This window comes from Durio zibethinus, chromosome 14 (assembly GCF_047325235.1).
Source record: "Durio zibethinus cultivar Kanyao isolate XHJ-2024 chromosome 14, ASM4732523v1, whole genome shotgun sequence".
Lineage (NCBI taxonomy): Eukaryota > Viridiplantae > Streptophyta > Magnoliopsida > Malvales > Malvaceae > Durio > Durio zibethinus.
The window spans coordinates 21,392,215-21,536,393 of NC_143175.1; the positions used below are offsets into that span (position 1 = coordinate 21,392,215).

Genomic DNA, 144,179 nt, shown 5'->3' on the forward strand with positions numbered 1-144,179 from the left:
GAGAGAAGAGGGGGAAATTCCGCTAGAAGCTCCTTGCGTTTACCTTAAGCTTTCTTATGGGCCGTGGTTTTCAACAAGGTTTCTTATCAAACCACTCACTTTTTTGTATAAAAAAAGTAGGAATATGTTACATTTAAATTTATTGAATTATAACTTTTTTTAATATTAATAATGTAAAAGAAATTATAAAATTGTTGTTACTCAAAATTTTTTTATTATCAAATTATCTAAAAGTAGAATTGGATATGATGGCGTGTGATGTGAGGCTGTCAGGTTTGTGGAAGATTTATATAAGACACAGCATGTTAATTGTGCCCAGAATTTGGACAGGGAAAATGATTTTTTGTTGGAAAAAAAAAAAAAAGATGTAAATGAGTGGTCTTCTTTTGTTTTGGCCGAAGGGTTTATTTTCTTACCGACCAACGAGAGCCGCCTTAGTGTTGAGGACATAACTTTACCTAAACAATGTATCAACCTAAATCATTGTTTACTTTGCCACCAAAAAAAAAAAAAAAAAACCAAAACCTACCCATTTAATTCTTTCTTTTCTTTTTAACCATGGTACAATCACGCTTGCTCTCACCCCTTACACGAATGTCTCCGTATAGAATGTGTGTTACTTTGGGCCATCCGTAACGAAGTCCGGGCTGATAGCATAACCATGGGAGAAGGCGAGAAGCTTTCTCTTTATTTCAACGGCAATATCAAATAGAATAACATGCTGAAATTAACACCATACCCCAAAAGAAAATCATGAGCCTGAATTGAAAGGTAAGGCCTACATTGCATATCTGAATATTTTTATCCTTAAAACCAGAATTAAACATTTATAAGAGAAGAAAGTACATTGACAACATACTAATAATTATATCATATTTAACCTAATGGGAGATATACCAGCGACACATAGGAAAATTATACTAGAAATCTGAGGGAGCATGCAAAGTTGGCTGGAATAACACAAACAACGACTGCACATGAAACCCCTCATTACAGTGCCTCTTCACTGCCTTGATCTTGACTCGGCCCGTCGAGCTTCATCCGGTGTTGAAGGAAACAGTTCCACATACCGGGCCCCTATTGTCATCTTGTCCTTGCACATCGCTCTTTTTGCCTCCTCCACAGAAGTAAACTCCACATATGCCTCTCCAGTAGCTTTCCCATCAGGGCGGCATGCAATGTGTATCCTATCTTCCACGATCTTGAAGTCTCCGAAGAATTCAACAATTTCAGGTTTCTTCACCGAGAAGGGAAGACCACGCATCTTCAGTATCTCAGTGTATTCCATTTGGTCCTTATCGTTGTACCTCTTTCCTCGAGATGGTGGAGGACTTCCGTGGAAATCATTATCATAAATTCCTTCATAATTTACCTCTGCAGCCACAGCATGATAATAATCTTGCCTCTTGCACCTGAATACTTCCACATAGCGACGTCCCATGTTTTGACGATCTCTTTGCAAAGCAAACTCAACCTGCATGGACCCTGCAAAGAGAACAAAGGCCTCTCCAGAGAACCTTCCATTCTTGTTGACCAGCAAAACATCCACAATGTCCAGTCCAGCAAAGAATTTGAAAATGTCGATATCAGTGCAGTTGAAAGGGAGACCCCTGAGACGTACCACAGGAAAGGAAGGGGGCTGGAAGCCACCACCATAACCGTAAGGTTGATAGCTGCTCATACCGCTGCTCACTGCGAAGTAGGGATTTGATTCCATCATTCTTTGTCTCTTTGTGCCGACCTCGTACCCATCCGAAACCCCCCCGCTTCCCAACATTGCCCTTCAATTATCCATACCCAGAAAGCAAAACAAATCCCCCACTAAACCTGTTAATAAAACCAAACCCAACCCACAATTTTCCAACACCTAATTTCTTAAATTCCTACATTAATAAATTATTTTTGCAAACAGACTGGTTTATAAAGAGCAGAATTCCATTTTACATTTTACCCAAACAATCTCATTACCAGCACAAAGATTAAGAATCACACACGCACCAAATCAGATATGCCATAACTAATCTAAGTTTCCATACTTTTATCTTTCATTTTCATAAAATAAAAGCAAATTCATCAGACCAAAAGGCACCCAACATAAACGTTACTTTTGAATAGTTCTCAGTGTAAAACAAACTGAATAAAAAAAAGTTGGAATCTGAGGCATTTTATATAGAAAATGAAGAAATTTAGTCCAAAATTAAATTTGGGGTATATTTTCCATTTATTATATCCAATTAATTTTTAATTATTTTGTCAAGACCGATACAAAATCAGAGCAGAAACCCTAATTCCATTTAAGAACACCAAAATAAAAGTTAAAATCAGGGTTTTAACGAACTTACCCTCTGGATCCGTACATGGCGTCGTTAGTGTTTGAGATCTTTGATTGTTTGATGAAATTGCAGAAATCTGGTGGAGGGAGGCAGAGCCCTTGAAAGCTGCTACTCGAAAAAAAAAAAAAAAAACCTAGCAATAGGCAGAGGCAAGAAGAAATTTGAAATAAACACCGAACACAGCCCTTTCGCCCTCTCTCGGCGCTACTGCTCTTTGTATAGCCACATCCTTCGATCCACAGTCAAAGTCCACCGTTTATGTACTTGGACTTCATTATGGGCCTGGGTTCAATCCAAATACAACGCTTCGTTTTGCACTCTTGCTTTACGCGGATAACTCTACTTTGTAGGTTTATATTCTCTTCGAATTTTTTTTAATAAAATTAAAGTTTTATAATTTTTAATATTAAAAAATTATAAAAAAATAATTTTAAAATATAAAATATAATAAGTTTTATATGTTAAAAAAAAGAGAATATAATTTTAAGACATCTAAAAAATAAAAAAAAAAAAGATAGAATTTTTTTTGTTATTTTTAAATTGACCACCGTTTTTTCAAACTTTTTTTTTTTTTAATCTTGCCATTTACTCGTATGGTTGATTCCAAGTTGTTAAACTTCTTATTAGTATAAGCATTTTGAGTGTGAGGATATATTAGCTAGTATGAATTCGATAAATTTATGAAAATTTTTATTAAAAATCTTTAAATACAAATTAAAACATAAGCTCAATAACTACAAATTCATATTTCATTATGGGCAAGTGTATAACATAAAATTCTTTCTCTCTTTTTTTTTTTGAAAGGTTCTTAAATATTAATTATTAAATATGAGACATAAAGGCTAATACTTATCAAAAGCAGATGTGCTCTCTCTTTTTTTTTTTCAAATAAAGTTTGATTTTTGTAAGAAACATTTAAATACATTAAATCGATAAAAATAAATATATTTTTAAAATTATTTTGAAAAAGGAATTATATCAAATAAAATTAAAAAACATTTGTATTTTATAAAAATCATATAATTTATTCATAAAATATCAAACTTTTAATTTTAATAATTAAAATTTAATTTTTGACAACCTTGTAAAAAGTTAATAAGTATTTTGCAAAGTTTAACTTTCTTTAATGTAATACTCCTCGAGACTTATGTACCAAAAAAATATTGCTTGGGGTTTAGATAATTCATTTTCCTAGGTATCTTTTTTTATTATTATTTTTTTATCTTGATTCATCTGTACATCACACATTTATTTTATTTTATATTATGTTCCTTGATAATCTCATCTTTAGACCATAAAATTAGGATTAAAATCATATTTAATGAGATATTTTATTAAACAATAATTTATTAAATGCATATAAAAATAATAAAATTGCTGGCTTTTGCTAAACAAAGTTTTGGCCTAACCAAAAAAAAAAAAAAAAAACAAAGTTTGGCAAATGTGACAGATCAGAACAGCTTTGGAAGGCGCGTGAATTTGCAGGCAAACAGTGTTTTTTGAACGTTGAAAGTTGAAACCCCCGGAAAACAAAGAACAAAGAGCACCATCAAGTCTTATTTGACTGCCCAAACCCAAAAAAACGAAATGAAGCCTTCCTCTTCAAACAACGCGTCTGCTTTGAGAGCTTTTGTTTGTTTGTTTTCTTCTCATTATCAAAGAAAAGAAGAGAAAAAAACCCCAGAAACTCCTCTATTTCTTCTCCTACCTAGCTAGGCTGCTGCCTGCTTCGCAGGATAGAAAGCAAGCTCTCTCTCTCTCTTTTTGTTGTTGGGTTGATTAGTGCAAACTACAATGTTAAGCCTAGCACATAGAGCTGATCAAACAGGTCCATAGAAAGCAAGCTTCTTTTTTCATTATTATTTTAAAAAATTGGGTTTTGAACATAAGAAATGGTGCACTATCAGCGTTATAATCAGTTCAAAAAGGGTGGAGATGAAGAGACAGGGACTCTTGTTTTTGTTTCATCAAACCCTGGTTACTACATAAGAAGAAGGCTTAAACTTTTCTCTATCCTCTTGCTTTCTCTTCTCTCTTGTAGCTTCGTATTGGCTCCTCACTTCTTTAGCTCTTCTTCTGCTTTATCTTATCTCTGTAAGCTCTTCTCTTTCCTGTGTTTGGCTTTGTTTCTCTGTTTCAGCTTTTTGACTTCTCTTATGTGGTTTTTGCAGATTCATTTGGTGTACTAAATGAAGGCCATACTGGTGACATGGATGTAAATACTCCTCTTTGTTCTTCAATCTCTAATGGTTTGTAGAAATTGGTTGCCTTTAATTGAATTCCTTTTTTTTTTGTAATCTTTTGAATATTAAAGCCTTGCTTGACATACAAGATTAAACTATAGGAGTATATGTTATTAATTGATTCATTTTTTCAAAGGAATCATATTGATTTTTCACTGTCCCCGACTGTTTATTTGAATCTTATGGTTGTTCTTGTGCTATATACAGGTACAATTTGCTGTGACAGAAGCCATTTTCGTTCTGATATTTGTTTTATGAAGGGTGACGTAAGAACACTCTCTCCCTCCTCTTCAGTATTCCTTTATTCATCAAACAACAGCTATGGTGTCATTAATTATGTTTCGAGTATGGTTGATGATGGAGAAGAAGAGGAAGATGATCAACTACAACATGAAACGATCAAACCTTATACCCGGAAATGGGAAACGAGTGTAATGAACACCATTGATGAATTGGACCTTATCTCAAAGAGACGACATTTGGGCGTTCACCATCCTTGCGATGTGATTCATAACGTTCCAGCAATTGTCTTCTCAACTGGAGGCTATACCGGCAATGTTTATCACGAGTTTAATGATGGGATTTTACCTTTGTACATCACTTCGCAGCATTTTAAAAAGAAGGTTGTGTTTGTGATTCTTGAATATCATAATTGGTGGCTTATGAAGTATGGTGACATCCTTTCACATCTTTCAGATTATCCAATGATAGACTTTAGTGGAGACAATCGAACACATTGCTTCACCGAGGCAATTGTTGGTCTGAGGATCCATGATGAGCTCACTGTGGACTCTTCATTGATGAAAAACAATAAGAGTATTGTGGATTTTCGAGACCTTCTTGACAGAGCTTACTGGCCTAGAATTAGAGGTTTGATTCAGGATGAGGAACGAGAAGCACAAGAGAAGAAAATCTCTTTCCGCCCAACATCAGGGTCTGCATTAGATATTGGAACAAAGGTGCAATATCAAGCATGGAGACCAAAGTTGGTTATCTTGTCTCGAAACGGTTCTAGAGCTATAACTAATGAGAACATTTTGGTGAAAGTAGCAGGGGAAATTGGGTTTCAGGTTCATGTTCTGAGGCCTGAACGAACAACAGAATTAGCAAAGATTTATAGGGCACTTAATTCAAGTGATGTCATGATTGGTGTCCATGGTGCTGCCATGACTCATTTTCTATTCATGAAATCTGGCTCTGTTTTTATTCAAGTTATTCCCCTAGGAACAGACTGGGCAGCTGAGACATACTATGGAGAGCCTGCAAGGAAGCTTGGTTTGAAGTATATTGGCTACAAAATCACGCCTAGAGAGAGCTCATTGTTTGATGAATATGATAAAGATGATCCTGCTCTGAGAAATCCTTCAAGTTTAACTAGCAAGGGATGGGAATACACTAAGAAGATCTATCTTGAGGGTCAAACCGTAAAACTAAACCTGAGAAGATTTCAGAAGCGGCTGGTTCGTGCTTATGACTATATCACTAGAATCCACCTTCAATCACGTCTCCAGTCACAGTAATTTTCATTATTCTTTATACTTGATTGTTGAGGATTGGCAAGCACAGCATGATAATGTGTAAACTTTCGTTTGTAGAGGTTTATCTTCTTCGACTTGTCTGTTTTGTATGGTAGGAAAACCATACAAAATAAACTTCATTTTGGTAAAAGCTAATTGAACATAAATGAGTAGCCAATCTCTCTTTCATTTTCTGTAAAACTTTTGTACTTCATATTCTTAAGCTAATGAAATATTGAAATTTATTCATTGTTATAAATTGAAAAGACTGATACTTGTATATATTTCATGCATTGAATAATGGATTACTCTCTTTTTTCTTCTGCAAGTTCTTATTCACTCACTATCGGTTTAATGGGGAAAAAAACAGTTGACTTATGGTGCCGCCAATTGGCATTGCAAATTATGCTTTTCTGATTTTTAGGTCAGGAAGGTAGCATTTGTGGCACTTGGTATGTTTACGACCCTAAATTTCTTTAACTACTGCATGTGGTTTGCATTTCCTATATTTGGCTCTTCTGCAATCCTGGTTTTGAGGCACATGGTTTACATCGGTTTGGTCTAAGACCTGAAACATGGAGTTTTTGGCTAGAGGAGATTTATCTTTCTCTGTTACTATTTTTATCATCTAAAGATTTTCTCCTCAACTTTAAATAAGGAGACTCAGCCAAATTTATTGTCTAGGTTTGCTCTCTCACCAGCTTGTTTCAAGTTGTGGATGCCCAATTCTTTTATCTGTTTAGTTTTGGATCTCTTGGGAAACTCAAGTGGCCCTACTATAACGATCTTTGTCAAGAGAGTGTCATTTTCCAGCAAACAAAAGTTCCGGGAATGATGGGAGGCAAAGGTAAAGTCTAAATTTCCAATTTCGAAAATAGAAGTGATTACTTTAAAAAAACTACCTAAAATATCTTAGGTCGGTAAAAATGCTGCTAAGCAAAGAGAAATATGGACTGTCACAGAAAATTTATGTGATTTATTTTGTGCCTCCTAATGTTACCTCAAAGAAAATTGACATCTTCGAATGGGTCCAAAGTTTATGCGAGAAATAGATGAATCGAAAAGTGAGTATATGAAGTATAGATTGCCTCATCCGGCAAACAACTGGGGCTTGCAATAGTGGTCAGCTGTGAATCAGTTGACATTCTATGATCAGCCAACCTCAACTGACATTCAACATGAACTAGAGGTTAGCCCACTCTGATAGCCAATTTGCTCTGGCTATTCCTGAGGCGCTCTAAAAATGTCAGCAAGTCAGTATACTTTAAGTCAAAGCATCACTGGAGCCTTTCATTCCAGTATTAGAAGATCACAACAACTGCTTTGTTGTCTTTGTTGATGCGTCATGGTGTCTTGGCATTCTCGTTATTGCTCATAGTTGTACCTACATAAAAAAATAGGTAAAGACATAGACACATAATATACGAGCCGAAAGAAATATGGTAATTAAAAATAGAGTACACAAATCAGGCAAGAATAATGCTATTGCACTTGGTTACTTGCTTGAGCCGATTGGCTTTCCCTCCAAAAGAAGATCTGCGAGACCTGCCTGACCCTGATGTTTGTACACTGGTAAGTGATTGCCTACGCACTGCTCTTGCATTTGCAGTGACTGGTGACTTCAAATCATTGGCATTGCCCTCTCCCCTGATAGGTGACCTTAGTTCCAGTGAGTAGGTTCCTGTAATTTTATGCAGATATCTTCAGATTGGAGCATCTTGTTAGATGATAATTTAGTAGCATCATCAAATCATGCTCTGTTAAATTAAGGTTTCACACCTTGACATAATTGCCATACAATGTTAGACACTTCAAAAAGGATCGCTTAAAAAAACGCTAGTTCTAATACGCCAGCATTCCTAATTATGATCTATGTTCAATATCTCTGGTTCCAGCTATATGAGCCAGCAACTATAGTCATTAATTTAACTAATAGCTAATAAGAACTGAGTTTCACCAACCTCTTCTCATGGCCACTAATCAGTTTCCCGATGGTTGTTAGCAGGGTTTTCCTTATTTGGGATCCTTCACCATTGGCTGTTAGGAGTTCAATTGAAAGTACACTTGCATGGCGTTCTGGACGTCATTTCTAGCAAGTACTTGTGGTTAAGGTGTATTTGGTAGCTGAAGTCTAGGAATTTCTGTTCGACAATCTGTCTTCAGTAGCTTGCTTTTGAAAGGAAGAACTAGTAGGACTTCGAGGAGCTTTAGGATGACAAATCTCCATCATAGAGCTGCCATTGCCGAGATTCCCAAACTGTTTTATAACTGCTTCTGCATCTTGGAACTGACTATATTCAGTACGGACAAAAGGCTGGCACGGAAACACTTACTACTAACTTCTTCAGGCACTTTTATCTGACTGTTGTCCTTACCATGTCTTGGACCTTCCAAGCTCAACCTCCTTGCACGAGTTGAAACTGATGGAGTTTTTGGTCCTCTCCTGTCTTCAAGGTTCTCAGACTTCGTTGTGCTACCATTCACAATGTTCAATCTTTAAGAACGTGGGGGAGTGCTCTCCACTTTTGCCTTCTGTTTCTCAAACGGAGATTTTGGTTCCTTCATTTTGTAGGACAGTGTACTCTATGTTTCCTTGTTTGTCAATGCCTTACTGAGGTTTTCAATCTACAAAATTTGTTCACTAGTTACAAAAAGTTGTTCCTAAAAAAAAAAAAAACGGCAAAGGAATAAAGGCTCAACTCATTGACAAGTTGTGTGCAGAACAAAAAGAAATGGGGGATAACAGCGATTTCTCATTCTTAAGATTTTCACTGGTGATTCCTCTGTTCATAAACACTCAATCAGAACTATTTCCTAGCAAAGAGATGCCTTTTTTATGATTTGTTAAGCAATGAGAGGCCTACTCAAAGAGCTTAAGATTCAAAATTTTTGTATGATTACGGAGGAAACTGGAAAGTTTTGTTGAATTACAGGACAACTTCAAAATATAAAAGAATCCTCAAGGAGCGTAAGATTAAAAATTTTTAATCTAACAATGTAGTCAAGAAACCTCGATGATCAACCTAACATCTTAGTCATTTAAACTGCACATATTTTTCATGAAGGCTATCCGCGTGGCAGGCTTGTGTAACTGAAACCAAAATGTCCAGCGATGAACTGCTAGAGTAAATGATGCAATTAATTATTTACCTGCTCTTTGAGTTGCATAACCTAACTGCTCTCTTTATTCAAACGAGCAGCACCAAGTTCCACCGTTGAAACTCTCTGAGCAAACTTCAAAATACTAATTGTTTCTCCAAAACAGTCTCCTTCTGGACTCACATGAGCAAACATCGGTGTCTTAGCATTCCATCTAGACCTTTCCATAAAAAAGAAATATTAGTACAAAGCCAATACAATCTGTTTGCAGAAAACAAATAACTTTCACTCTGGAAGGAAGCCACTCCAGTTTGTTACATCTTCAATTACATTAAGCAAGAAAGGAAATATTCAAACTCAAAAAAGGAAATGTTGGACTTGATTAACTCAAATCATGTTTTAGGAAACGCCTTGGTTGTAACCCTATTCAATATATGCTGCAGTTTTAAAGGTCTCCCTCCTCAGTGATCTCAAAAGTTTGAAGTTGCTAAGCATGCTCTTGATCGTGTCCACTAAAGTTCAATTCCTTTTTTCTGTAACACCATTTTGAGATGGTGTGCCAAAAATAGTATACTCAGTTACATTACCTTGCTCTTAAAAAAAACTTTGCAAATGGACCTTATTAAAATATGTTGTCAATAGTTATATATTTAGTTATGTATAAATATATTAGTACTCTTTCATGATATAAATATACATGTCATAACCCTAAATAGGATAGGGCAAAACATTTGTTCTTTACAGATTCGTTTCATGGTATCAAAGCGGTGGCCTTCCCTCTTTGCTCATCTTTAATTCTGATCCAGATATTTGTCTTCCTCTCATATCTAAAAACAGTTACTTTCTATTATTCTAATCTAATAACTTTTTTTATAATATATTATTTCTTAAAACTTCTAATGGCTTCCAATAACCAATCCTCTTTCATACCATCTTTTTCCTTCCCCAATATTTTTAGCCTTATCTCTATTAAGTTAAACTCAAAAAATTATTTGCTTTGGCTTGATCAGATAACATTTTTTTTTTATTATGCAGTGATTTAATAAGACATGTTGATGGCACCATTGCACCTTCTCTTAAAACAATAATAAAAAATAATGAAACCGCATCCAGTCCTGCATATACACAGTGGGTGAAAAAGGATCAATTTGTTAACTCCTGTCTAAAGGCAACATTGTCGTCAAGTGCATAAGCACAAGTCCTAGGTTTATCATCTTCTCACTAGGTTTGGATAACTTTAAAAATTGTTTTTCATTAACAATGTCAAACAAAATTAGATTTGTTGCATGATGAGTTGCAGAGTTTGAGTAAAAGAATTATGTCTATTAAAGAATATCTTGCCAAGATTAAATCTATTTTTAATAATTTAGCAGTGATAAATCATCCTATCTTTGATTCAGAATGGTCATTCATACTTTGAATGGACTACCAAATATCACTGAATATCAATAAGTTATCTTTGTTATTGAAAATAGAGAGAATCTCATTTCCTTTAATGATTTGAAAGCGCAATTATTTGTTCATAAGCAGTCTTTGTTGTGATTTTAGGTACACTGAATAGATTAATCAAAGAAATGATTATCATGATTTTCAGTCTTTTCCTCGCATAAATCATATTTCTCAACGAGATTTTCAATCAAATAATCGAGATAACACAAATTTTCACATTTTCAACATGCAAACTGTGCCATAAAGTGTTAGCTTTGTCACCAATTCAACCATACTACTGTAACATGTCAATACCGCTTACAATAAATCTGATTATAATCTGAACAATTCTTTTGTTGGTCTTCATCTTTCTACTACTATTTCAAATGATGCTCCATTTAATGCTCCAATAGACAATGACAATGATGCCTATTGGTTGGCAAATTCAGATGCTACTAGTCACTTGACTTCCAATCTATCGTTGGTACATCAATCAATTCCTTTTGCTAGCAATAAAGGTGTTTTTATTAGTGATGATTATTCTCTAAATATCACTCATATTGGTGATTTTGCTATATGTCTTGGTTCTACAAAATTAGTATTGAAAAATATTATATTTGTTCTAGCATTAAAGAAATATTTATTGTCTATTGCTAAGCTAAACAGAGACAATAATTGTGGTTTTTATTATTTTCCTGAGGATTTTGTTATTAAGGATCTTCGTATAGGAAATGTACTTCTAGATTGACCAATTAAATGTAACCTTTATGTGATTCCTGCAAGAGATGTGAAACAATTCGTTGGTGTGAGGTAATGTGACCAAGCTTTATTTAATGGCAGTTTTTTTTTTAGTTTCAAGAATAATTTGGCATTGACGACTTGGACATCCAGCTAGCAAGATTAGAGCACAATTAAAATCATGTCTCACTTATTTTATGTTAAGGTTAATATCATTCTAGTAACATTTCTTCTATATCTATCTAAAAGTTTATGACATTTGCATCAAAACCTAAGTTTGCTAGATCCTAGGCTACTCTCACTTGCAAGATTTTCTGGATTAACTATTTTTAATAAGAAATGAGATTTTTCTTTGATGATTGGCTTAATATACCCAATGGACCAACTAAGGTTTCTAACCATGCAACAGCCATATATTGTTTCAAAGTTAAAAAAAAAAAACCAATCAATAAGATGGTAATATCGAACAAATTCTTTAATAAAAAAAAAAAGAATAACTAAAGCCTTGAATAGTTGATTTTTTTTTAGGGAAACTTTATTTGCATTGAAAAAAGTTGAAAGTTTACTTTCTTGTTTCTTTTTTTTCCATTTGCTAACATTAAAAAAAAAAAAAAAAAAACCAACCTACTTTTTCAACTTTTTTTTAAAGTCAAATTGATTTCAAACTCAATTGAAAAACCTAAAAATATAAAATACAAAATTTGCTCAAAGTTAAAAAATTTGACTCAATAAGGGTAACAAATTTAAGAAGGGTGCTAATAACACCTATCAAGATCTATTTTTCATCGAGTTTCAACGATGAAAGGTCTAAAAAGGTGAAAAACAGGCACAATGTCAATGGAACGAGCTTGGTAGAATCGACGAGGAAAGAAAACCCTATTGAGCTTGACTCTAGTCCAACTTTATAAAATAACATGAGAAGTCTAAGATAAGTGAGAGCCTTAGGGTTAAATTAAAATACCACTACTTTTAATATTATTTTACTTATTCCATGAATTAACATAAGCAATTGAAAACAATATAATAAGCAAAAAGAAACAATATTAAAAGTAAAACTTAGATTGCTTACCACGAAGCTCTTTATTTAAAGTAAAAAGTTTATATTATGCAAAGTAAGCTTAAGAATAAAAAAAATTAAATCTCATTAACTAAAACCACAACCTCACCTCCAAAATGTAAACAATAAAGTGAAAGGACTTTGGTGGGTGAAGGAAAGATGAATTGAAGAGACAAAAGGCTAAATCTTAGTGGATCATGATAGCAAGGTCACTTGGCCACTTAAAATACTCCATCACATATTTAAGTTGTCTGTAAAGGATTCTACCCACCTTTCAATGGAAATTAAGCTTTAAGAAAGCCCACACAGCTTGTTCGTCACAAATGCTGCACCTACGACACCTCTTAGGATCGATAAACCTTTTGAATCTTATTAATAAAAAAAAAATACAACTTTGCACTATAGTTAGCTCGGCACCAATCACAAATCCCCTAAGAATTCCAAGAATTCTTGTTATACATTTGTTCCAACCCTCAACTCTCTTTTCTAGGTTTATCAATATTGAATTAATCGAATGCACTTCTAACACTTGTTCCACTTTTGAAAAACCTTGCGTTATATCACTAGATCTCAATTTTTCATGTATAAATGTAACTAGCAAGTCTTTGTTCTTCTTATTGGAACTTGAACTACTAAGACAAATATTATTGTTATGCCATAGGATTCTTGTCCTTAAGTTGAATCTTGTATTTTTCATCGATTATGTATGCATTTTTCAAATATCAATGAGTTGAACTTCTTATTATTCTTATGTCTTTTGAATGTACTACTTTTGATTGTAACGGTATTGACTAATAGACTTTAAGTATGTTTATGATTGAGATTAATTTATCTCTTTTTTAAACATCTTTTTTGGTATTGGATACCGAATGTGATTTTCACTTATATAATGATAGACAAGGATTAAAGAATAGTAGATGCCTTAAGATAAGAAAGGTGTCCATATATGGTGGAAATGGCACAAATATTGTTACTTATTCCATGAAAATTTTTGTTCAAAATTTTCTTTCCCATAACTTAAATAACACGTTTTTCTCAATGTGTAAAAATAAAACAATAGAGCATAAAAGAAAGAAAGATATTCCTTTAGGTATTAAAAACTAAAACTAAAATTTTACATGAGTCCTTCCAAATGCCACACTTATCTTAATTTCTCGTTTCTTGTTCCTACAAAAGCAAAAGCAAACTAAACCAAGTATTACCGATTCTTAAAAAACTTATGTGAGCCGAATTTACTAAATGATATGAACAATAGTAATTATATGCTTCCTAGATGAACTGCAATGTCATTCAAGAATGTAATGTCATCCAAAAGTGTAATATTATGTATGAGCACTACCGTAAGTACCATGAGCTTGCAAGTGATGAAACCTAGCCAAGCTTGTACATGCAGCTGATGTTGCCTAAGACCCCAAGAATAAATCCTTACATTGGATAACGTCCCCCTAGAGAGGTGACATCAGAGTTTGCATGTGTGATCTTGACTAAACCAAGCATTGGTGGTGTTATGCCATTGTTATTTTTTTTAGCATATTCCATCTCGATACCTTCACCTCTTTCTTCCTTTCAATATCAAATAAACTCATTAGAACAAAGTTTAAAAAAGAGAAAAAAAATCCTAATCTTTAAATATTTAATGACAAAGTAATAAATACCCATCAATTCACTCATCTCCCAATATATTAAAAATGAAAAACTTGAATAAAGGAACATACTTTGATAATCTTTTCAGGTATCTTTCTTGAAGAGGAAAGCTTAAAATAAAAGGAAAAACCAAAGATGACCTAAAAAAAACGAAAAGGGATTTGGAGAGAGAGAATATTAATACTCCACGATCAAAAATAGAATCAAATCCAAAGATTTTTTTTTTCTTTTTAGGGGGTGGTGTGCTTTTTTTCAGTATTTTACATTTATATTGCAATTCTTTTTGTTTTTTTTATTTCTTCTAGTGTTTTTTGCTTTGGTGTTTGGCTATTCAAAATCGTAACAGTAATTTTAGGGACAGAATTTGAATTGAATGGATTAACATTGGAGGTAGAATTTGAATTGAATGCATTAATCCTAGCGGGACAAAATCTTATCCGTTGATTATGCCACGTGAGAGATTTGAATCAACCGATGAGATTTACCGTGGAAGGAAAGACGTTGGGAGTTAAAGATTCAGCTTGAAATATGGGTTTTTGAGGTTGAGCTTTTTCTCTTTTAGGCGATGATTTAAACTGGGCGTGGAGGACATTTCTCTTGTGAATTATGTGTGTATAAGACACGAACAACATTTGTGCATGAGGTATGCATGATGTTTAAATTCAATTAAAATCTAAAAACTGCCTTTTGTTTTAGGAATAAATGGTCCAAAAAATTCGGGATACTAAGTATAGTAACATTTGACAGGGACGCAGTTTTGACTTTTGAGATTTTCTGTGGTAATTATTGGATTTATTTCCAAGTTTGATAGTGTTATGCATCTTTAATTTTTATACGCTATTAACAAAATTTCTATTCTTTACACAAAACAAATATGATTAAAATATTATTATATTTTTATTTATCATGTTAATTTATTAATTTCAAAATAGTGATCTAATATGATTTTTTTTTTTTTTTAATACACCTGACTTCCTTGGAGTTATAGGATATATAATTTAATTTTTTTGTTGTTGTATTAATTTATTAATTAATATAAAAATTAGGTATAAAATTAACATTTTATGCATTTAAATATATCAAATTTATCACTAATTTTTAATTGATGTAATTTTAGTATTATATTTCTAATTTTGAAACAAATGTATCATTATATTTTTAATTTTGGAGTAAATTTGATCAAAATATAATAATTGGAGACTATTTTGTAGAATATTTTTTAAAAAATATTTTATAATTCAAAAAAGAATATAATTTTATAATCATATTTCTAATTTTGGAGTAAATTAATTGACTATCATATTTCTAATTTTAAATAAAAATATCATGATTTGATATTTTATTTAATAGAAAATGCCATGATGAAAGAAAAATAAAATATTTTTAAATTTTAGTTTTATGACTATTTTTTCATATCATATCATTTTTAAAATTCTTTTTTTTTTTTAAATTATAAAACAGATTTTGACTAAATATTCTATAAAACATGGCTTCATTGTTACATCTTGATCAAATTTACTTCAAAATTAAATATGATGTAAACTTATTTCAAAATTAAAAATATGATAATAAAATTGTACCAATGGAAGATTAGTAGTAAATTTAAAACATTCACAATTTTCACATAAACAAAGTGATAAATTTGACAAATGATTAATCATAATTAATAGATGCAGGGTTTACAATTTTTTTATAACTAAATCCCACTTTATGAACTTACCATGATGCATGCAAGCAATAATAGGATGGTGCATGCAAGCAATATTATATAGCTTTATTTTATGGAGTATAAACGATAGCAAGGGGATTGGCGTCTAAACTCATGAAAATTATTTTATATAGCTCAGGGTGGATGGTAAGCATGGCTAGGTTTTCAAATTTCTTTTTTATTTATATATGGATCTATATTTGTATTAAATAAATTTAAATTAGAATATTTTAATTTAGATTTTTAAATTAAAAGGATAAAATTAAATTGATATTTCTCTATTTATTTTACCTACTAATCATTATTGACAAATACTTAAAATGATATTTTTATAACAAATATTAAGTCAAAATTCATGTGAATTTTAAAAAAAAATTATTTAACTTTTTAAATTTTAGATGCTACTAAATGAGATCAATTAAATTTGAAATTTCAATTGAAACATTTTGAGCATGACAAGTACAATGATGTGAAATATCAAAAGTTATCTTCTTTATCACAATTGTACCTTATTTTGATAAAAATTGAAAAATGGTATCTACAACAACTGGTGAACTAAATGAATATTTTCATTTATAAAAGTCATCAAAATAAGATTATGAAATAAGATGAAAGATGCATTTTTTATAGATAATTTAGTTGTCAACATAAAAAAAAAAAAAATTTAGTTCAAATTCAATTGTTGAAAATTTTATTTTTTTTTGGAAAAGAACATTGCTCACAATTTTAAATAAAATGATTTATTTGCTATATTTTAATTTCTTATACTTTTATTTTGACTTAATAAAATTTAATATTTTATAAGTTTGTTTTTTTCAATATATTATTATATATATGTTTTATGTTAATAAAATATATAGTAGTACAACTCAAATAAAAAATATATAATTTTAAACTTTTAATTAGTTCTCTCAAAATCAAACATCAAAATCTATCATTGATGTAGCTTAATTTCCTCTCCTTTCGAGTTGTTTTACTCTATGTTTGGATTGAAAGGAGGAGAAGGAAAGGAAAGAAAAACAAAAGAAAGTAATGAAAATAGAAAAATCTTTCCTTTGTTTAGATAATTTAAATGAAAGAAAAGGGGTAGAAACCAATAATTTTTTGTTTTTTTTATAATCCTCACTTTTTTAATATTTCAATTTAAAGGAAAAGCTAAGAAAATGAAAGGTAAAATCCATATTTTTATTATGACATTAGATTTGATTATATAATTGACACATTCTATCAAGATAATTTTTTTTATGAGTATTTTATATAACATCACAATTTATAAATATTTTATGATTTTTTAAGTTTTAACAACAAAACAAGTTAAATTATTATCAGAATAAATTAAAAGATTGAATTGAACACAAAATTAAGAATAAATCAATAATTAACTAATATATCTTACTGTATTAAATATAGTTAATTTTGTTCAAATAATTTTGTTTATACAAATTAAGTAATATAAAGATATATTTGTATATTATGTGTTACTTTATTAAAAGAAAGGTTATAATTGAAAAAAAATATTATAATGAATTATTTCCTATCATTTTCACTATTTATTCAAATAATAGTTGTTAAAATTCCTTTCATTTTCTTTTTTTTTTTTTATTAATTTTAACTATTCAAATAAAAAGAACATATATGTTTTTTTTCTTTAAAAACTTGTTTTTTTTTTATTTTCTTTCATTTATTAATATTTATCCAAACATAGTGTTAAACTTAATGTTAATAGTTTAGCTTTGAAAATCCACGGGCTATTTATAAACTTGTCCAAAGATTCCTTTGTTATTTTAAGGTTTAGATAAAAATAATAAACTTCTTAAATGAGTTTGGATAAATTGGTTGAACAAAACAACATGATTGAATAATTACTACTCTTAATCAAATTCTCTAAAAGTCAGGATGTCAGAAACTATTTCATGAATAAAGAACAAACTCGGAAAAAATTTGGAAGAATTGGGGAATACCCAAAGAGCAAAAAATTCTAAGAATGGTTGAAAACAAATTTAGTGGGCAAAAGCATTGGGAAACCTCGCCTTTCAAGATTTACTAACAGTAGAACGCTCTGTCATTTGACAATTATTGCCAAAAATTCAGCAAGGATGTGTTTAGAAACAGCTTTTCTGATGAAAGAAAGTTACCAACAATATAATTTTTCTATTTCATTTGCATTTAGGATAATCAATTTAAACAGAAGGGTTTTTATTAACGATATAAAGCCCTTTAAACCTTTCAGTTAAAAGAAAAAAAATGAAACAAATCTCATTAACAATTGCAAATTTTGCGTGCTCAACCTGCTTTTGGAAAGAACATGCTATGTATTTTATGATTAAATGAATGGAGATATAGTGAGTTGATAAACTTGTCAAGTAATAAAAAATTAATATTCATTAATTATTTATATATAAATAATTAAAAATTAAAAAAGAACTGTTGGGTTTAAATATTTTATTAACAAAACAATAAAAAAAAAAAAAACCTAACCAAAAATGAAATCCATTTTGAGTAAAATGACAAAGACATCTGAGTAAAAGTCCTAAAAGAAGGAAAGATCCAAATAACCTACTCCTATAATAATTAGAATTCCATATTTGAAGAATTGCTAGATATAGTATCTAATCTGTCACCTTTCCATAATATACCCTAATTTTGGTCACACTTTCCTTCATTATTTGTCCCACAGAATCCCATTCCATTTAAGAAACGTCGTTATATATAAACATTACTACTTTCTTCTCATAAAATACTTTTGCAATCTCCTGCAATTTTTTCTGTCTTCTTTGCTCGTGTTGTCAATCAGCACTGCTTTGAAAAACAAAGAAAAGAAAGAAAGAAATAAAGAAATTTGGGTTTTGTTTTTGTTTTTTTTTTCTGAGAAAGAAAAGAAGGGAAGATGGGTAGAGGGAAGATTGAGATAAAAAAGATTGAGAACTTGAATAGCAGGCAAGTAACGTTCTCAAAGCGGCGTAATGGGTTGTTGAAGAAGGCTAGAGAGCTGTCCGTTTTATGTGATGCAGAGGTTGGCGTCATTATTTTCTCTAACACCGGCAAGGTTTATCAATGGTCTAGCACCAGGTACGTAAACCTTTTAGGTTTCAGTATTCTTTTTAAAACAATTTTTTTTGGATTTTTTATATGATTTTTAATGATTGAAAACAGGGTTTTTAATCATGAACGTAACCTTGCATTCCAAGTCTTCTTTTTTTGATTGGAATCGAGTTTTGATTGGTTTCCATTATTTTTTTTGGGAAAAAAAAGTTGCAGAGAAGAAAGAAAGGAAGTCATTAGCTTTGTGGGAAGTTCTTAACAAGAAAAAAATGGATAAACCCATGAACTGGAAAACCACTAAAAATGGGAAAAAAAAAATCTGCAGATAGTAGCATATGGTGCACTTTTTCGCCTTCTGTTTTTTTTTTTTTTTTCTTCTTTTGCTACATGAAAATATAGCTGAAACTAAGCTGACCTAAATTTACATGGGCTCAAGCCCAAATATTGTAGGACAAAAGATTTCCCCAAAGTCTCAAAATGAATACAACTTTTTTTTTTTTTATCAATGTAGCATGGAACACACTCTTTTAAGGTACAGCAGAGGCCTGGCAGTGGGTCAGTCTCAGGAACATCCTTCTGATGAACAAAAAGCAGATGTAAGCTACATTCATACAAATTTTCTTTGCATTTCCAATTAAGATGTATGTTATATAGATGGATTTGATTAGTAGCTCTCATTTGCTTTTATTTTACTTTACATTAATCCTTTTGCTATGAATAATAATTACATTCCTGATGCTGGTTTTTGTCATTGGTTGAATAAGCAGAACTCGCAACCAATTGATGTCAACACCCTGAAAGAGGAGTACATAAGGCTACGTGCGGCATACATGTATGTCATTTTGCTTCTATTTTTTGCAAATTACATAACTAAGGAAATGGTAGTGAAAGTGAAAGAAAATATAACCATGTGGTAGAAATGAAAATGATTGCTTGTCCCATGATTTGGTTTAAATTAGTGGCCTTGAAAAATCTCAAGAAGGGAAAAATCATATTGATGCCAAGACATCACATTTTCTTTCTTCTAATGTGGTCAAGGGAAATTGATTTTGTAATTTTTAGTTTTCCAAGAGGAAAAATTGTTTCTATGAGTAATTCAATGGCCTCAACTTCATAAAATAAGTTGAAAAATGCATGAATCTGGATCATGTACATCGATATTCCATTATCTAATTTAAGTTCTGAATTGCAGGCGGCTTAATGGTAAGGAGCTGGATGGTCTGAGTTTCAAAGAACTGAAACAGCTGGAGCATCAACTAAATGAAGGGTTATTATCAGTTGAGGAACAAAAGGTGCTGAAAAGTATTAAATGGTGCTAATTAAGAAACTTAAATTAATGCTATTATTTATCTCATATCTAATGCTCACCTCAGAGCCTAATCGTGGGCTATTACTCTTCCATTATTGAAAGAGATTGTCAAAGTTGTACTCTGTAAAGCTGTGTTCAGTGCCCTTAAACTGAAGTTTCATCTTGCAGGAGCAAATTCTATTGGAGCAGCTCAAAAGATCCAAACTACAGGTAAATTGTACATTCTTTTAGCAGTTGGACGTTTGGTAGAAATGCTATGGTTTGAAAAGTTAATATGCCAATCCAATGCATAATTTAGGCAGTGATTTATTGAGAGGAGAAAACTTGATTGTTCAGCCATCAAAAGCAGGTGTAGTGACCAGACAAAACAAAGATGCTTTTAAATGTTTTAATTGTCCGTCTACCAAATGAGAGTTGTAAAGGCATGTTTTTATTAGTTTTTCTAATTCTATTACTATGTGATGGTGCTCACTGTTCCATTACTTTTGGGGTTTTTAAAAGGGTTTTCAGCACTCAATTTCAAGACATAAGCTTTTCATCTTTTACTTAAATTGTTCCTATTAAGCACATTGTAGAGGCCCCATGCTAATGACTGCAGAAAAAGCATATTAGAACTTTAAAACCATGCTCTTATGTCAGGTTGATATCTTTAGCAATTAAATGATTGCAATTAATACTTTCTGGTTTAATATTCATTTTCAGGAGCAGAAGGCTATACAAGAGAATGAGACTTTACGCAAACAGGTACCACAGAACCAACTGTTATATGTAGTAAAAAGGCAGTTTTTTTTTTTAAGGTTTTCAAATATGTAATGTACTATTTTCACTAATTTTTTATTTGCTCCACCTAACGTACTAAGGTTGAGGAACTGCAACAAAAAACAAGCCCAAATTTACTTGAATTCAATCCTCTGCAAATAAGATTCTCTCCCACGAGTCCAAAGGCTGATCATGATTGTGCATCAGACGAGGATGATGATGATAACGATGACAATGATCATTCAGACACCTCCTTGCACTTAGGGTATGTTACAGATTTGTCATTCACATTTTATTTTAACATTTATCCCCTTTAATTCTTTTTTTTTTTTTTTTGCTCATTATAATATTGGGGAAGGGGGAATGCAACAACTGGGAGCCTGATACTAGAACCCAAAACTAGCGGGAAATCCACCTCCAAAGGGAGGTTGTTAAACCATATCTAGGTGAAGCCTGAGGTTCATGCCCGGTCTTTCTCTTCCTGAATGCCTAGTCTGATCTCATATTTTTATCATTTATGTTTTGGTCATTTTAACAGTCGCATGCTATATCAATGACAAGCGAGCTATATGTTTGTGAGGGTTTACTTAAGATGCCAAGAAGCCAGGAAGAGCTTTAGGCTGTAACTAGTGCAAGCAATAGTAGCAAGTAAAATTCATGCTTGGTTGGACCTGTATTAAAGTTGGGTGCTGAATGGACCCATTTTCTTGAAAAAGAAAATGACTTATCTACCATTCAACTAATTACTTCTTTTCCATTTCATAGTTTTCTATTACTTCATTTATATTTCAGAGTTTTCAACTAGACTCATCATGTGCTGATATTGTGATTGTCTCTCAGGTTGTCATCAGATGTTGGCCGCAAGAGGAAAGTGGCAAAGATTGAACCTGTCAGCACTGATTCAGGGAGCCAATTGGCTTCACAGTGACATTGACAATATGGCATTTATCCCTTTCCAATGTAAAAAACCTTCTAGTTTCAATTTCTTCAAACAGTAAATCATCTCTTTAGGCTATATTATATATTGATCGGTGCTGTGATATCATGGTTACCAAAGCTTTAGATCACTCAGCACATTCTATATGCAAATTGCGAACTAGACGCAGGCCTATCTTATGTTGGTCGCACAACGTGCAGATTGTTTAGTGCTCTATACACTAGTAGTGTCTGCAAACAAAATTAAAAAAAAAAAAAAAAAAAAGACTTTTTATTGTAATTAGTCTAATTGTTCAAATTTCAACTTGCTGATGTAAAATGCAATTGGCCAATACAAGCAACTTCTGTGTGGTGTTGTAGATTGGGGGTAGGGGGTCAGCTATTCTCTCTTTCAATGATTTTGCAGTTGAAGAAGGCCATATTAATTACCCCTGCCTAATGCAATTGGCTGTCTATTTCCTTTCCTATCCTGTTTGGACCAATATAGAGGAACAAAGAAACAGGGAAGAAAGGAAAAGGATCACTTTGTGTGGTTGAAAATAGTCTTAACCACATAACATATTGCATTGGGGTCGTAATTCGTTGATCATCCATCAGCAGTTAGAGGTAGCTTTCAAATTTCACTTTCATTGCTTGGTCTATTTGTTTGTGCTTAAGCTTGTAATTAGGTTACCCAATAGCTCACACATGATATGACCTAGATTTCTTTCGCAACAAATTCTCCTTTTTTTCATCAACTCTAAACTATATGATTTAGCCTTGTTCAACATTATTGTTGAAAGTAGCTTTTTGCGTTCAAAAATTATTTTTGATCCAAACGTAATGCTAAACAATTAAAAAAAAAATTTAACCTTTTAGTTTAAAATTTTGATTTCTCAGCCTAAACAAAAAAACTTTTCATGAGATGTTTTTACAGTGAAAAAATACATTTCAAATAAAAAATTATTTTATTAATCCTATAATTAAAATATTTTTTTATTATATATATATATATATATCTTTTTAGATATTTTAATTACTTACAGCAATTAAAATAATTAAAATATTTTAATTTCAGCCGACATTAATATAAGTGTTAAGCAGTTATACAGAGAAAAACTTATACCAAATTTTCTACACGAAATAAAATAGTTTATATATATATATATATTATCCCACGTCATTTAGGAACAGAAATGCGTTTGTGACCATATATAGGGTTCCTAATTAATAAAAGCAAGCATGCATGCATCAAAACTATAGACACCGTCACCATATTACCTGCCGCTTAATTAAATAAACCTCAAATCTACTTTCTAATATAATTTAATCTATTATTTTATTACGTTTTTTTTTTTTAATTTCTTTTTGTTCTATCAGCTGATTATACAAAAGAAAGGAACTTTTTTCTCGGTTTCCTTTATCCTACATAAAATATTGAATTTCAAGAATTCAAAATTTTTTTAATGTATTATATTATATGTATAATAGAAAATAACCTTCTTTCATATTTAAATCTTACTTTTTTTTTAATCGAGATTCATAAACGAATCTTAAGTTTTAATTGTTAGGACAACAATTTCTAAATTTAAGTGGTGGAAAAATCACAATTATGTCATTGAGAAATCTTAATTTAATGATGAGGGAATAGACTTTTGAACTACTAAATCTAAAATTTAAATTTCATTATACTTAAAGATATTATATTTGATGTATATAAATTTATATTTAAGAGTTATTTAATTATTATGTATATAAATAAATTAAGGTCATGGAAAAACTACATTTATTAATGAAAACAATCTCAATCATGTAAATAAACAAAGGGTGATGGTGATGCAATCGAAATTGTTGGTAGAATTAAGATGACATAAAAGAACAATAAGAAATTAAATCTCAGCCTTTTTGAGTGGTGATCTTCTTGCCCTGTGGCAAAATCCATGGCCAGTATCCCTAGTCCTCCAAACTGATTAATGGTCGTGGTTTCGAGAGTATGCTTGGTTTGGAACCGTTCAAAAACTCTTTAAAAAAAAATTTAATTATCGATGTTGATTGAAAATATTAGTATGGAAAAATTATTAAGTTTTTAGAGATTAAATAAGAAAAAAATAATGGTTTTTGAGGAGGGTTTGGGTTTCCAAATAGATGGGGACAAACCGCCCTCTGGTTAACATAGTTTTGCATTGACCTCGTCATCACGTTCGTCACCCTTCTTTTCTTATCTCTATATTACTGCTACTGCACATATACACATCAGGCACCTTCATTTTCCTGCACATTTTTTTCCTATGTGGGCCTTTCCATTTAAAAATCTTTTTAATTTGGGAAAAATAATTTAATAATACTAGTAATTAATATAAATTAAAACCTTAGAACTTTGAAAAAGCAAAAAAAACAAAATCTCCAGCTTAAACCTCTACATCATCAACGATAAGGAACAAGAACTCACCAAGCAAAAAATTCATGAAGCACAAAATAATGGCCCTGGCCTGCTGGGAAAGGCATGTTTTCTGCCTCTTCATAACTGCTTATATGGACTTTGCATTAGACCACTTCAAATGAAAGTGGGACACAAAAGTCAAAACCTGTTTTGCCATTGTTTACGTCGGCATCATGTTTCATTTCAACCACTTCAAACCCTCATCGATTCTCATCCAACGCTCAACATGAAATCTTAAAACAAAAACTATGTATAGTATATATTATTCCTGTTAGATATATATAATATAACATAACATCGAGCGTTTAAGCATTCATGTAATTTTCTCCAAGAATTGAGCTTGAATATTTTTTATTTTTCAAAAGATTGAAAAATAAAAAATAGGTTATATTAGTATGATTGAAAATTATATATTAAATCAGAATTTCCGATTCATATACATATAAATTGCATGAACAACTTAATCCAATTGATATCAGTCTTGATTTTTTAAACTTTTGATAAATCACATCTTATTGCATTTGAATGCAATTTATAACTCTTTGAAATAAATAACATTGCTAAAATGATAAATATGGATTTTTTTTTTTGGATAAATAACAGTCTTTAGATTAAAAGTTAGAGAAGAGGTTGAAATGTTAAAATTTAAATTTAAAATTTATTAGACGTCTTTTTTTAAGAGTGATTACTTGAATCAACTAAGCTAACTTTGATTCACAATTATGGATCCTAATAAGCAAGAGAAACTCTTTTATATACTACTTAATGAAGATTAATAGTAAGGAAATGAACTTATGAATGTAGCCCCAAATTTCCTCTTGAACGAGCAAAATGATGATGTTAGTAGAAAAATATATTTAAATATAATAATCAGATTTTTTATTAGTTTAAATTTTTAGGACAATGAAATTACTCAGATTATCAATTCGGTGATCCAAATGTAATGAACGGTGGAGATCACTGGATATGGATGGAAACAAACAGTGATCATATGATGGCACTCAGAGCTGTTGAGAACATACAAAAAGTTTTGGAAAACACTGTGTATATATATAAATAGGGTGTTGCTGCGTGTGTATGAAATAAAATCATCGTCGCCACAGCCCACAAGACTCCATAGTCTCCCTTTACATTGGCCACTTCTAACACTCATCATCACATTTGTCGGCCAATTTCCTTCCCATTTTTCCTATCTCCCATAACTGATCAATCTCAACAAAAGCAAGCACTTTTGTTTTTCTTTCCTTTGCTTCCATCAAAATCTTCATCACTTTCCTGATATCAATCTCCGGCTAGTGCTTCTCTACAATCTTACTGATCATTTTTCTTTGCTTTTTTAGTGTTTGTGTTTGTACCATGAAACACCATCAAGAACTCACAACCCTTCAAAGAAGCAGCAGCTACAACAATTACAACTACAAAAGTATAAGAAATAAGATAACCCCATCAAACCTTTCTAGATCAACTTCACTCCCAATCCCTGAAAACGAAGAATTCTCTGACAAACTCCTTGCCCCTGGACAAACGTCAACATCCCCACGTAGTTCTTCCATTCAACGTTTCAATAATGTCAATTCTAGGTTCTCTTCTCTCATTCGTTCCCTTCTCAAAATAATAGCTTTTCCCAATATAATCCCCGCCACTTGCAAATGGCTAACCCTCCCAACTCACCTCTCTATAACCCCTTCCCTTGGCCGCAAAGTAACGGGAACCCTCTTCGGCCACCGCCGCGGTCACGTCAGCTTCGCCGTCCAGGATGATCCCCGTTCCGAACCGGTTTTTCTCCTCGAACTAGCAATGTCAACGTCTAGTTTAGTCAAAGAAATGTCATCCGGTTTGGTCCGGATTGCGCTCGAGTGCGAGAAGATTCCGCTTCGAACGGCGGCTCAACCGGATCGAACCGGGAGATTGTTCCATGAGCCTAAGTGGACTATGTATTGTAACGGGAGGAAGAGTGGGTACGCGGTGACGCGCACGTGCACTGATTCGGATTTGCACGTTCTGAGAACCGTGCAAAGCGTGTCAGTCGGTGCTGGGGTTATTCCGGTGGTGGAGGATGCAGGGAAAGGTGGTGGGAGTGAAGGTGAGTTGCTGTATATGAGGGCTAGGTTTGAACGAGTCGTGGGGAGTCGTGACTCGGAAGCGTTTTACATGATGAACCCTGATAACAATGGAGGCCCTGAACTCAGCATTTTTCTCCTTAGATTATGAAGATTATAGATTCATCAAGAAATAAATTAAGGGTATTTTTCTATTTGGAATTGCTTGTTTAGCAGTAACCTGTATCATGCATTTTAATTTTTTTTTCATATGATGGAAAGATGTATTAATGTACTCTACGGTTTCTCTATTTTCTTTTTCCTTTTTTTTTTTTTCATTTCTTTTGGCTTGTAATCAATGCTAAAAAATTTGACCTCAAACATAAAAAAAAGGGAGGTCGAATTTCTTTTGTAAATTAATTATGATTTCTATTTAAATAGAAAAATATGAATATTTTATTCAATGTTATAAATGTATGTAAATATTTTATTATTCAAAAAGTTAACTTCATTAAATTCTTTATTTATTTAAATTAAGTTCAAGGTTTGGAGAGCCATTATTACGAGCGTACGCCTCAAAAAGAAACGTTGGTTTATACGAATTTAATTTCTAATATATATGTTAAAAGGATATAAGAAAGAAAATGTTAATCCGTGCTTGATAATACGAATTAAGGTGATATTTAAATTTAAAATATGTTGTTAATACATTACATATTTTTTATTTTAGTGAAAAAATACATTAATTGCATATATGTATTTATATAAAATAATAATAAAAAATACTAATACTAATAAAATTTTATCTTATCAAAACATATTTTAAACAATAAACAAAATTAATTATTCGTGTTTGGTTCACATACATAGAATATGAGAGGGAATTTGTTATATAGCTTAGAAAAAAAAAAAAAAAAGGCAGGTGGGAGCCTGGCTTCAGCTTTCACCAAGCGCACCCGCTCTTTACCGATGGACGGTCTGGTGATAGGTAGCCGAAAAGTGACCCAACACTAATTTCCCACCAAGAAAAACATCCTCCAATTAGAATATCCCTGCCGCGCCTTATCTCCAAATCAAATCTCCTTCGTATCTGGAAAAATGTCTCCCATGCATGCTTCCTATATATATATATATATATATGCATGTTTTTGCCTGCATTTTTTTTTAAAAAAAAATTACATGTATCAGTAATACAATCACCGAAAAATCAATAATCGCATATAGTAAATCAAATACAATTGATCGAATTCTTAGGTAAAAAAAAAATTGTATGAAAAAATTATTTTATGTCAGTATATATTATTTTTATTCAAATCATATTATTTGATTATATTAATGAAAAAAAGTTAATTATTTATTATATATTACATGCATGAGTTTATTAAAATAAATATTTATTATTTAATCATCACATGTAATATATAATAAATAATTAAATTTTTTTAATAATATGAATATGTAGCATTTATTTAAATAAAAAAATGTTATGCTGTTGCAGAGTAATTATTTTATACAATCCTTTCTCGTACACATAATGAACATTTGAATTGATATCTTAAAGTTTTAATATTTTTAGGTATTTGAAATTGTCAAAAATTAAATGTTGATGATTAAAATTAATAGTTTATGTTTGATCAATACGTCACATGATTAAATATTAATCACTTCTTTATATATATATATATATCATTTTAATTAATTAATTAATTAATTTTTTTTTACAAATAAAATTAAATCAAAAGATGATAAAAAAAAGTTAAAATTGCAAGAATAAAAGATTGAAATCTAAAATTACAAGAATTTACCAATTAAGAAAAAATATATTTGAAGAACAAAGCAACAACTCATGCATATCAAGGCCACATGAGAAAGATCTGGATCTGGTAATCCAAGCCAGCAAAATATATTTTATGCAGCAAAGCAAAGTACTATAATCAAGAAAACAACAAAGATTTTAAAACAAGAAAAGCAGGCAAGAAAGCTACCCTTTGGAGAAAGGAACAAGCCTTTAATCTAGAAGGACCAAAACCCCATGTCCTCATACTTATTAAAAGGTTTATGATACATGTCCTTTTCATTGGAGGCATAATTAAGACTTATTAAAAGTAGTATTTTGTGACTTCATTATATTATTCCTTTCTTTTTATAATATCATTTATAGGGACAAATAAAATTGAGGTAAAAATAAGATGTCCTTAATTAATTACATTATTAAATTTGTAAAATCATTTATTAATTAAAGATAATTAAAAAAAGACTGTTATATTTCTTAAGTTTAATGAGTGGATAAAAAAATATAAGAACAATTAATTAATTAAATGCATATGTGAACAAAGTTTATTAATTAATTCAATTATCAATTCTATTTTTTTATTTAATTTTTTACTTTATCATTTTAATAAAAAATTTTATAAAACTTGACATAACTATTATCATTTATGGAACCCACTGCGCCTTGGAGAAGTTTTTTTCAAGTACTTCCATGTGTAATTAGGAGATTAATTAGATAATTAAGTACAAGATTTTCACTTTCAAAAAAAAGAAAAAAATTCCAAGATTTTCTCAATATTAGTAACGTTGTGATCTTGTCCCTAGTGCTTTACTAATAATGGCATGTAGCACGAGCAGGCATGCAAAAGGGAGGCCTGGAATCGGACATTTCAAGAGAATATTGTTCTACCCAAGACATTCATTATATTTTTTATAATTTACAATTTAAATCCGGGCAACCATATAGATAAATATTATATTATATATAGTAACAAGATCTTGCTGTTGAAGCTAGAAATATGTGTCTGTAAAGCTAAATGTTGCAGAAAAATCTAATAATGTTGTCACCGTATAACCTTGTCCGGTCCGTAAATAGGTGTACGTATAGCAGCAAGAAATGTAGCTAATCAATAGGTGAAATCTTATGGAGTTCGAACAATGGTTAGAAAATAAGAGAGCACATGCAGGCGATCTTGGCCATTTCTTAAACAAATGACACAACCAATTAAATATATGGCGCTGCAAGTCGATTGTAAATACATATATATATATATATATATATGATAATATATAAATGGGGAATTGAAGAAGTTGCAGATGATCGGGTTTTGGATTAATTATATATATATATATTTCAACAAAGGATTGTCTGTCTACGTGTAGATGACGTGAAGATGCTAAATAGTAATAATAATAAGATTTTATATTTTTTAGATAAATTATATGTTTAATCACTAAAATTATACATATACATATATATATATTGTAATGATTCAATTAAAAAAATCAAAATTGAATTAAGAATATTTTTTAAAATTAAATTTTTGATTATCCATTGATAGAAGATGACTATTGATATGATACGAAAATTATATTATTTTACATACATCACGTGACACTATCATTTCATTTGACATGTTATGTAACGTTATCAAAATAATATTATAATTTCTTTTAAAATTTGAATATTAAAAAAAATAAATTAAACATTTAGTTTTTGAACTTTTCAAGAGTTTTTATATTAATCATCCAACTTTAAAAAATTAACAATTTGATCATTAACTTTTGTAAAATTTATTAATATTATATATATATATATATATATATATATATTGTCAACATTTCATTATCGATATAATTTTATAATGATTTGATCAACAATGTTTTTTTAAATTTAATATAATAAATTATTTTATATTTTTATTATTTATATTAGAATATCTTAATATATTCATACTCAAATAAGCTTTCAAATTTTATAAAAAATTAAAAAAATTCTTAATCTTTTATTGAATGAAATTAAAGTTTTAAAATTTTATTTTATTGTAATTAAAATCTTGATATTATAAAATATTTCAAATTTCGTTAAAATTGAATTATATGTCAATAAAACATTAAGGGGTCTAATTATTATATATATGATGAGCACTTGACATAACCAGTCCTGCATAACCAGCACAAAAGAATTGGTGGCCGCCAAGAACTAACAACCTTGGACGCCATAATTTTTATCTGTGATTGCATATCTTTTGCAACAAGCCTAATCATCGATGAACTATATGACAAGTTCATTTTGCAAGAAGATTGAAGAAGACAAATAAAAATACAGGCATGGTGCAAAGAAAAATGTATGATAAGAACAAGATTAACCAACCTCAGCATCTCCTTTATTTTGGAAAACTGCACGCATGGGGTACCCATAATTCCAGCTGCTTCTGCAATTTCTGGATCTTCCTCGATGTCAATTTCAACAAAATGTACATTCTCATCAAATTCATCAATCATCTGAAAATAGAAAAATTTAGCAAAAGATAAGTAAATGGATACAAAATTTTGAATGATCATGGACAAAAGTATGTAATTCTTTTAGATGGCAAAATGCATGATTCTATTTCTATATAGACAAGTTAAGATATAATTGGTGTCAGATTTCAATTGTTTGTCTACTTAAAATCAATTATAATATTGCTTTTTATCTTTTCCTTCGCTTTACAGCAATTAAGCAAATAGTGGAAAATAAGTAGCAAAAGCATCAACCAGACGGGCCTAAAATAACTATAATTTTTGCAACTTTTGAGCTGGCTATATCATATTGCTTCAATGCCACCACATATAGCCATACAAGAATAGGTTATAGAGACGTTTCAGATACATTGATTTCTCTTGATCTTGCGGAGTACAGCTGATTTATTCATGCTTTTAGAATTGAATAACCAGTTCTTCCTTCTCTAGTTCTTTTTATTCCAATACAAATTACACAATATTTAAGAATCAAGGATTAAAGATTATTTGGATTCTATGGTAGTCAATAATACTCTTAGCTAAAAACTGCAGGCTTCTCGGAAACGAAAGCTTCATATAGTGACATAGACATAAGCACTGATGAGGAACATCCATCCATTGGAGAATTTAAGGTGAACCCTCAAGGTATGTAATGAATTTGCTAAAAGAAAAGACTTCAAGCTCATTTGAAATTAAATGATCTATCCCATGTCTTACATAAGTAAACCTTTGTACATTGCAATATCCACTTCCAGGTTTCACAGGGTATTTTCCTTAACAGCTGGATGCAAATCAAGTTTTTAGTGAAGCACTGCAATATAAATTTTAACTTATCATTATCACCCAAGAAAAAGATTCAGAGAATGAGATTTAAATAAGTTTAGCAGTCTATTCTATGTAACCCTGAAAAATATAAAACCACATCAAATCACAGTTGAGGATTTCACCAAGCCATACCAATCGGACACTGGAAGCTAAATAACATGCAATATTGAAACAATTAAAATCAATGTACCTTGCTAAGAATTAGCTTCAAAGTCTGACATGGACCACAAGTTGGTGCAGTATACAATACACATATAAGCCTTGGGCTCTCATGGTACAACTTTCACAAAGCATACTGAAGTTGAAAAACGAAATAGACACTTAGAGCTAAGACTATTTTGAAAACCAAAAGCAGGAAGATTTCGTACACCAAATTGAAATAGAAGAAGAAAATCATCATCTAAGATAATTAGATACGCATCTGTCCCTTGTGCTTTGTAAGTGTAATGTCAAAACCTTCTTGAACATCTCTGTCAGTTCCTTCTTAATCTCTTGAGTTTGAGGCTATAAGATAGAAGTTAGAGAAGAAGATTAATAAAAGCATGTGTGATTTAAATTCCAAAGAACTTAATAAATAAATATACTAAAAATGTACTTCTCACACAATATACTAAGAACAGCCAGAGTTGGCATTTGTTAGAAAGACAAATACCTGATGAAACTCAAGAAGGAAATTATTTCTAACTAGGTAACGTTCAACAGACAAAGCTGCAATGCACCCAGATCCAGCAGCGGTTATGGCTTGTCTCCACTCATGGTCCCGTTAAATAAATGGACAAGGAAGTTACAAGACAACTTCACCATAATAATCAGATGATAGTTTGAATTTATGCGGCAAGACAAGCACCTTTTTGTTCCATGTAACAAAAGGATGCACTAACAATTAATGAACTGAATAAATTTCTTTTTCATATTTGGAAACCTTCAAAAAAAGATAATGATGTCACCTTCCATGGTTATACGCTATTTCTTAAGACTCTTCTGTTTTGTGTAAGTACATGTCATGTATTCAACACCTTAAAGTGAGTATGATATGGCATGATGATCCCTCCAAATATAAGGGAAAACTTCTGCAAAATCTAAGCATGCCCATAACATGCTCATGTTGGACAAATGCCCATGCCCAACGTTTATACCTAACTAACAGAAACGTAATTACAAATCATAGTTCCGACAACAACTATAACAGAAGCTCCATCCTGCACCGAAAAATACTTCTTTTTTCCAACTATAATACTATTATACTCTGACATACACATCGGAAAGAGGCACACTCCCAAAATCACATACGCCAAGAAAGATAAAAGCACACTTAACACAATTTCAATAGATGACATGGTTAAGCAATGTTACCAAATTATCTGAATTCTCAAGAACTAACCTTTAATATTTTGGTATAAGGAATCTCTTTGATAGAACTTTATACTATAACTATTCCCCCAAATTGATAATATTTTAGTATGACGCAATCCAAATTCGTCGATCTTTCTTTATTACAAAAATAAGAACTTCAAGTTGCTATTATCTTCACATCTGTAATCTTAGAGTTTCTCCAAATTCATGGGAGCAAATACGTCAATTTAATTTTTATTATTTTGAACTACTGGATTAGCTTGTGACTAGTTCAAAATATAACTGTAGCACACTATAGTCATCTGGTACAGGATTAGAAGAGAAAAATGTACAGTCTATCAGGAATTTGACTTGTTGAATTCATTCTCTCTCACATTATTGTAAGGGGATTACTCTTGCCCACCAAAAATCCAAAATCAGCATACGAGGGACAAGACTAGCTTTCAAAAGGCTTAAGTGATAATATTCCATTATCATTTTCCTTCTTTTAATGTTTCCTTCCAGTTCCATGTACCTACTTTTAGCCGATGCTAGAGCAATATGAGATTTTTTTAGATGCTTGAACGAAGGTATTATAAATAATTCCAAACACAAGGCCTATGTTGTCTGATTAATATACTTTTGAGAGGCTAATGTGACCATGGCATGAGTTCTGGCAATGATGACACACAAATCTGAAGGTATTTGGGAGATGCAATATTTTCTGATTGGTCCCAAACTAATACAAGATAGAGGGTAGAATAATTGCATTTCATCAAGATATTATCTGCACATCTCCCGCTGTGAATAAACCTTCAACAGAAGTTTTAGCAGTACCCTCCTCAACTAGCACATACCCTGAGCTGTCAAGTTAGACTTGGCCGTGCAACAGCTGGCTATTTGGTGAATGTCCTATACCATAAAACAAGCTCTTTGCCTCAAGCACAGATTCCTCCCCTGTATCAATTCTTCTGGTTAATCTGCCCGGCATTTGACCTTTCGAATTGCTAACAACATCCACAGCCTCTTTATTGAAGTGCAAGGTGATATTTGGATTGTTGTAAACTCTGAAACATTCGCAATAATTAACCTGTTAAACAAACATTCAGGAGTTTAGAACTTGACATACAAATTGCTCATTGCTACACACTGCACCACAATGAAGGTAGCAATTAGAACCATAATGGGAAATTTCAGATAGAGCTTAGCAACTGACATAATTGCATTTAATTGAAAAAACAAAACATGATGTAAAAGGCAGACAGTAGCCACAAGTTTCACCCTTAAGCTTGCAGAGAATTGACCCCTGATAAATTTCAAATGATATAAAATGAAACTTTCACAAAAATTTTAACAGGATGGTTCAATAAATTGGATGACACATTCTAAACTAAGCAAAAGGGCAGTGATAAAGTTAAAACTGCAGAAACCTTCTATCAGAGGAGTAACTAAATTGAGTGAAGGTCATCATTTGACAAATTGACTAGGTTATTTGCCCATTGACCAAAAGAGAGCAACTTGTAGGATCTACCATATATGAGATAGCAGCAGCTCCCTTATATCAGCCAGCATTTCCCACCACAATTAACATAACAAACCAATATCCTAAAGACCTTATATCACAATAGAACAACTAAAAATGCATATGATAATTCATGCTAAAATGATAAAATTAATTTTGCAAAAAAAATTACACTTTTCACTGCACCCTTTCCACAAGGACAAAAAAGGCCAACTGTTGAGACCTACAAAAATAAAGTTTTCTCAAAGTTGAGAAAATTATTTAAAAACTGAAACGTCAAAAACCCAAGATAAATTAGGTAGCAATTTATAACATGGTTGAAATTTTTATATTAATATGATAAATCCCAAACTTAAAATTATAGGATGCACAATAAAAGCTACATTTACATATCATCTCTAATGGTACAAAATTCAAGAAAGAACAGCCTATCATGTTTCTTCTTATCCCTAGGCACTATAATAGGGCTCCATGCTCCTTTTGTTCAAACTGTTCACATAGCAAATACCTTTTAGCTGGTAAATTCTCTATTTAACTGAGTGCTAATATAGCCAAAGAGAAGCAGAAGGATGAAGACATTACTGGAGATTAAACTGACAAGAGCACAGGAAAATAAAGATGGATAGTATTGTGTATTTATGTTATCACTTGTTGAACAATCTGGGATTAAGAAGCTCTACATGCATTTTGAGGAGTTTTGGCATGAGTAATAATGTCAAAGATGTACCCAAAACAAAAATAAAATAAGGTCCACAAAAAATTTGGAACCTTCAAAGAAGGCTTGTCACAAACTTGCATATCATCTACCATATACAACTTATGCAAGCAAATGCACATCGTATGCATTGATTATGAAGGGATAAAAAATCAGAACAAAAAAAGGAAAACACAAAAGTATAAAAAATTCAATAACACCATGTAAGATATAAAATGAAAGAAAAATGTTAAGTACAAGAGTCCAGAACTTTTGAAAAGATATCTCACAAGCAGGAATTTTACTGCCTACCATAAACATTACATGCACATGCAGGCAATTCGAACAACCAATTATTAAAGCACAATGTCAAATATCAGCCACAAAATTTTAAACAAATCAAGAGTTTCTCAAACTCACCTATCTTGCATTGCTTTTGATGCTCTTAGTTTGCCCTTAAGAACAAGCAAGTGAACAAGAAGAGCATATTTAGTTAGCATATTTAGTTAAGTATAATGCTTCTTCAGTAGCCGTATCACCTCCTCCAACCACAGAAAGTACTTGACATTTAAACAATGGCAATGCTCCATCACAAACTGCACAAGCACTAATTCCCCTACTCCAAAATTCATCTTCATGGGCTAACCTGAGCCTTTTTGCTGTAGCTCCAGTCGCAAAAATCACACTGTGACACTTAACCTGAAACAAAAATGTAAGGAACAAAGTCGAATAAACATTAAGCACCATAAAAAAAATTCAAGGACCAATAAATACAGAGCACCTAAAAGTCCACCATGGGAGCAAAGAAAAAGGTAAACAACTAAAGATTCTCCTTCTTTTGAAGATGGTAGCATCTTGTAACCGAATAACTGACTCACATGGACACCATAACAAGCAAGAAAAACTTTTCAACTTAATATGGCGTTCCAAGGAAAAAGCCGGTAACACATCAACTAACATTACTTTCAGCCAGAAATTAATTAGTTGAGTCCTATAAAGGCTCATGGTTGGGTATAACGGCGCAATTCAAGTCTTGATATTTAATAACTTCAAATATGTTCAAATAATCCACCATCTAATAATTTTAACCACTTCAACATAACAACGAGAGTAGCAAAAAAAATTCACCTCCCATTCACTACTCTGTATTATAAAAGGACCGTTGTTAACATCAATGTGTTCCACAACTTCTTGGAACAACTCAGCTCCCCATCACTCAGCTTGTTGTCGCATCCTATTCAAAACATGATCAAGATCCATTGTATAATTCTAGTTGAAAAAGTATCTGTTACTAAAAATATCAGACAAGGAAAGACAGGCTTCTTTTAACTACCTATCCATCAAATCTGGACCAGTTATTCCGTCAGAAAAACCAGGGAAGTTCTCCACTTCAGTGGTAGTCATCAACTGGCCACCAGGAACACCTCCAACTTGACATCCCTCAAACACTACAGGCTTCAAATTGGCACGAGCTGCATATATTCCTGCTGTATATCCAGCAGGACCTGAACCTAGGATCACCACATTCTCGAATGATTTAGCTGCAAAAAAGAAAGACGAAATCATCACTCATGCCTTCAAACACGTACGGTCACATTATTAACACAAATACCAAGAAAAACATAACCCCGAAACTGCCTACAACTTGCTCAAAGTAAAAGTTAAAATGACATAACTAAAAGTTGTATAGTATGTGTATCCATATGAACATTTTGAGATTAAGAAGTACAAGTTTTGCACTTCATATTATGCCAATAGTTGAGTCAATACCATGCTAGTCACAAATTACACTTCTTGTAAACTTAAGCTCCGTTTTGTTGTTAGTCCCACTATTTACTTTCTTTTTTTAGCATTTCTGAAGTATGGTATCGTTGTTATTACAATGCCACATGCTTGTTACCATTTTACAAGCACTTTCCTTCTTACAATTTATTTGAAAAGAAAAAGAAAATCCACAGTATTATCACTTTAACTTGAAATAGAGTGAATTCAGAAAACAAAAGCAAACAAACAAATAATAAATAAAGCAAGCAGTACCCATTTGAAAAGAAAATGAAATGGAAAATGCAGAGAAAGAAAACATAAATAGTGAGAGAGAGAGAGAGAGACCTGGAGCGGTGGGGATTTGGACGGAGGCCTTGGGACGGAGAGAGGGGGGGCGATGGCGAGTGGAGAGAGAGTGGAAACTGAGGGCACATGGAGGGGAAGAGTAGAAGAAAAAGAGGAAGGGATTGGGGAGAGCGGACATAGGAAGGAGTTGGGTGGATTCCCACGCCATTGCTATCCCCATTGAGATTTCAGACCATACAAACACGATGAATACTCTTTATCAAAGGTGTTCGTAGTCGGCTTGGGTTTGATTCGAGGTTGATATGTAGTATTAATAATTGATTTATTTATTTAGAATTGGTTTTATTCGAAATTTTAAATTTTAAAATTTTTTCAAATTTGATATAAATTAAAAAAGTAAATTTTAAATCTATCAATTAAACTTAATTTATATAATAAAATTTTTTTAAAAATATAATTAAATTTAATTTAATGAGATTATATTTAATTCATTTATATATAAAAATAAAAAACAAAAATTATATATGTAAAAATTAAAAATAAAAATTAATTTTAATAAAATATATAATTTTATTTTTAATTTATATATGTGTGAATTAATTATCATATATATATTATATTATAACATACATAATTACCGGATAACATTTACTATATGAATGCTTACATAGGTAACTTTTTTTTTTCACATAAGATAATTTTTAAAACATCTCTTTATGACAACACATATAATATTTATTAATTTTAATTTATTTATAAAAATATATTTTAAAAATTATTAAATTATCTAAAATTTTAAAATTTAATTAAAAACCAATTTAAATTCTAATGAGATTTCTTTTTCATGTACCTTATCTCAATTTAAAATCAAATTTAAAATAAATTTATCTTTTTTAATTTATCTACACTTAATATAATTATTTAAATTTATCAAAACTTTTGACAATATTTTTTAAATATTTAATATTTTCATATATAATCCTTATATTATCTCTAGCTTTTAAATATATCAATTATAAAGAAAGATAATTTTAATAAATAATCTATCAAATTAAAAAAATAGATTTAGATATATCTGAATTAAAATAAAATTTAAATTTAAATCAACATTTGTCATAAAACTTTTGATATTACCATTTTAAGAAAACATGGAAAAAAAATATATATATATATATAAATATAAGAATAACTTAAAAAAACCCTAATTGTTGATACTTCTTAGTTATATGGCTTTTCCAATATCTCACAAAACATATAAGCTAAATGTATTTTTCTTATTATTAATTTAATCTCTCTTTTTATTAGTTTACTCTTGTTATAAAAACTAACATGCTTTTTTCTGATTATAAGTATTATTTCACTAAAAATACTATTCAATGATTAGGTAGGATTTTTTTTTTTTCAAATCAACTGTAACATTTCTTTTTTATATTTCTCAATTCATAATAAATTTAATTATAATCCACTTAAGCTAATATCTTTTTCTATTATGATTTAAAAACAAATAAGAAAATAGACTCAATAAATTTGTTTCATTTATTTATATAGATGAAATCACAGTACACAACTAAATAACGATAAAAAAAATCTATATTATATAACTTTTAAATTTCATTAAACTATGTTGGTCACTTTAATGGAAATAAAAGTGTAAAACACTAAAACTTAAATATTATCTATAGATAAAATTATTATTTAAATATGTTTATAATTAAAGTTTATCAAGATTTAAATAAAAAATCAATTATATATAATATTATATTACAACATATAAAAATACCTCATAAGATTTATTCACGTGTAGTCTTACGCGTACAATCTATTTTAATAACATAAAAGATAATTTTAAATATACAACCAAATAAACATTCTTGCATAATCACTTACATATACAATTTATACATAAGATAATTCATTAATTTTAATTATTTACCAAATAATTTCAAAATTTTAAAAAATAAGTTTATCCAATATTTCAATTTTATATAAACTTTAACTTAGTTTAAATCATAAAAAATCTCAAATAACTCTTATCATTAATATATAAAAAATCCAAAATTCAAATGTTAACTTTTAAATATCAAATATTTTTCAATTAAATCATTATAGTTTTACTAACTTTTTGACTTTTTCATATGCATATTATTTTAAATATTTGAATTAATTATATGTAAAGCATACAAATTAAATATAATTTGGATATATTTCGTTTCAAATAAAAATTTTTAATAATATACATATATTTTTAAAAAATTTGAAATTTTCAATATTTTTGTAAATTTTCTCATAATTTTTTAATATTTGGTATTTTTAAAAAAATTTAAACAAATTAAAAGCACTTATTATATCCTTTATACTTTCAATATCTTTTAATATTTTCTTGATTAAACTTACATTGATTATAGGTTAAATATAAAGTAGTATTTCCACATCTAATAATCCTACATGTATATTATTTGTATTCAAATTCTTTTTTTAATGCAAATTTCTTAATATTTTTTTAATAGTTTGATCATTATTACAATTAAATTAAGATATGTCAATTCTTTTTTAAGTTAATTTTATTTTCTAACATTATTGTTTATTTTTAACTCTTTTTTCATTTGCTTCACATTTTTTAATTATTTTAATTACTTTTTTTTTTATCAAGATTACCGTTTTCAAATGCTAAAACAAATTTTAGATGTATATTTTTTTTGTTATGCCAATAAAAATCATTGAATAAAGAAATTAGTTTTATATCATTTATAGATAATATATATGTATTTCATTCGTTAGATTTTTTATATTATGTATTAAATTTAACTTTGTGAAAATCCTAATTTATGCAAAAATCCTACTTAGGTGCCAAATAATTGGTTAGTCATTAATCCTACTATATATTTTTTGGACCTATGAAACTTTTCAATAATGATTTTTAACATGCAAGGTTATGTTTATTATAATGTTTTATTAAATAAAAAATGAGAAACAAAAATAGAGCAAAGAGAATAATTATTATTATTGCTACTGTATTTAAATTTTTAAATATTTATCTTTTTAACTTTTATATTAATACATTTTTTCTCATGTAAAAAATGTGCTAACATGAATTATGCATATGAATATTAAGCCACAAAATACTATTTTTTGTGAAGGTACTGATAGTAAATTTTGCTTAATCAATAAATATTTTTCAATTCAAGAATTTTTAAATTATTTTTACAATTTTATAACTTAAGTATGTTTTTATATATTTTTGTAACTTGAATAGGTTTCTTGCATTAATTATTGGTTTTTGAACCACATGGATTTAAAAGTGAGAATCAACTATATTTCAAAGAAATTTCTTTTGATCCAAAACAATTTTTTTATCGTTACGTAAATATTTTACTATGAATTGATGTTTAATTATTGGCATATATTTTAATATAATCTTTTCAGTTTATTTATAATAATAAATTTTAATTAATAATTTCACAAATTTAAAATATTTTAATTAATAAATAAAATTAATTCATGCATTACATAGATCACAAATTAATTTAGATATAATTGATATATCTATAAATAAAAATTTTATATATATATAAATTCAGATTAGGTCGGATAAGCTCAAATTTTATATTTTTTATCTAAAATTTTGTTCAAAATTTGCATGAGTATTTTTATTTTTTATTTAAAATTTCTCGAAACTTGATCATATCTTTAATTTTAGACAAATATTCCCATTTTTTATCAGGTCTACTCTATACGTAAGAAAGCCAAAACCAAAACCAAAGCTAGTTATTTCGTTCTCTTAGCCCATTGAAAACGCGTTTCCGTTGGATTGGGTTAGGTGGGGCATATCTATCTCTAGCCTCATGCCTTCCAGGTACGGACCTACTCGCTTCTTTTTTCCTTTTTTTTTTCATTTTTTTTCTCTTGTAAAACATTTTTATTTGAAAAAAATATATAAAAATATGACATGTCAAAAATTTTAAAATAAAGAAATAAGTCTGGTGCCTAAAAACATAACAATATTTACTTTTAATATTTTTTTTATAATATGATTAGGAGTAATTTAGATTTAATTTGGACTTAATCTCTTTTGAATACAAATTTAAAAATGCATTCTTCCAAATCAAGTTAATATATTTAAGATTTCTTTTTTCAGGAAATATTATTAATAAAAATCGAATCCTAATTAGCAATAAAAGAAAATCCTTTCTTTCCTAACCGAAGCTAACTTTCGACGGTCCTTTTTAGTAATTTAATCCCTTACCATCCTACCAACGACATTCTAGTGGATTAAACTTGTCCAATGGCACCAAATGCCACCTTAGCGTGCTTTATGGAGTCCAACTATGGCCTGGCTCAAGGTGGGCAGATTACCAAAAAAAAAAAAAAAAAAAAAAGCCCTTAGGCTTTCATATTTAGTATTTATTTATTGTTTGAGATTCATTTGAATAATTTATGAAATTAATTTTGATAAAATTAAAAATAATAATTAAGATAATATTAATTATTATAATGATAAAATTAAAATTAATGGTACGATATTTATTTAGATATAAAAATAATGATAATGATGAAATAAATTACAACGAAAAAATAATTATTAATAATATTAAACAAAAATTATATATAATAAAATTTTAAATTACTTATTTATAAAATTTTTTTATTAACTAATTTGTTAATAAATAATAAATTTTATTTAAATTATTTATTAATGTATTATAATAAAATTTTTATTATATTAAATTAATAAAATTATTTTACAATTTTATAAATAAAAAATATTGACCGTTCAATAACTGACAAAAATAACCGGTTAAACGATTGAACTTTATTGGACGGCAATAGAACACGATTTAAATGCAAAATATGATATTGATACATCTTTTGAGGACAACTGTAACGTAAATGATGGTGCGTTGAAATTCAAGCTCACCCTTTGTAAGAGTTATCCGAACGCAAATTTGGAATTGTGAAGCTGCTGCCTCACTTTCAGGCAATTTTCACACCACTCTCATGTCTCTCGTTGAAACTAATGGGAAAGCAAAAGCTATGGTTGGTGAAGGAACAGTGGTGATAAAAACCAGCCCACGATTAGAAAAAAAAAATGTAGAAAATATAAACACATAAATATTTTATTTTTTACAAATGAATAAATTATGACTGTAGAATTAAAAAATCAAGTGAAGAAAGCTCAGCCGCCCAACCAAAGCTTCCGTTGTGTCTACATGTCTTATATTTCTTCCCACACATACTATCACCTCACAAATTCTCGTAGGGGCGTGCCACCACGCGCCACCACATAGGAACATGTTAGAGGTCAATGTTTGGTGAACTCGCCGAAGTGTTTGACTAACTATGCGAGTCCTTGAAGTAATTAATTTATTAATAAATGATAAAAATTAATCACCAAAAAAACTCCAAAATTAATAAAATTAAATCAATGTAATTTTTTTAAAAAATATTTTAAATTTAATATTGACAAGTATTTATTTTAATATAAATTTTATAAATAATAGTACATTTTTATATTAAATATCCACATTATATTTTTTATTTTGTTCAGAATTAATTTTAAATATACTAACAAAACATTTAACGTGATATTCCATTTTCATTAAATGTGATCTAAAAATCATAAAAATAAAATTACAATCACAAATTTCAATCAAATCATAAGTACAGTGGCAAATTTTAATATCCACTTTATAATATAGTGGCAAATTTGTCCTTTAACTCAATTATTAAGTTTTATTTATTTAATCAATACATTAAGAAGTATATATATATATATATTCATGAACTTGGTTAGTATATGACTTAATAAATAAGTGCTTGGATCTCCTTTAAAGTGCCTGTATCTCCTTACCAAGAAAATTAAGTTAAAATCTCAAAATTTTTTTAATAAAAAAGAAGTGTATATTACTTTTCATTTAAATTTGTTAAGCATACTTGTTTTGTTTACCCACCTTTAACAATTTCTTATAAAAGGTTAAATATAAATTTGACCGTTATACCATACAACTTCTGTTAATTTTATACAATTAAATTAATAAATATTTTTGGAATGAAAAAATGTGTAATCATTTTAATGTTAAACCATATCTTTATTTATTTATTTTTACCGTAAAAGAAGGGTTTGATATATTTTAAAACTAGGTTTTTCTTGAACGTACAATAATTATAATTGACAATATTACTAAATCTCTCCCTTTCTTGTTTTCTTCCATCAAGACTACAAACATTTTCCACTTTCTATTTAATTAAGGAATGTAACTACTCAACCCAGAGATCGGGTCTCCTCCCACACTATTTTCTAAATTCCAACAACGTTATTTTTTTTAACATAATTGGGGCTATTTTCAAATTTTTTTTTGTTTAGATTTCTTTGAATAATCATAAAAATGTATTATTTTATATTAATTTAATACATTAAAAATTTTATATTTTACAAAAATTAAATTCAAATTAATAAAAATTCTCCTCTTAGTAAAACCAGTATTATTTCATATTTTTTCCCATTTAAATTTTATTTGGTATGAAATATGAAAAGAAGTAAGAATGAAAAAAATTATTAATTTAATGATTAAAATTCATAACAATTTTTTTATTTTATAACTAAATTATTAAATTAATAAATTTTCTATCTTCAACCATTTTTATCTTTCAAACCAAACAAATCTTTAGAGCAATTGTCTAATTTATTTTTCTCTTTCTAGTGGAAAGTGTTCCACACGCTCCCATCTAAAGCAAGTGGGGTTAAAATAGAGAAAATAAGAAAGGGCTTGGCACAAAGTCATAAAAGTTACTTGCTCAGCTTGAAAAACTCCAAAAGCATGAGATCACAAAGGATGAAGAAATCAAAATCAACGATGGAAGAAAATTTCGATAGAGGAATTTGCACGTTAGATATTTATATTTTATATATTAAATTAAGAACAAAGAATGTGGAAAGTATCGGCACACCTAAAGTAACTAAACTAACATTATTCTTTTCTCCATTGGAGAATTTGTTTACAATAAGGTTACCCCATTTAGACTCCTCAACTTCTTTCCCAATCTTATCCATTCATTCTTACTAAATCAACTCTTTATTTTTTAATTTTTTATTTATATTACATATAATCTTGATTTATTCAAAGAAATAATTCTCTCTTATTCCATAAACCGCGTCATTGTACTTTAATATTTGAATTTAAAATTTTTAAATTTTTACCGATAAAAAATTTATTAATTTAAAAAATGTAATTCGCAACAACTAATTTGAAATTATTTGCTTAATCTTATATAACATGAGACGATGGAAGAATGGTTGTTCATTTACGGGTCAAACTGAAATTAATCCGATTCCCATACATCTCAAAACCTTGTAATTAAATCTTCCCATTAATTATTCAAACCATCAGTTGGTCCAAAACACATGGGTCCACAATCAAATATACGTACGCTATTCATTTCATTAAACATTATTATAAATTAAATCATATGATGACATTATTATTATTTTATATAATATGATGACATTAAATTAATGGGTTAATATAATGAATAATATTTCAATTATAGTAAAATATTTAATAAACTATTTGAATTTAAAATTTTTTTAATATAATACTTGAATTATGAATTTATTAATTAATATAGTATTTATTCTTAATTAATATGATTACACGTATTAGACAAACAATACTAATTGACAAATTTATAATTCAAGTATCATATCAAAAATTTTTAAAATTTAGGTATTAAATTAAATATTTTATTATAATTTAGGAGTTATTGAATACATTAACCCTAAATTAATCCATGATTTAATTATTTATTTTCCACTAGTACTATAAAAGAAGGGGTAGGCTTAATACGTACGATTCAACTATTTGTTCAGGAGAGGAAGGAAAGGAAGGAAGAAAAAGCCCTTGCATTTCTCATGAACTGTGGAGTCGTCTTGGGTTTCTATTGTTGGGGTTGGGAGTTCTTAACTGCCCTTCTTCTCTTCTCCCCTTATCCTTGAATCTCTTCTTCTTCTTCTTCTTCTTCTTCTTCTTCTCTTTTTTTTTTTTTTTTAAATTTTACATAATATACATCTCACTTTCTAAACTTGGAAATTCATTAATGGAGTCTATGGCAAGTGATCATAATAAGGGTTTGTTAGAATATGTTAGGAAATCAACACCACCACCATTTTTGTTGAAGACTTATATGCTGGTAGAGGATCCGGCAACCGACGACGTTATATCATGGAACGCCGAAGGAACAGGGTTCGTGGTGTGGCAACCGGCGGAGTTTGCTCGTGATCTCCTTCCAACACTTTTCAAGCACAGCAACTTCTCTAGCTTTGTCCGGCAGCTTAACACTTATGTAAGTAGATGTCAATAATATCATGGCAACCATTTTTTTGTACTTCCATAATAAAATTCTATAACATCAATTTCTATCGTTTTGGTTTAGTTGACTTGGTTAGAAAAATAGATTTTTCTTTTTCTGAATAATATATATATATATATATATTTTAATGCATGTCTCACCAAACTTACTCAAATATATGTATTTTCAATGTTTGACCTTATATAGATAATTAGAACGAGTCAAGAATTTTGAACCCAAGATTTATTTGGTTCATTTAATTATTTTTAAGAAATTTAAATTTTAGTATTTATAATTTTTTATCTTAAAATTACTATCTCTTTTATTAAAAAAAAAATTAAGTCAACAATTTTATATGATTTGTTGGTTTTTTTCTTTAAAAGAAGAATGAAAGCTAAGGGAAAACAGAAGTGTAAGGTTATTGGCCTAATATGATAAAACATTTCTACATATATTTATCAGATTTTTATTATTTTTTATGGCTAAATTGTGGAATTTGTTTTATTATTATAAGATCAAAACTTGTTATGTTGATATAATTTTACTAGTCAAGATCAACTTAGGTCAATGCTTTGTAATTCTAATTAAATGATATTTAAATAGTTTTTCCAAGTAATTTTCTGGTCAAAGAGAGAACAGTACACACACACACACAAAAAGAAAAATAGACAATAAATGTATTAATTTGAACCAAAATTTCAGTTTATTTATTATTTGATTTTTGTTTTTTTAATAAAAAAATAAAAATATCAACCAAAAACGGAACTATATCATGGATCTCGCTTGACTAACGATCTTTGGACGCTTGATTATGAGCCCAAATCTCAATTTTGGCACTAAACCCTAACTAAATATACTTGCTAGAATTTTAGTCAGTTGAATAATTTATATAATATATAGGGTTTTAGGAAAGTTGCGACTAGCCGATGGGAATTTTGCAACGATATGTTTCGGAAAGGCGAAAGAGAGCTACTTTGCAATATTCGAAGAAGAAAAGCATGGGCCAACAAGCAACAAACTGGCGCAGCAATTCAAGTCTCACCAACACAGGAGTCCGACGAAGATCAGAGATCTTCGTCAACTTTTTCGTCTTCAGGATACAACATCCTAGTCGACGAAAACAAGCGTCTCAGGCAGGAAAATGGGGTCTTAAGCTCGGAGGTGACAAGCATGAAAAGAAAATGCAGGGACCTTCTTGACTTAGTGGCTAAGTATGAACAGTTCGAGAAAGAAGAAGATGATGACGATCATGATGATGATGAGAGTCCGAAGCTGTTCGGAGTGAGGTTGGAAGTTGGAGAGAGGGAGAGGAAAAGAAGGATAGCAGAGATTATTAGTGAAAGCACAAGCATTTTACTGTCTCAATCATGCAAATAATATATAATTTCATGTTGTAGAAATTAGAATAATGATTAAGCTACTTTAAATGAAAAAAAAAAATTTGTAGCAAAAATTAACATATAGATTAATTAGGTGTTTAATTGCGATCATGTAGTGATAAATTTGCATGTGTACATTATATGTTTATGTGCCCTTTTGGTTGGTGTTTGAATCATGCACAAGCCTGCTTACTACACTTATTTTAATGGTTGAAACAAGGCCCCTATGTTGTTGGAAAACGTTTTCTTCATTTTTTTTCCCTCTTTGATTCCTTTATCTCTCATTTTCGCCTTTGATAATACTAAAAATTATTGTAATTACAATTTGTATATTCTAAAACTCTCTTTAAACAAAAAATTTAGCTTTAAAATAAATTATTAATGTATCTAAAATGAACTTAATAAATAAATTATTTATTAAGAGATAACTGTTTAGATCGGATTCAATTTGATTTTTTCGAATAATATATAATATTATAAGATTTTAAAATTCAATCCGAATTTAAATTGATTTTTTCTTTAAATTAATTCGATTCGAATCAAATTTTATCGGTTCGGTTTAGTTTGGTTTATCGATATTTAAATTTAAACTTTAAATTTTTTGTCTATTAGTTTAATAAGATTTTAAATATATTTAAATAAATTTATTTATAAAATAATTATTTTTATTTTATAAAAATTTAAAAAATATATAAAAACTAATAAAAATATATAATTCGATTCCTTTTTTTTTCATTTTAATTTGAAATTCAATCTTAACTTAATATATATATATATATATATTTAATATTCAAATTTAATTCAAATCAAATCAAACACTACAATTTTAAATCAATTTTTGATTTTTTTCAAATTTTTTCCTACCCTACAATGAAACAAAGCCTAATAATTTCCAAAAGCTTACACAAATTTCCACCGACCATATATGACCTCGGAAAAGCATGCTAAATTCTATAAAATACATACTCTAATAGAAATTTTTATGTTCTTTTGTTGAACCCCGTTTTCTATTACTTCAACTGATTTATTTGTAAGAAATTGTCCTCTGCATCTGACAAAACCTAAGACCTAATAATTAACATAATTTTTCCTTGTCCCTAAGAGAGTGCAAATGCATAAAAAAAAAATCTAATAAGTATAGAAATAAATTTTCATAGAATTAAATTTAGGAGTAGTTGGCTGGTATGTGTTAAAAAGATTGACACACATGTCTTAATTCCATTTAGTCCTTCAATTTTGTCAACTAGGACAATTGCTAGAAGTTGATTTTCTTGGGTGCATGAAAGTGGCACCTGATTTTCTCTAAATTTGCAAATCAAATTATTAATGTGGTCCACTATTCATCCATAGAAAAATAAAATTGTTAAAATATGATTGACATATGAACTAGTATCTTTTATTTTCTAGAAGTTGATTGAAATGCCTCCTCTTTGACATTTTGCTGGTGCTAAATAAAAATGAAGGTAAGACTGATCTATATGATTTGGAAATAATTGATGTCCTAATTCGAAATGATAAGAACAACAATATATAAAGGTATAGAAATTTGAATTCAAAAAAAGAATTAATTAATTTATGTAATTACTCTTAAGATATGATATTTAAAAAATTTAAGTTCGAATCTTATGAATTTTTTATAAATATATATATATATATATATATGACTAGCAAAAATTATTGTTGAATGGTTTGGAAAATCAGCTCAAAGGGTACAAAACAAAGTTAACAAAGAAAAAAAAACAATTTCAGGTATTTAATTTCAAGATTAATCTTATGCATTAAAAAATGAGTTAAATGCAAATTTTAAGAAAAATGCACTGATTGTTATAATAATTTTTTACTTTGTACCTATAAATGAAATCAGTCCATTGCTTTCTTTGTTTCATTTTGTAGAATTAGAAATTTCAAAGTGGTTGGGCAGTCTCAGTTGAAGAAGTTGGTTTTTTGCTTTCAAAATTTGGGGGTCATGCTGTGATTGCGGATCAATTTGCCCTTTTTGTCTTTGAAACTTTAGTATTTGTGTTATTGTAACAATTTTGCCTTTCTTTTCCTTTCGTCAATTGCTAAAACTTTAAGGCCTTGTCTCTCTTTTTATAACTTAATTTTCAACGTTCTAAACTATTTTTTACCCTTTTTCTTTTACATACCTTCGCACGCGCGTGTATATATATAGTTTGAAAGTTTGATTCGAAAAATTCATCTAGATTTAGTTTGAATCTAAATCTAATTTAATCTTATTTGATTAAGAAAGAGTCAATAATCCCAATTTATTTAACTTGAATTAAAAATTATCTAAATCTGAAATAGTTTACACGTAAAAGATCAAAATATTAATTCAAAAAGGTTTTAAATTATTTGAATTTGATTTTTTGAAATTAAATAATTGGAGTGTCAAATCTTAAAAATCAAAACTTGAAATAATTTCAATTAAAAAATCTTAAGCTTTTTTCAATCGATACGTAAAAATTTGAATTCAATTTGTGAAATATTATTTATTTTAATCTAAAAGTTTTACGATTTTGTTCAACAAAAAATATTTCATAAGTTTAGGTTTAAGCTTTAATTTATATATTATAACAAATTCTTAAAATTTTTTAATGTAAAATTGAGATATCATACGATAACAATTTAATTCAAATTCGGCCGAATCATTTCAATTATCACTGTTATTATATATACATGGCATCCCCCCTTCCCCCCCCCCCCCCCCATTCTCTCTTGTTCTTTGGTACATAAGAATTTTGAACTACTGCCCATCTCCAAAGTGGAACTTAAATCTGCAGGATGGAGCAGGAATAGTTGGTTATTTTAATAATTTTATTATCAAATTTCAATGTTGTGGAAACAAGAAGGAAGATTACTTCAATTATTATAAATGTTTCCTAATGATTAGAAAAATATATCAATAAAACAGTGAATATCTAGACTTTGAAAGAAAGGGAAAGAATATGAGAAGAGACAGAGAAAGAAAGTTCGTGTTAAGATTAATCTTTCTTGAACTTTACTGTAAATTAGGGATTAAGTTAAAATGAAAGTTTGAATTTTGACGGAAGGAGTTTTACTTGGACAAGTTCAAAGTGTTATAGAAATTGTTTGGATTTAGATACACGGCAATGCCTTAGCCTGGACATCACCAAAGGACACCTTGGAAACATCCCCTGAAGAAAGAAGCTCATCACAAAGACTTCCGAAACTTCATTTTGACCACAAAACCTGGAATGGAAATAGATACTATTTTTTTTCTCTTGAACGACCGGAACAGAAGTAACTAAGATGGGTCCAATTTTCAGTCACTGACATGAAGAAAGAAGTAACGAGAGACGATGAAAAATCATATCTTATTAGCCTGATTTCTCTACTTTTAATCGAAATTGCAAATTTAAATTCTAACTTTTGAAATGTACCGTAAGAACATTTGAGCCATAATTTATGCATCTTATTTCATCTTTTAGCTTGGCTTTTCAACTCATCATTTTTTTTTTTATGTTTTTTGCCACGAAAAATGACAACCTTAATCCCATTCAAACAAGATAAGAACAAATTTTATTGTAACATCTTTAATCTCAAATAAAATATATGAATAAAGAATAATATATATGTAAAAATTTAAATTTAAAATTTATGAAATATTTTTTATGAGACAAAATCATAAGATCTTTGAATCAAAACAGACAATAACTCTTAGGTTATGTAAAAATCTTCACAAATAATCTTTTTTAATTACCCATTTTTCCCTTCCTTTCATATTTTCTGTCAACCAAATAAAACCTAATTATTCTCATTGCTACTAGGAAGGGCACAGGCGTAGATAATTATTCGTCAAACTTCCCAACGCTGCCTGTCCTTCCAACAACTTGTCACAAAAAAAAAAGCATATGAATGAAAATCCCTATAAATTTGAGAGGCAAAATTTATATTCCAATGTGCACTGGTTTCTGCTATAATTATACATTGCCTGTTTTTGATATTTACATTTGCCCTGAAAGTGTAATACAAAGAACAGGGGAAGAAGATTATGCAAATGTGAACCCTGTTCAAAAAAGGGTCATAAATGTTTGTGATCTATCATGAATTAGACGCAAAATGATTGAATATAGTCTCAAGTGTTGATTGGCTGATGCTGTACTCAGCTATGCCCAGTTGATTTCTGATATGAAATTTTCAAAAATCAGTACCCTTGGAAAATCCCCCAACAAATGATAAAAGGAAAAGGAAAATGCAATTAGAGAAATGCTTACCTGTTTCTCTCCAGGTGACCAAAAACATCTGCTAGCGAATGACCCTCCCTATATGGCAACTGCATCAAAATTCTGAATCAGTTACCGTTACTCAAGCTAAGATAAGAAAAACAATGTTGTTTCAACCACATCTAAAAACCATAGAGCAGCAATAATGTAGAAAACATTGATTATATCAATGAAGAACAGATCTATGACAATGAACAAATTCTTATGCTTCGGCTAGGTACAAAAACTTGAGGGCGTGAAATTGGATTCTGGTTTATTATACAAATATTAGAATAAATTTGTATAATTGATGAAAATTAGTTAAGGTTTATGTATTTATCGATTCCAAATGGCATTAGACAATGAATATTGAACTAATTCTGTCATTTGGATATTTCAATCAAGTAGTGATAAAGATCTAACAAATTAATGAATTTGATGATCAGAAAAATAATGTTTTCACAAGCTTAATCATATAATTTATATTGAATTTGAAATAAAAATCTCTGCTTTCAAATTCAAGTTCCCAAACACAACCTAAAATCCTTCTTCCTCTTTTAAGAGAAATTATAATATCACAGGCTTCAATGATCTATCACTTTTTTTCTGGCTTACTATTGTTTGAAAAAACTTATGTATCACCATACACAGTGGGGTCAATGTAGCCATCCTAATGTTTTTTTAGCCAGGGGAAAGAAAACTTATGATACTGAAGTAACACATTCACCCAATTAAATTTCAGCATGATGAAAGGCCAACAAAATTTTGCAGTGCAATGATTCTAATGGGATGTACTTATCTCAAGTAAAGGAAAAGTACAAGAAAGACAATGCCTATCATTTTCCTAGAAAGCAAATCAGTAACCAATAATGGATCCTCTAAGATGACAAAATTGAATAGATTTAAAGCATAGCAACAGAGAAATGTCACATGACAAACAAAGAACAGTAGTAAGATTGCAAATGAACCCATTCCCTAGGCTAAGAGCCATAGAGAAGCATTCAGCCTCTTTATGGGTATATTATGGTCTTTGGCTATATGATATACGAACTTATTTTCTCATCAACTGCTGTATGCTTCATTTTATTTAAGAAATGGAGGTAACATAAAATTAAACATGACTACTATTGTTTATTTAACTACAGAGCTGAAAGATCTCATGTTTAATATGACATGTCTCTCTTCTACAGCATAAAATATAGCACAAATTGATATTTGATTAGACAACAAAATTACTCCTAAGTCGATCAACAGTTGAAATCTCATTGAAAAGCTAAGGGATTTTTCTTTCTTAAAAGTTAAGGATGGCATACATAGCTGAAAGTTAGTATGAATTTTACCTGATATTTAACACTCAATCCATTGCACCCTTGGAAAGTTGCACCAGGAAATGAAGATACTATAAATGAATCAATGGCTGAAAACTTCTCTTTAGTTAACCACCACTCAGAAAATATTGGCAATGGTATGCCACCTACAGAAACTCATATAGTAAGTCAAAAATGCTATAAGAAAGAAAAAATAAACAAAGGAGAAACGTGAACATGATTAAAAATTTCATTGCCCCTATGAATTACAAATGTCTTTCTTATTCTGAGCATCCATGCAAAGCAAGTTCAAAATTATAAGAAACAGCATCTTCAATTTTTTTTTTCACATCTTCCATGAATGTCAAAGATTGCACTAGTAGTGAGAGGATATTAAAATAAGGAACATTAGTAGATCACTTATACCATCTCGAACCAACTGCTCTGACAATTGTTCACCAAAAAGGCCATCAGGAATCGGTCTTGAAGAAATAAGTATTTTTATTCTTTCTTCATTTCTGAGCCAACGTCCAACAACAATTATCATCTCCTTTGACAAGCTAATTTCTGCTACTGATGCTTTTTCAGATGTAATGGAGTCAATGCCCCCAATAGAGACTTCAAGATCATCTAGTAGGCTTCCTGGATGGGAAGGAATGTCAAAGACTCTTTCTTGAATAATGTGGCACAGATTTTCCAAATTGGCAGGGCTCACTTCAGTGGGTTTGACCTGATTGCAGGTGAAAAGATTGTTTGAATGTTTTAAGTCAGATTATTAAACATTATTAAATCAAAGAATGAGATCATAGTTAACCACCTACCTCCAGCTCAAGATGATTTCCAAACCTTGTTTTCAAGTGCTGGGGACTTCCTATGCACCTTAGCCTGCCTCCAACCTAAACGGAAGACATTGTACTTTAGGTGAATACCATCAAGGTTTTTTAAGTTTTTAGGATACATGGAAGATTGGTACCATTATCCCAATTCGGGTACATAGAGCTTGAGCTTCATTCATGCTATGGGTAGTAAGGATCACAGCTGTCTTTCCTTGTCTGGTTGATAGGCGGGATATTACTTCCCACATGAATCTTTTTGCAATGGGATCCATACCTAGAATAGTCAGTAATTACTAACTGCTAAGAAACAAGGAAAGCTCTAAATAAATCATCCTACACTTCACATAACATTTCCTTCTAAGACAACAATTAGCTAGAATTTAATCACGACACTCTTAAACAATGCACAACAGACCATAAATTGTAATCAAAGGCCATATCCCCGTGTTGATCATGACCAAACATGGCTTTTACACGAGGGTGGGACATTTTTTATAGTGACTGGTTGCTCTGAAATTCAAATATGCAGAATGTAAACAAATCAATTTAATGCATTGAGAATTTGAGATTAAAAATTTCTAGGAGCTTTAGAATAAAAACATGCATAAATTTTGGGAAGGAACAACCCACGACCATTTGAGAAAAAGCAAACCAACATGCTTACAACATAGCAAGGGAACCAAGCCAACATCAAAGCTTGATCACAAGAACTATAAGCTATTTCTTAACATTCTAATGTCTAAAGATAGAAATTATTTGCTATCATTAAAGAAAAAAATGGCATATAACATAGAGATATGCATACAAAACATTTGTCAAGTCCTTGCCAGAACTCATAAGTTTTTGCAACCTGTGCGTACCTGTGGAAGGCTCATCAAGAATGACAATTGGAGGATCTCCGATCATTGCAATTGCAACAGACAATTTACGCTTGTTCCCTCCGCTAAGAGTGTATGATGGTTTGCTAGCATACTTCAGTAAGTCAAACTCCACCAGCTTTTCCATAACAACCTGCCAAAACCATTTCATGCATCAGGGTGCATTATGTGGTCATTATTGCATTAAATTAATACACTGATGCTAATCTGTTAATTCATGTCACCACATATTGGTTAAGTTAGGGTTATTACAGACTTATAATCAGATAAAGCCTCACAAATTATTGTCCATGTTTAATGTGCCAAACTACATAATTTTTTTTTATTGATTTATTTTTTTGGATAATTCATGATACATAAGAACTTGAGCTGTCAATCAGGATGGAGTACTGCAACTACAAACAAAATCAACTGACCAAATATTCTGCTCGAAATAAAGGGAAAAAGGGCAGTACAGGTTGACAACTCATTGGCTAATAGTCAATCCTCGCAAATCAATTCAAACTATAACCCTTCTAGCACACAGAGAAGGGAATAAAATGATTAGAATATCTATGATAGATACACATACATCATTTATTCTGTAATCTGAAACACCTTTTATCCTTGCATAAAGTTCAAGGTGCTCTTGCACAGTGAGGTATTCCAATAGAGCATCAAACTGAGGGCAGTATCCAATCTGCAGGTGATTCATGAAATAAAAGAAAATAGTTAAATACTTTCTGATGGACCATCGGACTTCTAGATCAATCATAGGAGTAAAATAAGCAAAAGCATCTAATGTACATGATGACGGGCAGCCTTTGGATTTGAAGATATATCTTTGCCAAAAATAAAAGCAGTTCCTTCAGTTGGAGATTCTTCTCCTGTATGGAGGAAAAGAAAAAGAAGTGGTTCAGATGGACTAAAATCTTACAATTGTACAATATATAAAACAGAGTTAAGTTCTCATGAAGATTCATGAACTGGATATCATATAACGCAGCATAATTTAAGAGAAAGAAAAATTATAATTAAATTATTAACAATTATGGAGACTTAAGTCATTCTTCATGAATTCAATTATTCTGCAATATTTAATACAAAACAATCTGGCATAAACTATGCTTATTTTGGAGTGTTCTGCAGATAAACTATTAATGTCTGAGCTGGACAATTGCAGAATACCAGTTAGCATTGACAGAGTGGTAGTTTTCCCAGCTCCATTTGTTCCCAGAAAGCCAAAACATTCTCCAGCCTGAACGGAGAAAGTTAATGAATCTACAGCTACTTTTGCATGGTGATGCTTTCCTCCAGGATACACCTGAGATTGGTTGATAAATGTTACAATTAAGCAATAATAGGAGTACCAATAACATAACTAAAATCAAGGACACTAGAGTTCATGGAGATACCTTACGAAGATTATGCAAGAGAATAATGGTATTTTCGGTGGAACCTGAAAGTACCCTATGTCTTTCTGTTCTTACATCTACGTCCTCATCAAGGTGAACAGCAGCTTCAGAGGAAGATTTTAGAAAAGGTTCTAAAACAGAAGCATCACCCTGAAAATTTTTTCTCCTCCACCTCTTCATTAGTCTTATTGGAGTCAAGTTACAAGTAGGCAAGAGTTCAAGCCCAAGAGTCAGAAGAAAATAAAAAATGGCCTGCCACAGTAAGAAAACTGAATCAGATCCAAATCACCCACTTTTTAATTATAACTACCGAGGAAAACAGTCAACTAATGCATAATTGGTCCATTGATATGCTTATTGAGGACCATGTCCAGAGGCAAACTTCATTATAAAGATGGGATGCAGCCATAAGAAGAAAATATCTCCAAACTCTGTTATGTAACTTAAGCAAATCAGTTAATTTTCCTGCCTAAAGTCAAAATTAAGGCTATGGCATCCTGCAATTTCTACTCTCCTTTTGAAATCAGAACCCTTGTCAGCAAAGGAACTTATAGCCTCCACAAAACTGAAATAACTAGTTATATTTGGCATGAAAAGAAGCTAAAGGATAAATGCTCTTCTTTTATACATATGATATTAAAGCATTGATATAAGTTTCAATTTTAAAAGAGGAATAGATAAGCAAAAATACCAACTTAAATACAATTAGCTGCAATTTTTGAGGTTGTAATTGTTTAATCAATAATATCATGCACTCTCTTTTCCTCATACATTAAAATTTTCAAAGATCTGAGGTTACCACTCAGGACTGATCAGCAATCCATGCCTGGTTGACAGTCTCACTTAGCTAAGACTAAAGAGACAAGTCTGTTTTGTTTGAAACTTCATCTTAAGGGAAAATCAAAATAAAGCAAATGGCTAATTCTAGAACTTCTACAAACAACTCATAGAAATAAGAAAACGATTTTTCTAATCAGAACAAAATGGGATTCAAAAAGGGAACTATGATTCTCAACGTGCACAACTCAAAAACTGTATTTAGCAAGGACTTCCACGTCTCATGTGGTAAAAATGGTGATAAGCATAATTGACACCAGGGTATCTGCACATCATACAACTTGAGCTAAGACTAAGGCAGACTTATCCAAAAATAAGATGGGCCTATCCTTGGTCCAAATCCACACATAAATAAGGTGAGCTGGAATAAAGAGATTGCGTTCACACTAGCTGGAAAAGAAGATCATGAATATGAATGGGATTGTGGTCAGGTTCAGGAGTAAATGGGCAGATTATATTCACATGCAAATCTCATGATTTTAGCAATGCAATTTGAAAGTTTTCATGGTTGGAGGGATGTTCCTAGCCTATATATTTTCTATTATTCTTTGATAAAAGGCAGAATAGAGTTTTCTTTATCCTTAAGCAATCTTTTAGATTGTTCATCAAGTTATGTATCTTTTAGGTGAATTTCCTAGAGTGGTGAACTTCCATTGTTCTGTATCCTTGATTAGAATTCTTAGGGTGATGTTTCTGTATCCCTTAGTTTCTAGTCTTAGTGGTGAACTTTTATCCCTTTTAATCCAATAATCATATTATGCCATTATTCAAATTCTTGTGAGTTGTTTTCTTTGTAAGTTTTTCTGTTTGCAGTTAATCTCCACATCTCAAACATCAATTCCCGGCATCAATAATAGCAGAAAATAATCAAGCAGAAGGAATGAGAAAGATAATAACCTCAATTCCAAGATAACAAATGGAAGCACCAGTCACATTCCAATCAAAAACCCCATCACTAGATTTATCTTTCATCCCTTGCCGAAGAAGAGCCAGTGAAGCAAGCCCATCAGCAAAACAGAACCCAGGGGATAATCTGAAGAAATTCTGGAGAAATACATAACAACTTAGTCAAGTTCACTGATACTAGCAAGCAAACTTGCAGCATATGGAACAATGGTAAAGGAGGGACTGTGTAGGATTTAGGTTATAGTTCAGTATGGCCAATTTCAGAATATTTCAAACATTTGAAAGATGCGGGCAGTGTTAATTCTCAGTAATGTCAGCAAATAACATTTTGAAAGCTAATTTATTTGTGAGATAAATAAGTCTGAGTCATCCAGGAATATCTATAGCGTCAAATTCAATTTATTTCTGAAATTATTCTTTAAAAATGTATCCAGGATTTCTTTTCTCAATTTCAAGCATTAGGTAATGCACATGGAATGCACATGGGATGTTCTTAAGGGAAAGGATGGGGTATCCAAAAATTAAGTATGAGAAGATACTCTAATGAGCCTTCAAATCGATCTTTCATCTTACCCATTATTCATTCAATTCTATCTACTTTCTCCAATGACCCTGATTATCCTAATCAATATTTTGACCAACATTTGGAATTGTTTACTTTATAGAGGCAGGATTGATGTGGTAATATATCATAACATAAACCTTTTTAAGTAGTTCTAAAAATTGCCTCTAAACTAACACTTGAAACTAATGAGTTTTAAACATTAAAAAATTCTGAATTATTGTTTGACATAAGAGATGATGAATATCCAAAAACAAAATAAGAAACAAAAATAAGAAAATCAATGATCTTGAAAAGTCAGTGAGGCTGTGTGAATTTCCACAATTGAAAAGGTTTTAATTTTAGTTTCATAAAATTTATTATTAAAAAAGTTGCACTACAACTAAACTTTAAAGTCAAGATTCAGCTCACTAGCTGGATCTATGGTTATAACAATCATGCTAGCTTTGATGATAGAAAATTAATGATACAGGGGAAAAGAAATGGTTTAAAGAAGGTTACTTTTGATTGCTCTGAAATAGAGACCATCATAGAAACTGACAATCTAACTACTGAATAGTAAATACTGAGCTCAAGGAAACAAACCTTCAGAAGAGAATTTGCACTTGTAGTTGTCTTTATAAGGCCCATAATAAATGAGATAACCATGAGAATGAGTCCTGTGAAAAAGTGGATCAAGAGAACCACATTCTGTCCATACAAGGCAAACATTTATGCCAATAACAAACTTACAGTCTTAAATGCTGAGGATAAAACAACTAGATATTAACCTACCTGAGCCATAGTGTGGTCAGAGAAGAAGAATGTAAGGCAATATGTTGATGCTGCAATTGCCAGACCATACTCCAGAAACATGATGACTGTTGGCAAGAAACCTCTTCCAATGAATTGATCAAGACCTACAGACCCCACTTATATCACAACTTAGTAAAAGTTTCAAAAGATAAAGATAGGTAAAATGATCATTAAACAAAATAAGGCTGCATGAAAAAGTGATGATATAAAAGGGAGTAAAAGAAGGATAACTCATTGAGTCACATTATGTATCTCATGAGTAATTTACCAAGTGTCAGGAGTCACAAGGTTGGACATTAACCTATATCTACAGACACAACCATATTGAAAGGTACTTAGTAGCAAGTCCTTTTTGTCACTAGAAAACTTACTAATATTTATCAGTTTAAGAATTATTTATTCACAACAAGTTATCTTATGAATAGTAGCCCAGCATCTCTGAGAAACAACTGCACATGAAGTCCACATTCCAATACTTACATGTCCCTATCTTTCATTAATTAATAGCAAAAATGCAAAAGTCTGTACATTTAATTACTATCTTGGATATCTAGCAACATGTTTAAGGAATGCATGACTGCTACTAATAATCAATAATACGAATATTATCCATGCATGTTGCTTACATGAGAACAATTTAGTTAGGAATCAAGCATAGGAACATACCAAACACATAGAAGAGAATTATGGCAAAAGTTGTAGGGAATAAGAAACTGATGAAGTCCCATATGTACGTTGAAACCCAATATGCAATTACAGAAACCTGAGAAAAATATTTATCATAAAATAAATGTATTGTCTAAACAAATTTAGTTGGATTCTTGGGTAAAGTAAAACATACTCCACTAATAAGTTGTTGGTGCTTAGCTTTAACTTCACGTTCCTGCATCAAATATGACAGTAGAAATGAGGGGTAAACTTTATTCCACAAAAATGCCAGTTTTCAGGTCAACATGACTGCTGGCTGCTGCTATAAGCTTCAATGGCACATAATTGTCTAAGGTACATATAAAGATAGGTGAATTAGTTTCAATACAAGATAAGGAATCAATTTGTGTCAGAACTAAACAATTTCATCTAGAGGCTTTTTATTGGAGGGGTGAAATAGTAATTGCAGGAAAAGACAGCACCCAGTAAAAGTGAGATGATCAAGAGAAGAATATAGATAGGGAACATCACAGAGGAAGCAAATGCAGAAATAAATGGGCTAGATGGTAAAGTAACAGAAAAGGTCAAATCCTCACGGCTACTCAAGAATGTTGTACTCAACATTTCTCCTAGGGAACAAGAAAATCAAACTGGCAACCTTAGACATTAGATATGGGCAATGGAATGCACAAGCTATGGTCCTGAATCCTGGGAACACTTGCATCAGCCAAATGTCGCATCCACCCCATGATATCTATGAATGCAACAAAATTTCAGCGGAAAGGAAAATTTGCTAATAGACTTTGGCATAACGAAACCTCACAGTAAGCAGGAAAGCAATGATTCAAACCATGATTACATATTGGACAGAAAAGGCTTGCTCCATGGAGCTGGTACAGAGGAGAAGGACCCAAAAAAAAGGAAAAATTAGTACTATAGGAAACCAAAGAGGAAAACCAGAAAAGCATAAACAGACAAGGTACACATTTATACGGGTTTTTTCCCTCCTTTTTCACAAGGCGGGAGGGGAGGTTGAGAAAACATGGGCATGAAGCAATGAACAGCATATGTTTGATACACCTGCAAAAATGCTGTGTCCATGCTTCATTGTCTATTTGAATGGAATGATGAAAAAGAAAGGTTTCTTCTCCAACTGTTCAGTTCGAATTTCTTAACTTGTTTTCAAATCAAAACCATTTAATGAATTAGAAAGAACATATGAAATATAGGCTTAGATCATAACTTAGAAAATCAATCATCAAAGTGCTTCTATGTAGACATATAAGCATATCAGTATTGTGACAGTTAAGAAACAAAATAATCTGGCAAGAATTAATAAGGGAACAACATGATTGACTAGTAAACTTTTATATAACGCATACAAACAAACCGAGCACTCTAAATGAAGTTCCCTCATTAATGAGCAAGTGAATGTTCTGTATGAATATGGAATATCAAGAAAGTTCCTACTCTGTTTCCTTCCTTTTTTTTTATATTCTTATCTCTATTCACTAAAGAAAAATGAGCCAATAAAAAGGCAGGGCCTAACTGAATCTTCAACAAAGGCAACCAACTTTGTCTTTCCACATTTGCAATTAACTGCTTCCTATTGTGAATAACAACTAGTATCCTATGATGCCACAATCTTGTAATAATACTCAGAAAACTACCCAGGATTATACCTTTACAAGGGGAACAGCAAATGAAGCAGGAATGAATGATAAGGCTATGTTAACAATAATTGCAGCAGAAAATGCATCCAGATCCTGCAAAATTCGGATGATAATTCAAATTCAAAGTGAATATCCAGCAGGAGTGGATGAAAAAAATGAAAGAAACAAAAAATCAATTAGCAGCTAAATTGTTTAGAAATTAAAATATTGGTTAAAACTGCAAAGCAAAGACACTTGAGGGCATTTTATTTATTTATCATTTTTTTTGGTGTTTTAGGTGAATTTGCAAGCATGCATGTGAATCATTAGCTTGGATGCAAAGCTCACATGTATTACTTAGAAGAAAGATGCTTGTCTTAAAGAATCAAGGGTAAGAATGGCTCAATGTATGCCATCCCCAAACATAAATACATTTTCTGGTACTTGTACTTCTGGCAGAAAGGTGGCCACTTAACCTTTCCTTCCAATCTAGCCTAAGTGATAACCCCTCCTCTCCCCCTTCCCCTCTTGTTAGAATCATTATGTGCATTCTTTGGATAGTTTATTAGACCTCTCATTTTTTTCTCCGTCAGTAATTCCTTGCAGTTATTTGTCAATATTAAGATGGCACAAACAAAAATACCAACATTATTTTCTTTAATTTGAAAGTGTTTGCATGCATATTAGACACATTTTATACATTTTTAAAATGGCTTTATTATCCCTCCCCAATTTTTCTCACATAGGCATTCCTTGTGCCAGATGGCATAAAACAAAATTATTAAAATCTTTTTGTTAATTTTTATTTTCAAAAAGCAAGAATGTTATAACATGAAATCCATCCTAAAACCAATTAGAAATAGGTAGAGAGATTTCTGTTATGTTTAAACACCTAGGGTACTCTAAACTTAATAACTTTGGAACTTATTTTTATCATATAAACAACAACAACAACACACTAAGCCTTATATTGCATACTCTAGGGTCGGTTGTATAAAAGACCAAATAAGGGAATCATGTTAGGTTGTTTGAATTTTCTTGTGCCACTCATTTCTATCAACAACAACCTTTTCATCTAATTCCTTCACCATCATATCGTTTTTTATTACTTGCTTCCATGTCTTTCGTGGTCTACCTCTAGAGGTTTTGATCTTTTATAGATCTAGAGACTCAATTCTTCTAACCGGTGCATAGCTAGGCCTATGTTTCACATGTCCAAACCATCACAAACAGCCCTCTCTCATCTTCTCCTCAATTTGTTCTACCCCTAATTTTTTTTGAATCTCTTCATTTCTGATTTTGTCTCTTCTAGTCTTACCACACATCCATCTAAGCATCCTTATCTCCGTTATGTTCATTTCTTCTCATGTTTTATTAACAGCCCAACACTTAGTTCCATATAGCAATGCAGGCCTTACAATTGTTTTATACAACTTCGCTTTTAAGTTATTTTTATCAAATAATAACAAGAAATATCACAAGATGTAAACATATGTCAAAAGTGCAACCACATGTTTAGATCTTTACTACACTTATAGCATGAGTTATTATGCTATGTAGTAGAATTATTTATATAAATATGAAGTGAGAAGCATACATGATGTTGTAACTGCTGGCTTTTTGTCATTGGAAGAGGGTGATTACGCGTTTGAATTGTCATATTTTTGTTGTTACTAGCAAGCCTAAGAATTGCAGAGTTCATCAAGTTGATAAAGGTTGGCGCGGCATGCTGACAAGAACAATTGTGCAATACAGTATACCCCAAACTCCTGTCATCATACTGTTCATCCATCACAACTGCCCCATACCTACCCAAACAAACATGAAAATAAATATAATATAAAAAAAAAAGAACATATATACTTAAAGTAAGTTATTCAAATTCCAGTTGCCTTCCATCACATTTAGAATACTCAAACAGGATGAAAGAAACCTCAGGAAGCAAAAGTTTTAGGCACATTTTTCAACATAAGATACAGTAGGCTGAAACCAGAGAAAAAGTATAGATTAATTAATCCCTTACACAAAGCAAAAAAGAAAGGCATGTGAAAACAAGTTGGAGATATTGCTGATTTCAAAATGACTTGCCAATCAGTACGATACGTATTTAATTATTTTGGGATAAATCAGTTAAAATCACTCAAATAAAGAGCACAGAAAGATAATGATAAAGGACTCAACTCAAAAAAAGCCTTCGATCAAAATATGTGGGCTTGGTTACATGAGTTCTTTCCTAAGTTCTTCTGCATATAGAGCAATATCCTCTTTATGGCACATGCAACAAAGTCCTTTTCACCTATTTTGCTTCATCTCTTAGATTTACCATTTCTGTGTCATCTACTGAATAAAGTAACTCCTTTATCCTCACCCCTGCATTACTAAATCTACACTAGAAATAACTGTTAGGTGATTCCAACTTATTTGGTATCCACTCCACCTTCGACTAATTTTTTCATATTCTTAAACACTTTACTGTCCAAACAAAGCAAAACCTAAAATAACGGTTTTTATCAACACTGCATATTTTGTGAAAATAGACTTGGATAACCATCTTACTAACAGAAGACAAGCCACCATATTTATAGAAAACTCCATAAAATGCACATAACTGTGACTTTATGACAGTATTTACGGCCAGCCATACAAAACCCTTTCACATAATATAAGTTCTGCTTGATTTTATAACATCTAATAGATTTACATAATTCATATCCTTATACCAAGAAACAGATCTTGATCACTATTCATGTATATTTCCAGCTTAACCCCTAGAGGCGCAATACCCAGGCATTAACAGCATACCTACTACTACTCTAGTTGTACTATCAGAAGTTTTTTTGCATCAACAAGCATGAAGATGCATGCATCAAATGTTTTTTGAAGCATCTTTGAAATATTATTAAATTGATACAGTACCAATTAAAAAGATATATAACCACAATTGAGAAATTCATTTAAAAAAAAAAGAAGCCACAAACAGGCAAATGTGCTACCACTTTGAGATGAAACATATGAGCTGAAAAATACCGTTTCACTCCAATTAAGTCATTCAAAAGGCTTGACATGTCTAACAACAAATATAAAAGCCTGGACTGTAGGCTAATGAGGCGGTAAAAATACATCTACAGCACTGAAAACAAACACATCCTTAAAACAAATCAAGCAATAGTAAAGGCTTTTATCATGGATTACTAACCATAAAGAGAGATGAAATTGAAAAGCTACAAATAAATAAATGTGGAAAATATGATGAACAAAAGCTTTTAGCAGGGCATAATCATGCAGTGAGATGGACTTTGAATGCTACAAATAATTCAAATGCTTCTCACACAAATACAGCGTGGTTAGTAAGACATCTTCTGCCAACTCAAGAAAAGATAGAAATAACAAAATAAGTAAATAATATAGCGATTAAGGAATATTTACCTTGACTGGTATGATTCATTAAAGCTAGACATTAGAAATTCACTCATTGAAAGTAAAACTGGTCCTAAAGCTGGTCCGGCTGCCTCAACAGCATCAGCTAAAGCCCTGTCTGAATCAGGAAATTTATATGAAGTCTGTTTAAATTTTTGAATCCACCCTCCTTCAACATATTTTGCAACCTGCAGTAGTTGGCTTTTTGAGAGAGAAATAGTAGTTTTCTTGTGATATCACTGATCTAAAGAAGAGGATACCAAAAGTATCATGTTTTAGCAGTTACAAACCTCTTTTGCAATTGGCCAGGATAGATCAAAAGGAATTGGACCACCACCACCACCCCAACCACTTAAAAGAGGATTAAAATATGAAGTGGTGAAGGTCACAGACTGCTGATCAGGATGTGGCTTAAGCTTGAGAAAAAGAAGACCAAAAAACAAGAAGATCACAGGAATCAAAAGCTGGAAAACAATTGTTTTGCGGTCTCTCCGAGCAGAAGCTGCCCTTTTTATAAGTAATGCCCTAGAATGTTGCCAAAACATTGACCTTGAAATCATGCAACAGCTGCAGCATTGCATATTTAAGAAGTGTATGAAACTTAGAAATATAGTAACAAATAAACCACAAATTCTGGTCACTATGGAGGATATGACCTCAATAATCTTTTTATAACTTCCCAAAAGCTTAGTATAGGAAATTCTTTTAGGCACTTGCTCATGAGAAGGAATAGATTCAGGTGAAATAAAATTATTTCCCTGTTTAGTAGATTCAGCTTCATCAAAGTCACACCCTGCAACTCTCAAAAACACTTCCTCCAAAGTTGTAACAGATATACCATAACTTTCAATGCCAAGATAACTTTTATCCCCACAAACACTTGTTTCTGAGTTAGAAACTGATCTTCCTATGCAACTTTCAATTTCCCTAAACATAGTTTCAAAGGCTGATGAGGATGCAAGAGGAAGCTTGAAGGAAATTTCAGTTCCAACCTGGAAGACAATTAACAATTATATTACGCAATATAGAACATATATATTTTTTCAGACAGCCTTTTTCACCAGAACTACAACATGGATAATGAATTCTAAATTATGGGTCACTTCCACTCTGTCCATAATTATGGCTAGCTATAGCTTCCTTCTATTTCTTCAACTGTTTACACTTTCTTGCTCGTAAAAGATAGAACTAATATTACAGAAAGTTAATATTTAATATGTTTTCACAGCAAAGAAATACTATAACTGCAAGAAATTTTTGGCATAAGTATAAAAAAACCCTTGAACTAAAATTAAATAATCATCCAAGCTCTTATCGATTTATTGCAATAATTTATGCCCTTAAACATCTATTTTCACTAATTTAGCCCTTATTAGGAGAAAATTGGTTAACCGCCAACACCAATTTCCGACTAATAAAGGCTCAATTAGGTGAAACTAAATGTTTAAAGGTTCAATTGGGTGAAAATAGATGGTTTAAGGGCTCAATTGGATGAAAATAATATTTGAGGGTTCAATTAATTGCACTAAAATGATAGGGGCTTGGATAATTAATTAATTTTTGTTTAAGGGCTTTTTTTATACTTAAGCCAATTTTTTTATTATGCCCAACTTTGAGCATTTGAAAATTTTAAACAAGCAAAATTATATGCTGTAAATAAGCATACCACACTCTTTATGCAAAATATCTCTTAACATATTCTTTTACTTTTTTCCATCCTACCCTCTTTACATGTAAAACTAAGACATTACACAAATTCAATAACAAACAACAAGGTAAACAATAATCAAAGCTAATTCTATTAACTCTTAAATAATTCAAACTTAGTGAGGAAAATAATACCTGCAAAAAGATTGACAAGAAAAATCAAATAAAATAATTAGCCGATTATGTATTGGAGATGTTGGCAGATTGGATGTTACTACAGATGAATACTCCTTAGATTTAACATTAAATTAATTTAACAGAAACACACTTAAGCATAAAAGCACATGAATACCTCGCTTACACATGTTGCTGAAGTTACATGACGGTAAACAATATCAGCAGCTACAGAAGCGGTTGGTGAAGACTGAGGAAAATGAATAATCAAACCACCAAGGATGTTGTCAAAATACATAAAAGTAATCATTCAACAAGATCATTGGAGAAATAAGAAAACACAGAAGCTAACCTTCACTAATGTAAGAGTATAACCAACCCCATACTGATGCTTCAAGAAAAGAGAACTGTTGCAAAATAAGCATTAGAAATTATGGAAGAAATGTTAAAATATTTCCCAAAAAAAAACAAAAAAGTAACATCTCCTACAATTTTTTTAGCCCATAATCGAATGTAAAATTCCAGATTGTGAAAGATGTATTTCCATGTATTAAGGGCCAGAAAAACAAAAGGAGAGAAAAGGAGGTAGTGAGATAAAAGAAATCAATTTTTTTCTTTTTTATTTTGGTTGGAAGAAATCCCAAGCCTTTAGTGGCCCTTCACCTAGCTGACTCAAAAAGTGTCACCACAGGCTTGAAGAAATCCACGAACTCCTAGACATTCTAATAATTTCAAATCCTTTTTAGAAGCTAGAGAATTATTTAGTTTTGGGAAAATGCGATTCATAGTGCTTGATTTCTGATTTCTTTCAAGGAAAACTTTTCAAGCAAATAGATCTTATGGAGAAAACTTTGGTTAACGATTATCAACCTTCCACAGCATTTCAAAGAACCATCAGCCATGATGGCTATCCGATCCCCTAGTTCATCAGCCTCATCCATCGAGTGTGTTGTTAGTAATATTATTCTTCCCTTCTTTATTTTTTTAATTAACTGCCAGGTCAAACGCATTGAATATGGATCCATTCCACTAGTAGGTTCATCAAGAATAACAACCTGTAACAAGAATAAAAGAGAAACAAGAATTAACAAAGACAACTTTCAGAATCAAGAAATATTAATTTTCACCAGGAACATTTTCGCACCTTACTATTTCCTATCAAGGCAATTCCAAGAGATAATTTCCTCTTCATACCACCAGAAAGTGCCCGCACAAAAGTGTTCAGTTTATCTGCCAAACCAACCTGACCATAAAAATAGAAGTTAAAAATGTAACCATCCAAGAGAGAGGGAAAGAAGAGAGAGCATGTGACAGGTCCTCTGGACTTCAAGATTAAGACAAAGAAGCATATCCGATTTTTGTTCTTAAAAGAATCTAAAACAAATTTTCCACAAGATTCAGTTAACATTTTTCCCAAAAGAGTTGCAGGTTTCTGTTATGTGTAAACCCTAGAATTTTTTAACACTTTTTTTAAATCAAATTTATTGGATCAGATCCTATCATATTAAACAGTTCATTTTCTGCAAGTCTTGGAATCTAGAAATACAGATCCCTTCAATTAATACCAGTGAATTGTGATGCATATGGAATCTGATCCCAATAGAATTGCAAAAATAAAAACTATTATGAGAATTAGGAACTCACCAGGTAAGAGAAAAAAATACCCCAAATGAGTTGAAAAAAAAAATGATTCACTACAGCGATAAACAACTTAATGAACCAGACATAATTTTATAGTTAGGATAAATGGAGCAACCCAACCTAAATTAAAATAAGTCAATCATTTTACTCATACCTAGCAGAGAGATAGCAAAACCTAATGAATCCAGTTGACTTTGCTAAGGCAGCAACAAATCTTAAAATTCAAAAGATCAGATAACTATACTTAGCTTTCCTAACAACCCAATATTAACAACTTAGACAAATAGGCCTACCACCATAAACACTCAACAACTATGACAAAAAATACTAACAATTAAGGTAGCAAAGAACATGAACCCTAATGCCATGTTGAGGTAGCTGACCTAAAACCAATTAATAAAGGCAGAGGGATCTAACTTGAACATAGGGCTACAACAAACCTCAAACTTAACCAAAATAGGCTTACACCACATAACGAATCCACAGTGCAAAAACACCAAAAACCTTAACAACCTGAAATTAACCAATTAAACTGAAACATTATGAAAGCTAATTAACCAAATGTTAGGTTGCATTCAGAAACTTAAATTTGAAAGAAGGGACTTGCATTTCAAATTAGTATAAGAATTGGAGAAAGAACTCATAAAAACATGATTTTATTGATTTGTTCAAATTTATGGATTTGCCAGATCTCTATTTAAGGGTGGACTTCAAATGCCTTAATCATTTAGGTAGCATTTGGTATCATTTTCAATATTACCATGGTAATGTAATCATAGAGTTGATCTTATTACCTAGGTAAAGTGATTTCACATCATGAGTGATAAGATCACCTTGGTAATAAGATCACTCATGATATGAAATCACTTTATTTGGTTAACAATTACCAATTCATACGAATTAAACATCACTCTGTGTTTGTGTGGAAAACCGATTCCCAACCAAATTTGATTAGCTAGCATTCATTTAGTATTTTGGTTGTTTCCTAAATAAAATGGATTTGGTTCTTTGGCCAAATTCCTATTTGGTAATTTCCATTTTTGTTAGAGGATTTTTAGGTGATTTGTTATTATCTCTAGGATATTATGGGATTTACCAGGTTTAATGTTTTAGCTATATATATCCTCTTGTACTCTAGAAAGTTTCTTAAGAATTCATAAATAAAATTCTTATGAATTTTTTCATGGTATCAGAGCATTTATCTTGAACCATCAGAACCTATATATATTTTTTTCTATCTCTCTATCTACGCCATGGCCAACAGTAAAAGAAGCCCAACCTTAGAAGTAACATCTAATCCAAAGAGTGTGATCATAAGCAGCACAGATGTGTCCTGCCTTCTGACAGTGGTTACACCAAAGTCTATTACCTTTTTTCTGCCGACTATAAACCACGTTCTACTCAAAATCGAGAGAGTTATGAAAATTCTACCACCACCGAGACAACTCCAACACCCCCTAAATCAAGCCCGTTTAGTAAATAGTCATTGGAACGCCTTTAGAAAATTGTTCAGCAATCTCTTTAGAACACAGGGTCAGTTGTGAGCACAGCGTTTGTTGTACAAAAGATAACTCTCTCAATGGTCTACTTGTGCAAAGTGGAAAATCAATATTTTGGATTGTTAATTCAGGTGCATCAAACCACATGATTGGTGATGCATTGGTGTTCCATGAATACAACCCATGTTATGAAAACCTCACAGTTCGAATAGCAGATGGGTCACTCTCCCAAGTAGCCAGGACAGGTTCAATCACTATTTCAAAGGAAATAATGCTTGACTCTATTCTTCATGTCCCTAATTTAGATTGCAACCCTCTATCTATTGATAAAATTACGAAAGATTTTAATTATGTTACTAAATTTCTTTCCAACATGTGTGAATTTCAAGGCTTGGATTTAGGGAAGAAAATTGGCAATGCTATGATGCGTGCTAGACTTTATCTCTTTAAAGGTGAAGAAGCTAAGAGACAATCATGGAAGAGTGCTTGTTTGATTTCATCTTCTAGTAAGAGTAAAAAAAATACAATCATGTTATGGCACTATCGTTTAAGACATCAGAATTTCTTATATCTCAAAAAATTGTTCCCTGATTTATTCAATAAAAGTTTTGAGTCTTATCAATGTGAAATTTGTTAGTTTTCCAAACACACTCACAATTTATATCCAAATCAACCATACAAATCAACTCATCCTTTTTCTATGATCTATAGTGATGTTTGGAGACCATCAAGGGTTAACACTATGACAGGCTCTAGATGGTTTTTTACCTTCATTGATGATTACATCGGAGTTACATGGCTGTTCCTCATGAAAGACAAGTCAGAGGTTAGTTCAATATTTCAAAATTTCAACAAGATGGTGCAAACTCAATTTCAAGCAAAAATTCAGGTGCTTAGAACAAATAATGGGCGAGAATACTATCACTCAATTCTTGGATGTTACTTGTTAGATCAAGGAATTATTCATCAGAGCTCATGTACTGAAACTCTTCAACAAAACAGAGTTGCCAAGCAAAAGAACAGACACCTAATGGAAGTTGCAAGATCTATTATGCTAGCATTTCATGTCCCAAAACATTTCTGGGGAGAGGCAATCCTACCAGCAGCCTTTCTTATCAATAGGATGCCTTCTCAAGTACTAAAATTCCAAAACCCCCTGTCAATCACTTTTCAAAACCTACCCTCGTATCCAAATCATTTCCTCCATACTAGTCAAAGTGTTCGGATGTACTACCTTTATTCATACACACCAACAGCAACGTAGTAAACAAGATCCCATATCACTCAGGTATATATTTCTTGGCCACTCACCTTATTAAAAAGGCTATAGATGTCATTCACCAACTACCAGAAAGTTTTACACTTCTATGGATGTCACATTCTTTGAGAATCAGCCATTTTATCCCAAAGCCGATATTCAAGGGGAGAGTTATAGAGAATATCAACTTTGGGAGATTAAGCCATCATCTGATCCTTCCTCTACTTGTCTGCTAGTTCAAATTCTCATTTGAAATAATCCTTCTTCTTCTTCTTCCAAGTCAACTAGTCATCCAAAGTCTGCAAAATCTCTTGAAATCGTGCAAGAGACAAAAGCTAAGGAAATGATTCTATACTCAAGGAGACCAAAATCTCAAAAGGAGATAAGGACGTATACATTTCCAACACAGAACCAAAATTCTCAATCAAATCCAGAGATTTTTGAAATTCATACAGGAAACACAATTACTGAGCCTATTTCTGATGATTTTCCTATTGATTATAATCAGCCTACTGCTATAAGAAAAGATGCGAGATAATGAACTCCGCACCTTATTAGTAAGTTTGTTTCCTATTAAGGGTTGTTTCCTACTTACCAAGCACTGGTGACATCATTAACTGATGTTCATATACCGAATACCATCCAAAAAGAGCTCGAATAACCAAAGTGGGAGGCTACGGTAATGGAAGAAATGCAAGCACTAGAAAAGAATGGCACACGAAAAATTACTGATCTTACTGGAGGAAAGAACCCGGTAGGATGTAAGTGGATTTTTACTATCAAACATAATACAGATGAAAGTGTGAATAGATTCAAAACTCGTCTTGTGGCTAAGAGGTTCACTTAGTCTTATGGGATTGATTATGAGGAGATACTTGCTCCTGTAGCAAAATTGAATTCTATCCTGTGCTACTATCACTTGCTGCAAACCTAGATTGGTCTCTTTACCAACTCGATATCAAAAATGCATTTCTGAATGGTGATCTAGTGAAAGAGGTCTACATGAAGATTCCTCCAGGGTTTGACAACCAGGACAACATTGGCAAGATGTGTAAGCTTCATAAAACCTTATATGACCTCAAACAATCTCCTCGTGCCTACTTTGATCATTTGACTAAGGCTATTAAAAAGAATGGGTTCTTACAATGCCAATCCAACCACTATGTTTGTCAAACATTCACCAAATAGCAAGATTGCTATTATGATTGTTTATGTTGACGATATTGTCCTCATAGGAGATTATGAAGAGGAAATAGTTGGGTTGAAGACTCTTCTAGCTAAAGAGTTTGAAATAAAGGACTTGGGGAAGCTTCGGTATTTTCTTGGCATGGAAGTAGCTCGATCAAGAAATGGTATTTCAATTTCACAATGAAAATATGTACTTGATCTTCTCAAAGAGACAAGGATGCTCAAGTGTAAACCAATGGATACTTCAATGGACCCAAATGTCAAGATGGGAACCGAAGATGGAAGTCCTCTTGCAAACCAAAACAGATATCAAAGATTTGTTAGAAAATTAATTTATTTGGCGCACACTAGACCTAATATTAGCTTCTCTGTAAGTATGGTGAGCAGATTTATGAAAAATCTTACAAAGACAAACATGGAGACAGTATACCAAATCCCTCAATACTTGAAAAAAATTCTGGGCAAAGGGTTTTACTTTAGAAAAACACTAAATAGATATGTGGAGATTTTCTCAGACGCATATTGGGCTGGTTTTGTAATAGACCGAATGTCAACTACAAAGTGTTGTACATATGTCGGGCAACTTGGTCACCTAGAGGAGCAAGAAACAAGCAATGGTAGCTCAAAATATTTCTAAAGCTGAATTTAGAGCTATGGCTCATAGGATCTGTGAAGAAATTTGACTTGAGAAAATGCTACAAGAACTGAAGAGGTCAGCTGGGAATTCAACGAAGCTGTTTGTGATAATAAAGCAGCCATTAACATTGCCAAGAACCTTGTTCATCATGATTGAACGAAACATGAAGAGATTGATCATCACTTCACCAAAGAGAAGATTGAAGAAGGCGCAATAAAACTGGTCTACACTCCAACAAAATATCAAAAAGCCAACATCCTCACCAAGGCTTTTCATCTTGGCAATTTCAAGAATTTGAAGTCCAAATTGGAAATGATTGATATCTACCACCCAACTTGAGGGAGAGTGTGAAAAACCGATTCCTAACTAGATTTGATTAGATATCATTCATTTATTATTGTGGTTGTTTCCTAAAAAAAAAAGATTTGATTCATTGACCAAATTCCTATTGGATAGTTTTCTTCTTGTTAGAATTTTTAGGTAATTTGTTATTATCTCTAGGATATTATGAGATTTGCCAGATTTAATGTTTTAGTTATATATATCCTCTCGTACTTTAGAAAGTTTCTTAAGAATTCATATATAAAATTATTATAAATTTCTTCAGTTTGGTATTACTAAAAATCAAATATTATTTTATTTAAAAGTACAAAAATAACCATCCTTATTATAATAATTACACAAGTTAATAATTTAAATATTGTTTAAAGATAATAATTTATAAAACATAATAATAATTTATTTATTTTATAATAAATATAATTAACTTATTAAATATATTTATTTTTTAAGTAAACTAATTTTTAAATATAAATTATGTTAAAAAATTTTGAATTAGAAAATAAAACTAATATATTAAAATCATAATAAAAAAATAAAGACATTATATTATATATAAAACGTTAGAAAAAGTAAAAATATATATATACAATTATTTTTGAACTTGTTATTAATGAAAATTAGTTTAAAAATATAAAAATTATAATATAAAATAATTACAATTTTAAGAGAAATCAATTTTTAATTCATATATTAAAGGAGTAATACTGACTATCACTAATTTTGCATGTCCCTTTACCTTGGTGATAGAAGTTTCCCACCCTTTTGGATCGGAATTAGATCACCCTCCAAAATAGCAATCTAATCACTCTCGGTGATCCAAGATCACTGTCACGTAGGATCACCAAGTGTTTACCAAACACGGTGATCTAATCACCATATGCAGATCACCATTGTTTTTGGAAAGATCACCCTATACCAAACACTACCTTATGGAATTTGAAATTCATCTACTTATACCCTATCAAATACATAGCTCTATTGAATCCTAAATAACTTTCAGATAAGGTTCATCTTCGTTAGAATCATCAATCACAATTATCTAACAAAAAAATCCAAATCCATTGTCCCGAATTTCACGTTCCCAAACATAGCATTATAGATTTTCAAAATAACAGATCTTTTGCTGCTTCAAAAAAAAAAAAATTAATGATTTAGAATACCAAGTGAGGATATGGACACAAATCCAGCAAGGCAGACAGGAACTTACTTCATCAACCATCTCAGTTACAGCACTCTCTAAACCATCCTCCTTCATACCCTTCAATATGGCAAACATTTCCAAATGCTCTCTCACCTGAAAATGGAATCGACCAAGTCAATCTCTGCTACTTCAAATCAAAATAATTACCAATCAAAAACTTTAAAGAATGTAAAAATATCAAGCAACTGGAACAAAATTTGGGAATCTAGATTTTTAAAAAAGAAAAGAAAGAAAGTGTTGTAATATAAGAAATATTGGCAACAGGGTTAGAGCTAGTCTACAATAAATTACTCTATAGTTTCAAAATTTAAGCACGCTAACTTCCATAGACAGCATCAGAAGAAGGCCTACAATGACTGTTGTTTGGGAGGATAACTGATGACGCCTAAAAATATAGTGATTTTGCTAGTTAAAAGGTGCTAAATTTGAAATTTTTGGTTGAATTTGATACTTTTAATGCTATTTCCATGATTTTCAGGGTGTTACGCCTGTGGACGTGAAATCATGCAACCCATGAAATTCATGCATGCAAGATGACTTTCAGCCATACAAGGAAGATAGTAGCCAAACCTTCTTTGACCAATTCCATCTATCCATGCAGCCGAGGAGTTTACATGCACAAGGACACTTCCATATCACTCACATTCGGCTATAGCCAGATTCAAGGAGATTTGAAGTGTTTGACTTACACAAAAACTTAACCATTCAGCCAATTCAAATGCAAAATGGGATAGTGCACATTTGATGAAGTTTTGCAAGCACAAGGACTCTCATCTTCCATATCCATTCAGCTAAGTCAAATTCCAAGAAGACTTCAAGCAATTTCAAGCTCACATGTACACCACCCTATTTGGCCAAAGATGCTTTCATGCAAGGAGGACTCTATTGTGTATCTATTGAAGAATTGTGATAAAGGAGGACTCTTGCTATTTGAATTAAAGGAATTTGGACTGAATTCAATCACCTTATCTTGTAATCCTACCTTAGCCAAATTAAGGATGAAGATTGAAGTTTCAAGATTGATCAACAGCCAAGATGAACTACATAGAAGCATATTCGGCCAAGCTTCTTCAAGAACTAAGACTCTCATTCAGTCAAAGCTCTTTGGAGATCAAGATAAAATTCATCCTTTAGCATTTAGATAGAAGTCAAACTCTTGTAATCTTTAACCCTTTAGGCCAAACTTGTGTCTATAAATAGGCAAGGCCATTTCACTTGTTCATCATCCCTTCTTCTCCTCTCTTCTCCTTTTTCTTTTCTTAGTTTTTTCTATAGTTTTTCTTTAGTTTTAGTTATTGGCTTAGGTGACAGATTTGCCAATAACAAAGTTATTTTCTAAAAATTCTTTTCTTCAATACAATTATTTTCTTAAACTCTTCCTTTAATACAAGTATTCTTTCTATTCAAGATCTAGTTTTCAAATATTTTCTCTTTTATTAGTTTCGGCTACAACTCTTTTATGTTTTACAAGTTTCGGCAATCACCCTCTCTTTTACTCAAGTTTAGGTTTCATACTTCTTTCATTTATGTTTCGGTTTATGCATTCTTGATTTATGTTCTACAAGCTTTCGGCCTTCACTTATTCTTCCTTGTTCTCAAAAGCAATCTTTATTTCTTTTAGTTATATTAGGCCACACCTCTTTTACTTGCCAAGTGACAATTGGTGGGGTAAAGATCTAGGCCTATAATCCTTTTTACATTGCTTCCTTAATTTGTTTTGCAACCCACTCCGGTCTTCATTTGTTTAGATATAAGAGATTAGGTTTTCACCATTGGTACTTGAATCCACCCAACATTACAATCTATAATCCCATGGGAGACGATACTTGAATAACACTTATCACTTTATTACTTGATCGACCTGTGCACTTGTAGTTATTGCAAAAATAGGCTATCAATAACCATTTCAATTGAGGGAGACAAAAACTACAAAATATGGGTGGAAACTTCTAGCATAGATGACATATATGTATAGACCTAAATGCTCAACTCTTCATTTTTCCTCAAACATCTGTGTCGGACACTTATCTGACACCTCAAAGTGGACACTGATACGGACGTCAACACTCCAACTATAAGTGAACACTTAGAAAAATTTGAGCGCTGGACACATACCTGTGTCCAACACTTACTCAAAAGTTCGAGAAACAGACATTCACCTGTATTAGTAAGATTGAGTGGGCATATGCATATTTGTGCTCTTATTTATGGATGTGTGTATGCAGTATGCACATCAAGATGCATGAGGAAAGATCTTACAAATGTAATGATCGCTGAGTGACAATTTTTCCAGTACCATCTAATAAATAATGAAAGAAAACTAATAAGAACTGAATAGTGTTTGAGATGAACCTGCATCCAAACCTATAAGACTACAAAGCTTGTTCCTAGGCATGTGAGAAAAAGAATATAACATGCAAAGCAATAAGATGTGAGAAAAACTATATCAAGTAGATGTATATTACAATAGCCTCCTTGAGGCAGAAGCTTATTTTCTTCCACCATACAATCCAAAACTTCCCTTGAAATAACATTTAATTATGCATGAAGAACCAAAATTTTTAACACTTTTGATGCACATTTAGAAAGCTAAATATAAAACAATTCAATTAAAAAACACATACTACATATTTAAATAGGTACAAATTCAAATTTTAAAAGATGCTTCTCACTTACAGTCAATTCGGGGAAAAGGATATCATGTTGTGGACAGACCCCCAATTCCTTACGAATATCATTCTACAGGACAAATTCATAATAATAACAATATTAGAAACAAAATAATTTTTTAACAGCAAAAGAAAGAAAAGAGATTGGGAAAAGAAGAATGAAGCAGAAAAGGGAAAAACCATTGCTACAATAAAATGTAATCAGCTTAGACTTATTTAAAATCAATAAGTCAAGAACTTGATATAGCTTATGCACCATATGTCATAAAGATACAACAAACTCAAGTTATTTGAGACAATCTCAATTTCCATGCATTCACCAAACAGAAAGGAATAAAATGCATAAAAGGAATCCAGCCACATGTGTGTGTACGAGATAGAGATAGATATATATATATATAGAGAGAGAGAGAGAGATTATTAACCATAAAAGAGCCTAAATGTCATATTACCTAAAAATCTTATGAACGTGACACTATATCAGCTTAAATTGATATAATAAAAGAATTTGGGTCATCAATGGATCTAAAACCTCCTACACATTCTTGAGTGACTACCAGTCCTGTTCGTTATGAATGTCTGATAGGATTATCAGCAAGTTAGGTCTAAATTCCAAATTTCACAAAAGTGAGGCAAAAGATGGAATGAATTAGTGAAGTTTTCAGCTTCAAAAATATTAGCCAGGATGATATAAAAGAAAATTACAAAAGCATTTTGAATGCTTGTTGACTCTTCAAACAAATTGCACACTTCGAAGTGAGATGCTATGTAATAAATGTTGACTTGGAATATTGTCCGTTTAATTAATAGACCAGATTAAAATACACCATAAGGCAGCACTCACAAGCCACTATGCCACTAAGAAGGACAACTATAAACAGACTGGAAGCATGCAGTACAGAGCCCATAAGAGCTCTATGAGGGAAAATCATTTCAAACTATTGCTCAAGAATGCATACAATATATTAACATATTGACAGAAAAGAGAAAATACCATGGAAAATACAACATACCATGTCTGTTAGAATACTTTTTCCGAACACCAAGGCATCCCCTGAAGTTGGGGGAAGAAGGCCAACAAGCATGGATATTGTTGTACTTTTACCAGCTCCATTATGTCCTTCAAAATAAAAGCATAAATCAATAGAACAAACCAAAATCGTACATCTAAGAAAAGCAGAAAGAGATTTTTCTTTTTAAAGGACCAGAGTTTGATAAGGCTGCAAACGTTCCAACATGTCATCAATAAAGAAGCAGAAGCATAGCTGAAATCTTTTTTTCTGCTTTGGACTTCTTGCAGCATGTATCTAGTTTTAAAAATATGCAAAGATAAGGAAACACATTGTTTCACAACTCTATAAAGAAGAAAACTTGAAAAACTGGTTAGAGGTTGATAAAGTTAGCTGATCTCTCTATCATTTTCACAGTTACAAAATGTAAAAAAAAAAAGTTCATCCAGTTAAACAGTTCTTTCTCAAGTTACAGAAATAAAGTCGGCATTTCATTTAATAAATGATTAGGTCAAAGTTACTTCACATAAGTTCAAGTTCCTGGTAGAAAATTTATTCTAATGAAACGTCAACTTGCAATACTGATGTTCTATTCAAAAAGGTGCCTCGTTTTTTGCACCAAAAAAGAGATGCAATTACTAATGAAATATCCAATCATGAAGGACTTTACACTTTTAAAAATTCTTATGCCAGGTAAAACACACCTTTAACAGTCCAATTTTAGGACTGATATCATCGAATGCAACATTGAGATTTCAAATGTCTTCGTGTCTATATATATGGACATGATTACTTATTAATGCTACCAAAAGGAATGCTGATATATAAGAGTTATACAGAAGAAAAAAGAAAGATATTATGTATGGAAGAACTAAAGCATCATATCCCCCATTAAATGATATATACAACTATATAATGCAGCTAATGAGTTGATCTCTCACCAACTTGTTCTCTTCTCACATAGAAAACTCAGAAAACTTTTTAAATGTTTCAATGAAATTTGCTCACACCCCCGTCAACTGCAAGTGCTGGATATAGTAAAAATATAAATGATTAAGCAGTCTAGTTATTAAGGTTTTTTCTTTAAATGCACTCGAGCGCTAGGACCTAACAACAGGGCGCAGCTCCCACTGCTCCTAAACTTAAAAACTTCAATAAACATGGCCATAACCCTAGCAAAACCTTCAAGAGCTAACGAGAAGAACTGACTTTAGGCTATTGGAATTTCAACGACCAGTTCCGAACTGAAAAAAAAAAATTGCAGTGGAGGGTCGGGAAGTCCAAGGAAGTGACAGATATTGAGGTGTGAAAATATAGAATACTCACCAAGAAGAGCTAGAATCTGGTTTTCATACAATGTGAGCTGTAAGGAGTTAACAGCGCAGCACTTCCCCTTCTTAGTGGCATAAACCTTATGCAGGTCCTTTATTTGGATACATCTGCATGTCTAACATGATTTTGAGAGGCAAAACCAGTTCGGATGAACAAAAAGAAAGAAGCATACTAGTTCCAGTACATGTACCTGCCATCGATCTCTTGTTGCTTCATTTCCAGGCTTATTGCTTCCAAAGCAGGTCCAGACATATCCTTTCTAGGAAAGATACTCTTCCTTTTGGAGATTATATCATTAACTTTTACTTCATAACTTGAAACATGATGTTTTATGGTACTTTTTTTTTTCCAAAAGCATTTGTGGAATATAAAGTTCCAAGGATAACGCACTCCATTTTCACTGGGAAGAACCTGATCCAAGGAACATTTCAGCACATTTCATCAAGCACAAAATACTCCAGAAAAGGTAGACAAGGCATGCTGACATCCTAGAATCAGGCATACTTCCATGTAAGATAATAGTCAACCAAATTAACCATGAGAATAGTTTAGTTCACAAAGCTGCTTAATCAAGCTATAAAATTAATTGCTACATCATTATTGTAAAAGATACTAGGTAAGGAATGTTGACTTTTAAGGATTCTAAATAAAAGACATAAACTAGACCAAGGTATACCCGATACCTAAAGCAAATAATGATAATCCTATCTAATTGTTAACAAACCTAATCTCCATCAATAAAATTCAACAACCAAACTTCATGTGACAACCTGTCAACTTGAGAAGACACTGTCAGGACAAATATATTGCAATACAAATAATAATTACCAGAACCATTTCTCTGTCTTTACTCCCTATGTTACTTCATATCCATCTGATCCACACAGTATAGTTTGGTTTGAGAATTTGCAATCTTCTCTTAGATTTTTAGTCATGCAATTCAACCCTGTCCTTCTGTTATGTTACCATTATTTGGGACCTAAAAATTATCACTGCACATTCAAGCTGCAAAGAAGGGTCATTTTAGACCAAGGTTTTAACTCTATTATCAGCAGACTATATGTTAAAAAAATTTTCCTTTTATGACAAGTAATTCTCTCACTTTTTCTCCATTATATGCATCATAATAATGGAAGAGACTCATTGAAACAAAAAGTATAATGAGATACCAGTTGACAATTAAAAACCCTTGAATCAAAAGAGAAGAAAAAAATAGTCGTTTAAAAGAGATACCTTATCTAGGTAGAGACCAATTGTGCAGTACAGCAAAGTGTCAAACAACATCATTAAAAGGCAGACCAAAAAGTTCACTCCAGATGATCCCTACATCAACAATTGTTTAAGAAAAGTTGAAAATAAAATAGAACCTAAATAAGATAACTAGCAGCAAAAAAATGCCCTCATACTGAACATACCCGCCATATGTTGCTCCAACGAAGGCCTACATGAGCACGTTCATAGTCAGCAAAATTAATTGATCCAAGAGCAAAGGCCGTAGGAGAGAGAAAAGAGGCAATGACCTTTAATAACCTGTAGTATAACATGTTAACTGAAATAACAAGAATTTGAAATAAATCATCAAAAGCATAAGAGCTGTCCATTGCACAAGTACTTACATAGAAACTGCCTCATCATTGACAGTGTAATAAGGAAAGAAGGCCCCAAGAAAAGAAAGAGTTCCAACTGCAACAGCAGTCTTTGCTCGTGTAAAGAACGTAGAGATAAAAAATGATAGCATGATCGCACTGAGTCCAAAAACAAAGAAATACACGAACACTACTGTCTTATCACTATACTTGAAAAGGTTATCCATGGTACAAATTGTAATGATCCCAGATGAAATAGCAAACTGCAAATGGAATCAAATTATATCAACATGAGAATCCCCGAAGTAATGATCCCCAAGAAAACTCACCACACACTACGGCATTTTTGCATACATAAATCCAAAATTAGCAACTGATAGAAACAAAGTTATTAAATCATGGAACTAATGAGATTAATCAAAATTTCTATGCATTTTCTGGACTACAGAAACATACTCAATACATGGTTGTTCAAAATCATAAAAGGAACTTAAGTCAAATAAATTCTTGCCACTTTTTTAACCTAAATGTGTTGTACAGGAATATATTCCAAGCCTTTTCCCACTGCCACCGTTGACTTCCTTCTCTTTTCTAATCAATCACTACAAATCATTGCTGAAGCAAGACTGACCACATCAAGAGCAACTACCAAAACCATCTCCATGTTTTCTTACTACAACCACCATTATAGTATAATTTTTGCTATCCATATAATATACCGTCTTCACAAACCAGATTTAATAAATACTACAAAGACACCACCTTGCCTGAAAGAAGTATTACAAACAATATAACAGTAGAAAACTAAGATCAACTTCATCAAGGTTCAGGGCGCTGTAGGCAGCATGATGGCTACTTCAAAAATACAGTACTTTCTTGATAAAAAAATATGAAAGCAAGTATAATGTCCCTAATAGATTATGGAATGAAGTGGTTCTCATCATTGAAGTAGCTCTATTATCTTGACCCTTAATATGAAACTAAGAAAATGCACAAATAACCAACACATGTAAATTTCTTTAATTACATATTAAAAAGAAGACAAGATAAAGCCTTCATGAAGTACATGTTAAAAAAGAGTTCAAATTTAGATGTATGCTACTGCACACTGCATATTAAATACTGAATGTTGTGGGAAAACACTTATTTACAGCTGGTTGTAATCTTATAATCTGTATATTTATATTTGTATCTCTAGAATTAAGTATTTGTATCCCTAAAATTAAGGACAAAAAATTAGGATATACAATCCCTCAATTATAGGATCAGTTTTAGGAAGATTTAGTTTCCAAGTTTACTCATTAGTTAGTTGTATATAAACCTAAGGTGCTTGTATAATTCTTTATGAGCAATTTTTCAATATACATTCAATTTTACTCTTAGTGTTTCACACAGTTTTATTTCTTAGTTTTTTCACATGATATCAGAGCATACACTGTAGATCCACTTCAACCATCTGAAAACCAGAAAAAGCATACAGAATTCTTTACTACCTAAGTTGTTACTAATTTGGACAAGTAAAATTTTCATAATATCACAGTAACCAAAATTAATTATAACAGGTACAATGGAATCATAAATATGGTGTGTAAAGGCCCAACGGATTTCATATTTCCCATTAAAGACCAAAAACTTTTTCCCTTCATATGACTAAATTACTTTTCTTCCACTTAACATGCTACAATTAAACATCAATTTCAGTCAAATATTAGAATTAAATGTAGGAAATTTAACACTTTATCTAATTTCAAATGAATGATTTGCCAACTGCAATAGATTCCCACCAACAGCACTTCATAGATTTCTAACCTAAAAGGTTGAATCAAGAAAAAGTTTCAAATAAAATCAAAAGAAACCTGCCTCACATTGTCAAAAATACAAAGAATGGGAAAAATACATGTTATTCACTAGAAACCCACAAACAAAAATTAACCTGAATAACATATGTAATGAACCAAGAGAGATGGAATATCCCATCTTTCAAGCCCATCATATATAGACCTTCTCTTATCTTCTGCTCCTGAAATGTTTAGAAAAGGAAAATGATTTAGATTTTAAGAATAAAAAGAAAGAATATCTTCTGTCAAAATGTCAAAATTTGAGAATAAACAGAAGCAAAATTAACAAAAAAGCATCAATGTGTTATTAGATAGCTGGAAATTATAACTGTGATAGTCATTAAAAACCTTCTCAAACACAGTATAGCTGATCAGGCGAGAGATTGGATAGAGAAATCCCAACAAATACCTGTTCATTCCAAAAAGAGGGAAAGAAAAACAGTTTGTCAACATGTTAACAATGAAAATACCCTTTTTTATGTAAAATTAATAAAGATGAATACAGAGACATTAATGTTCAAGAGGCACATACAACAGGCCCATGACACTCTTAATGATGGATTGGAATTCATCATCTGTGTATTCTCGAGTTGGGAAGGGAGCTATTCTTATATTTGAAGGGCTAAACTGTGTCCAAGGTAACTCGAGGGATGATGTTACACTGGTTGAATGCAATGGTATAAGTTCTGTATTTTCACTACCAATGCCAGTTTCTGTTTGTTGAGCAGCAAATATGATAAAAGAATCTAACACCTGCTGAAGCTGCAGTAAGTACAAAAATATCAACAACCAAAGAAAGACATACTTCATCAAATTTGGCATGATAACCGAAGAAAATGTCCTTCCTTTCACAATGAAGAGAATTTAAAAAAAAAAAAAAAGAAAAGGAAAACGAAAATGAATACAGGAGACAAAAGCAGAGAACTTGTCTGACTTATTAAGAGGGGGAGGGGGACTCAATGAATTACAAATTCTGCAAAAAGGACGAGAAAGAAAGACAACATTTGATTATTAATATATATGATGCACATAAATGCACATTAAAATAACTATTCTCTCTCTTGTTCAAATTTATGGTGCTGAAAATGGAAAAAGGAAAAAAAATCCATCATTCAGTATTAATCAACTCTAAAGACAAGCATAAACTGACAAAAAAGAATATCAATGGAAAGACATGAACCAAAAGAAACAAATGTTACAGTATAAACACCATTAGGAAGGAACTATAGGTTCATACAGTCAAAAATCCACTGATGCTGTATTGCATTGTTGGTATCATACTAACACCCAAAAACAAGTCATCGGCATAAGGGCCATAAGTGTCCATGATGGTATTAACATCAGGAAATCCAGAGAAAGCCCATGTGTGATTGAGGCGAATACTATAATCAAACAACTGAGGACCTTGATGATGAAATACCACTGCTCCTTTAATTTTTGGATTTGAACAATTCCTAGGCCAAGATAAAATCAAAGTTAAGTCAAGTTTATTAGTGCTATTACCTACCATACTATGAATTCCCATAAAATTAAGTAAACTTTCTTGTAGAAGATAAAGATGTTTTAGATTATCAAGTGCATCCAATGTATGCAAATGTGAAGAACAACATAATACTTAAAAATGGAGAAGAGGGAATTCAAGAAAAGATGAAAAACAACAACAGAATACCAAAAAAAAAAAAAAAATGATACTCTACAATGTAAAATAAATAACTGTAAAGGTCTTCTACATCATCATTTTTTCTTTTTGCAAGGTAATTAAAAATGAAGTTTAACCACATGAATTTAAATAAATGTTAAAAATAGAAAAGAGCCATCACTTATCTAAGGATTTTGGTAATGCTCAGGATATCCTGCAAAAATGTGTAAAACCATTTAAGTTCTAATTTTTTTTTACATAAATTCAAGTTCATGTTAACTGCCATTATAGAATTATTAATTATTAATTATTAGTTACTAATTTGAAAGTCCTTCAAACTTCTTGGAGAAGTTGGTCCACCCAGTAGGAGTAACCAAATGGTATGTTTCCCATTTATTTCTCTTAAAATTGTTCATATCAGCAATGAAGCACAAAACAACAATCAGCAAGTTTCCTTCATATCAGTACCGCAGTAAAAAGAGTGACTTACTTGAAATCACAATTACCATATAGATCTGACCGCATATATGTTTCCAGCTCAAACTCATCTTCGTATATTTTAGAGACTAGCTGCAGCCATGAAACCAAGTTTAATGAGAGTAAGTGATAAAAAATGCACACATAAACATGGAAGTTGCTAATCAAAGTAAAAAAGAGATTCAAACAACAGCGATTGAGGCTTACATGCACCAGCTAAATTATAACTCTGCTACAAGGAAGATTCAAAAATGAAAAATAAATTTATTGCCCACATTCATAACAAATTATGGTTTTTGATCTACAACACTAATAAAGAAGAAACATTGCAACTGCCTAAAAAATAGGGTGGAAACAAGCCACCTACATATTTAAACATCTCAATGATCTACTTCATAAACATTAGAAAAGGCTCTGTTTAGTAGTTACTTTTTGTACTGGTAGCCAAAAGTACATTTTGTACTTGTAGCAAAAAGTACATTTTGATATAGATGAAAAGACTAACATTTTTAGTATAAAATATTAAAAACTTAATTTCCCGTGAATAACAAAAGGCGTATATCTTACTTCTACGTGGAACAATAACATTCTAATGTGTTGTGCTCAATTTTTTATCAATTATGACTTTGTTTTGTTTGCTCTTTACCATTACTGTTTAGTGACTTTCAAAAGGTAAATTGCGAAAGTATTAACCAAACAAACTACAGTTAAATCACACTCATTGTATGCCAGATGAATGAAGATAATCTAAAAAAAAGCAAAATAAATAATTAAAGGGTACCTGCAATAAGGGAAATTTGATGGAAATTAAGCTAATCATCTGCCGTGTTTGTTGAGTATCAGGTGCAAAAGCTATATATTCTCCTTCGGCCAATAATAATTCCAAAACTTGTTGGAAATTAGGGGATATACCTTTGCCTATCTCCACTAACATATCTTTCCTTATATATCTAAACCACTTCAATAACAATCAGTTCATCATCTAAAAAAGAAAAAACCAAAAAAAAAAAAGATAAAAAATGACTTACGACTGAGCTGGATGAATTTGGGTATCAACACGCGTCCTTATAACTATTAACGATAAAATTACTAGTGTAGGAAGTAAAATCTGCAACATCCAACAAAAAAAAGAAACAAAGTCAACAAAAAAAAGATAGAAAAGAATAAAAACTGAAGAATTTGAATAAGAATTTAATAAAAAAAGCAAAACAAGAATTGAAACCTCAGCAGCAGTGATAAAAGGGTGACGAATCTTAAGAAGCCAGTTTTTCCGAAGCATAGCTTTCAGTTGCCTCTTTGAAGTCCCCATTTTTTTGGATTTTTTTTTTAAATTAAAGAAGCTGGAAATCAATATTAAACCAAGAGGAGTAAAAGGAAAGTCAGAAGAGGAAAGGGAAGGAAAGACAGAGGTGGTGGGAAGAGAAGGTGGCTAAACTAAAAGTTTTCTTTTTTTTGTGTTAAGAACGGCCTCTGGAGACGAGAGAAAAAAAAAATGTTATTAACGGGAAGGTACAGTGAAGAAGAAGAAGACTAAATTTTTTGAACGGCGGTTAAGGGTAAGTGAATTGGAAAAAAATCCAAAGCATCGAGTTTCTCGGTAGGGCCCATGCCATGGGTGGCGTCTTTGAAAGAATCGCAGGGATTTGGCTTTGAATGATTTTCAAAAGAATCGAACTCGAGTGGGTTGTTGGATACAGTAGACCTTGAATTTTTTTCCACGTGTCATTCTATTTTTTTCAACATTTTTTCGTTAAAAATTAAAATATTAGATTTTTCAATGATAATCTAATTATTATATATATAATACAATTGTTTTTAAACTTTTTTAATCATCATTTTGTTAAATTTTAGATGAAGATTGAATCTTAAATTAATTTTTATTATCTTTATGTGTTTAAATTGCTTTCAATTTAATAGATATCACATTTATTTTATTTTATTTTCACTTTAATGTAATTGTCTTTAAAATTAATGACTAATTAATACTTTTCATGTGCCCAGAGAGTTAAAGAGATGAATTAAAAAAAAAAAAATCAAATATTGTATTATAATTTTTTTTAAAAAAAATAATATAAAATATGTGAAATTATTAGGGTCTAAATCCAATAATGTTAAATTAAAATAATTGAAGCATGACTTGCACTAAAAAACAAGAACTAAAAAACGAAAAGAAATTGCTAATATTCTTCTGAGCTGTTTAATTGTGATTTTGAAAACAATTTTTTTAAAATTATTAATACATGTGTACATGGTGTCATTCAAGACGTGTCACATGATTATTGGTTTTGAGATAATAGGATGGGACCCATTTTTTTTTACTTTAGCAATGAAAGATACCCCTTCGTAACGTTGAGTTTAGGCAGTTTCGAGTCTTCGTCGACCATGTCATCACGGATTTTTCGTGAAACCTCCTCGTCGGTTGTTGTTTATAGGATATGTCGCTGTCAACTTAGGATATTCCGAAGCATTTTGTATCATTGTTCTCATTTTTTATTTAATTTTAGTTTTCATTATTTCTAAAAAATATTAAATAAAGGGAAATTTTAAGTAAATTAAAAAACTGAAAGTTACAGAAAGGAAAAAAAATATGCTTTGATGATATTTTTAATTTTTTTAATTTTAAAAAATAAATAGGGAAATACATAGTTTTAAAGAAAAAAAAATGTCCCATATATTGTTGTAAAATTTATTTCATTATACTTGTACTCTTAACTAAGAAAACAAATAGGTTAAAATAATTAATAATTATTGAAATAAATACATATTAATCAAGTATATTTATTTTTAGAATTAAAAAAATATATAATTAATGCATTGGATAGTATTTTTGTTATAAATAATATATAAAAAAACATTTTTTAACTTTTATTTTTATAAAAGTTAATTTCAAAATTTCCTCTAAATATATATTCCAACTATTAGAACTTGATATTCTAATTTAAATTTTTTTAGGTTTGAATCTTATAAAAAAAAAACTATGAAATTAATAAGATTTGAGAAAAATACCTTTCATTTTCTAACTTGACGTCAAGATGTTAAAAAAAAAAAAAGTCAAATTTGAAGTGGTTGGATATTGTTCAACTTATCTTGATTATATATTCACAACCAAATTAATTGTCAAATTAATAACATTGAATGTTCTTATAACAAACCTATACTTATAGTTTTTATAAAAAAATCTTATATATTATACATATATTTATAAGATTTTACTTTATAATTGATATATGCTTCATGATTGAATTCAAACCCTCTCTTCTCTAATATTTAAAAATTAAACATAAATACTTGTTTTAATGTTTTACAAGTAAAAGTATTTATTCGATTATTTTCAAACTAAATTATGTTATTTTATTTTTATTAATTGAATTGAAATTTATTAATTATATAAATTTAATTGATCGAATTTAATTTGGTTAATTATTGAATTAACATAATAATAAGATAAGTTTAAATTATATTATATTTTTAATTTTTAATTTCTCATATTTAAAATAAATTAAATAAAATCATCAAATAAAATATTTAAATATCAAAATATTAAATTAAAAACTCAAAGAACCTGTAAAATGAAAATGACCATTTTATATATTTTTAGTTATTTTTGGATTTCTTAAATTTTGATTAAAAATTTAGTTAAATAATTATTAAATCAAATTAATCAAAAAATAAAATTTTTACAAAATCATTTTTTATAATCAACTAAAATTAATTCAACGATGAATTGAAAAAATATAAATAAATATATATAATCCAAATTAAATTAAACAAAAAATTGAATAAAAAATGTTTCATAAAGGTGCAAAATGATTGTGACCCTCACACATTGATCTTAGCCATAGGTAATGCAATATATTGGGAAGCCTTTGTCATGACTCATTTGGAATTTACGTAGAGATAAAGCATAACAACTCATTTTACTTTTCTTTTAGGTTAAAGCAAGGATAGATAATTACAAATGGAGAGCATAGTAAGCAACTAAAGGTTTGAAGCTAAAGCTAAAGCCAAAACCAATTGTGTCCACTAAATAACATTAAAAATTAATTAAACTTTAGAATAAAATGCTACGAGAGCTCCATTTTCTCTTGCCAGCTCTTTCATTTATATATATTATTTTTTTATGTCATCTTTCTAAGGTTGTTTTATACGAATAAAAGGATCTATATTCTATAATGAGTTAAAAAGATTGGCCACCTAGATTTATTTGGTTGGGAAGGTAGGGACTTGGGTAAATGTGTGTGTATATATATATATATATATATATATATATATATATATATATTTGAGATGCATGGAAGCAATTCTCTTATTTCTTTTAACCTGTTTATTAATTAATTGATGCACTTTAATTTAAACATTAATGCTTTTTCTACGTAAAAATATACAGTATTCAAGGTTTTTCTCCTAATGAAAATTATAAATTAATTTGGTTTTATTTAAGTTCATGAATTTCAAGAATTATATATAAAAAGAAAGAAAAATCTATCCAAAATTAAGTAAATACATCTTCAAAAACATTTTATTATTAAAAATTTTATTTATCCAACTATCCTAATATGATAAAATTTTATTAGACTAGTTTTAAAGATTGTACTTATGAATAACTTTTTTTTTGGCCGATTGTTTATGAATAACTTTACCTATGATAAAATCATGGTATAAATAATAGGAAAAATGCGGGACTGAATTTTTATTAGATTTATTATTTTTTTGTTTAAAATCTCTGATATCTGATAATTATTTTGTTTATTGATTAATTTGAAATCAAATTTTATTGGTCTCGTAAAAAAATAAATTTTTTTAAATAAATTTTTTTATTTACAAGATTTAAAATCAAAATTTTATTTTAAAAAATTAAAATTTTTATCATTCAAACTAGCAAGCGTTGCAAATCTCGTTATCGACGTCACTTTTCAATTTTATTATTCTGAACCATAGGAGTTGGAGATCTCACTATTGATGTCACTTTCCAATTTTAATATTAAATGATGATGTCACTTTTGTGAATCGAGGAGAGAGCTCAAAGTCCCCCGCCCGCCACTGCAAAACAAGCTTTTCAAAACAACGAACTTTCTTGGGTGGGTCCAAATTGAACTAGGTTTTAATCATTCATCAGGGGAATTAATCTTTTACAGGACGTACCAAATTTCAACATCTCAATAATTTTTATTTCTCAAATATTTCTTTTATTTATTTTTCCTTTTTATTTACGTATCCAAGTTTTCAAGGTTTTTACTTGTTGACTTTGATGGGTTCCGAGGTTTAATTTAATATATTTTTGTTAATTAAAAATAAAGAAAAATAAGTCGAATAAAAGAATTAAAAAATAATATGAAATAATACAATTATTGAACGATGAAATAAAAATATAAAAAATAGTTTTTTTTTTTAATATCATTGGTCAAGTTTCAAAACTCTACAATGGGAGATCAAGAAATTGTCAGTTTTTTTTCTACTATATTATTTTTTTTATTTTTTAATATACCCTAAATATGTCACCCTTCTAACCCCTATTTTTATAATTTTTATAATTTATTTATTTTCTATTTTTTAACACACCCTTCTAATCCTGATGGAGTTTTAAAAACTCCTCTAGCTATGGATGAGATAAATTTTCATTAAAAAAATCCATTAAATATTGGTAATTAGGCATTTGCATTTTTAAAAAACTTTGATTTATAACTTCATCTAATGCTCTAAATAAGCTTCACTTGTAAACTAAAATTTTTAAATTTAAACGGCAAAAACACATAGCTTTTTCTTTTGCAGTAGAAAAACTCATCATACTCACTTTGTTCATGTCAGTTAAAAGGACACAACAAGATAATAAACTTACATCAACGGGCCCATGGCTAGTTGTAAGAAAGGAAGAAGACAAATAACATACCTAACTCCTTTATTGTTTATAAGTTATCTTATTTATTACGCAACTGAAAAACCAATTCCACTCATCTGATTTTTGGGATATTATCTTACATGCTATAGAATATACACTAAAGTTTTCTTCCTATACTCTCTCAGGATTCAGGTAACAAACCTGTATAAGTAAGCAAAAGTCTCATTCTGAAGACAAACTGAGCTGTCCATACTGCCTGTGTTTACTGCACACTATTGTACTGCAAAAATCTCCAAAAGAAGAGTTCAAGATAATATGTTCCTCGCTTTGCACCCAAATTAATCATTCCTCTGGCCGAAATAAAGTATATGTTGAACTAGTCTCGGTCTTCGTAACCTGCACAAAAATGTTTAATTTCTTATTTAACAATGTATGAAAAAAAATTATACGACTCATGAAATCACCCATAGAGAATAAGTATGTGAAATATAAACTACAACAATACCTTTATTTATTAGTATATCATCTTATTCTAGTTCTTCGAAGGGACAAAAGTTAGATGAAACTTACACCCACCTCAGGATTGCGAGATGGTCCAGTAGGAAGAACGGGAACAAGAGATGTCCAAAGCACAGGGTCCACCAAGGAGTCAATGGTATTGTAATTGGTAAGAAGTGGAGCAGACAAGAAGGGAGTCAAGGGGAACACATTTTTCTGAAGAGACAATCCACCACTCACCCCCCGTGTAGGTCCAAGTCTATCACTATCGTGATTTACTGATTTTTCAGGTGCCTTGCCATGATCTATTTTGTTTGTAGTGTTTTTGTTCTCATTCTCATCATTATCAGCAGTTTTTTCTTGTTTTTTCAGTGCTTTCTCCTGCAGGCTCTTGAAGTCAGCAGATCGGGACAATATACTCAAGGCAGAGACAGGGGACCCTTTACGTTTTGTCCCTTCAAGGGATGTGCCCAGGCGGGGTAGTTGGTATGGTTCAGTAGGCTGCACTGCCCACTCTGGTGTTTTAAGTTCACTGCCAATGTCTTCTGGGCATGCACGTCTAGTTTCTTCAGAAGATTTTGTTCCTGATTCTGCTTGACGAGTTTTGTTGGTTCCCCACCACTTAATATAACTTGTTAAGTCAATCTTTCTCTCAATGCAAAGACCACCTAAGTAATCACTTTCTGTTGCTGGATCATCACCTGCACCATTGATTTAACAAGATAGAAATTAGATGTTACTAGTGCAAGGACTTGACATGTGAAAGATACATTACATTTGGTTTAAGATGGTGTGAAATAAATAACTTTGCAGTCCTATAAAACTAGTCATGCTGGTTATTTTAAACATAAAATTAAATGGTAAACTTACTGTAAGGTATGCCTTTGAAGTATTCAGATGCAGCAACACGACGAAATGATGAGTCCCAGCGACTACTTCACAGTAGCCAAAGATTTTAATAAAAATTAAAAAAGAAAGAAATGAAAAAGGAAAAAAAAAAAAACACATTAATAACCATCGTATAATTTCAAAGATACTGGGCTCCCACGTGGGAAGGTGAAAAATATAAAGAAATTTGCAGAAGACAAATGAAGAACAAACATTTCATTAATGCTAACAACTCACAAAAAGATGATGCATGGGTCAGATTTCAGAACATATTAAGTAAAGAAGAAAAAAAGAACGATGATTTCTTGATTTCTTCTGATCTCTTTGAACTGTATGGGATGTTTTCTTCACATTGTGAAAACAGGCACATGGAGAGAAAGGTGATGTACATGGAACTATCATTTAGGAAGATAGATGTGTACAAATTCCCATCAAGCAACTTAATAAAACAGTTTAGAAGGAAAGTTGATGAACAGGAACAGGGTTGTTGAGAGACCAACTTATCTACTTGCAGCTTTGATTGAAGTACAACTTTTTTTAAGTTGTTTCTCTATCTGAAGTGCTAGGCAGAAGACAAAGTACTAAACAGAAGAACATTTTCCTTTTCCTTTTGATGGTTGTGGACAATAGATTGTGGGAAAATACTTAGTTACAATTGGTTGTAATCTGTATATATTTATATCCCTAGAATTAAGAATTTGGTATCCCTAGAATTAAAGACAAAAAATTAAGATAGACAATCCCTTAATTATAGGGATCAGATTTAGGAAGATTTAGTTTCCTAATTTACCCTCTAGTTAGTTGTATATAAACTTATAGTGTGTGTATAATTCTACAAAGAAGTTTTCTATATATTCAGTTTTTTCACATGGTATCAGAGCTTTAAGCTTTTCTTAAGAAGAAAATTTTTTCAGCCTTCATTGCTAAATTCTATTTCAGACCTTCGTAGCCAAATCTTTTTAAGTCTTTCATAGTCCTTTTTTTTTTTTTTTTTTCCTTTTTGACCTTCATTGCCTAGAATTGTCTATTGCATTATACCTTTATTATCAAGTCTTGTTTCAATCCTGAGAAAGATAACCATGTCAGAGATAGCAGAATCTATCGTTACTACCCAATTTGAGGAAGTGACAACTGGTCAAACCAAAGGAGAACTACAAAATATCTAAGCTACATACAGATTGAATGGAAAGAACTACTTGAAATGGTCTCAGTTGGTTCAAACTTTTCCAAAATGGAAAGGAAAAGTGAGCCATCTTCTTGGTATTGGCCCTAAGAGAGGAGATCCAAAATTTGAGGCTTGGGATGAAGAGGATTCCATGGTTATGGTTGTGAAATTTTATGAGACCAGATATTAGTGACACTTGCATGTTTTTGTCCACAGCCAGAGACACTTAGGAATCAATTCAACAAACCTACTCCAAAGTTAGAGATGTTACTCAAGTCTATGAGATAAAAATCAAGACTACAGCTCTCAAACAAGGGAACAAGTCAGTGACAGAGTATGCTATTCTTCTAAAAAATCTTTGGCAAGAGTATCCTGTGCATAGAAATAAAGTGCAGTGAAGATGTAGCAACTTTGAAGAAATTTATTGAAAAAGATCGAGTCTATGATTTTCTTATTGGACTTAATGTTGAGTTTGATCAAGTCAGAGTATAAAAATTTGGGAAAAGAGGATTTGCCCTCTTTAAATGGGTGATCTCTATGGTTAAAACAGAAGAGATCAGAAGAGGAGTGATGCTTGACAGTCTGCATGTAGGAGGATCTGCTATGGTGTCTAATGGTGGGAAGAACCAAAACTTGGAACAATTACCAATCAGTGAAAAAGGGAAAGGTGATTTGGCTAAAACCTCAAGTCGTGACAATCTTTGATACACCTATTGCAAAAAGCCAAGGCACACCAAAGATTGTTGCTGGAAACTAAATGGAAAACCTTCAACTTCAAGCAAAGAATGGAATTATAAAGGAGGACAACTAAGAAATCGGGGCAAGCTCACATGACTGTAATGGAATCAAACCAGGAAAAGCCTCGAGAACAATAAAAGTTGGACAAAAAAGAGATTGAGAACCTATTGAGAACTCTGAAAAATACTACTGGTGTATGTTCCTTGGCACACTTAGGTAGGGTTTTTAGTTAAAGTAAAGTCTCTGTTTCTCATGGATTAAATGTCTCGGATAACTCTAGTAAAAGTTAATGGATCATTGATTTAGGAGTCACAAACCATATGACACATTCTTTACAGAAGTTTAGTACATATATCTTATGTCCTGGTAATAAGAAAATTATTGTTGTAGATGGTTCACTTACTAGAGTGACAGAATTAGGAGATGTTCAAATCAATTCCTCATTTATTCTTAAAATTGTTCTTCGTGTTCCTAGATTATCTACTAATATGATATCTATACAAAAACTTATTAGAGGATTGAACTTGCTAAGGAAAATGATGAGCTATACTATCTTGAGACATCCAAAAATGCAAGTAATATTAAGAATAGTTTACCTTTGTCATTTCTTTCTAAAAAATCTCTCAGTAAGACAAATTTTGGCTTTATCATTTTCCTTTTGGACATCCTTCTTTTGGATATTTGAAAAACATGTTTCCTTTGATTAAAAGATTAAATGTCAAAAATTTTCATTGTGATGTTTGTGAACTTATAAAACATAGACACATGTCTTTTCCAGTTAGTAATAAACGAAGTTCTACTCCTTTTTACTTGATTCATAGTGACATTTGGGGTGCCTCTACAATTCCTAATATTTCTGATGCAAGGTGTTTTGTTTCATTCATAGAGATGATTGTACCAGGCCTTTTAGATTTTTTTATTTAAATCAAAATCAAATGTGAATAGTATATTTTTAAGCTTCCAAAACATGATCCAAAATCAATTTAGAGTGAAAATCAAGAGATTTAGGTCTGATAATGCAAGAAACTCTTTCAACCAGACTCTATCTACCTATTTCCAAAAAGAGGAGATTATCCATGAGTCCTTTTATGTTAACACTCCATAGCAAGATGGAGTGGTAGAGAGGCAGACTAGCTATTTACTAGCCACAACCCAAGCCTTATTTTTTCAAGCAAACGTACCTAAATCCTAATAGGGGGAAGCTGTTCTCACTGCCACACACATTATAATTAGGTTACTTTCAAGGTTTTTGAGATTTTAAACTTCTACGGAACTACTCTTAGAATTCTATCCCAACTTTAATACTATAAACAACCTCACACCTCGGATATTTGGTTGTCCATTATTTGGGGAAGCTATTCTTACTGCCACACACATTATAATTAGGTTACTTTCAAGGTTTTTGAGATTTTAAACTCCTATGGAACTACTCTTAGAATTCTATCCCAACTTTAATACTATAAACAACCTCACACCTCGGATATTTGGTTGTACATTATTTGTTCATGTTCACAGTCATAATAGGGGGAAGTTGGATCCAAGAGCAATTAAGCGTATGCTTGTGGGGTATTCATCAACTCAAAAAGGGTATAAATGCTATCATCCTCCTACCAAAAACTTATGTTTGCAGATATCACTTTTGAAGAAAATAAACTATTTTTTACTCAACTTTATCTTCAGGGGAAGACATCATTTATAGAAGATAAGGATAAAGACTTCTTTTTGCTTGACTTATCCTCTTCCAAAATAGTTTCACTCATTAATTCTTTGAGTCTAAGTCAAACATTGAACCTAAGTCTAAACTCATTCCAAACACAAAAGCTAAGACTAAGGATAATACTATTCTTGATTCTGTGAAGGAATTACAAATGTACTTAAGAAGGAAAGTTCCAACTCCTAAACTGGTGCAAGTCCAAAAAACTTAATCCTAACTCTGGAAATGAGATAACTTAAGACTCTGACTCTATTTCTCAAAATGAGCATAAATCTCATAAAACTATAAAACTAGTGATTATGATCTACCAATTGCCATTAGAAAAAGAACCAGAGAATGTACTAAACATCCACTATACCTAATCTCTAATTTTGTGTCATTTGAAAAATTCTCACAACCTCACAAAAATTTCCTTGTGAGCCTAAACACTATTTCTATTTCAACTACATTATCCGAGTTATTATCTAATGAGAAATGGAGGCAGGCCATGAAAATAGAAATTGAGGCCTTAGAGAAAAATAAGACATGAGAATTGGTAGAGTTGCCTAACGGAAAAAAATTTAGTTTGGTGTAAATAGATTTTCATTGTAAAAATACAAGGTAGATGGGATTATTAAAAGGTATAAAAGGCCACATTGGTGGCTAAAGGCTACACTCAAACTTATGGAGTGCATTATTGAGAAACTTTTGCTCCAAATGCCAAGATGAATAAAGTTAGGATTTTATTATCTTTGGTAGCTTCAACAATTTAATGTAAAGAATGCTTTTGTACATGGTGATTTGGAAGAAGAAATATATATGAAAGTTCCATAGGGATTTGGAGGTCATCTAGAAACAAACAAAGTATGCAAGCTGAAAAAGGTTTTATATGGCCTTAAACAATCTCCTAGGGCCTAGTTCGGGAAATTTGCCAAAGTGATGCTAGCAATGGCATATAGGCAATGTCAAGGGGATCACATGCTGTTTATCAAGTACTCGGATTTAAGGAGTCATAGTTCTATTAGTATATGTTGAGGTTATAATTGTAATCGGAAATGATGAAAAAGAGAGAGAATCTCCAAAATAGTGTTTGGCTAGAGAATTTGAGTAAAAGAGCTAAGGAGATTGAAGTAGCTCACTCATGGCATGGTATTTTCATCTCACAATAGAAATATGTAATGATCTTTTGAAAGAAACTGAGAAACTCGCATGTAAACCTCCAAATACCCCTATAGATCCTATCGTGAACTTGGAGAAGTTAATAAAGATGTTGTTGTAGGTAGAGAGATGTACCAAAGATTAGTTGGAAGACTCATTTATCTTTCACATACTAGATCTGACATAGCATATGCTATAAGTGTGATAAGTCAATTTATGCATGGTCCTAAAGTAGTGCACTTACAGGCTATCTACTATGTACTACACTATTTGAAAACCAATCCTGGGAAAGGTATCTTGTTTAAAAGAAATTCAAGGCTGGTACTAGAGACATACACAGATGCTAATTATACAAGTTCAGTAACTGACAGAAGATCTACTCAGGCTACTGCACTTTCATAGGTGGTAATCTTGTAACTTTGAGGAGTAAAAAACATAATGTGGTGGTAAGATTAAGTGCTAAAGCAGAGTTTAAAGCGATGGCTCAAGGAATTTATGAACTACTTTGATTAAAAATTATCCTAGAAGACTTGAAGATCAAGTGGGATGAATCAATGAGACTCTACTGTGATAACAAGTCTGCAATAAGCATTGCAAACAATCCTGTGCAACATGATAAAACAAAACACATTGAAGTAAACCGGCACTTCATAAAGAATGAACTAAACTAGACAATAGGTTGATTTGCACACCATATATATCAACCAAGGGAACTTGAAGATGTGTTGACTAAAGGTCTCAGCAGTATAACATTTTAGGAAATTATTTCCAAGTTGGGAATGGAAAACACCTATTCACCAACTTGAGAGGGAGTGTGGGAAAACACTTAGTTACAACTGGTTGTAATCTGTATATATTTGTATCTCTAGAATTAAGAATTTGTATCCCTAGAATTAAGAACAAAAAATTAGAATAGACAATCCCTTAATTACAGGGATCAAATTTAGGAAGATTTAGTTTCCTAATTTACCCCTTAGTTAGTTGTATATAAACCTATGGTGCTTGTATAATTCTAAAAAGAAGTTTTCTATATACTCAGTTTTTCAACAGATGGATTAAAAAAAAATCAAATTGCTAAATACATTTTTGACTTACACAAAAAAGGATCTTTAATTTGAATTGGAATCTACCTTGAATGGGATTTAGATCATACACAATCAAGTTGCCAATTTTGGGAGCAAAGGTCTTGTGTGTTTTATGCATTCTGAAATTTACTAAAGATATTTGATTTTAGATGTCCAAAACTAAAAAGGGAAGCTCCAAGAAGCAATTTAAATCAGAAATCTTTGAAAATACTTGGTATACCCACTAACACTATTCATGTCTTGGATTTAAGTGTGGATATATATGGTAAAAATTGTACCTTGAAAGACCGCGATATTTAGAAATTCCTCTTGAGAAGCCGCTGCTTTTTCTGCAGAGAAATGTATTATAAGTAACATCTCAAAATTGCAGTGGGAATACAAATTTCCAAAGCTCATACACACCTTCGAAGAGATGCAAGGTAGTCCTCTCTTGACAAATTCTGCATCTCTTCAAGATCCCTAGTATAGTCAGCAACCTGGACATAATTTGAAGCTTTAAAACATTAAATTTCAGACAGATACCGATTAAAGAATCAAGGTGAAGATTTAAAGCAAATTCTCTTGTGCCAAACCAAGCTTCTCAATAACACACATCCTTTCCCAAAGCCCAAAACCCAAAAGAAAAAGTGGGGTGAGCCATCTATTTATAAGCACATAGTTAAGGAAGGAAACATGTATGGATTTAATGTCCCTTGCAAGGAGAAACAAATTTCAAATGCCAAATTTGAAAATCAACATTAAGAGAGCACCTATGGATTCTTTAATTTTTAAACTTAAGGAACAAAAAAAGGTTAAAAGTTTTTTTCATGCATATGACTATGAGGAATCCAAGGGGGGAGAGGGGATTTGAACCTTGGACATTATTATGATATTAAAAAAGAGAATCCAAAAGGGATTTTCAATTAGTACCAAGTGCAACAAACATGACAACATAAAGCATCTAATTCATCTGCTTTTACTGAAACATGATAGTGCTAAACTGAGTGATTAACTCACTGGAAAATTAATGAGTGTCCCAGGACCCCAGTATTTCAAAGCAGCAAGATCATATGCTCTTGCTGCAGCCTCCTCGTCATCATATGCCCCTGTAAATATATGTCCTCAATACATAGAATTTGGGGTAAAATTATGAATAGGCAAGTTCAAAGAAATAAAGTCGTGAATCTCCTGACTTACCTAAGTAGACTGACAATGGTCAAACACCAATATTCCATGCACCAAAAAAGAATTTAAATATTGTCAGCTTTCTTGAGAAACATGAACTATTAAGTTGTAATTAACTAGCCTACAAATATAATTCAAGAGAGAAAGGCAGATAAACAGACCTTGCTTCCCTTTCTTATTCTGATTTTGATTCCAAGTACTTTTATCCCAAAGGTGAGCTTCATAACGACCAGTCCACCTATGCCTAATACACATAGACATTAAATGAAGCACAAGCATCAATCACCCATGTATGGGAATGAGTGGTATTAAACTCTTTAGTAGTTTCAAAAGACAGGCAACTGTAAAAACAAGCATCAATCAAGAAAAAGGTTGCAGTATCAGACAGAATCTTCTATTTCATTCAGAATGCTGTGTAGTTTATCCATTTATTTATAGCTTTCAAGTTTAACTTACAACTATCCCCAATAGATAGGATATCAATTACACACCAAGGTAACCTTCTGTGATCCAGTAATATGAATACTTTAAAATATATATTCCATGTCGTATACATAATTTGATTTGTTAAACTATTTCTTGCAGATTTGTACGCCCATAATATCATGGTGGTTCAATTTAATCTAAGTATCCCCAACAGCAAAGGGGTGAACAGAGATGTGGCTACCAAAAGCAGGTTAAATGAAAGGTGACAGCAAAATGCGGACAACAGGGCGCCAAAATATTAACATACAGCCTACAAGATATTGAAGAAAGAGTAGATGTCTCTTCCAAGACTTGAAGTCATGATCTTTGTGTACTTAAGAGAAGCCCTGTTGAATTTTTTCTTCATTCTTTGTTTCATTATGCTTCCTTCTTACCCGTTAGACACCAATCATCAAACACATCAAAGACTTAAATGGTGCCCTTCAAATTTTTACCTGCAACTTGTACTTAATCACAACAATGATAAGCTATAATTCCAAAATTCCCAATCGATGAGTCCTCGAAATTTAATTCCTTTGGCAGCCTAAAGCTATGGTTTTGATAATTTCGGCTGCTCACTTTAGTGATAACTTCCAACAACAATTATATATGCCCAAAGCTAAAACGAGCTAAATCCCAACTCAAATCCATCAAAAAATTTTCGAAAAAGCCACCTCTCTCCCATCAATTAATCTTATAAACAACACATAAAAATCAGATTCCCTCCAGATTCATCCATCAACATAAAATTCACACAAAACATAACTCCAAACTCATGATCTTTTATTTCAAGAACAGAGTTTTAAGTAAAGCCAAGTAAGTAAACCAAATATATATATATATATATATTTGGTTAGTTTTTCCTTTTTACCTGGTGACTCCACGGTAAATGGAGCTGCGTTTGCCGGCGGTGCACGGCGGCATCTTACTGATACGTTCTTTAGCAGTGCAGCCTCTCTCTTTCTTCGCTTTCTTCAATCCTTTGTACAGTAAAAGCTGATCGTTTGCTATCACCGTCTCCGAATTCTCTCCGCCGCTGGCTTCCGCTTTCATCCCTGGATCCGACAAGGACGTCGAAGACATGATTAAACGAAAAAAACAACAAAACTCAAAACCTAAGAGAGAGAAAATTCCAAAAAAACCAAAGAAAAACAGTGAAGTTGAGATAGTGAGAGAGTGAGAGTTGGTTTTTTTGTGGGGTTTTGGTTCTTCTTTCGGTTTCACTTTGGAGGAAAAAACAATAGTAGGAGAGTAAGGGAATAACGGATTTACGAAAATGCCCTGAGTGATTCTTGTTATTAACTCGTTCATAATTGGGGTTGATACAGATAAAACGTTCATAACGGCTAGAACGGGGTGAGGGTTATCTATGTAATTTCACATGTTTTAAAGTTCTTCTGGTTTCCGCACCTGTCAACAACTATGAGTCCCGGTAAAACCGGCGTCGTTTGAAAACGTTACTGTATTAATTTGGCTAAAAAATGAATAATAAATAAAATACTAAAAATAATAACTTGACTACTAACATGTCAGTCTAACTATATTATTAATTAGATTATGTGGGTGAAAAAGATAAAATGATGAACAAAATTAAAAATATTATTTAAAAATAAATAAAATTTTATGTGACAAGAGGGTAGGCTTATATATATATATATATATATATATATATATATATATATATCATATTAATAAAGATTTGTTTTATTTTAAAAATCTAAAAACGTAAATATCTGCAACCTTATTTTGATTTTTAAAAAAGTTTTTAATTAAATTGATGTCACTTAACTTATGAAATCAAATTCAATCATATATATTATAGATATTCAAATTTTTATACATCCATTATGAGTGAAAAATAAAAAGGTATGAATAAAAAATAAAAATCTCAGTAAAAAAAATGTGATGATTGAGTACCTTTTTTCAGTGTACATGAAATCAATTTGTTTTATTTAAAAATATAGACACAAGTATCTCTAATTTTATTTTTAATTTTTAGTAATTTTCTTAATTAAATTTGTGTTACTTAACTCATTAACTCCTGAAATTAAACATAATTAGTCCCTTTATAAATAATCAGTCTTTGACACACTGACCATGTGACTGAAATGATAAATAACTTTATTGTTTAAATAAATATTAAAAGAAAAAATAATTCATAACTAAAAATATAAAAGAGAGAAAAAAAAATAAAGATAACTGAACTTACAATTTTGGAATATTAAAAAAAAAAGGCACAATTATCAATTTAAAAAGAAATGGTTAAGAAGTGATTTTGACTTATATTTTGAAGAAAGTAAAGACTAAAAATATTATAAACCCTTATCCCTCAAGGAGATTTGTTCACACACAATGATCCTTGTGAAAGTTACTCTCCTTCCTTTCCCCCTCCCACTTAATGAAACAACTGTACATAATTACACTTTGATTCCTCACAAAAAATTTTGATTTAGCTAGGCTTCTGTATTTACCATATAATAAAATCTAAGAAATCAGAGATACTACCTCTGAACAAGTAACTGCCACCAGCGGCCACTCTCAAATTATAGCTTCACACCTCTGATCCAACAATCAATGGTGAGGTTGGCAGAGGAGATGCAATCGTGCCGCTTGAATTTTGATCTCCAGATCTTCTCATGGATTCTGTTTGATTACCAAAACATCATTTGCATATTTCTTCGTGAAATGCTATGGTTTTATTGCAAGCATAGGGACTCGCACATGCACGCCTTACTACTACAACTATTATTCTATATTTTTATTCCAAAAGCTTTATATGCTAGTTTTGAAACCAAGAACCATTCTGGCAAAGTTATGAACACATTCTAAAATAATGTTTCACAAGGCCAGAAATAATTTCAGCTTACCCAGTCTTTCTTGTATTTTATGTGCATATTCAGCCCCACAACTTTTCTGTGAAAAGGAGACAATATCAACAAACATCCCATCGGAAGGTTGAATTCCAGCATCCTGCATCCACTGAAGAACCTGCACAGAGATTTGCAAAGGAGACTGAGTCTTTCCCTTTTTGAATATTTGTAACGCACATCTAAAAAAAGTACATTCTATCCCATAAGCATTTCTGTTAATACACTTCATGAAAAAAAATCCATGAATCTGATCAATGAAGTCATGATAAGAAGAAGTATAATCATCTTTGGACCATTGAGACAACATTTTCACATGGAATTGAATCATGCAGATTAAGGACCATTTATTCGGAAATCTGGGAATAATTATTAATATGTCCATACAGATTTCAGAAATTTAGCAGCAAAAAGTAAGAAGTTTGAGGACCTGGGTCATCTAAATCAAAGGCCATACAGATTTCAGACATTTAGCCATCATGCCAGATGTCAACTAAAAAAATAGATAAATAAATACCATTTACACCATTTATATAAGAAAAATAAGAAAATCTATAGTGTAGATTGAAGTTTCACACAATAGTTAATAGATAACATAGAAGTACAACCTCAATATATTTTCGCCAATTTCCAGTGGCCAATAGATTTTTCAACAAGATTGAATAGGTATTGAAGTTGACTGCAGCACCTGATGCTATTATCTTGTAAAACAGCTGCATGTGTCCAAAGAAAAAAAGAAAGGAAAAAAATAATTAGATGTGGAAAATAACAACAATCAAACAAAGCACTGATCTTCAACCTTATAGATAGAACTGAAAACTACTTCTAAGACCCAGAACAAAAAATAAACTTCTATTACATGCATGAATATTAAGGAAATCCAGTACCTTCATCATAGGTTCAATTTTACCACTTTTTCCAAGCAGATGAAGAAGCTGATTCATTAGCCCAACGGAAACTAATGGGAACCAAGGCTCCATTAGTTTGATCAGGTTAATTGTGGTCTTCCAATCTCGTAACCTTCACTCAAATTCCCAATGTTAGTTTCTAGGAAAGCAGATAAAACATAATGAATTTTATGTATAAAAACTTGAGCTATTTTGTCTGAAAGCTGGCTCCCCAAAGCAAGTGGCATTAGACATTTGAAAATTAAAACAAAAAAAATAGACGATGTAGGATAAACCAGTATTTTATCTAGCCATGAAACAAGTGACAATCAATAGGTATATAGTGAAATATCACTCTGTTGATTTGATGTTGTAATACAGGTAATTAAAGTTAAATTGGATGTGGCTCCAACAAAAAGTAGCAGTTCTTCTATCTATGATTCCACCTTTTAAAATGCAAAAAACATGGATAAAATTGGGTGTTAAGTGGCTACACTGGGTTCATTATCCTCAGATTCTAGAACTTCTTCAAAAGTTAATTTTCCTCTGTGATAAGAGTATAATGGAAAGATCTGCATTCGCTGAAAGCAAGAACTCTACAACAAAATTTAAGAATAAACAATCTTTTGAAAAAGGGACAAAAGCTTATGAAACATGATTTTTTTAGCAAATATAGACATGAAACTTACATGCTACAAGCTGATACCATTTCAAAGAAAATAGCATCGTTTAAAGGAATTGCTTTCTCTCTCATATACTCTGCTAAAACAAGAACCTTGGATGGTTGTCCTTCCTTATTAAAAGCTCTCATTAGAGCTGAACATGCTACAGAATCTGGTTGGATATCATCTCTTTCCATCTCCAGAAATAGAGCAGAAGCTTTTGTCCAATTTTCTGAAGCATAAAAAAATACCAAGTTGTTGGTTACAGAAGTCCAGCTACAGTAGCAGAAGTTTATAAACATATTGAACATTGATGCAGCTGTAAATGAATTTCCAACTAAAAGTACAAAGAGTTCTTTAGATAAGTTTAGCCTATCAACAATGAAGGACTAAGGTGACAAAGTACTACAGAATCAATCAATAAACTTCCAGGTATAGAAAGGTTTACAATTTAAGAAAAGATCAGCAATGACAATAGATATCACTTTGCTAAAAATATTCCCTCATTATATCTTATTTTTTATAGATTGTACATGTATCCGTAATTGCGTCTCTGTATTTGCAGTTTCCCAAGTAGTTACTAAAGAAGCGTAATCTGCAACATACCTGCAGCATTATAAGCATGCAGCATTGCTGTATATGCAACAACATCAGGACAACAACCAGCAACCTTCATCATGTTGAAAATTGATTCTGCTTCAGCAACTTGGCCCTGAGATATGTATTCAGAGAAGAACAAAATAAATAAGAAAACATTTCCCTCATGCCATAGATAAACATTTAAGAAGCATGTCATGCTGAAGAACTTGCCTGTTTACTGTAAACACAAATAATAGATGAGTAAACCTCCTTGGTTAAGGGGATTTTTAAACCCTCCATGTCATCAAGAAACACAAGTGCCTCACTGTATTTTGACAGTTTACAGCAACCGCTTATCAATACAGTATAAGTAACAGAATCTGGCATGACTTTCCTTTTCCTCATGGATTTGTACAAAGCTACAGCCTTCTCAAACTCTCCAACATTCATGTAGCTTCCAATTGCTGAATTGTAGGCAACCGTATTCAGTTTGATACCTCGCAACTCAGCTGCTGAAAGTACAGCATCAATATTCACCTTTTGCCCACAGCGCCCACATGCGGCTAAGAGGGTGCAAATTGAGACAATGTTTGGCTGAATCCCATCTTGCCCCATTTGACACAAGACTTCCACAGCCTGAGCTAATAAACCATTAGATCCATAGGCATCAATCAGAGCATTATAACTTACAAGATTAGGTTTGCAATTATCTCTCTTCATCATATCAAAAACTTCCCTAGCTTTTTCAGGTAGCTGTGATCTTCCATAAGCATTAAGTAAAGAAGTATAAGAAACAACATCTGGACAAAAACCATTTTGTTTTATCTGGTCAAAAACAGCAGCAGCCTCTTTACTCAGTCCATGTGAAGCATATGCAGCCATTAGTGTGTTATATGAAACAATATTGGGCCTTATGCCTTCTGCAAGCATTGTATTGAACACAGCCTTACAATTTTCCATCTGTCCACTAACAGAATACAGATGAATAATGCTGGTGAATGTAACAATGTCAGGGCAACACTCAGATCCCTTCTCTCTCATTGAAGTAAATATATCAATGGCTTTTCCATATTCTCCAAGCTTCACCAGGCAATTTATCACAATATTGAAGGTAGTTGTGTCAGGACGAATATTTGTCCCTTTCATCAGTTGGAAATAAGACAAAGCTTTTGAATATTGGGCCCCATTCTTATATGCAGACAATACAATGTTGTGTGTCACTAGATCTGGCCCGACTCCATTTTCCGTCATTTTCTTGCAAATCTTCAGAGCCTCTCTCCAATTTCCACTAGATCCACAAGCGTTGATCAAGTTGTTATATGTTGATCTACTTGGAGGGATCTGCAGATATGTGTTCACTAAGGTTACAAGCATCTCTTGTTGAAAAAAGATAAAATTTCAAGAGGTGGGAAAAAAAGGAGGGAAAGAACTGTTACTAAATAGAAAAAGCTAGGTTGCCTAATCTTTTATAAAAGTAGAAAACATTGAAGCTGTAATGCTCTATATAAAAAATGTGCCAACTTCAATCTGATTTACTTAAGAAACTGCAACGGTATCTATGTATACTGCAGACAAGAATGTTTGATTTAACTTCTTTCTCTATCTAATTTCTCCCAATTTTTAGCTTGTGGAAAAGAAAGAAGCACCCATTATGGCACATCAACTTTTATTGCTTAGTCTTGTTTGAAGGGGAAAACCCTAACAATATTCTTAAATCCCATCTAAACTTTCGGAATTCTAAATCTTATAATTGGTCTCGCTAAATGAACCTCTGAAATGAATTTACAAACTTAAGAATGGGACTCAAAGCATGCCACAAAAAAATAAATAAATAAATAATGTAAAACAGTCTGCTTAAACAACCAGGGGAAGAATATATGAAAAGTACAACCTGCAGACACCAAAATTGTATCAACCATAATGATAGTTATAGTGATAACTAGACAATAATAGAGGCATTTTGTGGGTGTTGTTCGACCATAACAATAATCAGTGTCAATTACATGATAACAGAGGCACTATGCAGTATTGCAAATATTTTATACCCACAACAAATTCAATGTGAAAGGAAACAGAAAGAAGCTCACACCAAGTTACACCTAGTAAGATTGATTAGGGAAGAAAAATACAAATACACACAGCTGCACTAAGCATTTCTTCCATGATATTCATCGCCCAACGCCATTGACCTGCTCGACCATGTGCATGGATAAGAGCATTATATGTCTCAACATCAGGTTTGCACCTACAGCAAAATTTTGATCTCAATATATTTTCCAGCAAGAGTTCATGATATTCATAAAGGGTTAATTGAGATCCCATGCCAATTGAGTTATTTTAATATGTAGCTTTATTAGAAATAATTAAACAAGGACAACAACTTCAAATAAGATCTTGATATAGAAACTACAAAAAGGCTACTTCTTGCCAGCATAAGAAGACTCTAGTAAATTGTACTTTGATAAAAACACACACATACGCTTCTACAAACTGCAAATTTATTCTTGTCTTCTTAAAATTGTATAAACATCATGAGATCCACATGAATGGAGTTTTGTTTACAGTTAAAACGTTGTTTATGCAAGCTATAACATATGCAATATATAAGATCAAACAAACAGAAAGCATTACCTCCACTTTTGCATTTCAAAGAACAAACCGCGAGCTTGATCCATCCGATTATGTCTAGCATGTAATCTTATCATCATATTGTAGATATCATTTCGCGCACAGTAGTTCTTTTGATTTTTCATCCACTCAAATACTTTTATACTATGTTCAATTGCACCCCTTTGTGTCAGCTCCTGCCAAGCCACCAGCAAAAACACTCAACCAACACAATTTCTTGTGAAACCCCAGTCCATTTTATTTATATATTTTGGACTTAACGTGCTATTGGGTTTAATTTTTAGTAGGCTCATTTGTAGTCACTAGGTTTTTACAAAACAAAGGGTATAAAAACATTATTTTCTCATTGTTTTAGGGTTAGAAAACACCTTAGAGAGAGAGAGTCAAGGCTGCTGGGTATCGGTAGAAAATAATGAGGAATGAGTCTGGGGGGCTGCATTTGGCAAGAATGCTTTTTGACAAGATATTGTCATGTGCTAGACTTGGACATTTAGACTTGGTTATCATGAATTATGGTTTTGAGATCTTTTTGTAAGAGATATTTTCAAACTTTAGTTCGGTTTTAATGTAATTTTGAGGTACAATGTGGAATAATGAGCATTTCGAATATATCATGTTAGCCTTACATGCTCATGGGATTCACCCCATGGGGTGACCAAGACCCTTGGCTTTAGGGCATGAAATTTGTGACATTTCTACAGCTAATCTCTAATTAGCCTCAGCGTCCATTAGGTCATTAATTTTGGTTCTCAACTTTCTGCTTTTTTTCCTTTACTTAAAAACGAAAACAAATAGTAAAAAACAAAATCATACTTCATTAAAAATGAGTAAATAATAAAAAAATGTAACACATTCAAACATAATTATTTCATATAAAAGTAAAAAAGAAGCATTTTTCTTATTAAAAATTTAAATTTTAAACTTTAATTATTCAAAATGTGCAAGTTTTGTTTCTGAAATTTTCTAAACAAAAAAAGCAAAAGCAGCCCTACCTTCTAATTTTCTGTATTTTATATTCACAAAACAAAAATATTTTATAGCACAAGAACGCGGCAAACCTTTATGAGGACCGGGAAATTTTTCCTAGCAAAACGGCCAACCCACCGGTTTAGCACCGGTTCGACGTTATCCCGATGATTCAGCTCCAGAATTTGGTCGACCACCTCAGATACGGTCCAGTCCTTCTGGAAGCGATCGCCTTCCACACGCAAACGGTACCGTTTAGGAATATCGGCCTTTCTGAGTCCAGTCACCCGAGTGGAAACCTCGTGGTGGCCCTTGTCGTAGTCGACGACCCCGGATTTCTGGTCCACGAAAGCGGTGTCGTTCTTGTTCTTGCATAAGAATAGGGATTTGGGGCGAGTGGAGTGAGTGGAGTCGGGCGAACGAGGAGTGAGTTTGAGAGGGAGCGGGTGGGATAGAGTGGTCATCTCATCTGAACGAGCGTGGAGAGAGAGGGAGAGCTGTTCAGGATTTTTGACAGTTAGGGAGAGGGAGCGAGGAGTGGATAACGATTAACAAGTAACACAAAACCCGTCCTGCAAAGCTTTGGAATCTGGAGGAGCTAAATGCACTGTTTTCTGTCTTCACAACTCAAAATTTTTTTTATTTTTTATAAATAAAATTATTTAATTATCATTTTTTGCACAAACTTTTTTATATTTATTTTGGATAAGTTTTATAACTTTTTAAAAATAAAATTTTCAAAAATTATATAATAAATTTTCAAAAAACCATTTTTGAAAAAACATGACTTTTCCAAAAGGTGAAATAGTAAAAACTTTTTTAAAAATTACAAAAAAAAAAATTTATTAAAAAAATTTTTTATCAAAAAAATCATAAATTTTAAAATTAATAAAAAAAAATTAATTTTATTATTTTAATCTTATAAAAAAAATTTATGAAACCTTTGTTAAATATTTTATCTTTAGATATTACAAAAGACAAGTTCGATCAATATCTGAAAGCTCAAATTATTAAAAGTTATATAAATAATACTATTTAATTTTATATAATTTTATTAAAATTTAATACACTAAAATTTCAATAATCAATACAAAAATATATTTATTAAAAAATATAAATTTTAAATATATAAAAAATCAAAATAATAAAATTACTTTTTTTATTAATTTTAAAAGTTATAATTTTTTCTAATAATAACTTTTTTAATATACTAATTAATAAAAATTTATTACCTTCCAAAAATGGATTTTTGGAAAGGTATATAACTTTTTGAAAATAAAGTTGTATATTTTTTTGAAAATTTATTTTTAAAAAATTATAAAATTTAAATTTATTAAAAATAAATATCTAAAAACTTGTAAAAAATAGTAATTAAATAATTTTATTTATAAAAAAATAAATTGAGTTGTGAAAGGAAAAAACAGGGGTGTCACAATCCTGGAATTTGAGTGGGGTTATTTGCATCTCAAGTTATTCTTTTCACACCCCCACTATTATTAACACCTTTTACTTATTCTCTTTACAACCTAAACCAAAATACAAATTTACTAAAAAAAACTCAAACACCCAATTCTCTTCTCACACAGCCTTTTCAATCGAAACCTTAAACTTTTTAATGATTAAACTCCAAATCAAGCCTCATTTAATGTAAAATAGCTTTGAATTAGAGATAAATCGTTTTTTTTTTTTTTTTGTATTTTCATTTGATTTTATATTTAGTTTCAAAATAGTTATAATTTTAAGATTATAGAAGTGATTTAAATATTTTAGAAATGAATTTTTGAAAATTATCAAAGATTTTTTAAAATAGATGTCAAAAAACTTCATCAATGTACTAGAAATTCATTTCTAAAATCACTTAAAAATTTTTGGACATCCATTTTTGAAAACCTTAAAAAAATTTCAGATAGTGTATTTTAAGAATTTATCAATGATTTCCAAACATTTATTTCTAAAATCTTTCAAAAACTTTCAAAAATTAATTTTCGATATATAATAATTTGGCATCGTAAGAAATATTGATCTCATTATGTTATTAACAAATTAGCAAATCCATCAATAGAAACCTTTAATTTTTCGATCATCAATTTGTTCAATAATATTTATAATATTTTTATAATTTTGATAAATATGCATATGAAAAAAATTACTAAGTGTGAAAAGATGCTCTGCAAATTGATTGATGCATTATGTACGATAGAGCATGACTAATTTATCGCATATGGTGCAGTAATCATTTGTACAAGTGTTTTTTCATAATTAACGATTTATTTTAAATACATGTTTGTTAGAATTAAAAAAATAATATAAGCATTATTAAATAGACAGTACAATTAAAATATTAAAAGTTTCTACTATCAAATTTAAATAATTCATATATTGAAAAAAATATTAGAGATCATTTAGAGATTAAGCAAAAGACATCCAATATCTTTGTGCCAAATATTGATCAAAAGGTTGTAATAAAAAGACTAAAGTAAAAATTTTATTTCAGAAATGAATTTTTGAATAATTACAATACTTTTCAAAAATACATTTATTGATAATTACAATACTCTCCAGAAATGCCTTTTTCGATATAGTAAAAAAAAATTTTAAAAATAAATTTTAGTACGCTTGAATAAATTTTCAAAAATTTATTTTCATTAACTTACTGAAAATGAATGTAAAGAACAAAAAAAATAATTAATTAATGAGTATTTAAGTAATTTTCTTATAGCTTAATTTTTTAAGGTGTATTGAGAGTTTTTTTTTTTTGTGCAAATAGCAACACTCCTTAAATTTATTACCGGTATTTTACACTTGTAGTCGAAATGACAATTTTAGCCTTTACAATAAATTTTTTTTACTTATCCAAATATAAAAATGTTTCTTTTATTTTAAGTTTTTGCTTTTTAATTTGAAAACAAAATTCAAATAGTAAAGTTCTTTTTGATTACCAAAGAGAAAATGGTTATAAAAAAGATAAAAATTTATTTTGCTATCTCTGCAATTAAATTTTGTTGTAACTTTTAATCGTTAGAAAATATTCTTGACTTTTGCATCCAAACTGGAAAGGTCACTTGAGATGTGAAAGGACTGGAGGTTTAAGACGAGAGGTCGGTGGTGGCGGTGGTGATGGTGACGGTGGTGATGGTGATGGTAAAGAAGGGTATAAGAATTGGATCGGGTTGGTTTTTCTGGGCTTGAAAATGGTCTTGATAATTTTGGGCTTAAACCATATAAATGCTTTATGACATGTGTAAAACACCGGTTTGCCCTTTCTGATTCAATTGGGCCTTTATCTTGGTTCTTTCAACAAATAAAGCCCAAACTTCATTCTTACACGACAGAACATTATTTTTTATACAGACGATTAAGGTTTTTAATTTCACAAATGAGTTTGGCGCTTAGTAATTTGGTTTTAAAAAGCTTTAAATTTTAAATCTAATAAATTATAATAAAGCATATTTTTATGATTTTTTTTTTTACTACGGAGATTAAAAGTTTAAGGAAAAACAAATATTTATAAATGTTGAGGGTCAAATTTTAACCTTGAAATAATCCATTTCTTTTAGGTTAGACTTTAGGTTTTGTTGGATTATATCTTTCCAATAAATAAGTATATTAAATCTTAACTAATATGTAAATAATGTTTGTATTTTTTTCATAATTTATAAAATTAATTAAATATAAATTTTCCCTTTTAAATTTATCTTTTTAAACATAAATTATCACATATTCATTCAATTATAATTAAAAATTTTACTATAATGTCACGAATCTGCTCATTGATATCTTTAAAAAAAATTAGAAGATAAATTTGAGTCATAGCCGTAAATTGCTTTACAGCTCTTTGCTTATATAAATATAAAACAAATTACTATGTTTTGCAATTTTTATTGAAAAAAATTGGTTAGAAACTTGCAAAAAAAAGAGCTCCCCACATCTGTTTTTTTTTTTTTATTATCTTTCTAATCAATAATCAACCAAATTTTTTTCAGTTTAGTTATAAATTTCTTCCCTTTTTCGTCCTCCTTTTTTTTTTATTGAATGGTTGTCAACAAATTCATTTTGATTTTTTTAATTTAAAAGATATATAATTTAATTATTATTGATGTAATTTTTACTATATATATACATATATATTTATCAATATACTTTATACATTGATTAACTCTTAAATATTCATTAAAACCTATTTAACAATTTCACATTATACAATATATTAACAAGTGGTTAATTCAATCGATTAAGATCGTTTTCTTCGATGAAGAAGTCATGGATTCGAGTCTTGCAAGTGATTATTTATTGAGATTATCTCAAATGCACGACTTGCACTCACCTATTTTAAATTGTCAGGTATGATACATCTTGTTCTGATTTTGAAATTATATAACCTATCTATCCCTAAATTTTCTTATCATCATTTCATATTAATTGTAGAATATAAATGTTTACCCTTTACCCAGATTAGATTAATTAATCAAGCATTATTCAAATTTAGGATATAAAAAATTCACAAAAGGATTATTCGGTTATTGATCAAGGGTTAGCCTTCGTTCCATGATAAATTATGTTTATGATGATTGTAGGATTAAGATACAGGAGAAAGAAGAAAAGAGAAAAAGTAGAAGCATAGAGGGAGGACAGAAAAAAAAAAATTTTAGATGATTATTAAATTTTAATTCATAAATTCTTTTAACCTTTTGCCTTAAAATAGTAACGTTCGATAAATTATGCATCTTTCAAGGGCAACAATAATAGATTGTTTTGAATGGAAAGACCAATGGCATTGATCCAAGTGACACCTGCGGTCATGGTTCAAGTCTTGTGACGAATTAATATTTAGGAAGAAATTCAAGAAAGCTTTATGTGAACAACTGTTGACGAAATGTGAAAGTTTTTTTTTTTTTTCTGGATGCTTAGCGTGGTAGGTAAAGGTGGAAGTGTGAGTATATAAAACTATTATTTTTATATAAATATATTTATTATATATATATATTTTTTAACCTTAATCAACCTTAAAGCCAAGGGTCAAGGGACGCCTTTCTTCGCGTGGCGTTAATTTAGATGCCAATAATTTTGAGTTGAATTAAATAAATTCAGGTTTATTTAAAACGAATTAAATGAGGTTTTCATATTCGGATTAAAGATTAACAACTCTCCACTCTAATTAAAAAAATTTATATAAAATATTATAAGTGTAACCCGTAAAGTTAATAAAAATTAAAATTAAAATTGATAAATTAAAAATTTTAATCAAATAAATTAAATGTATAAAATTTAAAAAAATTTAATAAATTTTAATATATTTATTAAATAAATATTTTTAATAAAAATTTTATCATTGAATAAATATAAATCAAATTTAAATTATAAATAATATTTTTATAATATTTTATATATTATTAATTTTCACAATAAATTTTATTAATCTATTAATTTAAATTTTCATCAAATTTTTTATTTTTTTATTTTTAATAAAAAATTTTACGAAATTTATGTAACTTGACGTAAGTTTTATCCCTCTAGCAAACTCATACCTGAGACCTACTGTTATGCCATTAAGTAGATCAGTCTCATTTGCCAACGTAAGAGGCAGACCGAGAGGCTACCGCTAAGGCAGCAGTTGCAGGTTCCAAATTACAATACAAGTAGCAAAACAAAAGCAACAGACAATCTAGCCTGTCAGATCTTGTTTTTCCTGTTGATGGGCGAGGTCGAGAAAAAATAAATATCAGATAGCAATTGCCATCCACAAGCTAGCCTGTGCTTGCCGTTCCAGTTTATTAGTACAATCTAGTTTCATTCGTACCCTACTTTCCTGCTACCCAAATTGCAGTCCCTTATCTCTTCTACTACCCTTTCGTATCTCAAATTGTGGGCAAGTTTTTCTTTCCTTTTTTTTTCTTTTACAATAAATTATTTATGCGGTACACCATTTCCATCTAACACACATTTACCTAAAACAATGAAGGCATTTTTTTTTTTTTGAAAATAGGAAACATCTCAAGTAAAATACTAGTATGCACTTGGAATGAGATTTTATTGAAATAATAATTATTTCTTTTACATATGAAACTCTTTGTTCTTGCCGTTCAAACATCAACTGTGAAAAAGGAAATTATATAAAAAATCAGGACACCAGTTAATGCCTAGGAACGTGGATAGGGAACCACGGTAATCTGTCCCAGCTGCTTTCACTGGCTTAGATCTCAGTCCATTGCAAACCCTAGCCATTGAGTATCTGTTGCCATGCAAGGCAGGTACCAAAAATAAACCCCAACCTGCTATGTAATGAAATGCAGGGCCAAACTTCTCAATTTCAGTAGCTTACCTCAATTCTAACTCCTTCCTTGAGTAACTAGGACCTGTCATATAGATCCACCTTTAAGCACATAGGCAGGTATCCAAGCAATCCGCAATGAGCCTGCTTGGGTAAAAATATACCAAGTGTGTTGAATCATGCAAGCTTAATTGGTTTTTGGTTTTGTAAATCCTTTAGTCCAAGTCCCCCCTGTGACTTATGATGACAAATGAACTCCTAATTGACTCTTGCTCCTCTAGCTGTATATCCTAAGTTGAGAGCAACTTAGGATGCCAAATTTTATAAAATTATCTCATCTATTCATTAGACTATACTTAAAGTAATGGTATAATTAAAACGTGTTGTCAAGTATCAATAAGGTGTTGGCCAAAAAGAAAAGCTCTAATAAGTTGCATTTTCTTCTTGATTCTTGGAATAAAAAATTGATGATTTTTTCTTAAAAAAATATATGATTTTTCGAAACTTTTCCATCTACAAAACCTTACAAAAGTGGGCTTTTCTTGTTTTTGACAGACAACAAAGTGGATCTTTGAGAACAACATGCCAAATCTCACTTTTTCACCGATAATTTCCTTTTCCATTTTTGCATGGAAATGAAACTTTCTTTGAAGAAATAGAATTCTACAAATGAGGACCAAATCCACCTCCAAGATCGTAAAGAAATCAAGACGGGGAAAGGGGGGTTACTGAAACAGTTGTAATTATATGAACAACAACCAAGCTTTGCAGTCCTAGAAATTCAATGCCCAATTAACATTTACCGTCTCTAGAAATTGCCGTGAAAATGAGACATTAGGCAAAGCATTCGGTTGATCCTTTTTTCTAAATAAAAAATTTAAGATTTTTGACAAAAATTAAAGTTTCGTTGGGTTGATTTTTTACTTTTTATTATTTTTTTAATAAAAAAGGAAACCCATACAGTACTAAGATTAAAAATTCTTAAATGGGTGGGCTCAAAATCAGGAGCAAAAATGTTAGGGCAGCACTAAGGAAAAATAAATATTAATTGTTCACCAACATAGAACAATAATAATAATAATAATAACTTGAAACAAATAGGAAGGGCAGTTAAATACGAACTTATTAATTATTAATAAATAAATGTAGAATAAGAAAACAAATAAAAAAGTTTTGTAAGACGGTCAAGAAGCACAGTATCAACAAAAGTGCTTGGTAATAATAATAATAGAGTAATTGTAGCATTAGCCTCAGGCGGTCAGGCTCATGTTCTCTCCTCTGTTCTTGTGAAAAGCGCAATCGCCCCTACTTGAAGCCAAAAAAAGCAGAGACCAGAGGGTGTGGAAAAGGAAATCGATCATAGACAGAGAAGGAGAGAGACATGGGTTTCGCAGCAGCAGCAGCCAAGCGAAACGCCCAAACCAGCAGCAACAGCAACAAAGAAAGCAGGGGCTTGGGTTTACTCCTCGTGTTCTTCCCTGAAGACCAAAACAAAATCAACAATTCCATTGATAACAAAAATACTACATCAAGATTCATTCGAAGAACAAGTTCCAGTCTCCTTTTCACCAAAGCTCAATCTACCATTTCAATCTGTGCTCTTTTAGTTTTCCTTACTCTTCTCCTCTTCACTCTCTCTACTTTTGAGCCCTCCATCCCTACTCCAACTACTCCTTCCTCCACCATCAAAAACTCTCGTCGATTCTTAGCCCAAAAAACCCAAGTTTCTTCTTCTTCCTCTTCCCATTGGTTCTTTCCAATGTGGGATTATAAAGCCTTACGTGTGAAACAAAAGCCCAACACTTTTTCCTCTCCATTCGCTTTACAAGGGATGGGAACTTTGTGTAGACGTGGGGCAAAAGCCATGAACGATCTTATAGTTAGCCATGTTGTTGAAGATGTGAGTGAAGATGAACTCAGGCTTTTCTTACGAGTCTTGCATAGGTCAGGCGTCACTTCAAAAGCTGACACTGTTTTTCTTTTTGGTTCTTCTTCGTCATCTTCAAGATTCAGCTTTGTTATTCAGGAAGAGAACGAGTCGTTCTTGAAACTCATTCAACACTACAAAGAGTCGAATAATAAGGGTTTCCGTGACTCTGTCTTCAGTTTTGACTCGACCCAGTTTTGGAAATCTGGGAAGAACGATGTGGGGGAGCCTATTTGGGGAAAGAAGGGCCGAGGGAATTATATTAATTCAACTGAAGCTGGAGATGAGTCAACTCGGTTGACTTATGGCTCCATTGTGGGATTTGATGTGAATGAGTTGGATCCAGAGAACTCGCTGGCTGGGTTTTTAGATTACGTTCCAATGAGTTTGAGAAGATGGGCTTGTTATCCAATGTTATTAGGAAGAGTCAGGCGAAATTTTAAGCATATAATGTTACTGGATGTTAAAAATTCGATGTTACTGAGTGACCCGCTCGGGCGTGTCAGGAATCGGAGTCCCGAGTCGGTTTATTTATTGACCAAGGAAAGCAGCTCCGGCAAGCATAGCAAGAAGAACTCGGAGAAAACTCAGTCTCATTGTCAGGTTAACTCGGCGATTTTGATGGGTGGAGCTAGAGGAATTCGGAGATTAGCCAATGCAATGTTGACTGAGATTGTTAGAGCTACAGTGCAGCATAGGAAGAAGAAATCGATCTCCGAATCAGCAATCTTGAGTCAACTCGTCGGCAATGGTTACATATTGAAGAATGTTAATTTGATCAAATCGACCGAGTCAATTCAGGAAGCGAGCTCACTCAAGGGTTGGAACACCAACTCATCTGCAGATTATTCAATAATCCAACATGGCAATAGTAATCACGATCTTAATTCCATAATTATGAAGCTAATATGTTCAAATGAAGTAGATTCTTCTGTTTATAGGGATTGTTAGCAAAACAAAGAAACAAAAAATATATATTAACTACCCTTTTTAGAAAATAAAAAATTTGTATAAATATTTTTTTTTGTTTTTTCCACATGATGTCTACAATATTTTTAGATTATAAAAGTAAGTTAATGTGAAGTAGATTCTTGTCTAAAGAACAAATAAAGAAGATTTCTATTTTTTAGAAAATAAAATATTATATGATAGAAGTTTTGTTTGTCAATTTTTTTTTTTAATTTTGTATATATAACTATATTTATACCATAAATTTTGGTACTATACGGGAAAAAGGGTAAGGTGTAGAGTGAAGAGATAATCAGGAATGGCATCGGGTCGGGTTCGGTGTGAGTTTTGCTCGCCCCGAATCCGATTCGATTTTATGGTTCATTAAATTCGAATTCGATTTTATCCGATTTTTTGAATATTCGAACTCGATTCGATCCGATATTACGTAAATCGTACCGATTCGATTCAATTCGAAATTAATAAAATATTATTTTTTAAAATATAAAATATTATTTTTTAAATATAAATATTTAAAAATATAATTATATAAATATATATAATTAAATAATTAATTAAAAATAATTTTTTATATAATGTCGAGTCAGGTTTTAAGCATATCCAAACTCAACTGCTCCATAATTATACCCGATCCGACCTTAAACCCGAAATTTCAAAAAAAAAAAATTTAACTCCACAAGATCAAATCAAATCGAAATTCATCAGAGACGAATTTGATTGTCGTCCCTAGAAATAACATTTAATTATGTTATTCAAGTTCCCTTGAGGGATTTCGAAATTGTTAGAAATCAAAATTAAAAAATACTTTACAAGGTTTTTTTTTTTTTTTTTTTTGTGTAATTGTTCGTGTATCAAAGCGTAAATTTTTCCTTTGAATTGTTACGTTGATCAATGGTGTGAATAAGTAAAGCAAAACAACAACAAATTCAACCATTGACCAACATACGAAACAGCCCATTCAAAGTGCAATCATTACCATACATTTTCCACCGCTAAACACGTCAAATTCCACTCTCATAGAATAATAGAAAATTTTGTTGAGATTAAGATTTAAATTTTAAATTTATTAATTATCATTTTTAAAAGAATAATTATATAAATTAATTAAATTTAGTATCAAGATTATATATTTTTTTTCTTTTGTCATTTGATCGAATAATGAAAATTGCTTTCATGAAGAATTTTTTACTCACCATTAAATTACTTCTTTCTCTTTCTTTCTCCTTGTATTCCAAAAGAAAAGAAATTAAAGAACAAATGAACTTTATCATACACCTTTTGAAGAACTAAATGATCCTTTATACCCAATCACAATTATATGTATAAATCTTAAGTGAATCTTTATCATATTCATCATGCACATTAATTTTTTGTCCCAAATGACCCAATTTCTTACTTACCAAACACAAAAACTTAGGAGCATGAAAGCAAAGGTTGGAGCCTTGGAGGCTTGATTTGGTTGTGCCAGTTTCTTTCTAGCTGCATAGTAGGTGAAAAAAAATTTATTATTTTGTTCGATAACCAGGTAATCAAATTACACGTAGACGAAATGTAAATTTATAAATTTATAAATATTTATTTAAAATTTGATTATCAAGTACTTATATATTAATTAATATTTCCTTGGTTCAATTCACTTTGTCCATTTTTTTATAGATATTTCAAAGTTATATCCTCTTTTTTAACACTTAAAATTCTATTTTTATATTCTAAATTTAAATTTTATGATTTTTTAATTTTTTATTATTAAAAATCATGAAGAAAAAATTTTATATAATAATTTAAAATTTAATATTAAATATAACAAAATCAATTTATTTAAATTTTGTAAAAATAAAAAAGCTATTAATAATTTAGGACAAAGAAATAGGAATATCAATTGGTAAGGGAAGGGGATAGCAGCGCTTTTCTCATCCTCATTCCTAAATTTTTATATTATTATCATGTTCAATGAATATTTTAAATTTATCTTTATTTTCATTGACATGAATATGAGTAATTTTTATATTGATAATTTTTTTAAAAAAATTTAGCTTTTTTATATTTATTTTATATATTTATGTAAATTTTAAAATATATATTAATATATATTTTTTCAATAAAAATATATTAATTTTAAATAATAATTTATATTATTTAATTAAAAATTTTATTTACTAAAAATATATAAATATATATGTAAAGTATGAAAACGAAATGAATATTATATCATTTGTCCCTATATCCATATTAATAAAAATTTAAAATTATACTCATTTTTATTCTTATATCCATAATATAATATTTATTTCAATTCTCATTCCAATAAAAAGTCGAGTTTTAAATATAAGTAAAATTAACATTTCTACAAAGAAAGTAATAATTAAAAGGTAAATGTCAACCAACGCTTAATAACATAGATTTAGGTTATATTTAAGGAAAGAAACTCATAATTAATGCATTGTCTTTTATTGAATTTGATAAAGTAGTGTATTAAATATAAAAATATTTTCAAATAACATTTTAATTAATCTTAACCAGTTTTGGCACAAAAAAAAAAAAAAAAAAACCTTAACCAACGCACCATTAACCAAACTAATAACAACATTATTTTAAGAAAAAAAAATCTAATGAAACATTTTCATCAAAATTTAAGGAGATCTATACATTAATTAAATTTTTTTTTCATAAATGTCATTTTAATATTCAAGCCTCAATAGCTGTGTGATATATTGATAAAATATTTTAATTTTAAATATTAGCATTACAATTTAATCATTGATAGTTTCAAATACCAAAAAAGTAATTTTTATTTATTTTGTTATAAAATTTATGAAAAAAAAAAATGAAAAAGAAAATTTTTGGAATGAGAAATGGAAGTGAATACATTGATTAAAACCACGCGGATGAGGCTGTGATCCGCTTTATGCTGTTTTTCCCTTTTTAAGCTTTTATATATAGCACCAAAGTAATGCATTCGACCGCGTTTGTTTCACTTTTGCCAGCAATGTTCCAACCGACCAAATCAAAGTCCCTCCCTCTGTAAATTTTTTTTAAAAAAAAATTACAATCACATGCCTTTAGAATAATTAAAAAAAAATCAAAATTTGTAAGCATGCAGGAAACTATGTATGTATTGGCTACATCGACTTTCCCCTCTTAATCTAATGGTTAAGAAACGAATTGACAATTATGTAAAAGTAAGTTCGATCTCATCATCTTTCCTCTCCTCTTGTAAGAGTACTAATCCTTATTTAAAATATATATATATATATATATATATATATTAGCTACATCCAATACAGATATTTCTTTTACCTATTTTAATTTAAACGCAGACATATTAAATTTTCCATTCACTGACTTGCGGATCAGAAGAGTTTATCATTAATAGATTATGAAGAATTGATGGCAGACTTTGTCAGGGTTCAGCGGTCATCACGCATTGGACAGAGATTGGAGTTTCTCTTTCTTTTCTTTAATACATATTTAAAAAAATCAAGTTTCTAAACCTGATAGGATGAGCTAAACCTTAAGCAGATCTCTTAAAAAATCAACCAAATCTGATTCAGTCTGAATCACAATTGTTTTGTTTTATATTATTCAAGTTGTTAACATAAAAATAATGCCCATAAATTGAAGGAGGCTTAGGCATATTCACATGCTCTTATCCAAATCCATAACGTAAGTCGTGTCTATAAACCTGTAACATAAAAATATCAACATATACATGTTTTCTATTGTACAGAGTATCTAGATAAATTAACATAAAGCATATCATGTGAAGATAAAATATTACATGTTCATAAAATCTATAAGGAGAACAATTCAAAGTTTAGAATTTAAAAATTTTTATTTTTAGAGATTTTGGGGCTCAAGTTTGAAAGTAAATAGAATGAGATTTGTGGAATATAAGAGAGTTACTTCTCATTTTGTAGTTCAAAATTTTCATATATAAACTATAATTTTAAAATTTTGAAGTTGATTTCATCGTTCTTACTCTTTTATTTTTTTCAAATTACGAATATGAGTTACAACCATAAGTATAATTATATAAGAAATTACTAAATAATCAAACAAACAAGTCAACATAAAATTGAATTAAACTTAAATACATTGTAACTTGAATTTAAGACATCATAATTTAAGAATCTCTTTGGTGTCACAAAATCAAGGTTTTATTTTTATTATTAAACTAAAAAATGTTAATATAAAAAAACTTTAAAATGTTATAATGTTATTATTTTAATATAAAAAACTTTAAAAAGCCAATCCACCGACACGCACCCAATGCATTTCATCACATCATTCGTTCATGAAAATTACAGCCAAGTTTTTGTTGGATTTTGAGGTTGAGATGCTAGTGGGTCATTGGAAGGAAAAAAAAAGAAAGAAAAAAGTATAAATTTTGATCGGAAAGAAAGCTCAATCGAATTTTAATCAAATTTTAAGATTTATGATTGAGTATGAATTTTTTTATTGTATCAACTTGACTTGCTCAATAACACTTCGTAATTCACAAGTGATAATTATGTTTTTTTTTTTTTTAATGATATTCTTATTAGAAATTGTTATCTTGTTTGGTGCATACATCCAAGGCGCAAATCAAGCCTGTTGCTGACCAACTTTTACTATTAATTAATAAATCTTTGATCTTAGCTCCATGGTCTGCTACAAATTGGCACAGCTCGAACATTTTTTCACCGAAACTAATATAAACAAAGACCTAGTTTTCCTTTTTTAAGGAATGTGCTTATGATTAGACAAGCTCCCAATAATTCAGGAGATTTTGCTGTGAGTTATTACCTTATGTTGGACCCAAACAGAAAGAAAAAAAAAAAGCAGTATGTAGATAGCAATGATGATCAATGAAAAAGGCTATCATCAACCATCTATTTTTTATAATCAATCAAAATTGGTAAGTTTTGAGCTAGATAGTGTTGTGGTTGAGAAAATGGCTCCTCTCCATCAACTTAAACAAGAATGCTTTTCTTTTTTAATGTTCAAATTCGAAGCAAAATGACAAGCATTTTCAAACACATATATATTGGATTCTAAATTAAAATACTGTCCCTTTATAAAAGTCGTAGGTTTCTCTGAAAAGTTATGGTTTATGGTTTGTTTAAAGGTATGCACTGTAATTTTAAATATTTGAGGGGTTTTTTTTTTTTTTTTTTTTTATGAAAATGTTTAGTAGCAGGTGAAGTTGTTCAAAGGTAAACCGTCAATTCATAAAGAGATTTATAATTTTTTTTTGTTTGAGAATTTTATTTATTTATAGATAATAAAAAACTTTAAAATTTTAAATATAAATATTTTACATCTAAATTTTAAATTTTAATCATTTACGCCAACCCGTCTAATATAAAAATTATTTCATGTGTTTAGTGTTTTGACAGATTTGAGCAAGGAGCGAGCCTGGAATTTTTTTATTTAAAGTGGAAGAATACATAAAATAATAACCGAATAAAATGTAGTCAAAGAGGTGTAGCCGACCATGGAATATACATGTGAAATAATGATTACTTAGTGATAAACTCAAAAGGAATTAAGAAGGGAAAATCCCACTAATAGTCAACAACTGTCATAATTATATATTTTTTCATCATATTCGTAGGCTTTCTTGACTCCACTCATCATCATTTTCATAACTTTATATATGTTATTGTAATGCTTAATCTTAATCAACATGATTTAGGGAAGAGCCTTATTTTTTTTTTTATCTATATGGGTTCATTTTTATAAAAAACCATTTGAAAATAAAGTTTTTAATGGATCATATCAACGTGAAAGAATGTATCTTAATTAAATCCACTTTTCTGATGATATTTTTAAACGTTTAAAAAAAAATAATACTAATATCTAGTCTTAGTTAACTGATCAGAATGGGTATACTGTCAAGTGGTGTGGATTGCTATGGTCAGCAAAAGTGGAGGTCAAGTAACAAGTGGGAATATAACAAAAGCAAACTCATGGTTATGGTAATGTATTGTATTTTTATCTAATTGGGAAAGGGTAAAGAAGCAGAACCTGAGCAGTTATTTCTTGGTGTTGTGTTAGGTAAGAGAAAATTTTATTTGGAGAAGAGATGGAAATGAAAGCATTATTACAGCATTAGAAAATTCCATCCAATTATAATTCACTAAGCCATTTGATGTTTGAAATGCTGATGCCATGCAAGGCTAGCATTAATTTTCCCGATGGAAAATAAATATTTGAACAATGAATGGCTTTGCCAGCTGCCAAGTACAAGTAGCTTTATGGAAATACAAAATAGATTTAAGCTTCCTTTGAAAGAACGATAAAATTAACTATGATAAAATTAAAAATAATAATAAAATTTATTATAAATACAATTAAAAAATTACTGTAATTACTAAGCCGTTTGAATCCTATCACACCTTTGATATGATATGATTCACTATACTTTTAATTAAATTCAAACATTAACTCCAATAACATCAAATCAATGTAAATTTCTCATTAAATTTTTATTTAATTGCAGTAATTTTTTTAATTACAGTTATAATAAATTTTATTATTGTTTTTAATATTACTGTTATTAATTTTACCGCTCATTCAAATAGAGCTTTAATCTTATATCTCCCTATAAATCTGATGAAACCCAAAAATAAAAACAGCGAAACGAACCAGAATAGGCAAAACCTTATTGAATCGAACTGATTTAGCTTACAAATTATATCAGCAACCATAAACGCCATTATTAATAAATTGATGTGTTAGATAAAAACAAGATCAAGCGTTCATTCCATATTTTCCTTCTGACATACAGAAAAGGAATTAGGAGCACCAAAACCACTAGAAAAAAGCATACTCTTTGTTACAATCCAAACTACACTACAGAAAACATTCAACAAGACATAAACGTAACACTATTTAAATGGTTACTTCATCTCCTTCAATCTTTAATGAAGAGATGAGTAGCTTAACAACGACCAAGATGTTAAACGTATGTTCTCAAACTATGAATTTTCATTACTTATATTGGAGTTCAATACAAAAGCAAATCATATACAACACAGCCTTCTTTAACAAATTAAAACATGAAAATAAAAATAAAAGAGTTGAATAACCACAAACATGAGCCACATGCCAACCATATAAAAGAATGTTGACCTGCCAACTGTCCTCAACTACAATATGTGACCATTACAAAGGCGGTGACGCTAAGAGGAGGGGGCAAAAAATAAAAAATCACTCTTTCAGGCAACATCACAATCAATCCGGATACTAACCACAACTACATTCATCAAAAAGCAAATGACAGAAAGCTACACATGGCAATCCAGGCATTTTGTAGCAATGAAACCACAATTTTCGGGCAGAATTGAAGATCAAATTAAACGAGGAATTGCTAGTTAGAATGCAATGGAAACACATAAACCACTCTTTTAAATGCATTCATGCTCTAGAATAGATCAACTTTCTTCTTCTGCATGTCTTGCTTCCACTTTGGCAATTTATAAAATGCCTCTTTTGTCATCCTGAATATTGTCTGGAACTCCTCAGTTGACAAATAAGCCTGAGAAATCAAAGAGTAAGAACATGAATATATTCAGAAAATGATAAGAGTGTACTTAAAAACATCAATGGCAGAACAAACCTCTCTCCGTTTGAAATCAATTCCAGTCACAGGATTTTCAGATTTGGCCTTCAGTTGCTCATAACTGAATGTACTTTGAGTGCTTCTACTTCCATTCTCATCCTGCTCTATCTCTTGTTTTGGTTCCAAATCCTCCCCATTGGTTTCAGATACTACAGCTGTCCCGGCTTCAGCAACCTCTTGAGAATCCTCTGCTTCAGAAGGGTCCACTTCATTCTTTGCTTCAGCTGTATAATCTCAATGCATCAGATACAGTTCAGAATTATATGTGACGACAGGAGGTTAAATTTACTTATCAGATGCAAAACCAAGAAGATTTAGCAACTTATGGTGCATCAGTCTAAAGCAATGATTCTTTTTGTAGATTACATCGTCCAAAGAGTACAAGGGTTCTTACGAGGTGGGCTGGTTACTGCAGGAGTGGTGCTGGTGGATTTTGTAGGGGATGCATCAGGTGATTTCTTCTTTTCAGCAGTAAGAACTGAGGAAAGAGCAGCTACAGCTGCTGCTCTTTGTGATCCCTGACTAGTGCTGGAAGGCTTTGGAGCTAAGGATTTGCTTGCTGATGATGAATTAAATGCAGATGATAAGGCAGCTAAAGCTGAAGCTCTTTGTGTAGGTCCTCGATTTCCATTGGATCGATCCTGGGGCTGAAATAAAGGTGGAGATCAAATACTTAACAACCCATAAACAAAGTAAAAGCATGCTTTGAATTCTCAAAATAGTGGCACACAGAACTTCAGTCATAATCACTGTATATCAAAATAATAATACATTATGACATGTACCATGAGGAATAGGCTGCACAAGCAAAAAGAAACACCAATCAGCCGCAACAAGTAACATACAAAGCCAAAAGGGTCAAATGAACAAATTAAAGTTAAAACATACATGATTGATGAAAACAAGCAGAACTAATATTCAAACCAATTGAAAAAAAGGGAAAGAAATGCATTATCAAGCTGAAATTAACAGGTAAAAGTGGTGGGGAAAACAGAAATAATTATCCAAAAATAAAGCACATAGCTAAAAAGGCAAATTAAAGATTAAAACTATAAAAGAAATCTAATTCATTATTCTCCTTTTTTTTTTCTTTCTGCCTTTTGCTATCCTGCTATAGCAGCTAGCACGGATGAAAACATTAATCAAGGAGCCAGAATAGACAAAAGAGAACACGAGCAGCTTGTTATTATCACTAGTAACGTATGGTTGGAAGTCTTCTTTGTTCCACTTAGTCTTCGCTGATTGATGAAACTAAGTTGATGAACTAAAACCCTATACAATCAGAAGTTTAGGTAAAGTATGTTGACCATTATCAAAGGCCTCAAGAAGATTATTGTAGGTCACCTAATAATAGCACCAAATAGTCCAATCCTAATTATGTGGTAAACATCTTGCTTAGGTGGTAAGGTTAATCAAATCCTCGGACTTCCTTTCTGCTTCCTGACAGTAAATGCTAAAATGATTTTCTCCCAAGTTCCTGAGGTAAGGTGGATATGAAGCCTCACCATTCTCCAATGGGTCAGATTTCAACACCTATTGCATGTAAGATAAAAGGTCAAAGAAAAGATGTTCAAGTGCTTGAAAGGACCATAAGCCTCTGGACCATAAGGTGAGGAAGAAAATTTTGGAAAAGAGGAAAAGAAATGTATGCAAAAAAAGCATTTATTTATGACATTGCAGGAAGTAAATAAGATGAAAATAGCAGTGTACTAGAATGAGTAATGACTTAAATTGTTTACTTTGTGCAGTGAAAACCTAATGTCAAGACTGGTTCAAGCAGCAGATACAAGAGCATGTCAGAAGAAAAAGGAGGCAGAAATAGGGATTAGGGACAGCTAGGGACAACATAATTATGTTAACTTGTGATAAAGACTACTTTTCTGCAGAAGGTGATATCTCTAAATAAATGAAACCTTACATGTATGCTTACAAGGCATTAACATCCAGTTTTATAAACCCCCTTTCAAAGTGAACTTCATTAGGTGGTTTATCAGCAGTGGTAGCACCCCACTACATCAAACCACCAATGAAAGAACTAAACATAAGAATCAAAACTGCCAACATTTCAAATTTTGAATGAAAGGCTGCATAAAGCACAATTGCTTTTTACAGGCTGAAGCAACTAAGTCTTACTGTTCTTTAGCAAGTTTGGTTGGAAGAAGTACAACAGGTTCAACTTTCAGCTTTATTAATTGAGACTCAAAAATAGATAGAGTCAAAATTAATATATATATATATATATATATATATATATATAGAGAGAGAGAGAGAGAGAGAGAAAACAGTTCAGAAAAAGTTTAGTGGCATAAGCAGTTTATTACCGAAAGGGATGATCTGGCAGAAGATGGATTGAATGCAGAAGACAATGCAGCTAAAGCTGAAGCCCTTTGAGTGTGACCCCCTTGGTTACCATTGGACTTGTCCTGTCTCAGCACCATAGAATCCATCAGTCAGGGAACTAGTTTGTAAATGAGTATCATTGTTTTGAGGGAAAGAGAAATACATTATCAACTTCAGATAAGATCTAATATCACTGCCCTTGTTTACCGATAAAAATTATTACCCAAAATGACTACAAGGTCAGGATCAAAACTCCACCTTAGACGCAACCACTACTATATTTCAATGTCATCAAAGCTGTAACAGATAATATTATAAATTCATCTTAAAAGTTTGTTTCACGTGTCACTCAAGAGACTTCCTCTTTCTGAATTAAGTAGCAACAATATGCATAATAGAAAAATGGTTCTTGATGTCCACGATGGATAAGCAACTAAAAGTTCTTAACACATTAAAGAAAGAATAAAGGTTATAACAGGAAACCATAAAGAAGCCATATTGAACAACACCAAAAGATGTGCCATTATAACCCAATCTTATCCATACTTTTCATCCATCAAAACAAAACCTTCTTCAATAAGTTAATTTTCCTTACAAGGAGCCTTGGAAATTAACTCCAATTTAATTTTTATGATGCAAATTTCTCTGTATACTAGATAGAATCTTCATATACTGAAAATTTTCACTTCATGTGAATTTAAGATAGAATTTACCTCTACAGCATGGCTAGCCCCAAAGAGCAATGCCACCTTCTTCTGGAATGAGTTTCCTTGCACCTGTGTTCCACAGAGAACTTCTAAGCATAATATCAAACAGATGCAGTTGCTTGCAACAAACATGAAAGGAAGGATGAACCATGTCAGTCAATGAGCTAACTCTTAAAGAAATCAGTTAAAGAGCTGTTAACTCTTAAAGAAACAACATAGCGTTTCATAAATTTATCAGTATAAGTACACAATTAGCGGTAACTGTTTTTTTTTTTTTTTGGGGGGGGGGGGGGGGAGAGGGGGGGCTATATTGTGAGTGGGCAGAATAGGGTAATGGTGATGTTATCCAAGATACAAGAAGCTCTCAATGGGATGATCCTTAGATTTTAATTTTTGGAAGAATTTAATGGTACTTTCTTAAAACAAGTGGAGTATTGATGGTTAAAGGAGTGGTTAAATGGTCATTTAATCTTTATACAGGATCTCCATCAGACATAAATTCAAACATTTCCTCGTCTACAAAACAATTGCATTGGTTAAAAGAATATGGATTGCATTTTCCCACTTTCGTCCCAGTTTGAGTAGAAAAGCTGAGAATATTTGTCATAATTTTTTGCTGATGAAGACGAAAGTGATGTAACATTAATTTGACAGCAAGGATAAAGTAGAAAAATCCAGTTAAGGACACACATACCATAGCTCGGGTGGAATCCCATGAAAAGAATGTAGTGAAGAAGCAGGGTTCGTTCCCTTCAGTAACTTTGTAAAGTGGAACATTTGGAGACAAACCCTCTAGAGATGCAGCCATGTCTATGTATTTCTGCACAGAACTTCTAAAATAAATAACAAGCATATGAAAAGGATAAAATGACAAAGGGATCAATATTTTATTTATTACCTGGCCAATTTCGAAAACATTTTGCTTTTCTTTAGTGTCTACAGAATGACCAACCCAAACAAACACTTCAGCATGCGTGTCGAGTATCAAACTATCTTCTGTCAAGAGATCATCCTGAGAGAAATTGTAAACTTCCTCAACCTGCACAACAGCATGTAAACTTACATATAGAAGACACTGGATACATGTAGGAACAAGTTTCAATTACATTAGAAAAAACTCACCTCAAACTTTCCTGAGGCATCCATGTGGAAACAGATAAAATCATGGAAAGAACAGTTAGAATGGTAATAAGCATCATTAATAACTGAACAGTTAGAATGGTATTAAGCATCATTAATAACTAAGGGCAGGAGGAAGAAATCTTAGAGAACAAATTTGAAAATAAAGCAAATCACATTTATGGATAAGAAAATACACCTTTATTAAGAGAGAAAGTGAACAAGTGTGGATCCCTGATAGTCTCAATGGATGCATTTTTGCTTGTATAACTTTGTTTCCCACCAAGTGCAAACCAGAAGGCAGAGCTCTCTGTTCCTTCTTTAGCATGTTTAAGAGCAACTCCAGGCTGAATGCAAAAGATTATTAGATGATTGAACATAGGGGAGGGACTTGTTTGAAGGGACTAATCAGTGCTACTACTGACTTTTATCGATGAGGAGCAAATCACAAGCTTTAAGCCAGAAAGATACATTATGCAAGAGTGAAATACATCCATCTCAATTGTTAATTTTGAGTATATTTTATCTTGTACCACTGTATTCAGAAGAGATTTAAAGGGAAAAAAAATTACAAAAACCTAAATAACTCCGTCTCAAAAAGCTGAAAACATGTACAATCTGTGACTACAACACTCAACTTGAAAGAACTATAATCATTAGATAAGAATCAAATCTTGCCATTTGACCAGTACAAGATATATAGGCACACATTCCAGTTATTACATTCTTTAATTTTATTGACTCATTGGTCAACTGGACTTGTTGGAACTTACATGCTAGACTTTAACCATATCAAGTCATTACCAAGTTTCCAACAAACCCATGTGCTTTAATCTTGTGTAAGCAACAAAAGCCCAAAAGTAAACAACTTTCTGTAAAGAGTATACCTTCAAAAATTCAGCAACTTTTGCAGCTAATTGCTGCTGTTCATAGGTGCTTTGATTTCCATGCCAAGTGAAAACTGAAGATCCAGATTGCAGGAGGAAACACTCAGTTGAGTTCAATGAAGTTGCCACCTAAACAACAGTTACAAAAGCAAGGATACAGTCATCATGCTGCACTACACCTGCTGCTAGGATACAAAAGGAATGGGTAATCATGCAACACACATCATAACAACAAACAGCAGGAATAGAGGCATCGTCACACATTTGATTTCAAATAAAAGTAGCTTGCATCTCACTACCAGTAAAATAATGGAAAAATAATGAAAATTGCATTTTGGTCCCCTTCTCTGCCTTTCAACATCCATAATCAGGTAAGGAGCATTTATTTCAATCCCAAGGCTTTCAGGTTCATTTCTCATGAGTTAACCAAGTATTCTTTTAGCTGCCTCTTTGAGTGATAAGGCAATGAAGTTCTAAACCAAATCAAGCTTCGTTGATGAAGAAAGTCTTAGAATTTCTGTATTATCCTAATTGAGTTGACATAGTTGTTAAGTTAAAACCTTCTCAAATCATACAATCTTCATCTAACATTTTCAGTATTCCATGCCATCCATTCTCCAACACAGCAAGCATTGCATTGGCAGTAACATATTCTTTTCACATATGTTTTAATCCTAAATTTCTGAAAAAAATCACATCTTGCATAAGTTATGATACCTTTTATTATCTAGTTTCACATAATTGCAGCTTTAGTAAACAACAACCAGAGGTATAGATCTGATATTAAGAAATAATCAAAGCCTCAGAAGACTTGCCATCTGAATATTTCAACTCATGCTAGACAGCAACTAATTCAGTTTCCAGTACATATAAATATTCATTACACATTCATTTTCACATAGTAACCAATCATAAGTGTATTGGCAAATAAGACCACCTTAGCAAGGAAAAACAAATTTCTTTTATGTTACCAAAGAACTAAGTCAAGGGAACTATAAATGATGCTTCCTTGACTAAATAAATAATTCATCACACGATAATTTGTTTGAAATTTAGTAAACTGGTAGCAAAAGGGATGGGACCTTCAACTGGTATTTCATGGTAATAGGACACTGCAATTATACTACCTTGGTCAAAGACGATTCTGGACAAGCACTGAAAATGAAAACTTCCCAAGATGAACACAATAATGCTTTCCGAAGAAATGATAGGAAGAGATTTTTCTTACCACTTTCAGAACAATGAACAAAAAAATGCCGAATATCCCAAATTATTTAAGATAGGAAAGGCTGCTAAAGTTAGGCTAAAGAAATGAGATATCTTTTTGCTGCATAACTATTGACAATGAAACAACACAATTCCCCACTACTTGGGAAAAGAACACAGAAATAGTCGATGGTTTACATGTTTACTTGCCGAATTTCAATCAAATTTCTCAAAATCAAAAACTAAGAACATCTCAGTGCAAATTGAAAAAGGTGTTACATCAAACAAGATTCTACAGTTAATGGTGACAACAGGAAATGGTAGGGTCTAACAAGTACTTGCATTAAAAACAAAATTAAACTACGCATTTGCATGTAAGTTTTAAGGAAAAACACATTTAGCTTTGGAAATTCAAACCAACCAAACATAATTTAAAAGGCAAAAAGTGACAAAAAACCAATTAATGCATACCGCATCAACTTGCAATGCTTTGTTATTGTGCACAAAGGTTCCTGATATCCGAAATAGAGCAATACAATCAGCTGTGTAGGTTTCATCTGTCAAGCCTTTGTCTGCTATACTCTTTTTGTAACCAGTGCTTAGACCACCCTAAAGAGGAATTAATCGTAGGAAAATTAGTTGATAACCTCCCATTCTAAACCAAAAACTCCCAAGCTTCGGTAATGGGATTCTAAAACTTTGAGGTCAATTGAATACCTTAAGGACCACCATTGGTTGAAAAAGAGCAATGAATTGGGGTGGCTCTTTACCTTCAAAAACTCGACCCTGCAAAAGCATCTATTAGAGACACAAGCGTTAGATTAACAGTACTCAGATAAAGGTAATATGATACCTGAACAGGCCTCCCCTTAAGTGAGTTACACATTGTATTAGCCAACCGAGCAGCCATCTTCTGGTCCTCCTGCATTAAGAAATATATATACTTTTAGAAAATAAAATTTTAAGTAGCGAGAATGACCATCACCTGAATGAAGTCCATCAAGTTAACAAGTAACTACATAAGCACCTCTTTCTTCTATGCAAAGAACATGAAGGATGGAAGCTATGGATAGGAAAACTAATGAAAAAAGGGGATTTAGATTCAACGTAGAGAGCAAGCTGAACAAGTAGGTATCGTCACCACTTAATGAGCTAGAAAAACAAGTAGATATTTTCACCACTAAATGAGCTAGAAAACCAATACACCATAAAAAGGACAACAGACTATAAAGAATAAGCTAAAATTCTTAAAAATGAACAATGACTATAAAAGTGCAACTTGTTGCAAAGAAATTTAACATGTAAAAATTACATTTAAGAAACAAAAACTGAGGTACACTAGGTGTCACCAGCACAGATCCAGCTGATGGTTAATGTACTATCATCAATGGGAAAAAATATATAGAAGTTTTCAAGTTTTTTTTTCTTTTCAATTTCATATCAGAGATTTCAGGTTTTCTTTTTCCTTTAATTTTATGTTCAGGGTACTAGGGGTGCTGTGGTAGTATTGCCATATTCCAGAATGGTTGAGGACTTATAGGCCTGAATTTTCTTCAATTCATCCTCTTTTATTTGCTTAATTTGTCAAGTAATCTTAATTCCCAGCCACTAATTGCTCTATTTTGTGCAATGAAGAACTTCCTACTGTTCGTCCCCATTGCAGATGCATCAAAGATTAGGACTCCTAAACTCAGATAAGTTTCCAGCATCAATAGTTGCAATCCAAATTAGAAGAGGATTCCTAAAATTTATAGATTTTCAGATTTTATCAAATATTATTTGTCCTCAATTATTCTTGACTCAAACTGAAGTGATGCAGATCTGTTATATCATATACGTAAGTATGTGCACATGCATTTACTATTTTCATAGCCTGATCTTAAATTTAAAGAATCTGATAGTTGCGATCAAAATTCTATTGGTGGTGCTTCAAGATTGACAAGGGACCAATGATACCTATGAATAGCTAGATAGAATAAGTACCAAAAAGGAAATGAATTAGGCAGCTTAAGAATCCAGATTAGGTAGCAGTCCAAGTTTATGATGTTTATGAAATTCGGGAGGCAACTTCTAAATTCCATATCACGGGGAGGCCTCATATTGGGGGCTATATGTCGTTCTTTCAGTAATAACAAGGAGCTTATCTTGGCAGCATGGTCCATATTATTTAACATTAGATCCACTGTTTCACATTGCTACGTGGAAGGCACTTCCATCATAAACAAAAACTTGAAGACAAATGACTTAAAATGCATATTATTTAAATTATTTCAAACCCAACTAAGAACAATGAAAATTACCTCAATGCTATCCTTTCCAATCCAACAGCACAGAAAGTAATCTTCTTTCCTGTCACCTGAGTGGTATGTATAAAGCACAATGTAGCAGTCTCCGCTATAGAATTTACCAATATCCTCTTTTGTCATCGGCGTCTTGGCACTTCCATTGATGCACCACACCTGAAAAACAAGTAACACCATACTCATGTAAACAGTATGCATCTTTAAGTCAAATACCAAAAACTAACTAAAAGCAGAATATTAACTCGACCTCCATCTTTCCACCGCTTTCAAGCAAAGGAGGAACTTCTTCATTTACAGGAGCACTTTTGCTCATCCCCTTGACACCAACTCCTTGTTGCTTCAGCAAAGCTAGCAGTAGAAAAATACCATTCGATAATGTTAACCACAAAATATAATAGTGTCATTTGTAGCTTATTAAGTGATCCCTACCAGCGACTTTTCCTCTTCCCTCCTCACCACCAGGAGCTGCAGACCCTGCAGGCCAAGAATCAAAGTTGGACTTGAATGAATTGGTTTCATACCCTTGGATGACGCGGGTCATGCGTGTTGTTTTTGGTCTATTCTGGCCAGCAATGAAGTCCTGGAGATAAAAGGATGGGAATGAGAATTCTTATTCTAGAAATACATAAAGAAATCAAGGCCATGCCTCTAGCTCTACCTCAGAAACTTGACTGGCAGCTTTTCTCTCCTCTACTTGTGTCACCCGTCCAACCCAAACAAAAACCTCAGCACCACAGTCTAGTAGATAGCATTTGTTGTTTTCCAAAACGCCTTTCGATAGTTCTCCTTCTACGAGCTTCACCTCACCATCAGTAATGCTACAGCAACCAGTGATTCCAAATTAGCAGTTAATAAAGACATACACCTTTTAAGACAATAATAACATAAACTAATATTTACTCAAAAAGGATTTCAATCAGGAGTGCCTAGCCACTTAAAATTGCCCCTAAAGAGATGCTCTGCCAGAAAACAAGCATCTAACCAAAGAAAATTCGGCTCATCTATATTACCCCATTATATCGGTGACCATAAGAACATTCTTAAAGCAGCCTGGCGGACAATTTAAATAAACTTAATATGTTCATCTATTCTCTCCAGCAAAATCGCCTATACACATGAAGGCTTTTTGATATCCACTCTAAATTTTTTTTTCTCCTTTTTCTTTTAAAGAAAAAAGGCGATTGACAAAAAGTGTACATATTAAATAATTCTGACCTTAATCTATAATGCTGCCTCATGACTTCAGTAATACTCATAACAATCTTGATAACACATTAAAGAACTTGATTTTAGATTTCTTGCACATAAAGATAATTGATAGGAATTCCAAAAGAACATTGAAAAACATGTGACATTGAACAGATTGAATAAAACTAAAGAATGGGTTTTAGAGTTTGAAAAGATGGATAAAAGTTTTAGAGTTGGTTGCTGTTTAACTAAGGTTCCATACTTCCATTGGTTGAGATTTTAGGGTAAATATTAGCCATATTAGGACAGCTTGAATTTAAGGATTGTTATATTGAAGGTAATAAATAAAGGATTGATACAGAAATATGTGGAAGCTTAAGCATTTCAAATACATAAAAAGAGCCTTGGCTTGCAGAAAGCAAAGAGAAAAAAAAAGTTATGTGATTTGTTCCATTCTTTGGGACCCATAAACAGTTTCTTAGGACATTTGCTTAATTTTAGCCGATGATTTCACTTGGGCAAGAGGTAGGGGCTACAAGCCTATTAATTAATCACTAAGAAGCTTAAGTACTGTTATGAACACATAAATAGGATACAGAGTGTTGGTACCTAACTCTACCAAAACTGTAGACGAGCCGGAATCTTCATTTCCCCAATAGTAAAAAAAAGCAGAAAATACAATTACCTATAAAGTTTAGCAGGAGTAGTCTCGGGAATAACATCATCTTCAGTGGCAATCTTCTTGCCTATTGGAGCAAAACCACCAAAGAGGACCCAGAACTCACCTGAGTCGGACTCAGTGTCCAATTTCCCATCATCTGGCAGGGTGATTACCATTTATGTATATATAAGTTAAGATTGAAAAAGTGCCAGCTTTAGATAGAGTAAAATAAATAAACCTTGCAAGCAATTCAATTAATACTTGTAGAGAAGTAGAAAAGATGGAAAAAAAACAATATCAATACTGTAAATGCATCACCCTTACCAACAATTGCAACATTGCACGTTCCCTCATGATACTTTTCCTTTAAAAATTGTATAACTTCTAATGCCTTCGCCCTTTCCTGAATATTAGAGTTTGCACCATTGAACTGATAAATCTTATTCTGAGTGTCCAGGATAAATACATCATCATGATTCAGTGAAGACCGAGCAAAAGAAACCTGCAAGAGCAAAATACAAAATGGTATTAGCCTCATCCACAATAGTCTCATATAACATAGTTTACAATTAATTTATCAAACTTTTCTTTCTTTCTTCTTTTTATCCATACTCATCAAACTTATGTAAAGAGCATCAGATACCTGCTTCAATTTTACAACTCGTTTTCCTCTGCAGACATACAACCGTGTTTCAAACTCTTCTTCTTCTGGTTTTTTAAATCCAGAAGCAATACCACCCTCCAATGGTATAATGCAAGGTTTAAAGTATGACAAAAATTTGTCAGACTCATGGCCTTGAAGTTCCCTGTGCTGCACAGCACGCCCTCCTAGTACTGCATCTAGCTCAACAGTTTTGATAGCAGCTGTTCCGGCCTCATCCTGCACGTGACAGCATGATCACAAATGATGTTTTAATTCATTTGTAAGGACTATTTAAATCCTCAACAAATTAAGAGAACTAGATGAAGCAAAAGCACACCTGACTTGTATCTTTCCCAATCCAGAAGTGTATGTCATATAGATATGAACCACCCTTGCTAGGTGTTGTCTACAAAAAACATATAAAAAAAAAAAGAAAATAAGATATTAAAATAAAGAGGCAGTGATTCACCTTAAATTATTCATCCAGCCCCAGAATAAGGGAGACAAATGTGTGTTATGTGGGTGGGATCCACCCAAGAGAGCAAGCAAGTGAAAGAGAAATAAAGTCTGCACCTGTAAGACAATGTAAGAATCCCCCATGTAGAATTTTCCATGATCAGACTTTGGCAACGGAACTGGCTGAAAATTCTCAATACGCCAGATTTCAGTCCCACTACAAGATGTCAAGTGCAACATCCTTAACGTAAAAATTTATCAGGACACACATGCAATATAAGCACACACCTCAAAAAAAAAAGATATCATATGTTTTTCCCGCTGGCATTGGAAACAACTTATTGATTGATTACATCCTCTCTTATCAAAAAACAAAAAATATCTATACTCTTATATACAAGAAAAGGTTAAAAAATTAAGTCCATAACTTCACAACTTATATGCCTTCCATTTTAAGGATACGGTTTCTGACCCACTCCTTGAAATGCAGGATCCAGAACTTTTGCAGAGCTGGACATTTCTCAGAATTCTTCTTTAGCACTGTTTTATTAAGCAAAAATAGTATAGCTCAACTTGAGAATCCAACCTTCAGCAGTCCGGATGTTGCACAAAACTTACTGGAGAAAATACGGGGATTAGATGATGCAAGGAAAATTAAGTTACAACATCAAAATTAAAAAAGAAAAAAAAACCTTTTTAACCATCGCTTACAACAATTTAAGCTGACTAAAAATATGATCCTATTTCACAATGCACCATATAAGCACAAAATAAAAAAAAAAATTAATAAAAAGTCTAATAATCAGGGCAAAAGCGAAAATCAGTTTTGCTTTCTATAACAGCAGTAATTCAAAAAGAAAGAAGTCACAGCTTTTCACAATCTTCAGCAACAAGCCAAGTTGGCAACTCTTGCATGCTATCAAGTTCAAGCATTAAGAAACTTCAGACAAACGTCTTTATGTGTCCTAGCACACAAGCCAGCTCACTTGAACTGTATTGCTTCGAATTAAAATAATAGCAAATAACATTAATAATCTTGGTAGCCCAATCCTGTCTTCTCCAGGACCTTCTTTCAAGGTCAGCATGATGGTCAACTTCCCATTAAAAAACTGTCATTTATTTCAATACATCGTTATTTGAAAAATGAAGCCCCACATCTTTCCATAACAAGTTGAGAAACAAACTATCACAGATGCATGCATTGGTTTTGAGAATGATAATCTTCTTAAAAGAATCCTTGAACACATGGACAATGGATAAGCCAAAAAACTTTCCCCCTCTTTCTTTAATGCTTGGAGGTTGATCCACATGAGAAGGAAACTACATCAAATAGGTCCTTGCAACTAATGCGCTAAGAATTTAATATATTCCTTTCACCAAAACCAAATTATATGGTGCTCTTTAAATCAAATCTACTTGTCCAATCAAAGTGTTCTAAGAATCATTTAAGCTACTGAACTACTTACATCTTCAGTTCCTAATTATAATCATCCATCCAAACTGTCAAAACTTGGCTGATCCTATCTTAAAACTAACGTCAAGAAATAGCATAAAAGAGTACTCTTCCAAAAGGTTGATCTCAGATTACAAAATATATATTCTGCACCATTATATGAAGGATTAGGAGCCACTTTTCAGCTTGAATAAACATAAACAATGCCTTCCATCCATGGATCTTGCGTTGCAGAATTTAAAACATCAAGATAAAGTTTACATAATCGATGGGAAGTGGGGATCTCCACTCAATATTCTTAGTAAAAATACTCATCTTTCCATATATGCACAGATTTACCAACTCCTATTCTTCTGGACAATAAAATAAATAAAATAAACTCCAATTCTTTAAACCAATCATCCACCATTTCCATACTAATGTAACAAAAAACCATTTATTCCACACATGCCCAAGTTTCAAATGTTTGCTTGCAGTTGATCCAAGCTCTTAGGAGAATGCCCTCATCAAGCTTGCTCAAATCTCAGCATCCGTAAAAATCACTCCATAATGAGCACTCAGAGGATACCAATGTACTGTTTGATTTGATCATACGGATACACAGAAGATTGCAAGGCAACAAAGGAGTTTTAGCACTAGCGTCCTAGATCAGCAATTGAAACAGCACTAAAACGATCAATCACGGGATCAAAAAAGCAACAAAAACCGAATTGGATGAACCCAACAACCGTTCAAAACTTGGCTCAAAGCTAAGATCTTTTAATCTCTAATGCTCAGCTACAATAACAAATTAAATCATTTTCATGCTGCTGTCATAAAACTGAATTCCAAAATTTCCGTACACTTACAATAGAGAGTTGAAAAAAAGAAATATTTCACAAGCAGCAAACAGACAAATCATTATAATCAAGCAGCTTACATGACCAAAAAAAATAAAGGAGAACAATCTGAAAAATTGACATCAGCGTCAGGCAAGCAGATCAAAACAAGAATTAAGGAAAAAGAAACAAAACCCACTAAACTTAAGACAAAATCAAGCATACACAGATCAACAAACATTAAATCAAACACGAAAAGATGAAGATCCAAACGAGTTATAACCCAAAAAACGATCAGAGCAATGGCCTCTCCCTTGATCATAGCAGAGAGAGAAAAACAGAAATAGAAATGATCAACGAAGAAGAAAAAGGGTACCTTGAGATAGATCTCTCTCTTCGAGTTTGAAGGAAAGAAGGGAGAGACCTAAGCAGAGCTGGCAAATTAGGGAAGATGATACTGAGGAAAGAAAAAAGTGAATTATTAGAGTGGTATGCGTTGGTTGAGTGTTTCTCTCTCCAACTTTATCTTTCTATTTTTGAGACTTTTTTGAGATTTGCAAATTGAGAGACACAGAAAAAAGAATGGAAGAATTATGATGGGGAAGGAAGAGAAGAAGAGAGACCGATTTTCTTTTTTTTTCTCCTCTTTTTTGGTTACGTTTGGAAGGAAGGAAAAAGATTTTTGAGAGTTCGGGGCAGAGAAAGCCGTTATTTATTAAGACGAAAAAGATCAGGTGACGATGGCACCGGCCATGTTCCCCTTTCTCTCTTTTGCTTTGATGGATTTTTACTATTTACAACTAAATTTTTCTTTTTTTTTTTTTTTATCCTTGTCCTTTTTCTCTATTTTTATGCTGTTGTTTTTCAGTTATTTGTTGATATTTTCATTTTTACCCTTTCTGCTGTTTTTAACCTTTTCTTACCCAAAGACAATTTATCTTTCTCTTTTGACCGAAAACCACTTTTTGTTACAAAATTTTTATCTTCTTTCTTCTGTTGAATGTGATAATTATATCATTTTATAATAATATATTATATATTTAATTTTAGTTATTAGAATTTAATTTTTAATAATTTTAAATAAAATATAAATATTATATTTTTTTGTATTTGAAATTTTGAGGATTGATCCCTAATCATTATAATTCAAACTCTAATATTTTATTAATAGATTAATTATTAATAAATATTATATATTTTAATATATATGATCTTAAATTACATAATAAGAAAGTTTTTTTATATTATAAATCTCATACATCTATCTTGTAATTGGAGCAAGAAATTTTCAAACTTTGAAAAATGTCAACTAAAATAAAATTAAAATAGTAATTTTTAATCACTATTGATATATATATATATATATTTTATAAAAAAAATTCAAAGGTAAATAGATTGTGTTCAATCTTTTAAGTTATGACAAGATGTGTCGTAATTAATAATTTAAGACAGATAACTACAGGTTATGCATTCGAAAATGATCCCAACAAATAATTATCGACATGATTCAAACTTAAAATTTTTTTATCAAAAAAAATGAACTTAATCAATTAAACAAACCACTTATTAATTACTATTGATATATAGTAACTATGATATTGAGATTGCCATGGCATTGTTATTTTTTAGATAATTTAATGGTCATGGAAATTAAATCGTACGATCGTGGTGATGTGTGGTGATGTGAAAAAATACATCAAATGATATCTTAATTTTGAAAGAAAGCTATTGCTTTTTTTTTTCTTGTAAAATCATGGCTATTAGGTGTGATGCAAATTTTAAAAAAAATAATAATCCCAATAATTCGAGATAATTATAAAAAAAATTAAATTTTAATAAATTTTCATAATTATTACCTCAACTCCCTTTCCCACTTTCTCCTTGTTTTTTCTCTCCATTAATTTTAATCCTTTTTTTTTCTAATTTTTTTGCATGGTTAATTTTTTCAACTACATTATTAAGTAGTGGACTAGTAGGTGTTATTAAGATGTTTGTTAGATAAAAGATCTTACAAATAGTTGTCAACATGAAAATGACCTAAATCATTAAATATTGAAACAAATAAACATGTCAATGATATAAACTATATGTTAATTAAAATAAATTAGGACCATTTATTTTTATTTTAGTTCACTCTTGTCATTTTATTTCTTAGTCACTTAATTATTAAATATTAATTAGTCTACATTTTAACATTGCATATCATCATTTTATGTAAAGTGACAAATTCGCCTTGTAATTTATGTCATGTTACATTTTTGGTGTCACAAGTAATGATGTGGCATAAAAATTTACCAAAAATAAACGAAATTCGATAAAATTATTGAAATTTGTATGTACTTAAAAATTGTAAATACAATATTTATTAGGGTCCAACTGCCATAACAAAATTTTCTTTAAAGAAAAATGTTTTTCGTGGAGGGTAATTTGTTTGTTTGTTTTTTTTTTTTTTTTTGTGTGAAAAAGACATTTTATTGTTGTCATCCTAGGGAAAGATAATCAAAAAAATAAGACAAACAAGGTCTTTTTTTTTTTAATTTAAAGGTAAAAAAATTTTCAGATAAAGATAAAATATATTGTATCGATAACTTAAAATAAGTGACTGTAAATTATATATTCGAAATGATTTTAATAAGTGATTATCGATAAAACTCAAATTCAAAATTTTTTCGTCGAAGATAACGAACTTAATCGATTAAATTAATAACTTATTAATAACAAACAAAGTATTTGTTCTCAAAATTTGTGATATTCAGTCGTTTTGCAACAAACCTTAACATATTAATTCAAAATTTGGATCAAATAGAAAACTGGGGATAAAATTGCACTTCCATGGTCCTGAACTCAAATTCGAACAAGGACATTTTTTTTTTTATTTTGATTTAACACGAAAGCCATAAAAATTAATGTAAAAATTACAAAATTTGGGACGTTTGAAAATTAAAAAAAAAAAAAAAAACAAAACGAAAGAAGTCGTATGTAACACAAAATTATGGAAAACCGACATAGATTGAGATGACAAGCCTGAATAAAACCAAAATAAATTAAATTAAATTAAAATTTGAATAAGAAAGTAGAAAGCCAGCTCATGGGAAGGCCATGTTAAAAGACAGCCCATAACATAAAACTTTTAGGTCATTGTCACATGTTGCACTAAGTGGTATTGTACTTTTCTTTGAAACAATTTCTCGAATGCATAAATGCATAATAAAGTATTAAATATTGCATTGTATAGCAATTTACCGAAATATCAAATATTTCAACAAGTACAATAAAATTGATTAACAGTGGACGTCAACAAATATTAATATTCATTTGATACTCTCAATTAGAATTCGAATTTTATTGAATAAATTTTAAAAATAAAATTATGAATATGTCATATCACAATAAAAAAAATATGTTTTTAAAATTGATTGAAAGAAAAATCCAAATACAATTTGAAAATGTCCTAATTATATTACAAAGAAAAAAAATATTAGATTAACTAAAAATTATTGTTAGGTGAGGTGTTACGTTCAAAGCTCATAGCCATTGGAGCCATAAGGATTATATATAGCAAAATTATGGTTAAAGCTTACTCATACATTTAAGAGATTTGTTATGGATAATGTTGGCTTCAAAATTAAACATGGTAGGATGACTTGATTTGAAATTTTTTATTCACCTTTTTTCTTTCTTTCTTGGTGGGTAAAATTTAAACTTGAGACTTTTTTTCTTCTATTTTTAAAGAAAGCAAGTATGGTTGCAGTTGAAAGGTATTATATATAGCTTGACTAATTTGATTCTAGATCTTAAATGTAAAATAAAAGTAATAATGCTTTGAGTGACAATCTCACTAGAGGTGATTAGGAAAGTTTAATTAATTTTCAAGCAATATCTTGATATTTTATTAATAGACTTGTAATTTTGAGTTAAAAATTCTTAATATATATGTTTACATTAAATTTATTCAAGGGTTAGGCACATCAATTTAAGCCTAAAAACCAAATTGATATTTGAGAAGGATTAAACAAAAATATTAAATCTGATAAATGAATTTGAATAAAAAATGAGATTCATTTAAAATATAAATCATGTATTGGCTTGAAGATTTAAAATTTTAATCCAGCTCAACTTGATCCAAATTATATAATATTTATTATATAAAGCATATATATATGCGTGAGAGAAAATTTTAAAGTGGAGATAGAAAGTTTACATTAATTAAATTAGATCATTAAGAACATATAAAAAACAATTAATATCAAATTAGGTACCCCTTTCAAATTTAACAACAAGCAACAATTGTGTAATGATAATATGAGCGCATTTAGCCGAGTAACTTTTACTTAAGGCTAAAGATGATAAAATAATTCGTATTTGAAAGATTTTAATTTGTTTTAATTTAATTATATTGAAATTTTTTTTTTTGAATTAAAAGTTAGGTTGGAGATGATTTTTTTTTTTTTTAATTGAGACCATATATGAATCAGATTTTAGATAGCAATGCATCGATCCAGGTATATATAAAAAATATTTTTTTATTATTTATTTAATTATATATGTATTATATTAATGAAATTATTATTTAATACTTTAATTTAAGATATTAATTCAATAAAAATACTATATTTATATATAAGAAAAATATAATTTTATATTAAAAATATTCCATAAATATTAAAATAAATTAAAATTGGTAAATTAATTTTAGATTGGATCGGTTATGATTTATAAATATATTCGTTGGATTGGATGGAGTATTAAAAATAATATTTTATTGTTGAGTTAAATTAAATGTAAATATTAAGGAATCGAATCAGAATTAGAAAAAATAAAAATTCGTCCCAACCAACACTTTGACATCTCTACTTAAGATAGCCAAATCATTCATTTTTCACATATCAAAACAAGAAAAAAAAACCTACCTCATATTTAAGCTATATATTAACTTTTCATATATATATATATATATATGTAAGAGTAAAAATCTATATTAGTGTAAGTATTACATTATTTTTTAAAACTTTAAATTAAAATTAAATTCATAATACTTACACTTAACCATTTTAATTAAAAAATCAACAAAAATGTGATGTTAATATAAGTAGATCACTCCTCATGTATTATAACAAATAAACTATATTTGCATGTATAAATATATATACATGCAAATATAGTTTATTTGTTATAATGCACAACAAATCTATAATTTTTTTTGGCTGCAATAATAAATTTATAATCTAATTAGTAAACAATTGGGTATTTTAGCATTTGATTCAATTGGTGGAATAGCTCTAATTGTTGATTAACTCATAATGAATTTTATTTCTAAGGCTCACTACTTTAAACAATTTAATATATGGTTAAAAATAAAAATAATCTATATATTATATACTTCTTATCAATTTGATATCTAAAAAACTAAAGCTCTGTTTGGTTTAAAAAACATTTTTTATTTTTTGAAAAATGTATTTGGTAAATGAAAAAAATTATTTTCTAAAAATGAAAAAATAAGGAAAAAAATAAAATATTAAATGATATTGTTATTAATAGCATTTAATTATAAATATAAAAATATTTATTAATTAATGACATTAAAAAATATTTAAATATAGTAACTTACAAAACATAAGGAAAAAATTAATGTACATCCATTGTTTTCACAATTGAAAACATCTTTTTTATTTTTATATTTCAATCTATTTTTATTTTTATTTAAAAAAAATTATTTTCATTTTTAATTACCAAGTACTTTTTCACTCATATTTTTCAATTTTTAAAAAACTAAAAATAGAAAATGACTATATTTTTTAAAAATAAATACTACCTAAAGTTTTTAGTTTGATGCTCAAACTTTTATTTTGTTATTTACTTTGATACCTAAGATAAGCATAATTAATAAACATGTTTATGTGGTATGAATATTTAATAAGACGCTAACACATATAAAAAAATATAGTTAGCGAACATCATCAATTGCCACATCAACATTAAAAGCAATTCAAAAATCTACAAAAGGTCTAATTTTTAAAAGAATTTAAAATTTGATAAAATTTAAAA

General features: G+C 30.9%; 10 protein-coding genes, 1 long non-coding RNA gene and 1 pseudogene across 32 annotated transcripts; 5 read left to right on the top strand and 7 right to left on the bottom strand.

The window, feature by feature from the left end:
* Nucleotides 1-743: 743 nt before the first annotated feature.
* Nucleotides 744-2,559, bottom strand: LOC111293597 (uncharacterized). Of its 3 annotated transcripts, none has more exons than XM_022886367.2 (2): nt 2,343-2,559; nt 744-1,781 (listed from the first exon to the last, which is right to left on the bottom strand). In XM_022886367.2, exons 1-2 carry the CDS (start codon nt 2,357-2,359, stop codon nt 1,004-1,006), a joined length of 795 nt encoding a protein of 264 aa, XP_022742102.2. In that variant the 5' UTR covers nt 2,360-2,559; the 3' UTR covers nt 744-1,003. The 3 variants fall into 3 exon arrangements, with proteins under 3 accessions (XP_022742102.2, XP_022742103.2, XP_089599913.1); XM_022886368.2 differs by having other exon boundaries at nt 744-1,692; nt 2,343-2,554; XM_089743787.1 differs by having other exon boundaries at nt 744-1,827; nt 2,343-2,538.
* Nucleotides 2,560-4,015: 1,456 nt separating this feature from the next.
* On the top strand, nt 4,016-6,352 carry LOC111294515 (xylan glycosyltransferase MUCI21-like). 2 transcript variants are annotated; one of them, XM_022887865.2, is made up of 3 exons: nt 4,016-4,427; nt 4,505-4,582; nt 4,784-6,352. In XM_022887865.2, the coding sequence occupies exons 1-3, from the start codon at nt 4,226-4,228 to the stop codon at nt 6,094-6,096; spliced, it is 1,593 nt and encodes a 530-aa protein (XP_022743600.2). In that variant the 5' UTR covers nt 4,016-4,225; the 3' UTR covers nt 6,097-6,352. The 2 variants fall into 2 exon arrangements, with proteins under 2 accessions (XP_022743600.2, XP_089599914.1); XM_089743788.1 differs by having other exon boundaries at nt 4,308-4,548.
* Nucleotides 6,353-18,256: 11,904 nt separating this feature from the next.
* Nucleotides 18,257-22,454, top strand: LOC111293984 (agamous-like MADS-box protein AGL18). Of its 2 annotated transcripts, none has more exons than XM_089743789.1 (8): nt 18,257-18,836; nt 19,246-19,405; nt 19,577-19,641; nt 20,002-20,101; nt 20,287-20,328; nt 20,821-20,862; nt 20,979-21,142; nt 21,718-22,454. In XM_089743789.1, exons 1-8 carry the CDS (start codon nt 18,655-18,657, stop codon nt 21,803-21,805), a joined length of 843 nt encoding a protein of 280 aa, XP_089599915.1. In that variant the 5' UTR covers nt 18,257-18,654; the 3' UTR covers nt 21,806-22,454. The 2 variants fall into 2 exon arrangements, with proteins under 2 accessions (XP_089599915.1, XP_022742808.2); XM_022887073.2 differs by having other exon boundaries at nt 18,264-18,836; nt 19,321-19,405; nt 21,718-22,446.
* Nucleotides 22,455-25,306: 2,852 nt separating this feature from the next.
* On the top strand, nt 25,307-26,582 carry LOC111294607 (protein MIZU-KUSSEI 1-like). The gene has a single exon (XM_022888032.2). The coding sequence runs from the start codon at nt 25,589-25,591 to the stop codon at nt 26,441-26,443; it is 855 nt and encodes a 284-aa protein (XP_022743767.1). The 5' UTR covers nt 25,307-25,588; the 3' UTR covers nt 26,444-26,582.
* A 475-nt stretch (nt 26,583-27,057) lies between these two features.
* On the bottom strand, nt 27,058-34,382 carry LOC149515125 (uncharacterized). The gene is made up of 4 exons (XR_016327698.1): nt 31,559-34,382; nt 31,261-31,354; nt 30,416-30,546; nt 27,058-27,423 (listed from the first exon to the last, which is right to left on the bottom strand). It is a non-coding gene; the product is annotated as an uncharacterized LOC149515125 (long non-coding RNA).
* Nucleotides 34,383-35,332: 950 nt separating this feature from the next.
* On the bottom strand, nt 35,333-37,252 carry LOC111295489 (thioredoxin reductase NTRC-like; annotated as a pseudogene). The gene is made up of 4 exons (XR_016327297.1): nt 37,026-37,252; nt 36,250-36,457; nt 36,045-36,150; nt 35,333-35,615 (listed from the first exon to the last, which is right to left on the bottom strand). The product of XR_016327297.1 is annotated as a thioredoxin reductase NTRC-like (transcript).
* A 7,590-nt stretch (nt 37,253-44,842) lies between these two features.
* Nucleotides 44,843-46,910, top strand: LOC111294440 (heat stress transcription factor B-3-like). The gene is made up of 2 exons (XM_022887740.2): nt 44,843-45,323; nt 46,230-46,910. Exons 1-2 carry the CDS (start codon nt 45,078-45,080, stop codon nt 46,704-46,706), a joined length of 723 nt encoding a protein of 240 aa, XP_022743475.2. The 5' UTR covers nt 44,843-45,077; the 3' UTR covers nt 46,707-46,910.
* A 3,674-nt stretch (nt 46,911-50,584) lies between these two features.
* Nucleotides 50,585-85,900, bottom strand: LOC111295735 (ABC transporter A family member 1-like). 10 transcript variants are annotated; one of them, XM_022889403.2, is made up of 40 exons: nt 85,527-85,900; nt 85,333-85,412; nt 85,086-85,254; nt 84,318-84,397; nt 83,426-83,642; nt 82,721-82,950; nt 82,537-82,597; nt 82,284-82,370; nt 80,381-80,613; nt 80,180-80,294; nt 79,998-80,087; nt 78,955-79,175; nt 78,759-78,871; nt 77,436-77,542; nt 76,430-76,492; nt 73,760-73,846; nt 67,132-67,230; nt 66,858-67,042; nt 66,340-66,394; nt 66,166-66,237; nt 64,457-65,158; nt 64,176-64,354; nt 62,347-62,557; nt 60,780-60,863; nt 59,291-59,332; nt 59,116-59,212; nt 58,429-58,553; nt 58,240-58,344; nt 57,084-57,230; nt 55,350-55,601; nt 55,123-55,258; nt 54,742-54,821; nt 54,527-54,634; nt 53,938-54,088; nt 53,215-53,351; nt 53,063-53,137; nt 52,668-52,971; nt 52,275-52,408; nt 50,947-51,005; nt 50,585-50,855 (listed from the first exon to the last, which is right to left on the bottom strand). In XM_022889403.2, the coding sequence occupies exons 1-40, from the start codon at nt 85,611-85,613 to the stop codon at nt 50,774-50,776; spliced, it is 5,661 nt and encodes a 1,886-aa protein (XP_022745138.1). In that variant the 5' UTR covers nt 85,614-85,900; the 3' UTR covers nt 50,585-50,773. The 10 variants fall into 10 exon arrangements, with proteins under 10 accessions (XP_022745138.1, XP_089599916.1, XP_089599919.1 ...); XM_089743790.1 differs by having other exon boundaries at nt 82,721-82,941; nt 85,527-85,836; XM_089743793.1 differs by having other exon boundaries at nt 64,457-64,582; nt 85,527-85,836.
* A 4,281-nt stretch (nt 85,901-90,181) lies between these two features.
* On the bottom strand, nt 90,182-100,350 carry LOC111295696 (AP2-like ethylene-responsive transcription factor At2g41710). 7 transcript variants are annotated; one of them, XM_022889313.2, is made up of 9 exons: nt 99,866-100,232; nt 98,691-98,773; nt 98,542-98,550; nt 98,362-98,450; nt 97,768-97,841; nt 97,644-97,694; nt 91,509-91,573; nt 90,711-91,339; nt 90,182-90,536 (listed from the first exon to the last, which is right to left on the bottom strand). In XM_022889313.2, the coding sequence occupies exons 1-9, from the start codon at nt 100,075-100,077 to the stop codon at nt 90,483-90,485; spliced, it is 1,266 nt and encodes a 421-aa protein (XP_022745048.2). In that variant the 5' UTR covers nt 100,078-100,232; the 3' UTR covers nt 90,182-90,482. The 7 variants fall into 7 exon arrangements, with proteins under 7 accessions (XP_022745048.2, XP_022745049.2, XP_022745050.2 ...); XM_022889314.2 differs by having other exon boundaries at nt 91,509-91,570; nt 99,866-100,231; XM_022889315.2 differs by having other exon boundaries at nt 90,717-91,339; nt 99,866-100,220.
* An 865-nt stretch (nt 100,351-101,215) lies between these two features.
* EMB2654 (Tetratricopeptide repeat (TPR)-like superfamily protein) lies at nt 101,216-108,247 on the bottom strand. Its single transcript, XM_022889311.2, has 10 exons — nt 107,676-108,247; nt 106,621-106,793; nt 106,129-106,234; nt 104,221-105,330; nt 104,017-104,122; nt 103,438-103,642; nt 102,749-102,881; nt 102,470-102,574; nt 101,862-101,982; nt 101,216-101,637 (listed from the first exon to the last, which is right to left on the bottom strand). Exons 1-10 carry the CDS (start codon nt 108,045-108,047, stop codon nt 101,546-101,548), a joined length of 2,523 nt encoding a protein of 840 aa, XP_022745046.2. The 5' UTR covers nt 108,048-108,247; the 3' UTR covers nt 101,216-101,545.
* Nucleotides 108,248-115,056: 6,809 nt separating this feature from the next.
* LOC111294446 (uncharacterized) lies at nt 115,057-116,919 on the top strand. The gene has a single exon (XM_022887749.2). It carries the CDS (start codon nt 115,233-115,235, stop codon nt 116,727-116,729), a length of 1,497 nt encoding a protein of 498 aa, XP_022743484.2. The 5' UTR covers nt 115,057-115,232; the 3' UTR covers nt 116,730-116,919.
* Nucleotides 116,920-123,699: 6,780 nt separating this feature from the next.
* LOC111294020 (villin-2-like) lies at nt 123,700-138,879 on the bottom strand. 2 transcript variants are annotated; one of them, XM_022887148.2, is made up of 24 exons: nt 138,511-138,879; nt 136,326-136,480; nt 135,981-136,080; nt 135,745-135,813; nt 135,408-135,644; nt 135,089-135,266; nt 134,789-134,921; nt 133,574-133,733; nt 133,345-133,495; nt 133,163-133,263; nt 132,913-133,071; nt 131,466-131,534; nt 131,330-131,398; nt 131,084-131,221; nt 129,407-129,535; nt 128,719-128,866; nt 128,523-128,533; nt 128,299-128,439; nt 128,095-128,220; nt 127,407-127,469; nt 126,675-126,776; nt 124,748-125,000; nt 124,351-124,577; nt 123,700-124,269 (listed from the first exon to the last, which is right to left on the bottom strand). In XM_022887148.2, the coding sequence occupies exons 2-24, from the start codon at nt 136,379-136,381 to the stop codon at nt 124,156-124,158; spliced, it is 2,934 nt and encodes a 977-aa protein (XP_022742883.1). In that variant the 5' UTR covers nt 136,382-136,480; nt 138,511-138,879; the 3' UTR covers nt 123,700-124,155. The 2 variants fall into 2 exon arrangements, with proteins under 2 accessions (XP_022742883.1, XP_089599926.1); XM_089743800.1 differs by lacking the exon at nt 126,675-126,776.
* Nucleotides 138,880-144,179: the final 5,300 nt, after the last annotated feature.

Bases quoted from the DNA above. Each gene is read 5' to 3' on its own strand.
- LOC111294515 (XM_022887865.2), top strand. From the start codon at position 4,226: ATGGTGCACTATCAGCGTTATAATCAGTTCAAAAAGGGTGGAGATGAA. The intron at 4,428-4,504 runs GTAAGCTCTTCT...TGGTTTTTGCAG, and splicing joins TTCTGCTTTATCTTATCTCT to ATTCATTTGGTGTACTAAAT. The intron at 4,583-4,783 runs GTTTGTAGAAAT...TGCTATATACAG, and splicing joins TTGTTCTTCAATCTCTAATG to GTACAATTTGCTGTGACAGA.
- LOC111293984 (XM_089743789.1), top strand. From the start codon at position 18,655: ATGGGTAGAGGGAAGATTGAGATAAAAAAGATTGAGAACTTGAATAGC. The intron at 20,102-20,286 runs GTGCTGAAAAGT...TTCATCTTGCAG, and splicing joins TATCAGTTGAGGAACAAAAG to GAGCAAATTCTATTGGAGCA. The intron at 21,143-21,717 runs GTATGTTACAGA...ATTGTCTCTCAG, and splicing joins GACACCTCCTTGCACTTAGG to GTTGTCATCAGATGTTGGCC.
- LOC111294607 (XM_022888032.2), top strand. From the start codon at position 25,589: ATGAAACACCATCAAGAACTCACAACCCTTCAAAGAAGCAGCAGCTAC.
- LOC111294440 (XM_022887740.2), top strand. From the start codon at position 45,078: ATGGAGTCTATGGCAAGTGATCATAATAAGGGTTTGTTAGAATATGTT. The intron at 45,324-46,229 runs GTAAGTAGATGT...TATAATATATAG, and splicing joins TCCGGCAGCTTAACACTTAT to GGTTTTAGGAAAGTTGCGAC.
- LOC111295735 (XM_022889403.2), bottom strand. From the start codon at position 85,613: ATGGGGACTTCAAAGAGGCAACTGAAAGCTATGCTTCGGAAAAACTGG. The intron at 57,231-58,239 runs GTTTGTTTCCTT...GTATTTCTCCAG, and splicing joins GTGCAAATTCTCTTCTGAAG to AATTTCTTCAGATTATCCCC. The intron at 51,006-52,274 runs GTAAAATTCATA...ATTTTGATGCAG, and splicing joins GATTGAGTGTTAAATATCAG to TTGCCATATAGGGAGGGTCA.
- LOC111295696 (XM_089743797.1), bottom strand. From the start codon at position 100,335: ATGAACGTTTTATCTGTATCAACCCCAATTATGAACGAGTTAATAACA. The intron at 91,574-97,643 runs GTACAATTTTTA...GCTACTGTGAAG, and splicing joins AAATATCGCGGTCTTTCAAG to TAGTCGCTGGGACTCATCAT. The intron at 90,537-90,710 runs GTAAGTTTCATC...ATTTTTGTGCAG, and splicing joins CTCGCAATCCTGAGGTGGGT to GTTACGAAGACCGAGACTAG.
- EMB2654 (XM_022889311.2), bottom strand. From the start codon at position 108,047: ATGACCACTCTATCCCACCCGCTCCCTCTCAAACTCACTCCTCGTTCG. The intron at 105,331-106,128 runs GTGTGTATTTGT...ACATATCTGCAG, and splicing joins AAGAAATGCTTAGTGCAGCT to ATCCCTCCAAGTAGATCAAC. The intron at 102,575-102,748 runs GTACTGGATTTC...GGACACATGCAG, and splicing joins AAATTGAACCTATGATGAAG to CTGTTTTACAAGATAATAGC.
- LOC111294446 (XM_022887749.2), top strand. From the start codon at position 115,233: ATGGGTTTCGCAGCAGCAGCAGCCAAGCGAAACGCCCAAACCAGCAGC.
- LOC111294020 (XM_022887148.2), bottom strand. From the start codon at position 136,381: ATGTCCAGCTCTGCAAAAGTTCTGGATCCTGCATTTCAAGGAGTGGGT. The intron at 135,814-135,980 runs GTGCAGACTTTA...TGTTTTTTGTAG, and splicing joins ATTCTTACATTGTCTTACAG to ACAACACCTAGCAAGGGTGG. The intron at 135,267-135,407 runs GTATCTGATGCT...TTGCTCTTGCAG, and splicing joins GAGTTGTAAAATTGAAGCAG to GTTTCTTTTGCTCGGTCTTC.